The following is a 144,179-nucleotide window of genomic DNA, read 5'->3' as shown; positions in this document are numbered from 1 at the left end:
GGGACCTGTCAATCACACAGCGGACCGCTGGGACCCAGCGCTATAGAAGGGGTCAGTATTAGTCTGGGGGGGGGGGCAGTACACATAACACTTATATACTGTAGAAGCGGCTCCACTCGCTCCCCTGTATAGACCTGTCACAATTCATAATCCCCGCCAGAAGACAGGAGCTCTGATTGGCTAATAGTGGTGAATAGCTTTCCACCAATCAGAGCTCCCCTCTCCCGGAGGCGGGGATTATGAATCGTGACATCTGCATACGGGAGCCGGCGGCAGCGCAGTGAAGCCGCATATACCGCCGGCTTTTTAAGTTAATAAATGCAGATCGCAGCGGGTCTCTGGAGAATGACCTGCTGCGATCTGTCCTTCAGCCCCAGGACTACAACTCCCATCATGGACAGAGTCTGTCCATGATGGGAGTAGTAGTCCTAACAGTCACAATAGAGTCCCGCAGACAGGGGATGTGCGTCTCTCAGCGCTGTGGTACTACAACTACTCCCATTATGGGACAGATTCTGTCCCATGATGGGAGTAGTTGTAGTACTGCAGTGCTGAGAGACGGCTCCTGCATCCCCCAACTGCATCTTCCACCGTCTGCCATTTTCTACGAGTCCTTGCTAGCACTCTTAGGTTTAGACTACTTTACTTGCAAAAAAGCGCAATTGCGCAAAAAAAACATCTACTTTTTTTTTGCGCAATTGATAAATACCAGTCCACTGGATTAGGTGGTGTACGGTAGACCAAACTGGTGACAACTTTAGAAAACTGTCCACCAAGAAAAACGCAGCTCTATGCAAAAAAAGCGCAATTGCGCAGAATTTGTAGACGTGAAAAATGGTCTAAATGCAATGATACATGTCCCCCTAAGTGTCTAAACATACCCATACATCAACATAAGCTGCAAAGGGAACTAATTCCCTAAGCACAAGGATATGCACGATATGCACATATGTGCTGGTGCGAGACCGGAATTATTTCCAAGTGCAGTGACATGCGCCAAATAAACATACCCAGATCGGACCCGGGTTATGCGCAAGTCGGAGAAGCTGAAGAAATCTAAGTCCTGTGACATGCGCGAGATGACCAGCGAAGGAGATCGCGCGAGACATGCGATCAGATACGTCATCTGGTCACATGATAATAATAAAGAGTAAAAGGAGAACCGGATTGGACCACAAATCACGCGATAAGGGAGATTATGACGTGGCGCTACTCCATTGGAGGGGGACGGGACGGAAGTGAGGAGGATCCGAGGTCATATAAACTAGTGATGGGCATCCGGAGCACAGTAGCCTCGCAACCCTTGACAAAGCGGATTCTTCCGCGAAACGTCGGGGAGGTTCTGAATGAGTTTTAACCAGCGGCAGTTTGAATCATAACAGGACTGGTAGTTTATGGTTAGGTGATGCAGACACTACAGCACACCAATCATATACAATGATCAAGTACCATAGCTCCAGTAATACCGGACACAGTAGGGGGTCAATACAATACCCCCACTGAAGCACAGTACTGCATCGCTGATAATTTTAAAACGTGTGAAGGGGTTATGAGATTTTATATAAATTCAATAAAAGTTGATTTTTAGGGGAGGGTATCTAGTAAGGGCTTTTCCCCGAGAGGGGGCAACCCCTTAAAGGTTGTTCAATATACAATTACCCTGAGACCCTCAGGGACTTTTTCTTGTTTGTTTTTCACATGACCATTCATGGCAGCTGGTAACAGCAACTTTAGTCCCAATGATAACAATGTCAGGTTTTTTGTCTCAACCAATTAATGCTGATCAATTCCAATCCGAAGCATCCCATGTTTTTTCCACAGTGCATCTACCATTACATAAGGTGGATGTACATCAGGCATTCCATACTATTAATAAAACATACAAACAGTACATCCGTGCATGGTGGGAAGTATCTAGCCTGGAGACCTATGTACAGCAGAATTTAGTTTATAGAGGATTACGATCACCACTAATACCTAATTCACACAGGGAGGACGAAGCCTTTATGAAAGGCTGGGAGACTATCCAGACGGAGAACTCCCTTCGCCTCATTAAATACCTGTTAGACTACGAAAAGGACTATCTTCAGAAGGACAATACGCAACTACAGGCAGAGATACAACAGATACAGGGTTTTGTTAACAATCAAGAATATCAGACCCTGGAAGTGAAATTACAAAAGAACCTAGAAACCTATAAAAACGAAATAAAGGAGCGAAAACACAAAAAATACATCCGTGATTACACAGACTTCTCTACAGGCAAAGTCTACATTTACAAAGAGAATAAATATAGAGCCAGGAACACACCCTCTAATACCGGTTTTGGGGAAGCCAGAGACTACTCAGAGACAGAAACATCTGGGACAGACGAGTACCTCTCGGACTCCAGTAACATAGGTGGGGGTACTAAGAGGAAGTTTAGGAAGGGCAACAATAACTACCAAGGAAAGAAAAAAACTCCATACCAGAGGGGACCTCATGTACGACCTAGCCCTAACAATCCAACATGGGAACCAAATTATGGACATGGCTCTGGCTCTGCTATCTCTGTCACATATGGTATGGGGACCAATATGACCCCGAATCAATACCCACAAATGAATGGACAGGGACCAAGAGCACCTATACAAGTAGGGAACAATATGAGACCTCAAACCCCTCACCTAGGGAAGGGCACGTACGGAGTAAATCCGGCCATGCCGCGTCCGTCATTACAGACAACAATGCTGACCCCCCAACTTCCTCCCCCCTCCCATCATCACCATTTTTTAGGTCAGGCAACGGGTGGTGGAGGCGGGACCCCTCCATTAGGGGCTCAGCCACAGATACGGAACAGCATTCCACCCACTCCACTACCAACGATGAACCTGCCTATAACACAACCACAAATGATGTAATGGTGATGGAAAACGATATCGAAGGTGATCAGCCCATGGCAAGTTGCTCACAATATAAGGATAACATGCAAATTTTCAACCTCTCATCACATATACTCACAGATGGGGAAAAAAAGCTTCTGTTAAGAGGCTTGTCCTTCACCCCTACACCCAGATTTGACGAGCTAGCATTACACAAGTGGCATCTGCACAACGAGAACGCCAGGGGAGAAAGCAACTACAGGGACTCGATGACAGTGGAGACCCTATTTGATCTACTAACTGAGAATGAGGGGGGAGAAGTTACTGTGAATGCACCCTTCACGGATTTGAAACCGAGATCGGTGATGACGCCTCCACTGTCACAATTTCCCAACATCGCAACATTTGTAGACCTTGTAACTAAAGATATTCAAAAAATAAAACCACAGAATTATCTTATCCACTCAAATCTTACCTTGGAGGAGTAAACCGCACTGAAAGACCTACAAAAGAATGAAGATTTAGTAATAAAACCTTCGGACAAAGGTGGGAACGTCGTATTGTTAGACAAATCAGGATATGAAGATATGGTATATAAGCTATTAAATGATCGAGAAACCTATAAAATCCTACCGAGTGACCCAGCCAGTAAGTATCTTCTGGAACTAAAGTTTATATTAGACAAAGCTAGGGAAGAAGGACTTATAACAGAAAAAGAACTAAAATACATCTACAACCCACACCCAGTGATATCAACCTTTTATGCACTCCCCAAAACCCACAAGATCATCAACCCGATCAAAGGGCGCCCGATAGTATCAGGCAATAACAATAGAACACAGGTAGCCAGTGTCTATGTAGATCGCATTTTGGCCCCATTTGTCACCTCCCTCCCTTCTTATTTAAAAGACACCAAGGACACGGTGACAAAAATACACGATTTGGTAGTGACACCTAACACAAGACTGATGAGCCTCGATGTAGAAAGTCTTTATAGTAACATTGAACATACACTAGGAATCACGGCAGTGAGCACTTTTCTAGCCACACGGAGTACGCACTTTCAGAGGCACAATGATTTTGTCACCACACTTCTGGACTTTATACTCACTCACAATTTCTGTCTTTTTGGCGGCACCCTTTATAAACAGACAAATGGTACCGCTATGGGAACCACGTGTGCACCTTCTTTTGCAAATTTATTTTTAGGGTGGTGGGAAAACACTATAGTTTTTGGGGAAAACACTTCACACTACACCGAGCACATTTTATTTTGGGGGAGGTATATTGATGACATTTTGATTTTTTGGGATGGGGATTCCACACTTTTTAGAGAATTTGTTTCTCATCTAAATGACAACAGAATAGGTATGCGATTTACACTGGAGGAGGGTGGTAGAAGCATCAACTTCCTGGACATAACAATATACATAGATGACAACCAGAAGATACAAACAAATATCTATAGGAAACCAACTGCGACCAACAGCTTCCTTCAGTGGGACAGTTGGCACCCTGGCCCACTGAAGAAGAGTATACCATATGGGCAATACCTCCGAGCAAAGAGGAATTGCTCGGAAGAGGAGAACTTCCATTTAGAGAGTCAGAATTTGATGCAACGTTTTGTAGAGAGAGGCTACCCGAAAAAACATATGAGAAGGGCTTACAATCGGGTGAGGCCCCTTGAAAGGAAGGACCTATTGGGCCCAAAAATAGCAACAGATCCCAAACCCAAACTGATCAGATGCATAGGTAATTTTGATGGCTATGCCACACAGATTACACACATTCTTAATCGTCATTGGCATGTTCTAAAACTAGATTCTGATCTGACAGTTGTGACTACCCATAGACCTAGCATTACTTATCGAAGAGGAGCCAACATCAGAGATATTTTGGTACATAGCCATCATAGGAAGAAGGAGGAAGAAGGGGGAGAGACATGGATCCCCAGACCTCCAGTCGGTTCTTACCCATGCGGGCATTGCACTATGTGTAAACACATGCCAAGGATAAAGAAATTCAGGAATCCAACAGATGGAAAAGAATATGACATTAGACAATTTTTGAATTGTAGTAGTCGCAATGTAATTTACATTGCAACATGTACATGCCCAATGATTTATGTGGGCAAAACCACACAAGAATTGAGGAAGAGGATTGGAAAACATATCAGCACTATTAGGACAGGGGTGGATACCCCCCTAGCGAGACATATACGGATGAGACATGAGAATAGAGCCGACATTGTGAAGTTCTGGGGCCTTTGTCAAATGAAACTAGGCCCTAGGAAAGGGAACATTGATAAGCTACTACTACAAGAGGAGACAAGGTGGATTTACCGCCTCAAAAGTAGAAGTCCATTCGGTCTAAACGAGGACTTTACATATGTAGCGTTCCTGGAATGAATAATCATAAAGACAACACACAGTAAGACAAAAAAACCCTGTACAGACCACTTCGGACACCCATATACCCAACAATACCTAATACAGATATTAGAGAACAACAATTTACCTCAGGTTCCACCGGGAAAATAACGATCCACAAGATGTTCTAAAAAAACAAAAATATAAATAATAATTACAATGAGAATAAGCAATAACGTACTTCTGGTAACATATAATCAGAAGTCCCCAGAAAATCTAGCGTATATTTGAGTAACCTAAAGATAAATGCGAGAACAGCCAGCATGAAAGAGACTAATTTCACTAAACAGCTACTGCACAATTACTTCAGTGAACATCTACAGGGACATTTTGAATATATAGATGGGTATATGGTAACCAATCACACTAGCATATGATTGATCGGGCCCCCCCCCCCTTGAGTATAGTGATACAGACTTAATAACTGTATTGTGCTGCACTGCTAAATAAGAATGCCAACAGGACTAAGTGTCTAAACATACCCATACATCAACATAAGCCGCAATGGGAACTAATTCCCTAAGCACAAGGATATGCACGATATGCACATATGTGCTGGTGCGAGACCGGAATTATTTCCAAGTGCAGTGACATGCGCCAAATAAACATACCCAGATCGGACCCGGGTTATGCGCAAGTCGGAGAAGCTGAAGAAATCTAAGTCCTGTGACATGCGCGAGATGACCAGCGAAGGAGATCGCGCGAGACATGCGATCAGATACGTCATCTGGTCACATGATAATAATAAAGAGTAAAAGGAGAACCGGATTGGACCACAAATCACGCGATAAGGGAGATTATGACGTGGCGCTACTCCATTGGAGGGGGACGGGACGGAAGTGAGGAGGATCCGAGGTCATATAAACTAGTGATGGGCGTCCGGAGCTCAGTAGCCTCGCAACCCTTGACAAAGCGGATTCTTCCGCGAAACGTCGGGGAGGTTCTGAATGAGTTTTAACCAGCGGCAGTTTGAATCATAACAGGACTGGTAGTTTATGGTTAGGTGATGCAGACACTACAGCACACCAATCATATACAATAATCAAGTACCATAGCTCCAGTGATACCGGACACAGTAGGGGGTCAATACAATACCCCCACTGAAGCACAGTACTGCATCGCTGATAATTTTAAAACGTGTGAAGGGGTTATGAGATTTTATATAAATTCAATAAAAGTTGATTTTTAGGGGAGGATATCTAGTAAGGGCTTATCCCCGAGAGGGGGCAACCCCTTAAAGGTTGTTCAATATACAATTACCCTGAGACCCTCAGGGACTTTTTCTTGTTTGTTTTTCACAAGAATTCATTTGTGTCCCTCACCACTGCTGGTATTTTTTCTACAAGAGGGCGTAATAGCTAGTCTATGTATTTTGATAAGGATTCAGTGACAGAACCAATTGCAGACACAATTGGGCGTCCTGGCAGGTTTTCCTTTCGTTTAGTCATTTTGGGCAAAAAATACCAGCAGGGGGTCACCTGGTTAGTAGGTAATAATTTCTCAGCTGTTTTTAAAGAGATGACATTTCTTTCCACATTTTGGCGTAACAGGGATTGTAGTTTGGAGCAGATTTTAGGGGTGGGGTCTGCAGTAAATTTTTTATAGACAGTGCAGTCATCCAACTATGTGCCTCTTTAAAATAGTAATCTCTAGACATAATTACTGGTCACCCACCTTTATTGGCATTTTTTTTTATATAAAAATGTCTTTTCTATTTTTTTATTTAGTTTAAGACCCAAGCTCATTATGGGTGAGGTCAGGGCAGTCTACTGGGTAGACAAGAGCCCTAATATCGTCCATAATTTTTTGTTGGAAAAGATCCAAGTTGCCACCAGCTGAGAAATTATTGCCTACTAACCCAGTGACCCCCTGCTGGTATTTTTTGCCCAAAATACATAAACAAAAGGAAAACCTTCCAGGACCCCAATTGTGTCAGCAATTGGTTCCGTCGCTGAATCCTTATCAAAATACATAGACTAGCTATTACGCCCTCTTGTAGCAAAAATACCAGCAGTGGTGAGGAACACAAATGAATTCTTGACATTTATCTATTACTATAATATAATATATAATACTATAATATAATAATTTATTTATTACTCTCCCTGAGAGATTTATATTGGCTTCGATAAATGTCGAAAGTTTATATACCCGAATACCACAGACTTTAGGGATTGAGTGTATTAGAGAACCTCTAATAGAATCAGAACAAAGCCCTGCTCTAATTTCTTTCATTAGCAATTCACTTATTTTCATTTTGTGAAATAACGTTTTTCAATTCGACCAGGAGTGGTTTGCTCTGTGCTCGGGAACAATGATGGGTACTCCCATCGCATGAAGCCTTGCAAATCACTTCCTGCCTGTATTTGAGCAGCGTTATATTTTTAATGATCTCAACCCATATTTAAAGTTTGTACATTGCTACTACCGCTATGTGGATGCTGTTTTTCTTGTTTGGACAGGAACACAGGATGCGTTTTTGGCATTCATAGAATTTTGAATGCGAATACCATGAACATGTTTTTTTTTACGTAAAAAACACATCCTGAGTCCCTAGAATTTTTGGATATAATTGTGGACACAAGCAATGGGGTCCTTTCCACCAGAGGGTACAGAAAACCCACTGCTGCAAACATGTTGTTCCACTACAACAGTTATCATACTGTACAAACCAAAAAGGCTGTCCCTTATGGACAATTCTTGCGATTTTGCAGAACAAATAGTAGTCACGCAACGTTTTTCCAGCAAGCAGAAGAACTTAAACAACGTCTTCTGTTTAGAGGATACTCAGAAAAAACTATTGGATGAAGCTTTAAATAAAGCCTCCTCCAAACAATGGTCTTCTCTATTGTATAAAAATTTTAAAAAGGAAAAAAAATGCCACCATTCTCATTTAAATTTTGGATCTAATTAAATCTACAGTATTAAAATACTTGTAATTAATAGAAAAAGATCCCGATTTTTCAAAAGTCTCAAAGCCATATGTTATTTTTCTCCTCAGCAAAAATTTTAAAGACCATGTAGTCAGAAACATGTTTTCCAGCAAGCTTTCTCCGTGTAATTGGCTGTCTGAATCCTGCTTAAGGGTCTATTCACACGTACAGTATTCTGTGCAGATTTGATGCGCAGGATTTCAAGCTTTGTTCAGTCATTCAGTTTACATTGAAATCTGCAGTAGAAAATCCTGTGCATGAAATCTGCACAGAATGCTGTATGTATGAATAGACCATAAAGGGTAATCACACATGTGGTACCTGCAATTGGTGTGAATACTGCCATATAGGAAGAGAAGTTTGTTTAAATGGAACAGCATATAAAACCAACCATTTCATCAATTGTACAACTACTTACATGGTTTATGTTTTGTTTTGAACATCAACAGGTAGAGTCTGATTAAGCGCATCCCTGTGAAACGATCATCACCTCTTGTTACCTCTTGAACCGTTTGCACTGCCAATGTCCTGTACTGCACTTTAATAGATTTTAAACATGCCGAATAAAGAAAACTTGTTTTAACAAAGACACAGTGGGTGAGTGCCATGAACTGTATTTTACTTCATTGAACTGATTCAAGAACGTACCCTGTCTGCATGTACCTGGGTATCTGCCTGAACTCACAATCTCCCTCCGGGTAACAAGAGCTTTACATGCCGTAGTGCCAGCACTTTTCCACTTGTAGAATCCAATTAGCCCTGGACCCCTCCCAGGTTAAATTTTGGCTTTGAACAGATATTCTGTAGGTATCTTTGACAGAAATTTGTCTGATAGATTTTAATCAGAATAATAAAAGTTACATTTATTTTTTTCTCTCAAACAAGCAAATGATACTTGATGTTCTGTTGGCTGCAAGTTAGGAGCTAAGGCCTCAAATGTGTTTTCCCAGCACAGCCCCCAGATTCTTGATAGGGTTAAGATCTGGGGAATTTGAAAACCAAGTCAACACCTTGAATTCTTTGCCATGTAACTCAAATCAGTCCTGAAAAATGTCTGCAGTGTGGCAGAGCCCATTATCCTACCAAAGGGGCCACTGCTATAGGAGAATGCTGTTGCCATTGCTGATCAATATCTACCTAAATGCCAGGACTCAAGGTTTTTCAGCAATCCTTTGCCCAGAGTATCACACTACATGCACCATAATTCATCTTGGTGCTATCTCTTCCTTAGGTAAACCTAATGCACCCAGTAAACCACATGATGTAAAAAAAAAGTGTGATTCATTAAAAAGGCTACCAACCTAAATTACCACCACTACATGCCCGAGCTATCTTCCTCCATTGCCATAGACCAGTCCTAATACTCACATGCCCAGGCTACCTTCATCTATTACCATTCACCAGTGCTGATAACCACATGACCATTGCAGATGCCTTCTGCATGGACATGGCTCAGAATACCTGCTCTGACTGGGCTGTGGCTGCACAACCCCATGCAGAGTGTGTTCTGACACTTTTCTATAATAGACAGCAATATCTGCTTTAGCTCTTGGTGTTACAGTTGCTATTCTTTGGGATAATACCACACAAGCAAGCACTCTCTCCCCATGCACATCGATGAGCTATGGGTGGCCATGACCCTGTCAGTGATTCACTGGCTGTTCTATATGCAGCACTTTTGGTAGGTACTAACCCCTTTATACTGGAAAGTAGATTTAAAGAAAATCTGTCATCAGTGTCACCTGCACTAACCCATCACAGACCGATAGTCCAGGTGACACTGATGACAACGATACTTACTCGGTCTGGTTCCATGCTCTTGTTGTCACGCAATCGTCTGCCTTATCTTCTGCCACGGGGCCAACTTGGAGCATGGGCGGAGCTTTCTGACGTCACTGCTGCTGTTGGCTAGCAGCGGGACCAGCAAAGAAGTGGCAGCGGGGATGCCATGAAGCTCCGCTCATACTCCAAGTTGGCCCTAACAGAAGATACTGAGAAAGAAAGTGGGAGAAGTGGAGCATGTAACAGGATAAGGTAAGTATCGATGTCATCAGTGTCACCTGCACTAACAGTGTGTACCGACAGGTTAGTGCAGGGGAAACTGATGACAGATTTCCTTTAATGTTTTAACTGATCAGAGTATGTAGGCCTAAACTAGCTTCACTATGTGAGTCCTTGAAGAAGATGGATCCAATTATGGAGACTTTACAATTTGGTCACTCATTCACTGGTATAAAGAAGGTCAGCAGAGATTAATACCGTAAGTCTATACCGTACATGCAGAAAACTGAAGAAAATCCAAATATGTTCCCACCTATGTGATATATGCTGTACATTCTGCTGAACAGCCAGTTATTATAGAAAGCAATTACAGAAAACAATTCATCCATAAAAATCATCACTGGAAGTTAATTCAAAAAGAAAATTGTTCTAAAAGTCTGGAGATGACAATGCGTGTAATGAAAGAATGTTTTCTAAACAATAGTTTATTTGCCCAAAATACACTATTTGCAGGAATGCCTTTCCTATTTTCTTTACAGAAAGCTCTATTGGGAACGGTGACCCTCCAAAATTCATGTTTAACTGCTTAGGAGCCACTTACACCTCTTTCTTTGTTTCTAACTCCAGAAGCAAAATTCCCTGAACACCATCTATTTATACACCTTGACGTCTTACCATTTAAGGCAAACAGTCACATTTTTAAATTAAAACTCGGGAATGCATAAAAGCAGTCTACGCCTCACATTCTTCTACAAGGCAAAGACACCGATCAGTTACATCATATAGAAGTTCATCTGTCACAAGCAATTGATGCTGTCACTAACAACAAAGGCTTTTGTACAAAGTATTAAAATAATATCAGTAAGTGGGTTCGATACTTTTTCCCTTAGTCATATCACATTAATACAACAACTTAACTTCTGGGCTTAATTGTTTTGGTTTCCTTGTATCTATAGATTACTTGGGTCAATAGCGCCTTTGGAAATATATTCAGTGAGAGAAATTGTGATGTGTTTAATACTTATTTCACCTGCTGTATAATATATAATGCACACTGCAAACACTATATACAGTGGAGCAAAAAGTATTTAGTCAGCTACCAATTGGGCAAGTTCTCCCACTTAAAAAGATGAGAGAGGCCTGTAATTTCCATCATAGGTATACCTCAACTATGAGAGACATAATGAGAAAAAAAAATCCATAAACTCATATTGTCTGATTTTTTAAGAATTTATTTGCTAATTATGGTGGATAAAAAGTCACCTACCTGCACCAGGCCGGGAAGACTGAATCTGCAATAGCCAAGCAGCTTGGTGTGAAGAAATCAACTGTGGGAGCAATTATTAGAAAATGGAAGACCTATAAGACCACTGATAATCTACCTCGAGCTGGGGCTTTACGCAAGATCTTACCCTGTGGTGTCAAAATGATCACAAGAACAGTGAGTAAAAATCCCAGAATTACACGGGGGGACCTAGTGAATGACCTGCCGAGAGCTGGGACCAAAATAACAAAGGCTACCATCAATAACACACTACGCCACCAGGGAATCAAATTAAATTTTCAAACACTATATACACATTGCATGCATACAGCATGCATACTGCATCTACTATGTACACACTGCATGCACGGTGCAAACACTATATACACTCTACATAAACACAGCATGTACACTACATACACTATATACATGGTGCATGCACTATACTCACATGCACCCTGTAAACACTATGTACATACTGCATACACACAACATGCACACTGCATATACTATATATACTCACTCAATAATGGTTTCCGTGAAAGAAGAAAATCCCAGTGCTCCGGTTTCCAGTTTGTAGATTAAAGGGGAACTCCGGTGGGAAAACATTTTTTTTTTTAAATCAAATGGTGCCATAAAGTTAAACAGATTTGTAAATTACTTCTATTAAACCCTTCTAGTACTTATTGTATGTAACTTATTGTTATTTGTGAAGTTCTTTCCAGTCTGAACACAGTGCTCTCTGCTGACACCTCTGTCCATGTAAGGAACTGTCCAGAGCAGGAGAGGTTTTCTATGGGGATGTGCTTATAATCTGGACACTTCATGACACGGAAAGAGGTGTCAGCAGGGAGCACTGCTGTCAGACTGGAAAGAACCTTACAAATGTCTCTGCATATACAGCAACTAATAAGTACTGGAAGGCTTTAGATTTTGAAATAGAAATCATTTACAAATCTGTTTAACTTTCTGGCACCAGTTGATTTGAAAACATTTGTTTTCCACTTGTTTCCGCCGTATTTCCCCTTTAAGTTTAAAATATAGCAACTTTATTTAAATCATTAAAATACAAAGAAGTCATAAAAATAGGAGGAAAAATCAATGCGTTTCAGGGTGTTTAGATTAATGCCTGAGAAAAAGCCAGAGAATACTGTGAAGTTTACTGTATATCTGGATATTTTTTTTTATTTATAGATATATACTGCCAACTATTTCAAATGGACTTAAAAAGCCTGTCAAAATAGAGTACAAAATCAACAGCAAATAAATGTATGAGAGTATTGACATAATTCTTGGAAGATTATATTTAAATGGTATATTGTTTCTATATATACTATCACTACATATGGACCCGTTGAAGCGCGCAAGCACATGAAACAATTGTTACCCGATCAAGTAAACGCATCGGCGTCCAGGTCCGGCTGGACAAAGACGCTGTATGTAACCTGCACCTAAGACGAAATAAACAACTGAACTTCCCAACCTGGTGAGTGCCACTGTATTCTCCTTTCTGGATTATTGCATGAAGTTGTCTAGCACATCTACAGTAGAGCACAACCAGCCACATTTCCCTGAGAGCAAGTATAGCCCCGAAGCACTGGGATTGATTAGGCAGTGCCGACCGGCTGTATCTTTACCTGTGTTCGTATTTTATAAATATACCTGTCATGTTATTAACATTTCTGCATTATAGAAAAAAGTTTAAGCACATACCAGTTTTGATTTAAGTCATTATATCAATGGTTTCGGTAGGTCCCAGCAATAATAAAACACTATAAAACAGTCTCTCACTTGTCACATCAGTCTTTAATTCTGACTGTAGTATACATGTTATATTACAGAAAACATAGGTGGAGATTTATCAAAACTTGTCCAGAGGAAAACTTGCTGAGTTGCCCATAGCAACCAATCAGATCGCTTCTTTCATTTTTGAAAGGGCCTGTGGAAAATGAAAGAAGTGATCTGATTAGTTCCTATGGGTTCCTATGGGTTTTAATAAATCTCCCCCATAATGCTTATATATGTTACTCACTATGTCATGCAGATGCTTTACCTGTCTTTTTATTTGTCTTGCTTCTGCATTTGGCTCACAAATCTGTCTCTTCTGCCGTTTACTTATTCTGACATCCACTGCCAGGAAGGGGCGTGTCCAAATCAAGCACTGCGCCTGCCTCCACTCACCATGTATTCACAAAGTGGCCTGTGCGCGAGCGAGGAAGGTGAGTTGGGGTTCTTTTTTAAATAACCCACTCCCTGGCTAAACATGCAAGAAAAAAACGCTCTGCCCGGACAATCCCTCCAATGCTAAAATGGTCAGTCTGCAATATAACCAGGTTCCTTAGAACCCCCAATTCTCTTTGTATGCAGGGCTTTTGCCCGATAAAACTAGAGCAGGACATAAAATAGAGATTTGTTTACTGTTCTCTAATGTAAGTTTTCCCATAGTATACTTATGGCTGGCTGGATTTTGTGCATTTCTTCCAGATAAAATGATACCGGAGCCAGCCTTAAATTATATTATTATGACTGCAATAAAGCCTGTTTTGTACATTTCATACACTGAATAATACCAACTCAGTACATTTTACCATGATAAGAACAAAGGGAAGTATTTCTTTTTTCACTTTCTCAAATCACCTATGGAAAGTAAACATATGTTACCAAGTTGCTGTGAGTAAAGTAAAGGCACAAAATTTTTTACAAATAATTGTAGATGTGAGCATGAATATCACAAAATCATAAAATCATAAAATGAGCATAAAGCATTCATTAGTAGCCATCAAAGCCACACATGAAATAATGGAAAAGTCTTCTTCTTTTCACCATCACAGCCTCTACAAGCAATTTAGTCATTTTAGATTCAGCATGCAATGTTACATTATATAATTATCACTGTGCACATTCCCTCTCAAAGGATACAAGATAAAAATGGGAGAAAAATAACCTCATCTTCATAAAGGCATTAAGTAAAAACAAGTTGTAGACAGGGAAGTTGAAAAAAATATGGAAAATTGGACTCAAGGTATACAATGCACTTGGAAAGTTTTCAGACCCTTTCACTTTTTTTTCACACTTTGTTATATTGTGTCCTTGTGTTCAAATAAAATAAAATAAAAAATTATAATAATTAAACATTTCCACCATCATTTCGCCCTATAGGACGCACCAGCATATAAGACGCACCCGATTTTAAAGGTGCAAAATCTAGAAAAAAAAGATTCTGAACCCAACAGTGATCTTCAACTTGTGGACCTCCAGATGTTGCAAAACTTCAACTCCCAGCATGCCTGGACAGCCGTTGGCTGTCCAGGCATGCTGGGAGTTGTAGTTTTGCAACATCTGGAGGTCCTCAGGTTGAAGACCACTGGTATAGGAGGTAGTACTGACATGTCCCCGCCGCTCCGGACCCGTCATCGCTGCCCTGGATGTCGCTCCATTGCTGTCGCCGCATCCCTGGGCTGTCCCTGACACTCCGGACGTCTTCTTCCCCGGGATCCACGCTCTCCATCGCCGTCATCACGTCGCTACGCACGCCGCTCCTATTGGATGACGGGACGGCGTGCGCGACGACGTGATGACGTCGAAGGAGAGCGCCGGCCATGCAGGGTATCCCGGCACGGAGCAGACACCGTGGAGGCAGGTAAGGTCCCTCCCGGTGTCCTGTAAGCTGTTCGGGACGCCGCGATTTCACCGCGGCGGTCCCGAACAGCCCGACTGAGCAGCCAGGTTAGTGTCACTTTCCCTTCAGACGCGGCAGTCAGCTTTGATCGCCGCGTCTGAAGGGTTAATACAGGGAATCACCGCGATCGGTGATATTCTGTATTAGCCGCGGGTCCCGGCCATTGATGGCCGCAGGGACCGCCGCGATAGGTGTGTGAATTCGCCGTATAAGATGCACCAACCTTTCCCTCCAGTTATGGGGAAGAAAAAATGCATATTATACGACGAAAAATATGGTAATAGCATATCCCATAATGGCTTAATGAGAATGTAAAAACAGACATTTTTAGAAATCTTTTTAAAAAGAAAAAACGGAAATTTTTCATGAACTTAAGTATTCAGACCCTTTGCTATTCAGACACTTGAAATTTAGCTCTGGCTCCTCCCATTTCTCTTGATCATCTCTGAGTTGTTTCTACACCTTGATCAGAGTCACCTGTGATAAATTCAGCTGACTGGACATTATTTGGAAAGACACAGCCCCATCTATATAAGGTCTCACATCTGACAATGCATATCAGAGCAAAAACCAAGCCATGAGGAGAAAAAACTGACTGTAGTGCTCGGAGACAGGATTTTGGGAAGGCACAGATCTAGAGAAGCATACAAAAGAATTTCTTCTGCTGTACTGAACTTACTTACGGCTTGGTGGCCTCCATAATTCTTAAAAGTTTGGAACAACCAGGAATCCTTCCAGAGCTAGCTGCCCCATCAAATTAAGTAATTTGGGAAAAAGGGCCTTGAAAGGTAGGTGACTAAAAACCCAATGGTTACTCTGACAGAGTGCCAACAATCATGTGTGCAGATGGGAGAAACTTCCAGAAGGTCAGCCATCACTGTAGCGCTCCAGGAACCTGGCTTTTTGGCCAGAAATAAGCCACTTCTTAGTAAAAGTCACATGAAAGCCTGCCAGTTTTTTTTTTTTTTGGAAGCACCAAAAATATCTCAGTCTGTGAGAAACTTCTCGTCTGATGAAATCGAACTTTAAGTTTTTGGCAGCCTCTTGCTCTGGGGGTAGGGGGGGGGGGTAGTGGCTTGGACAGGGAGACTAGTCAGGGTTGAAAAGCTAAGTAAAGGGAAATCTTTATGAAAGATTGATCCAGAGTACTCTGGACCTTAGACTGGGCCGAAGGTTTGCCTTCCAACAAGACAAGACAGTGACCCTAAGCACACAGTCAAGACATTACGAGAATGGCTTAGGGTCAACTCTGTGAATGTCCATGAGTAGCCCAGACAGAACCCTGACATAACCCGAATCCAATATCTCTGGAGAGACATGAGGATAGCTGTTCACTGAGGGTCCCCATCCATGCTAAGATAAATTAAGAGAATCTGCAAATAGCAGAAAATCCAAACATTTAGGTGTGAGAACTCAGTGACATTATGTGCAAGACTGGAGGCTTTTTCACACTATCATTATGGGGAAATGAGTTTTCAGAAACCTTAACTTTTTATTTTTAAAAGCACTTGTTTAAATATGAAAGCTGAGCTGTGATTGGTTGTAATGGGCAAATAACTCTAGTTTTTTCCTCATTTAAACAGTATGATAAATCTGGACCAAATTGTATCAAGTGGCAGGTCTAAGAGTGCTGTGCAAGCGTAGGTGAGAAATGAGCACCCATTGCTATTGACTGAAACACTGAGGGGGTTAAACTACCAAGACTGAAGTTATCTCTTATCTCTGCCACTGATATTGGGCGTCAGCCATTATGGAGTGGACTCAGCTAGGGAGCCGAATAATACTTATTTGTTCAACACTATGATATACATGTACATATGCTAGAGATATTGACCTTTCATATGCTGGTCTTAAAGGGGTATTCCATTGTGGTTAAAACTTCATATATTGCTGGGACTGTACCAAACAGAAAAGTAGAAAAGACTATTTTTACCCACTCCTGATCCCCCTTAGGTCACATTGCAGCTTCAGTTTTACCTGCTTTGGACCCCTAGATGTTCATCTCTTCTGCCTGCTTCTGAGATAAGAAGCAAATGAAACAGGTACTGCAGCAGGACCTGTGGGGGACTAGGAGTAGGTAAGTATAGTGTTTTTTTCCTTTTTGTACTGCCCCAACAATATATAAATTTTTAACCATGCTGGAATACCTCTTTAATATACTAGTATAAGAAGCATCACATTTATCAAGAGGCACAGGTCTCTTAGTATGTACGGGACCAACTGCATAGGGAGCTTTAATGTCACAAATAAACCCTAACAACTAAAACAACGTTTTTGCTCATCAATCATCGTTTCATCACATCTCTTTAAAAAAAAAAATTTTTACATACATTTTTGTATATTTAATTAATGGTAATCTTTATTCATTCTGTCTATTATTTGGCCAAAAAGATAATACAATCATACTTTCTTTGATATGGCAGAAACAAAAACAGATACACTTCTAAAATATTAGGTTCTTATTGCCTATAAAACCTTCTAGATTTTGTTTTCCATTTGATGGAGCCAGTGCCATGGCATTGCAGAAGTACTGGGGGGGAAACTAGAATAGAATTATGTTATTATTTGCCTTTGTTTAAATCAGAGATTAAAACTGACAGTTCGTGACATTGTTGCAGAAATAAATGCAATAAACCATTTAAAGGATTTCATGGAAAGCAAATACACTATGTACAGTAATTTTTTTTTTCTACTATTGTCTCTGACCTTTCCAGTATTAAATGCAAGAAGAGAAAATATCTGCCCGCCCACTTCAGCATAACCACACCCCCTGGAGACCATGTGACTTTTGACATATGGTCTCTGGCTCCAATGAATTCTGGAAAAGGTCAGAGACAATAGATAAATAAAAAGACGGGATAAAGTGGCGCACTGGGGTAATTGAAGCATACTACACAGTATTACAATTTAGCAGTATGGGCTCGAAGGCTGAAAAACAATCCTGCAATACTCCTTCAAGTATATCAACAAAAAGAAAGACACGGACTGCACTCACCATCCAGCGGTGTTTATTCCATGTGACCAGACATGGCAGGCTTAGGTGGGGGTGGAGGCAGGGGTGACCAGGACAGACTGTTTCACGCTGCTAAGGCGCTTCTTCCAGCCTGGTATACCGGCTGGAAGAAGCGCCTTAGCAGCGTGAAACCGCCTGTCCCGGTCACCCCCACCTAAGCCTGCCATGTCTGGTCACATGGAATACTACTGTCAGTACACTTTCTTGCCTTTTGACCTCAAGGAAGACCAGTCCAAAAATACAGCTCAGTGCTGTAGTGCTAGGTCTGCCTATACTGCTAGGTCTGCCTATACTGCTATGTCTGCCTATAATGCTAGGTCTGCCTGTACTGCTAGGTCTGACTGTACTGCTAGGTCTGCCTGTACTGCTAGGTCTGCCTGTACTGCTAGGTCTGACTGTACTGCTAGGTCTGCCTATACTGCTAGGTCTGCCTATAATGCTAGGTCTGCCTATACTGCTAGGTCTGCCTATACTACTAGGTCTGCCTATACTGCTAAGTCTGTCTGTACTGCTAGGTCTGCCTGTACTGCTAGGTCTGCCTATACTGCTATGTCTGCCTATACTGCTAAGTCTGCCTGTACTGCTAGGTCTGCCTATACTACTAAGTCTGCCTGTACTGCTAGGTCTGCCTATACTGCTAGGTCTGCCTATAATGCTAGGTCTGCCTATAATGCTAGGTCTGCCTGTACTGCTAGGTCTGCCTATACTGCTAGGTCTGCCTATACTGCTAGGTCTGCCTATACTGCTAAGTCTGCCTGTACTGCTAGGTCTGCCTGTACTGCTAGGTCTGCCTATACTGCTATGTCTGCCTATACTGCTAAGTCTGCCTGTACTGCTAGGCCTGCCTATACTGCTAAGTCTGCCTGTACTGCTAGGTCTGCCTATACTGCTAGGTCTGCCTATACTTCTAGGTCTGCCTATACTGCTAGGTCTGCCTATACTGCTAGGTCTGCCTGTAGTGCTAGGTCTGCCTATACTGCTAGGTCTGCCTATAATGCTAGATTTGCCAATAATGCTAGGTCTGCCTATAATGCTAGGTTTGCCTATACTGCTATGTCTGCCTGTACTGCTAGGTCAACCTGTACTGCTAGGTCTGGCTGTACTGCTAGGTCTGCCTATACTGCTCAGTCTGCCTATACTGCTAGGTCTGCCTATAATGCTAGGTCTGCCTGTACTGCTAGGTCTGCCTATACTGCTAAGTCTGCCTATACTGCTAGGTCTGCCTGTACTGCTAGGTCTGCCTATAATGCTAGGTCTGCCTACACTGCTAGGTCTGCCTACACTGCTAGGTCTGCCTATAATGCTAGATTTGCCAATAATGCTAGGTCTGCCTATACTGCTAGGTCTGCCTGTACTGCTAGGTCTGCCTATACGGCTAGGTCTGCCTGTAGTGCTAGGTCTGCCTGTAGTGCTAGGTCTGCCTGTACTGCTAGGTCACAAGATCAGCCTATACTGCAATCTCCACTGTCTTAGAACCCTGACACCACACATGTCCAGAGGATATGTGTTGAATTGCAGTTCATCTTCACTGAAGAAAAAGGGGCCGAGCTTTTATGCTACACATAACCCATAGACAATTGTGATGCTGTTTCTAGAGAAAAGCAGCCATATTTTTATAATCATGGGTGGCACCTGTTTTAAAGGGGTACTCCGCTGCTAGACATCTTATCCCCTATCCAAATGATAGGGGATAAGATGTCTGATCTGGGGGTCCCACTGCTGGGGCCCCCGTGATCTCCCACAACACTCGACTTTCTAATCAAACAACGGGTTCCTGCAGCAGTGGTCTCGACATCGTGACCATGCCCCCGCGTGCTGTCATGGTCACGCCCCCTCCAATCATGTCTATGGGAGGGGGGTGTTGGCTGACATGCCCACTCCCATAGACATGAATGGAGGGGACGTAGCATGATGTCACGAGAGGGCGTGGCTGTGACATCACAATCCCGGTCTCTGGCTCTGAGCATTCTGAACAAAATGTACAGAACACTGGAGCACCATAGTACCCCTTTATCATCTGTTCTATATACAACTCATAATGAACAAATAGAACAAAATCAGTGCCATGACAGAATACAATTTAGAATAAATTTATCAGAAACCGGCCTTCCCATGATCCCACAGGGTCTTCCTCCTCTGCAGTCCCATCCTGAACTGGTGCCTGAAGCAATCACTTGGAGGTTGTTATGGCACTGAGCCAATTAGGATAGTGGATCAATGTCCAATCACAGGCTTGGGCATTCTATCTGAATCAGGAACATACCAAGGTTAAATGCCTGTAATTCTGTTTAGGTTCCTGACTCTCACCAGTTGCTGTAAGCTTTGTCTTGGTGTATTCTGCCCCTTGAATAAGTATTTTAATTATCCCTTTGCATGCTGATCTGTGGATTATCTATTCTCTCCTAGCAATTGAACAGTTTTTGATTACACCTATTATCTGCTGATTCTATTTTATCTGTGACCTCCCGGTTTTGACTCTAGCTATTTCACCTCTCTCTCACCAATTGCAGATTTCTGGGTTATGTGTGTGCCTTCTTTTCTGGCACTGTTACGTGTGTTTCCACTTCCAGACTTTTTGAAAACTGCCATAGCAGTTTTTGAGCCCAAGCCGGAAATGTATTCAAAAGGAATAAGAATTATTTAGGAAGAACTTACACTTCTCCTTTTCACTGGATCCACTTATGTATTTGGCTCAAAAACTGCAGTGGCAGTTTCTCAAAAATCTACCATTTGGAAATTCAGCCTAAGTATAGGGTCACGCAGATAGCGTAGAGACAGGGATACAATGTTTCTGACACTGCTGATGTGCTACTGACCATCCCTAGAGTGTGCCTACAGCTGTGCCCATGTGTCCTGCTTGCAGCAGCAATCTGACGCTATGAGGAGACACAGAGAGAGCTGTGGGTCACGCGCGGATGCACAGTGTACTCCAGACATTGCAGCGCTCCCCCTGCTCCCTCACCTAGGCTGAGAGTATCACATGACTGCACGGCTGAAGCCTTAGCAGCCAGGCCATCCGGTCTCACAGTAGGATTTGGTAAAATCCTAGGGGTAGCCTTAGATGCTGCCAACTAGAGTGATGTTGGACTTGAGTAGCCGTTTGTAACCTACTTTTGGTCGCATTGATCCCAAGAGCCTAGGCTGCTATTATTAGGGTCTTGTTACATGAACAGAAAAAAAAATGTCACTACACAAAACTTCAGTGGTGCATATTGCACATCCGTACACAATGTGCTGTATTATCATATTTATATCATATTTCTGCATGATGCTTTTCTTCCCAATAATTAATTACCAGGACATCCATATGATTGAAGTTTTTATTACTGTGTGTAAACCCAACCCTATGCAGCTGGTTTGTTCTGAAGATGAGTTACTGAGTTTAGATGAAGTAGGTGTCCCCAGTTAACAGAGTTTGGAATAGAAGTAAAACAGAAGAGAATCTTAGAGAAAATGAGCTAAGAGAGACATCTACAAGATACAACACTTATAAATTGGTTTGCAGGGAAGTGAGCAAAACATATCCTGCACAGCAAGAAAAGATTAGATTAGTGCTATAACATAATGCATGAATGTTAAAATAATGACGGAAGGGACTGATAAACAGAATCAAGGTAAAACGGTGAGAAGGACAATTTTTCATAATCATTTTCTTGTTTTGTTGCCAGTAACATGCTCCTCTACAACCTGTTCCTTGAACTCCAAATAAGCAGAAAAAAATGGAAAGTTTGCCAAGCAGCTTTACAATGTGGCATGATCATTACAGATGCCAGTTTCTTTAAAGTCTTTAGTGTTGACAGAGGCTCCCTCTTGTCTGTCTGTTATGTAGGCACACCTGTTTAGCCAGCAGGCAAGGGTATTGCTGGGCGTCAATTTTTCCCTGCCTTGCCTTTCAGAAAATGAAGGTTTTACTGCAGGTCTTGTAAGGTGCATTCATTCATCCATTAGGATTTGTCAAAAGCATGCTATTATTATTACAAAAGAATAGGTTTCCTACTGGTGAAAGTGAAAGCCAGATAGAACAAGGCAATGAAATCATATGTTATGAATCAAAGTTTTGTAAATGAATAAATAAATATATATACATAGTATACATATAAGTATTGATCACCATAATTGCTATTTATTTAATACTTTGTGCAAAAGCCTTTTTTGATAATGACAGCCTCAAGACGCCTCCTGTATATTTGGGCCCATTCTTCCACACAAACAGTCTTCAAATCTTGAAGGTTCCATGGGCCTTTTCTATGAATCATGATCTTCAGTTCTTTTCAATGGTATTTAAGTCAGGTGATTGGCTGACTTAAATATGCTTTATTTTCTTACTTTGAAACCATTTGAGAGTTTCCGTGTTTGGGATAATTGTCTTGCTGAAATGTCCATCTTCATTTCATCTTCATCCTCCTGGTAGATAGCAACAGATTTCTGTTAAGAATGTCTTGGTAAATTTGCCATTTATCTTTCCTTCAATTATTTAAAGTTTGCCCCTCACCATGTTGTTCTCACCTCCAAACTTCACTGTTGGTATGGTGTTTTTGTTAGGGTGACGTGCAGTGCCATTTCTCCTTCAAACATGCTGTCCTGCGGATAGGGAATACATTTTTCACCACAAGACTTCTTCTTTAAGAATATAAGCATTCATCTCCTTTTTCAACTTAGGCAGTCTTCTATAAATTAGGATAATTGAAGAGGGAAAAATTGTTCTCCAGGAACGCAGAAGGTGTTTTCATTCGCTTGGTGTGCAATGTTTTGCCAATATTGTTCTGACACCATACTGATCACTTGTATGCCAGATGATATCATATTGATGACCTGTCCTAAGGATACGTCATCTATAAGTTTTTCTTAGAAAACCCTTTTAAACATGTGTCTAGTCCTGTGTCAAATTGGGGAGTGAAAAACCATTAAATGGTACGGGATCATTGTTGACCTTCATTGTATGCTAGAGATGGAAGGGATTCTGTGGGCCGCAATAGCTGCTGGATCATTGCAGCTACTTATTCCCCCATTAACCATTCCACCTGTCCTAACATATTTTAATACACATATATGACTTACTTTTAGCAAATTTATTTTAACTTTCTTTGATACCGATCAGCATCCAACGTGTTACCCAACAATACATTCTTTCAGAGTCTAGTTACGAACGCTGAACCCTCCTCAGAATTGTCTTCAATGCCTTCTACAACTCCTACGATGCAACCAGTTTATACCTCTTCAGTCTCCTCCTCCTTTGCATATGTTATTGGTGATATTTTAATATGGTTCCATATGACATTCACTCATGTACATAGAAATACTGAACCTTGAAACCTTGTCATGAATACTAGCATTTTAATTGCTCGCATTTGACATTTTTTCACAGAACTACATGAAATTCATAAAAATTAATCAGATGTTCCAAATGAAAAGCGTTCACAGAAGAATAGAATTTGATGCATCACTTCCCTCATCTATTCTGAATAACAGGGAAGGACACACAACATGTATACATAAAGAATATAACTTGTGTTTCTGCAGAAGAGAAATTAGTACCAGTTACATGGTTATTTGACACGGTGAACAGAAAAGCAGATCAGTGAACAGTACTAAATATAGTTAATTACAGTAACCAGCACACAGAGACAAAGCACCTGTCATTTACATTAGCCACTCAAGTAGATAGAAAATCCAGTGTGATTTTAGTGGTTATTCTACAGAACTAACATTTTCTTATCCTATACAGTGATGGCATACTGGTAACACTAATTTGGCACTAAGTCTCCTTTCGAACATGTACTGTAACACTGAGGCCTCCTGCTGTACAGGGAACTGTAGCAAGGTGAATTTCACTGGGGGAAGTTACCTGTACAGTTAAATGTCCAGGAGTGCTGCAGTGCAGAATACCTTACAAGCACTATTTTCAGGGTTGCTGGAGGTCCCAAAGTTTGGACCCCCACAGATAATAAAATGATATAATCATCTACAGTATATACTATAAGATGGAAACCCCCTTTAATGAGTCCTAAATTTTAACTGTAATTTGAGCCTATTTCCCTGTTCTCGTATTGTATGTAGTCCCATTATATATGGTTGTTAAAGGGGTAATCCACTGGCCAGCATTTGGAATGCAATGGACGTCACGCCCCCTACCATAGACTTGCATTGAGGGGGCATGGCCTGACATCACAAGGGGGCGTGGTCGGCCCCCGCAGCGTGCGCACACAGCGTTCAGAACTAAATGTTCATCTTAATCCTTCCAGTACTTATCAGATGCTGTATGCTCCAGAGGAAGTCCTTTTCTTTTTGAATTTATTTTCTGTCTGGCCACAGTGCTCTCTGCTGACACCTCTGTCCATTTTAGGAACTGTCCAGAGTAGGAGCAAATCCCCATAGAAAACCTCTCCTGATCTGAACAGTTCCTGAGGGACAGAGAAAAAAGAACTTCCTCTGTAGAATACAGCAGCTGATAAGTACTGGAAGGATTCAGATTTTTAAATTTAAGTAATTTACAAATCTGTTTAACTTTCTGGTACCACTTTAAGTAGACCTATTCCACAGAAGTAGTTAAATAAGTTTAGAGTTGTGTAAGATAAGGGGAACATGTCACATGTCTCTGGGCCCTAAACCACCACCATGCTATTATACTGAACATATGTTGCCGTATTATGTGATGCAGCATAACGTTGTGCCTGTTACATGCTGTTGGCTATGCATGTTGGCACTATCCCTAATCCCTGAACTATTCCATAGAAGCCTAAAAAATTATTTTTGCTCAAAACATTGTACCATCACCAAGCATTTACACTTCATTCAGTGTGCTAACTTGTTTTATAAAGCTGCAAAATGTAGAAAGTAAAATTATCACATAGCACATGCTGTGTGTAAATTATCAGTGAGCAGTCATCTTGATACTGATGCAGTCCAAGTCTTAAAATTTGGCTTCTAAACAAGTTCTATCTGCCTTTATTGATGCCCCACAGATCATAACTGTCTTTTACTGAGGCAGGAGTAGATGGTACAACACTCTTAGTATGGAGCAGAGTAGAATGGATGCAGTGTAACCCTTGGGAGCCCTGTTACCTTGCTTGGACTTTTCACACATTTGAATTATACTGGAGACTTGAGACTTGTAGATTAAGAGACATCTCACGTTGACTAGGCTTCTGCTAAGGTCCAATTTCTGACACCGCCAGGGTATGACTCACCAACTCCTGTATGCTATGCAGTGGCGTACCAAGGGGGGGCCAGGGTGCGGCCCGTCCCGGGTGCCACTCACAAGGGTGGTGCCATGACGGAGTCACCCCCCATCCACTGCTGCACTGTGACGCTTTTCCACCCTGCGCCTGCATCTGTGGAGTCAGAGCAGCAGAGGGAGGAGTGTTTCGGCGGCGCGCAACGTGAGGTCACGACGCTAATGCCGCCTTCAAGGATCTTTTAAAGGAGCGGAAGGATCCATCACCAGCGGTCGGACGGAGGCATCATCAAAATGTAAGTAAATAATTCTATGTGAAGGAAGGGGGTGTAATTAAGGAGGGGGGATGGGGTGTAATTAAAGGGGGGGGAGGGAGGGTGTGTAATTAAGGGGGGAAGGAGGGGGTGTAATTAAGGGGGGAAGGAGGGGTGTAATTAGAGAGGGGAAGGGAGGGGGGTGTATTTAAAGGGGGTGAAGGATTTGTTCGTTTTATTGATGGGGATCTGGATTTGTTTCCATTTGGTGCAGATGGTGCCCCCTTTTATTAAGGGGGTGTGCTGGGTTTTATTTTATTAAGGGAGTGTGCAGGGTTTTAATTTATTAAGGGGGTGTGCAGGGGTTTATTTTATTAAGGCGGGTGAAGGATTCCAATTAATGAGGGTATTTAGGTGTTATTTTTTTTATTAAGTGGGTGTGCAGGTTTTTATGTGTAGGGGTGTATGAACTTTATGTGATGGCAGTGCAGGGTTTTTATATGAAGGGGGAGGGGTATAGATTTGATGTGTAGGGTGGGTGCAGGGTTTTTATGTGTGGGGGGTGCTGGAGTTGAGTTTTATGGAATAGGGGTGCATGATTTTTGTATAAGGTAAAAGAAAGGGCAACATTTTTCTAGAAGGGGGAAGACCAGGGATTTGTAGACAGGGGCAGGGCATGAGTTATCTAGAAGTTTTTCAAAAGCCCCTTTCTACAAAACCCCTGTCCTTGCCCCCCTTCTTCAAAACTCCTGCATTTGTGCAATATGGAGGAGATAATTTCTTTAGGCTTCCCTTCTCTTGGAATCCCCTCACACTTCTTCCACCTCCTTTCCACATTGCAGCTCACATTGAGCTCTGCACTAAGACAAGGTCTTAACTGAACTAGGGACTGAACTGAACTGGGAGAGTTATTTCCCCCTACACTACATACAGAGAAATTTGGGGGTTCCCATTGGATAACAGGGTCACCTGATTACTCTGCATCTATCTTCTTAAGGGTACAGTACACAGATAATAACATAATACAGTCAATACAGCAAAGTACATAAACACAGTAAACAATAGAACAGTGGGCCAATCAGAGGAGCAGCAGGCATGCCCGAGGAGATACGTAGCCCACAGGACAACCTTTGGTTCTGTGACACCATAGGGGCGCTCCATGTGACTCTGCCCTAATAATTTTTTTTTTTACACAGCGCATGCTTGAAGTACAGTTTTTACATTAAGCAGCATCAGACACATTATACATGGGCATCTTTAGAATATTATTACCTGTCTGTGCAAGAAACATCTAGAAGGAGTCTCAGGACCAAACCAGCTCTTGGCCCACTTCATTCTTAGGATTAGTGGAAGCCTGACCCCCAACCTTCTAGCGATATGTCTAATAATATGCCTTAATAACATATAAGAGGAGAGAAGACTGAGAGGTTACAGTTCTCCTACTATATGCACCGCCTATAAGAAGAATCATCCAACTTTGGATTTCTAAAAGGTGAATATTAAATAATAAGTACAATGGAACCAATGGAGATCAAGTATTCAATACATTTAAAAGGAGTTGGTCACCAAGCCAATCCCTTTTTTTAAATAATGGTTTCTGGTGAATAATTGATCCTGGAAATCCCATCAATAAGCTGACATTGGCTGAGAATTAAACTATTGAGAATTTAAAAAAAATAAAAAATTAAAGAAAACTGTCAGCCAATTCACCCACACTAAACCCAATATACTGGGTGATAGTGTCGGTGAACTGGAGTCCAATGAGGCGTCACTTACTTTTGTGTGTGCCCTAGCTGCTGAGATCTCCCCCGATAAAGTTCTGTTTGTCCTCTCTGTAGTAACGCTTTGAAGGCGATCCCCCGGCATATATATTTCTTTGGGTCCCGGAGGAAGGTGCCTAAGCCCACCCCCTATGGCTTGAATATTCACTTTCTTCACCAGCCCCTGGAGCCCAGCGCTCTGTCTGCAGAGCACATGCGCTTGAAGATTTTATGCAGCTCTCATGTCCTGATGGCCTGAGAGCTGTGCGTCGCCGGAGAGTGCTCTGCGCTGTGTAACTCCGGGCCTGGTGTAGAACTCAGCAGCCAGGGCACACACTAAAGTAAGTGACCCCTCATTGGATTCCAGTTAACCCACACTATCACCCAGTATATTGGGTTTAGTGTGGGTGAACTGGCTGACAGTTTTCCTTTAAGCATATTGGTCCCTTTTACCTGTGACCTACTGAAACAAAGAACACCTTGTAAACAAGATGTGTCAGCAGCTACATACAGGTAAAACTAAGCCTATGGGCAGATGGTGTGTTTAATAAGGATTCCAAGCATACCATATCTCTATAGTCCTTACCAGAACTGAGATATAAGACTTTTGTTAATATGTAAATGAGGCTCAAGGGCCCAGGGGAAGTTTTTCAGCATGGGAAGAGTCCAAAATAAGCCAGCCTTCTTATTCACCACCTCCAAGCCCACTGTCAATCAAAGAGGGGTAGGCACATGCAAGCAGACATGGAATAAGTGAATGAGAGGACATGTACTGGCTAACCCTGGGTTCTTGCCATGCCAGGGAACTCTTGTTGGGCATTTTAGATTAATTTATGTATTAACAAAAAGGCTTATGACTTAGTGCTGGAAAAGACTATAAAAATATAAAGAGATATGCCTGGAATCCTAATACAAAGCACTTTCGGCCCACTGGCTTGATACTTTGTGCCTCCTGTTTAGCTGCTGATTCTTTTCAGGGTAGGTTTACATGGAAATTATGAGCATTGTGCTGCAGGCTAGCTGGGAATAGTAGTCATTTAAGGCTATGTTCAAACATCCGGAATTTCCGTGCAGAATTTCGCATTGGAATTCCACTGGAGAGCAGCAGCTGTTCACATGGCAGAATTTTCACGCCAGATGTTTATAGACTGGAAATTCAGATTTCCGTGTCTGCAGAAAGAATGAACTTCTCAATTCTTTCTGTGGACTCTGCATGGAATGCATAGCTTTTTATGAGATGGCGCATTCCCATACGTTCTTAGCGCCAGCATTTTATGTGTAAACATGTGTGCGCACATGTGTAAACATGGCATAATTGGATTTTCCCTGTGAACCCAACTATCTTTTTCAAATGAGTTGTTGTTCCCATAGTGTAAAGTTCAGGAATAAGATCTCTGGTATAATCCGATATAATACAGTTACTTTGGCACAGCTTGTAATGTTGCAACTTTTTAGTTAGATAAATGGATATTTGGTCACTCTCCCTTTAAATTATGCTTTTCAGAAAACATTGGATAAATTTAGGGATCCCCGAGATGCTTTCAGCATGTTATAATGTAATGACTAAAGCAAATATAAATGTAGACAGATGGTAATGTTCACAGATGAGGTTCTTTACAGGGTGACTTTTACAACACAACTTTGGTGTGTGACATGATACCTATAGGGATGTAGGCAGGAAAACATTCGATGACAAGGCAGCCATCCAGTACCAACTCCAACTGTACGCCACTGAAGAGATTTGTGTATTGCAGACTCTTGATCGACTTTTTTCTAACTAAGACTTCTGAGGGAGACTTTGCCCTTCCAGTTCAGTTTGCAGCAGCTTTGCTGAGCGCCAGTAGCCATGAGTAATGGCTCCCTAACACTGTAGGTAGAGCTCAGCCTCGCTGCTGCAACCGGTCCATAACTGAACTTCTGAAAGGGCACAGTCTCCCTCAGAAGTTATCCTTCTGGTTATGCATTCTGTCATTGGGCCATCAGACCTATGCATGATGTTGTGATATTATGTTATGGTGTTCTCATTATCTATATGAGATTAGACATATTTACATACAAGATATTACACATATGAGGGCTACATGGGTTTACTGCAAACCTACATTTTTTTTGATACTTGACCTCTTGATACAAATAGACTAATGAACACATCTTCTGTGTCACTGTTTTTTCTCAAGGAAGCAGCTATACGCAGCAAAAACGTTGGGACTATAATCAGAAGTGCACTGTGGTACAATATTTCTCAATATACTTTTGAATAATCTATTTGACAACTCGGTTTTATTGGGTTCACTTCAAATTGGTGTATTTTAGTAATATAAATTAAAAGTTATGTTTTAGAGCGCTTTCCCAAACATACTGACAGTACCCTTTATACATTTATGCAGTATGCTAAAAATCTGAACTCAGTAACACAAAAATGTCTTACAGATTACACAAAAAACTGTAGAAAACTGTTATGTTTAATGAAGCACATGCAGCATGAAACATCTGTAACCAACTATTGCACCTTCTCTGTGATGATAATTTTATAAATAATCTTTTTTAAACTATGTAGTAGGGTTAGAGCCACTTTTCTATGGTTTGTTTCTTTCACTTTTCTAGACAGTTTTTTGTTTGTTTTTGAAATAGTAGAGCACCGTCTCTTACTCCAAAGTGGCTACCTGTTGATTTTTATGGGACATTGTTGTCCCACAGAGTGAGTGTTTTATCCTTACATATACTTATCGATTGAAGCTGGAACATTGGTGCTGAAACGTTGCAGTTCTCCCTTTAAGAAAGACGGGCAACCAGAGTAATACGGGGAATGGGAGGACTACAGTACCCAGAAAGATTATCAGAATTAGGGTTATTTAGTTTAGAAAAAAGAAGGCTTAGGGGCGACCTAATAACTATGTATTAATATATCAGGGGACAGTACAGAGATCTCTCCCATGATCTATTTATACCCAGGACTGTATGTATAACAAGGGGGCATCCTCTACATCTTGAGGAAAGAAGGTTTCTACACCAGCACAGATGGGGGTTCTTTACTGTAAGAGCAGTAAGAATTCTCTCCCTGAGGAGGTGGTCATGGTGAACTCTGTAAAATAGTTCAAAAAGGGGCTGGATGCATTTTTGGAGAGTAATAACATCGCTGGTTATGTATACTAGATTTATAGGGACAGAACATTGATCCAGGGATTTATTCTGACTGCCACATTTGGAGTCAGGAAGAAATGTTTACCTCTAGTATAAGGGTTTTTTGCCTTCCTCTGGATCAACTCAACTCAATAGGGACTTATTAGGGGTAGTGTTGCTTACGAATATCGCGAATATAGCACTATATATTCGTAATTACGAATATTCATTTTTTTTCTTTTTTTCACAGCGCAGCACACATCACAGTGATCACCCCTCACTGCTTCCAGCTTGTGTGGTGTAAAGAAGGCTCTAATACTACTGTGTGAGACTGGCGGACGAATTTTCGCATATGCGAAAATTTGCATATGCTATTTTTCGCATATGCAAATTTCCGCTTGTGCTAATTTTTGTATATGTAAATTTTCGTATATGTAAATTTTCGCATACGCGAATTTTCGCATATGCGAAAATATAACGAGAATATTACGAATATGCAAATTTAGCGAATGCATGACGAATATTCGTCCATATATTTGCGAATGTTCGCGAATTTGAATATGGCCTATGCCGCTCAACACTAATTAGGGGTACAGGTTGAACTTGATGGACTCTGGTCTTTTTTCAACCTTATGAACTATGTTACCATGTAAGATGAACTTCTGACTCTAAATGGATACTGTTGGTTAAAAAAAAAAAACTTTTGACATTTTGTAGAGACATGTCAAACGTTTTCTTTGGTCGGGATCTGAATGTTCAGGCTGCGACCAATAGCCAGGACTACTGGGAGAAGAGAGCACTATGCAAAAAAATTTACAATGTAAGTGTATTGGATTGTCTTGGTCAACCACACTTTTCTTCTCGCTTGTTCTAACAATTGATCTGGGGTCTGAACACTCAGTCCTTGACCAATGAAAGCTATAGATACACTTTAGGTAACAGTTCATGCACAGGGTCATATAATGACTAATAATAATAATTGGTCCCAAGAATGGGATCAGATCCCATCTTAGGAAATCTAGAAAACTATTCCCAAAGAACAACTTTGAAAAGTATTTACCTGTTTTCTGGGATGTAACTGTCAGGTTCCGGACTGGTATGCGGGGAGGACACGTGAGTGGATTACCTCTGTGTCAGTGAGGCGATGGCGTGGGCCGTACCAGGGGAACAGAATCTAAGAGGTTAGCAGAAGCAGAAGGTCAAGGCAGGTGGCAATGTTCGTAGTCAGGGGCAACAGCAAGGGTCTGGATACACAGGCTAGGGATACACACAAAATGCTTTCTCAGGGCACTAGGGCAACAAGATCCGGCAAGGACAGGAAGGGGGAGTGGGTTTTTACGTGTTGGGAAGTGATTACACTTGATTGGGCCAGGCAGCAATTAGTGGTACCCTGGCCCTTTAAATTTCAGAGAGCGGGGCCGCGTGCCGGGGCTGGACAGAAGGAGGACGGGGCAGGTGAGAGGATTGGGATGCGACCCCGTGGGCGGGCGCATCCCACCACGCGGATCGCATCCCCGCCGGGGATACTAGAGCAGCGATCCTGGTCAGCGGGTCTGACCGGGGCGCTGTATGCAGGAGAACGCCGAGAGCGCTCCGGAAAGGAACAGGGACCCGGAGCGCTTGGCGTAATGGTAACCTAATTGCATGAGCCATAAATCCATCAAACATGACACCAAACTGCACCATTTGAATCTTGTCTTCTAGATCTTTGTTAACCTACATTTTATGGTTGAGATACCCATGAGCAGAGTCACTGAGGCCACTTTATGTGATCCTATTTGTAGTTAGGACATGGAAGACCTATTATTTCTGTTTTATATTTCATATTTTTGAACATGTTACTAGTTTTAAAATAATGAATTGTGAATGTGTCGGTTCTTTCTATACTTCTAGTCGCTGAGTAAAACTGTGCAAATACTCCATGCTAAACCCTATTTTTGCATTCCTCTCACATTGTCTTTGTTATGTAAATAAATTGTTAGATTGCATTCTCGCCTATATTAACAACTACTATTATTTTTTCTATTAAAGTAAACATTGAGCTTAATTAATTTCTCTCATTGATTCTTCATATCAGTTCTTGCCAGAGTTAAGGAAAAACCAAATGCACATATCAAAATCTCTCATCTTCAAATGCCAAGTGATGCAATGTTCTGCATTGCTGAGTTAATTCAATCACAAGCGCACATTATTATAGATCTGAACTTCATTACTGAATAGAATGGCTGTATATATGCTTTCATTTGTTGTTTACTCTCCTATAATTAGAAATAAATAGCAATTTCTATATTGGACAATAGCAGTGTAACCACTTCTAATCTGAAAACCATGTAGTGTGGGGCACTTGTGACTCCAAGCATACATTTTGCAGCTCATGTGACATCTGGCCTTAATCCTGCTATTGCCCCTTGGCTCTTTTCTAACCATAAGTATTGTCAAGTTTTTAGGAATTCTTTTACAGTGCGCCATAGCTAAAACAGCTATCCCCTAGAGGAAATCCCTCATTTACATTTTTTGGTTCTCATGGAGAGAGACAGGGATTTTAAGGCAGAGAAAGTAATACGTTGCTGAGACGTGGCAAGTCTCAACATACACTGACAAACTGTCACAATTGTTCAGTAAATGACACTTCACAACCCACTCAAAACAAGTAATTATAGGAATAGGTAAAAATATAGCACGTCCAATGGGAAAAGGAGTTTGAAAAAAAAAAGTTAAGCCTAAAAAAAACCCCACCGGTACATCTTAACACATCTAGTATGATAATTGCACACCCAGCCTACTTTATGTATCTGTTAATTAAAGAGATGGAAAAACGCAGACCTGCTCTCTCCTTTCTAGATTCCAAAGCTGAATTTCTAATTTTGTCTCAAGCTGTGTATTAATGATAAGGAATTATGACAGATTGTTATTAAACTTTAATTGCTGTAGAAATGCAGATAAAAGTGTGTCTATAACCTTTACCCACACAGTAGATCAAACAGTTTATTTCATTCTTAGATGGAAAAACTTATAACAAATAATTATCATTTTATGAAAGAAAAAATTCCTCAGCCTCTAAACATATGCCTGACACACATTTGTACTAAGGGGGGAAAAAAACAGCTCTGCCGTCTCTGTTCGCTGCTTAAATTCATTAGCCAGCGTTTGTCTTTCTCCTTATTTCTTATACCGGTTCAAAGTCGTAAAGTAAAATATAATATAAGAACGTTGTTTGACTATCTGCTAAGAAAACATATTTTATACAATTTTTCGCCTAATTAAATCACTGAGGCAACCGAATGGCCGAGACCACAGGAAAGAGGAATGTTGTGGTTTAGAAGACGGCGCAAATTAGTGGGTCAAATTGGATCCACCCACAGTCAATCTCCATTGTTTGTCCTTCTATTGGAAAGGCTTAATGACTTCCTTTACGTGTAGGTTTTTTTTGTTTGTTTTTCTTAATTTCCTTCTGTTTTTATACTGCTTTTCATAAAATGTACTACTTTCATTTTCTGGAGATAATGCTAAAAAGTTCAATAAGCTTTTGTGCAAACATCTGTTATCTATAACTGCACTTGGAGTCTTTCGAGATGTTGTTTTTAATTAGCTATTAAAATATTTGATTTGAGATTGTATCTAAGTGCATACAAAGAAAAAGGCCAATGAGCAATGACTGTTCATACTGTAACACATGTTAAACTCGGTAAACTTTGTAGTACACCAATGTCTGAAAAAAATGTCCTTTCTCTTTGCACAGAATGTCAGTTAGTAACATATATATATATATTCCATTAATTATATCAATAATAACATTATTCTCATATCACAATTAATCAGGTAAGCTGTCATTGTTGTCACTAATAGATCATTTAGTAAATCAACCCCCTCAAATATTAGAATGCCCTGATTAGAGATGAGCAAATGTTTGAAAAATTTGATTCGGCCGATTCGCTGAATAATTTTTTTTTTATAAAATCGATTTGATCCAATTTGATCGCCAAATTTTTATTAGTAATGCATTTTAATAATGTGTTTAATAACGAGAGTGTGTTTTTTCTCTATTTTTTAAAGTAGTGGTACTACTCCCAGCATGGAACAGACTGTTCCATCATGGGAGTAGTAGTACCTGTGCTAATAGACAGATCTCCCCGGGTAGTAAAGAGAGGGGGGCTCACTATCAAAATCTATATCTGCGGGGTGCACTCCAGTGAAAAATACATAGATCAACTACTAAACCAGAGTTTCACTGAGGAAGTAAGAGCGCACACCTCCAAATTATATATAATCAAAAATACAAAATACTTTATTGAAACATAAATTACACAATATCACATATGTAAGATCATTTAAAATCAATTAAAACAGCTCAAGACTGAGCCTAGCACAACCCTGGGAAAGGGCCATGAACCCCCTCCCACAGGTAACTGACCCCGTCCTATGGTATACAGACTGAGAATAGACACCATACAAAGATAAACATAAGCAATATATCATAACCATCTATACTGCCCCTTAGTAACAAAAAAGTCAGAGTTGTAGCAAATGCTCAATGATACTTAGACAAGGACAGAGGTGGATATCAGAAGGAACAGGACGAGGACACGCCAGAGCCCCACGCATTTCGTCGCTAGGCGACTTCCCCTTGAGGAAGTCGCTTAGCGACGGAACGCGTGGAGCTCTGGCGTATAGGTGGTTATGACACATTGCTTATGTTTATCTTTGTATGGTGTCTATTCTTAGTCTATATACCATAGGACGGGGTCACTTACCTGTGGGAGGGGGTTCATGGCCCTTCCCCAGGGTTGTGCTAGGCTCAGTCTTGAGCTGTTTTAATTGATTTTAAATGTCCTTACATATGTGACATTGTGTAATTTATGTTTCAATAAAGTATTTTGGATTATATATAATTTGGAGGTGTGCGCTCTTACTTCCTCAGTGAAACTCTGGCTTTGTAGTAGATCTCCCCGGGTGTCAAACCCGCTACGATCGTCCTGTATAATGTATAGATGCGGGCGGCTTTCTCACATCTATAAAGGATGATCGCAGCGGGTGTAAGGAGTGACACTTGCTGTGATCTGTCCTCAACTGCAGGTACTACTGCTCCCAACTAGAGATGTCGTGAATTGTTCGCCACCGAACAGTTCCCGGCGAATTTAGCATGTTCGCGTTCGATTCGCCCCCTATACTTTAACATTGCGGTAAACTTTGACCCTGTGAGTCATAGTTAGCAGACACATTACAGCCAATCAGCAGCAGTCCCTCCCTTCCAGACCCTCCTACCTCTTGCACGGACGCCATTTTACCCTCATTTGGCATGCTGCAGGCTTAGGAAGTGGAGGGTCAGAGAAGCTTCTCCTGCTGTATAGGGAAAGCGATAGCTAGGTTGCTGCTAGGTGGTGTATTCAGGGTCCAGTTTACTCCTAAAGCACTAGTGTAACATCTGCTTTAAGGACAGCCCCCTAAAAAACCCTTTTTAGGGCTCAAATATCAGTCCGTGTGTCTTGCAACAGCTGGAGGCACCCTGGTTGTGAGGGAACCGCTGGTTAAAAGGGGTACTCCAGTATAAAACTTAAGTTCCTTCAAGCAACTAACTACTACAGTATTCAAAGGGCTGAAAGATATCAGTCCGTGTATTTTGTAACAGCTGGAGGCACTTTGGTTGGGGACCACTGCTTAAAAGAGGAACTCCGCTGGCAAGCTTTTTTGCTCATTGTCACACTAGTGCAAATCATATTTGGTGTGACAGTTGTGCAAATAAAAAAAAATTCTATTTTTCTGGCCTCTGCTGCTGCACTTTTTCTGGTGCTGCAATTTTTCTGGCCACTGCTACAGCTGCGGCTGCGACAATACCAAATTTGTCATCCATGTGTACATGCCTAATTTTTCTGGCCTCTGCTGCTGCACTTTTTATGGTGCTGCAACTTTTCTGGCCGCTGCTACAGCTGTGGCTGCGACAATACCCAATTTTTCATCCATGTGTATATGCCTAATTTTTCTGGTACTCTCTGCTGACATCTCTGTCCATTTTAGCAACCGTGGATATTAGATGTATGCTAAGGGTAGCATGGTGGCTCAGAGGTTAGCACTGCTGCCTTGCAGCGCTGGGGCCCTGGGTTCAAATCCCACTATGTGCTGCCTAATATGGGGGAATCTTATGTGCTGCCTAAAGGGGAGCTCTAACTATGTGCTGCCAAACATGGGGGAATCTATGTGCTGCCTAAAGGGAGGCTCTAACTATGTGCTGCCTAATATGGGGGAATCTTATGTGCTGCCTAAAGGGGAGCGCTAACTATGTGGGGGAATCTCTGTGCTGCCTTAAGGGGGGATCTAACTATGTGATGCCTAAAGGGGGCTAAAGCATGTTATTCCAAGCCATTTAGGAATGTTAGGTTATTTATGCCCTTTATGGATTAAAACCAGACTCAGCATCAACTATGTAATTTTCCATGGAAGTTTTGCCATGGATCCCAGTCCGGCACGCCACAGTCCAGGTGTTAGTCCCCTTGAAACAACTTTTAAATCACTATTGTGGCCAGAAAGAGTCCCTGTGGGTTTTAAAATTTGCCTGCCCATTGAAGTCAATGGCGGTTCACCCGGTTCACCGGTTCGCAAACCTTTGCGTAAGTTCGTGGATCGCGAACCAAAAATGTTATGTTCGCGACATCACTACTCCCAACATGGAGCACACTCTACTCCATCCTGGGAGCTGTAGTACCTGCATTAATAAACAGATCGCTGCGAGTGTCACTTCTGACACCTTATGCGATCGTCCTGTGTAATATATAGATGCGGGCAGGCGGCCGCTCTTCTCTGGTCCCACTGTAGTATGGGAATATGCCGTATATATACCTATTATTCATATTTCCCACAGAGAGATGTGATTGGCTGGAACCATCTGGCCAATCACAGCTCTCTGCGGGAAATATGAATAAGTGATGTGAATTTTATTCGCATCATTGGCCAGCCGGAGTTTAGTGCAGAGATGCGACTGCAGGAGAAAGCCGCTCCATCTCTGCAATAGATAGGATGATCTGGAGTGATACCTGTTGTGATCTTTCTATTAGTACAGGTACTACTAGGTACACACATAAATAAATACACTTTATTAAACACAATATTAAAATACATTACTAAGAAAAATTTTTTAATTAATTATTTAAAAAAAATATTATTTTTACATTAAAATGGCCCCTTTCTAAAAAATTTTATTGTTGGCTACATTTTTAGGTCCCTGCCTGCCCACATAAATTGATCCTTGTTTAAAAATTAACATAAACTATTTTTTCTTTTTTTTTGTCTTTCAATTTTCGGGAGCAGACAGGCACCATAAAATACTGTGCTCAATATAAAAAAATGGGGCTAAAAAAGTAAAGTGAAAATAAAAAAAAATTATGATTTAGAACAAAAACTAGAAAAAAAAATATGAAGTGCACTCCTTTTTTAATATTTAGCGCAGAATTTTCTAGTCCCTGCCAGCTCCCAAAAATTGAAAGACAAAAAAAAAAAGTTAATGTTAATTTTTAAACAGGATCAATTTATGTGGGTGGGCAGGGACCTAAACATGTAGCGACAACAATTAAAATGTTGTGCTTTTGTGCTGGGAGCTGTAGTACCTGCATTAATAGCTAGATCGCAGTGAGCGTCACTCCTGACACCCACTGTGATCTTCTTGTATAATGTATGGATGCGGACAGACGCTCTTCTATGGTCCCCTGCACTGACATATATATACACCTATTCATATTTCCCACAGAGAGTTGTGATTGGCTGGAACCATCTGGCCAATCACAGCTCAGAGGATTGCAGCACACATTGGTCAAAAAATTGAGGCTCTTAGCGCACTTTTTGATCAAAACGTGTCCACCCCATCCACCACAGGGAGGTGGCCTCATTTAGGATGGGACTCTAGCACAAATTCTCAGCCTAACACTCAAATATCCACTCACCTCTGCTGGGCATATATAGCCTCTGACTGGGTGACATGCTGGATTCATAAAAATGTAAAAACACAACCTGTGAAAAAGGGGGAGGGGTGCACAGCTAAAGAGGGTGCCATTCCCCCTGAGTTGTGTGCTGCTGCTATCCTCTTTTTTTAGGTTGTTGTGCTGGCTATTTTTCTTTTTGCTTGTTTGTACAACTCAGGGGGAATGGCACCCTCTTTAGCTGTGCACCCCTGCACAGGTGGTGTTTTAAATTGTTTATGGATCCAGCATGTCACCCAGTCAGAGGCTATATGCCCAGCAGAGGTGAGTGGATATTTGAGTGTTAGGCTCAGAATTTGTGCTAGGGTCCCTTCCTAAATGAGGCCACCTCCCCGTGGTGGATGGGGGGACACATTTTGATCAAAAAGTGTGCTAAGAGCCTAAATTTGCATCTGCCTTAGCAGCGTGAACCGGTGTATTAGGTTGTTGTGCTGGCTAATTTTCTTTTTGCTTATATATATATATATATATATATATATATATATATATATATATACAGTGGTCCCTCAACATACGATGGTAATTTGTTCCAAACGACCCATCGTTTGTCGAATCCATCGTATGTTGAGGGATCCGTGCAATGTAAAGTATAGGAAGCTGTACTCACCTGTCCCCGTCGCTCCGGACCAGGTCCTCACCGCTCCCGATGCTGTCCCAGGGGCTCCCGATGCTGTCCTGCTGCTCCGGTGTCTTCTTCGCGATCCTCCGGCTTCTTCCGCATCTTCTGCAGGGTCCGGGCCTCGCTTTCAGGTGACGTTATTAAGCTGCTGCGCCGGCGCGGCTTGCGTAGTGACGTAATAACGACGCCGGAAAGCGAGGCCCGGACCGTGGAGAAGATGCGCAAGACACCGGAGGATCGCGAAGTGGACCCGGAGCAGCAGGAATAGGTAAGCGAACCTGCCAGGGATGCTTAAACTGCTATCCGACAGCAGCTTAAGCATTTTGCGCTGTCGGATAGCAGTTAATGCGATGGCCCCGACATATAAAACCATCGTATGTCGATGCTGACATCGACATGCGATGGCCTCTGAGAGGCCATCGTATGTCGATTTTATCATATGTCGGGGCCATCGTAGGTCGGGGGGTTACTATATATATATATATATATATATATATATACAGCAGTGCAGGGGACCATAGAAGAGCGTACGCCCGCATCTATACATTATACTGGAGGATGGCAAAAAGTGTCAGAAGTGACACGGGCGATCTGTCAATTAGTACACGTGCTACTACTGTATGATTCTCTCCCCCCCCCCCCCCCGCCTCCTGCCCGGTCATCTTCTAGCGCTGTCACAGCACACAGTAGGGACATGCCATTCCATTTCCTGCTGCTCATCTCCATCGGGTACGGAGATGAGCAGTGGGGAATAGACTGACATGTCCCAGCTGTGCGCTCTGATTGTGCTTGGAGCAGGGCAGCAGCAGGGATATGTCAGGCGGCGATGGGGAATGAATGAATGAAGCAGCGCACAGGTGGGACAGGTCAGGTACTGAAGGCGGCGTGGAATGGAGCACTATAACAGCACACAGGGGAGACAGGTCCCTCCATTCTCCGCTGCTCCTCTCTGTCAGATACGGAGATGAGCAGCAGCGAATGGAATGTCCTGTCCCTGCTGTGCGCTGGGACAGCGCTAGAAGATGACCCGGGGGAATTATACATATACAAATGGGGGGAATAAAATGAATATACTTAAGTCAGGAGAAATGTGATAATACAATAATTAGGCACACTGTAAGTTAAAAAAAAAAAAAAAAAAAAAAACACTGGGAGCCCTGAATGGCTCCTCCATACCAGCCATTCAGGGCTCCCGGCGGGGAATTTAAAAATGAAAGTAAAATGCATCGCACATCGCAGGGGAGTGGAGTATGCCACCCACTCCCCTGTTTAACAACTTCTGATCGCATCGGGTCTCAGAAGTGAGACCCAGAGCGATCAATCCCTCAGCCCCTGCACTACAACCCCCATTTTGGGGGTAGTGGTACAAACACTAATGCAGCCTCCCCAGCCGCTGGCAGACTTCCGCAGCCAGGGAACTACTACTCCCATCATGGAAAGAAGTCTATTCCATGATAGGAGTAGTAGTAGTAGTCCCGGCTGCCGGAGTCTGGCAGGCAGGCAAGTCTGCAGGAGTCTGGCAGGCAAGTTCTAAAATCACCTTATGGTGGATAACCCTTTTTTAGCAGTAAACATGTGTGTGACAAAGACCTAACAAACAGCTCTAACAAACTGCAAGTTTAAGCAAGGTGTGGAAACATTTCATTCCGAAATCATGTTATTACATTTATGAACTAGAGCTAATAGTAGTGTACCTGGTACCCCAATGGGTATGTTCTCTGATCTACTTCTAGCTATGTTACAAAATGTGATGTGCTCTTCCCTAACAAATCCTGATAAGAATTTGGAATTTTGGATGTTTTGTTACAGGTGAAAGAAGGTAGTTAGGTTACATCTGGGTATTGTAAGTGTACTGCTTCAGATCAATCACCCAGAACATATAAAAAATGTTATCCCTTATGGACAGTTTCCCCAGCTCAGAGGAATAAATGATAGGATTGACATCTTCCTCTGGCAAGGTAATGATTTTACAAAACGTTTTTCCGTCAGAGTTTATGCAGATAAAATGTCAGATCAGATAAAGCTTTGCTGGGCTGCTACTAAGGAGAATTTACAGTAGTATAATATCAATTTGTATTCTGTGGGTCTCTTTGCATATATATATATATATATATATATATATATATATATATATATATATATATTTTTTTTATATATATATATATATATATATTTTTATATATATATATGCAAATGTAAAGATGACATTACAAAGGGAAGGGATTCATACAGGTGAACTTCATGTGTGGATTTGGCCTTAGGAAGGTGGGTCTCCATTTGAAAAAGCTTTAACCAGTCTTTGCTTGTGCCAACGCTCGCAGGGAAAAATTGAGGAAACAATTATGGAATCACTCAATGCAGCAGTCAGACTTGTCTTCCTTTACAGCTGCTATACTGTTGCCTTCACCCCTGTGCCAGTCACTACACTGGTTAGCCAGATATTTAGGAATGCAATATAACCTCCTCACTCTCACACACAGAGCTCTCCCAAGAGTTGCACCATCCTACATCGTCTCCCTCATCCCTGTAAACCATCCTACAGGTGCTCTCTGCTCTGCTAATGACCTAAAATAAACATCTTCAAAAAGTCTGAACATCTCACTCCTATCTCCAAGACTTTACTCATGCGGCACCATCTCTAGCATGCGATGCCCCAAACCCTCAGACTTATATCCAACATCCACAGTTTTAAATGTGCCTTAAAGATACATATCTTCAAGAAGGTCTATTACAGTTCCTAAATTGTGTCCTCTACCATAACTTTGACCCTTGCTCAACTATAATTAGACACTGTACCTATCACGCCGAGCGCTCCGGGTCCCGCTGCCTCCCTGGAGCGCTCACGGCGTTCCTCTGCATGCAGTGCTCCGGTCAGCACCGCTGACCGCGAGCGCTGCTCCCATGTCACCGGAGGGGACGCGATCCAAGGAACGGGACGTGCCCGCTCTCGGATCGCGCCCCATATTTCTCCCCTGCCCCGTCCTCCTGCTCAGTCCCGACGCACGCGGCCCCGCTCTCTAGGGCGCGCGCGCGCCAGGTCTCTCAGATTTAAAGGGCCAATGCACCATTGATTGGTGCCTGGCCCAATTAGTTCCAAGCACTCCCTACATTATAAAAGTCCACTTCCCCTTCCTGTCCCTGCTGGATCTTGTTGCCTTTTGCCAGTGAAAGCGTTCCCGTGTGTCCATTGTCTGTGTATCCAGACCCTTGCCGTTGCCCTTGACTACAAACCGTTGCCGCCTGCCCCGACCTTCTGCTACGTCTGAGCTTGCCTTTGCCTAATCCTTGTGTACCACGCCTGATTCAGCAGTCAGTGAGGTTGAGTAGCTATCGGGTGGAACGACCTGGGGGTTACCTGCCGCAGCAAGTCCATCCCGCTTTGCGGCGGGCTCTGGTGAAAACCAGTAACCTCTTAGATTCCGTTCCCCTGGTACGGCCAACAACATCACCTCATTGACACAGAGGATCTACCACCTGTGTCCTCCCTGCATACCAGTCCGGATCCTGACAGTTCCCTAACGCTCTATGCACTTTAGACATTCAAAGATTGGCTGGTGACCACCTTTATGTAACCTCCACTATTTATAAACATGGCTGGACCATTGTATCAATAAAACACTTTCTACTTTTTGTCTCAACCCCCTTCCTTATAGTCTGTAAGCTCTTTCATCTGTCCAAGGGATGTTTCATTAAAGGGGTACTCCCCTGACAAATATTTTTTTTAATCACCTGGTACCAGAAAGTTAAACAGATTTGTATATTACTTCTATTTAAAAATCTTAATCCTTTCAGTATTTATCAGCTGCTGTATGCTCCACAGGAAGTTCTTTTCTTTTTGAATTTATTTTCTGTCTGAACACAGTGCTCTCTGCTGACACCTCTGTCCATGTCAGGAACTGTCCAGAGTAGGAGCAAATCCCCATAACAAACCTATCCTGCTCTGAACAGTTCCTAACATGGACAGAGGTGTCAGCAGAGAGCCCTGTGGTCAGGTAGAAAGGAAATTCAAAAAGAAAACAGCTTCCTCTGGAGCATACACCAGCTGATAAGAACTGGAAGGACACAGATTTTTTTAAATAATGAATTTACAAGTCTGTTTAACTTTCTGTCACCAGTTGATTTAAAAGAAAATGTTTTCCAGTGGAGTACCCCTTTAAGCCAGAATGTTTAGCTGTTAAACGTTGTTTTGTGTTATATCTGTGATTTATCTATTGCTATCAATGTAAAAGTTGGATGAAAATAATTGGTAAAACCATTATTTTTGCCAGGGGTTGAATCCATAATCAGTAAATTCAACCACAAACCCCAAAGCAGATTCTATACCACCACCGACCATGTGCCATATCAGGACCTGAGCACAATTCTCACAACTGCATATGTAGGTTCCCAATGTAAAAAAAAAAAAAAAAAAAGTTACAAAGTTGATATATATATATATATATATATATATATATATATATATTATTATTATTATTATTATTATTTTAATTATTTTTTTTTTTTACATTGGGAACCTACATGTTGTGGGAATTTTTACATAATTTTACTGAATGCCTGTATACAGACTACCAATTACTATACAGTATATTAACATACCAGTCTGGCATATGCTAAGGGAAATACCTAGCACCTGGTACTCTATGGATGTGTCTGAACATCATTTAAAATATGTGAACAGAAAATGGAACTTACAAGGTAAAGACACGGAAAAAAAAGAAAGGCCGTTTATAAGCACAGATTGGTAAGATTTCTGGCATAATTTAAAAGACATAATATGATTGCAAACAGCTTTTCATCCAAAAAGAACTTTACACTTCTAAAAAACCTCCACGAATACCTCTGTAATATTGAACGTTACCTGCTGACACCATACAAAGATCCTGGCACTATCCAGAGCGTCGACTCACTTCATGTGCCCAATTAGTTTCTCAAATTTTGATGATTTGCAAATCAATTACCGATTCTCTTGTCCTTAGGATACACTGAAATGGATTTCATATCACTTAGGTCTTTTAATGGAGAATTGAAAAGGATAATTGGCAAATTAAGTAATCCATTGCATTATAAATCAGGTCAATTGGGGCATGGGGCACATTTGTGGATAAGGAAGAATGATTATTCTCTAATTATAAGAGGCAATGTTGCTGTATCAAACACAGGATATCTAAGCAGATTCTTAAAATGCAACTCTGCCCAAAACTATAGAAGCGATTTTAGCTCATGGGAAAGAATACACTACGGATTTGTTTGCGGGAAACCTGCAGTGTATTACAGCGTTAGTGGTGTGAATGACATTTTAGGAAATCACATGCCGCAGAAGAAATCCACAAGGATATTGACCTGTGGTATGGATTTTAAAGGAAAACAGTCACCTGTTCACCCGCACTGTAACCCGACACACCGGGTTATAGTACGGATGAACAGGAGACCGATGCGGGGTCTCTGACTGCTATACGTACCTGAGGTCCGGAGCCAGCTAGATTTAAATATTCATAAGCGCCAGCGCATCACCGGTCACGTGAGTGCTCAGTAGGCACTAGCACTCATGTGACCGGTGATGCGCCGGCGCTTTATGAATATGTCAATCTAGCCTGCGGGACCTTTGGAGGATTGGGGTTCTGGACTGCAGGTAGGTATAGCATCTGTCTCCTATGCACCTGCACTATAACCCAGTATATCGGGTTATTGTCCAGGTGAACAGGGGACCATTTTCCTTTAAATATACAGCATGTCATTTTATGCTGCGGATATGCTGCAGATTAATCGCAATGAGATTCTGCTGTACTGTGCACACAGCAGAATGTTTCTGTTCAAATGTTCTGCCGAATCTGCTCAGAAAAGCATTGGCGTCTATGGAGACGGTGGAGTTCCAAACGGCCCTACTGCCGCCGAAACATGTCCTCCCATATTTCCAGCGGACATTTCGCACATTTTTGGTCATATGGCCAAAGAGAGATGTCAAAATCTGCAATAAATCTACAGTTTTAACATTTTCGATGGAAACACTGTGAGTCTGCAGAAAAATCTACAACTGCATCTTTACATATGGTGCTCCTATTTCCACCATGGCAAATTCACACAAATTGAACAAAATGCCACATCTGTCCCCTAGTTAAGCATCCCCTGGTAAAGAGTTTTTTTTAACACGTACATAATCTGCTGCAGACTTATGTATGTGTGACTGTAACATAAGCGTGCATTCACACTACAGAATTTCTGAGCACAATTCCGCTTAGAAATTCTGCTCAGTAATCACGCTGCATGTATTTAACATTAGTGTGATAAATCAACCACATATTTTGGACCAGCTGAAAAAATTAGCATGTTAATTCCTTCACCAGACTTCCGTGCAGACTGCATTGCCATCAATGAGGACAGCACGGGTCCACATGATTCAAGCGATGATTGATATTGGTAGCAGCTGCCTCAATCGGAATATCCGGATGTTACGTAGTTGATGGGCCCTTAGTTTCATTAATAAATGGCGTTATAACGGATTGCTTCCTGACAGGCAGATTAAAGGGACATCAATGGATTAAAAAAAAAAAAAGTAATTTTTTTTTTTATTAACTGGTGCTATAAAGTTAAAAAGATTTGTAAATTACTTCCATTTAAAAATCTTAATCCTTCCAGTACTTATCAGCTGCTGTATAATACAAAGGAAGTTAATTTCTTTTTTAATTTAAATTTATTTTCTGTCTGTCCACTGTGCTGACATCTCTGTCCATGTCAAGAACTGTCCAGAGCAGGAACAATTCCCCATAACAAACCTATCCTGCTCTGGACAGTTCCTGACATGAACAGAGGTGTCAGCAGAGAGCACTGTGGACAGCCAGAAAATAAATTTAAAAAGAAAATAACTTCCTCTGTATTTTACAGTAGCTAATAAGTTCTGGAAGGATTACGATTATTTTTAAATAGAAGTCATTTACAAATCTGTTTAACTTTCTGGCAACGGTTGATTTAAAAATAAATGTTTTCCAACGGAGTAGCCCTTTGAGGCAGAAAATGCATAGTTTTTTTGAGTTGCCTTTCACTTTTCGTGTTTGCCCATTTCTTTAGAATAATGTAATTTTGGACTAAATCATTGTGTGGGGTCCCAGTACAAGTGGCTTTCCCATGGTTGAGGACTGACTCGGGCAGCCTGGCAGCACAGAGTGTTGGGCCCACTGATGTTCTTTGCACATCATTTATGTGTATACTGTGATATAAGAATAATATATTTTCTTTAAATACATTTTATCATTGTTCCATGTATGTAAGTTTAATATGTTACTGTGCCTTTAAAATTGTGAGTAGAAAACCCCATGTGATCATGTGAGCTAATGAGACCCCAAACGTCCCCTCTGTATAGTGAGGTACAGGTGAGGAGTTAGTTGGTCTAGTGCTGGACATTCATTGTTCAGTAAAGTACCATCCAGGCTCCTGAGCAACAGCTAAGCTCAAGTGTGCTGAGTCGTGTGTCCTAAGCTGAGGCCTACTTCAGTTTTATCCCTGGTCATCCTACCAGTGTCACTCGCGGGTGGACTACATGCCCCTGCAGAATCATTTACAGAGCCTTGGAAGGACCCGAGCTACCAGAACCACAAATTCTACAATTCTGTCCTGTGAGAAGCACCACAAGCCTCAGAACGGCAACAATGCTCACAAGGGTTACGCTGCACTCTCACATTAAGGGCAACTGTTTGTGTTATACCAACTTCACAAGCTCAGTAAAAGCAGTTAACCGTAACCTTTCATTGGTGTGTTTATTGACTCAACGTGTCTGGCCCAGGAAGACTGCCTTCCACCTTCGGACCGTGGATTGGGTAAACGGTGCCCTGGCCTCAAGTAGTGAACAAGGTATTACTACTAACACCCAGTGCCGCCACAACCCTTTTAGGTGCCATGAACAAAAATTAACCCTGAAACAGCTTTCTATAGATGGGTAACCCTTCCTCCTTGTAGTGATTCTGGATTTTCATGCAATTCAAGGACCACTGAACTGAAGAGATGTTACTTCCAATGAGTGTCTTTTTCCCTTCTGGAAGAAAGCTACTTTGCATTTTTTTTTTCGTGCAGCATTGCATGGCTTATAAGACCCCATACATCAGTTAGGCAGTCTCCTTAAGGGGATACACTAGCCCCTCAGTCTTATACCATCAGAACCTATAGGGTCAAAAAGTTCTAACAGCTTCTTTGTTGTTTTTTGTTGCTGGGTTACACCCGGCTGTCTGGACTGGTCAGCTGACCTTGATTGCAGCACCTGTTCTGGCTCCATATAAGCTGTCAGTCTACTCCCAGTCAGTGCTTGTAATAGAACTCAGTTTGTACTCTAGCTTGCTGTCTTCTGAATTTGTTATATCTGGCTTTCTGAACATTTGGCTCTTCTCTCTGACTAATCTCTCTGGTATTAGCGACTTTGCACTGCGACATCTCCTGGCTTCAAATGCGAATAGTTGACATTGGACTTATTGTGTCAGTGTTTAGCCTTCCTTTGTTAGTCTGTCTGTTCCTATTGTCCCGGACCTAGTTTGTGTTATCGTAGTTTATTATTTTGACAATTACGCCCCTCACGTATATAGGAAGGGACTGTCTTCATGGTTACGGACCTGTTGTTTAGGGTAGGTATGTAAGTAGGCAGGGAGTGGGCAAGAATAGTGTGCACTCCTTCCCTTCCCTGCCCATTCACTCCTTCCCTGCCCATTGACACCATCAATATGTACCCAGCTGAACATGCAATTCTTATAGGTCCATATTGTGGAATACATTGATAAATCTGAGCAAGAGTCACCACGAATGTAATCACTTAAGGACGCACGGTGTGCAGGTACGCCCCTGTTCCCGAGTCCTTAAGGACTCAGAACATACCTGTATGCCCTGAGTCCTGCTAACAGGGTTTAAACCGTTCTCATGAGCGGAAAACGGGTTAAACCCCGCGGATCCCAGTTGCTACGATAAGGCTGATGCCCGGCATTAACCCTTTAAACGCTGCAATCAAATTTGATTGTGGCGTCTAAACTGATAGTAAAACTATCCCGATAGCTCAGCAGAGCTGATCGTGATAAGCGCAACAGAATCACGATATCCCGATCAGCTTACTTGATGATGGTAGGGTCCTCACCTACCTCCTCATCATCCAATTGGCGATCTACTGCTCCCTGCCTGCTCATCAGGCTAGAGCAGAAGAGCGCTGGTAACATTGATCAATGATATGCTATGGCATAGCACTGATCAGTGTATGCAATCAAAAGATTAAATGGTATAGCCTCCTAAGGGGGCTAAAAAAATAAAAAAGTTAAAAGTGGTAAAAAGATAAGAGAATAAATGTAAACAAGCCCCCCCCCCCCCCAATAAAAGTTTGAATCACCCCCCTCTTCCTATTTTTTTAAAATAAAATAATGTAATAAACATATTAAAATCATATTTTAATCATATTAAAACATATAATTAGCTAAACTGCACAGTCAATGGCGTACATGTAACAAATACCAAAGTCCAAAATTGTGAATTTTTAGTCACTTTATATACCATAAAAATAATAATAAAAAGCAATCAAAAAGTCCCATCAAAACAAAAATGGAACAGATAAAAAAAGACACACGGCACAAAAAATAAGCCCTCAGATAGCCCCATACGCGGAAAAATAAAAAAGTTATAGGGGTCAGAAGATGGCAATTTTAAATATACTAATTTTGGTGCATGTAATTATACTTTTTTTTAAAGTAGTAAAATAAATAAAACCTACATAAACTGGGTATCCCTGTAACCACTTGGACCTACAGAATAAAGGCAATGCGTCATTTTTACTGAAAAGTGCACTGTGCAGAAATGGAAGCCCTAATAATTTTGGTGCATGTAGTTATAATTTTATTTACAGTAGTAAAATAAATAAAACCTACATAAATTGGGTATCCCTGTAACCACATGGACCTACAGGATAAAGGCAATGCGTCATTTTTACCGAAAGTGCACTGTGCAGAAATGGAAGCCCTAAAAAGTTGCAAAATTGTGTTGTTTTTTTCATTTCACCCTGCAAATATTTTTTTTTGTTTTGTTATAAAATAAGCAATGTAATTACAAAGTACAATTGGTGGCGCAAAAAAACAGCCCTTATATGGGTCTGTAGGTGCAATATTGAACGCATTATGATTTTTAGAAGATGAGGAGGAAAAAACAAAAATGCAAAAACGAAGATTGTTTTGAGTCCTTAAGGTGAAAATTAGGTTAAGTCATCATTTTTTTTCTTCTTTATAAAGTCTACATGAATCCATTAAAAAACAAACATCAAAATGTATAGATGCTGATACCCAAAATATTCATGTATATGTAGTGTTATCCAGTTCACCCAAGTACATGATGTCTGCCTGCTCATGCACAGATTCAGAGTCCTGGATCCTCAACTTGGCAACAGCAAAAAATTATGCACGAGCAAAATCTTTAAGCTTATTATTTCAAGCCTTTAACCACTTAAGGACGCAGCCCATTTGGGCCTTAAGGACGCAGAAAATTTTATTTTTACGTTTTCATTTTTTCCTCCTCGCCTTCAAAAAATCATAACTCTTTTATATTTTCAGCCACAGACTAGTATGAGGGCTTGGTTTTTGCACGACCAGTTGTCCGTTGTAATGCCATCAATCACTTTACCATAAAATGTATGGCGCAACCAAAAAAATACTATTTGTGTGGGGAAATTAAAAAGAAAACCGCAATTTTGCTAATTTTGGAAGGTTTAGTTTTCACGCCGTACGATTTATGGTAAAAGTGACATGCGTTCTTTATTCTTTGGATCAATATGTTTAAAATGATACCCGTGATAACATACTTTTCTATTACTGTTGCGCTTAAAAAAAAATCGCAAACTTTTTAACCAAATTAGTACGTTTAAGATCCCCCTATTTTGAAGACCTATAACTTTTTCATTTTTCCGTATAAGCGGCGGTATGAGGGCAAATTTTTTGCGCTGTGATCTGTATTTTTTATTGATACCATATTTGCTTACATAAAACTTTTAATCCATTTTTTTAATTTTTGGGGGAATAAAATGTTATAAAAAAGCAGCTATTTTGGACTTTTTTTTTTACGTTCATGCCGTTCACCGTACGGTATCATTAACATATTATTTTAATAGTTCAGATATTTACGCACGCGGCAATACCAAATATGTACCGTATTTATCGGCGTATAACACGCACTTTTTAGGCTAAAATTTTTAGCCTAAAGTCTGTGTGCGTGTTATACGACGATACCGCCCCAGGAAAGGCAGGGGGAGAGAGGCCGTCGCTGCCCGCTTCTCTCCCCCTGCCTTCCCTGGGGTCTAGAGCGCTGCTGACGGCCCTTCTCACCCCCTGGCTATTGGCGCCGCTGCCCGTTCTGTCCCCCTGACTATCGGTGCCGGCGCCCCATTGCCGGCGCCGATAGTCAGGGGGAGAGAAGCAGCGCCAACAGCCAGAGGGAGAGAAGGGGCAGCGGCACCCATTGCCGGCGCCGGTTCCCCTTTTGCCTCCCCCATCCCCGGTGGCATAATTACCTGAGTCGGGTCCGCGCTGCTGCAGGCCTCCGGCGTGCGTCCCCGGCGTCGTTGCTATGCGCTGAGCGCTGAACGGCGCGGCGCATGACGTCAGTGCGTCGCGCCGTGCATAGCAACAATGCAGGGGACGCACGCCGGAGGCCTGGAGCAGCGCGGACCCGACTCAGGTAATTATGCCACCGGGGATGGGGGGAGGCAACGGGGCAGCGGCGCCGGCAATGGGTGCCGCTGCCCCTTCTCTCCCCCTGGCTGTCGGCGCCGCTTCTCTCCCCCTGGCTATCGGCGCCGGCACCGATAGTCAAGGGGACAGAACGGGCAGCGGCGCCGATAGCCAGGGGGTGAGAAGGGCCGACAGCAGCGCTCTAGACCCAAGGAAAGGCAGGGGGAGACAAGCGGGCAGTGACGGCCTCTCTCCCCCTGCCTTTCCTGGGGGTATATCGGGGTATACACACGCACACACGCACCCTCATTTTACCATGGATATTTGGGTAAAAAACTTTTTTTACCCAAATATCCTTGGTAAAATGAGGGTGCGTGTTATAGGCCGGTGCGTGGTATACCCCGATAAATACGGCATATAAAATATTTTTTAACACTTTTTGGGGGTGAAATAGGGAAAATGGGGCAATTTACGTTTTTATTGGGGGAGGGGGTTTTTCAAATTTTTTTTACTTTATTTTTTAAATTTTTTTACTTTTATTTTTACACTTTAATAGTCCCCATAGGGGACTATTTAAAGCAATCATTCGATTGCTAATCCTGTTCAGTGCTATGTATAGGACATAGCACTGATCAGGGTTATCGGTCATCTTCTGCTCTGGTCTGCGGGAAGGCAGATCAGAGCAGAAGACTCCCGGAAGACAGCAGAGGCAGGTGAGGGGACCTCCGTCTGCCGTGCAGGATGATCGGATCGCCGGGCAGCGCTGCGGGCGATCCGATCATCCAATTAAGTGACCGCGATGCTGCAGATGCCGTGATCGGTATTGATCACGGCATCTGAGGGGTTAATGGCTGACATCCGCGGGATCGCGATCAACAGCTGGGACCTGCCGCGCATGATCCGGACATCGCACGTCCTGGTGCATTAAGTACCGCATCACCAGGACGTACATTTACGTCCTTTGTCGTTAAGGGGTTAAAAATTACATATTTGCATATAAACCGTCCTTAATCATGGCATAGATTGCATATTCTTAACCAACAGTTAAGTAGAGCAACGGAGAGGCACTCACTACAAACAACCATTTCACGCCCAACTGAATGAAACGATTGTCATTTCACCAATATGTGCAACATGTTTTGAAATATCTTTTTATTATTTTTGAAAAACAGTGCAATTTAGCACAGCAACTGTTAATTGTTCAAGAGTGAGAAAACAACAATGGTAATATAAAGTTAACATGTAATACCATGAAAAAACATAGCCATAAACAAGATGTACAGAATATAGCTTATGGACGTATTGATTCGCTTAGCATTAATCGGCCGTTTGACCTAAATATACAATTGCTATATAGGGCATTATGAATGGGGGGGAACAACAATTGTCATGCCGTTCCACCATTAAATATGGTCAAAAATTGGTTCTAAATCAAACTCTGTACCCACAATAAGTGAATGGGTCACTATGATAGACCATATTTACAGTTTAGAAGAGATGGCGGCCTGTGAGCATAGATCCCACATAAAATGTAAAAACATCTGGCTCCCATGGATTGACTATAGAAAAATTTAAAGCATAAACATTACAAACCCCCCCTCCCCCCTCGTCCCCAGGTTTTTCGCTATTTACTTATCTCTCCCCTTCCCCCTTCTTATAGGTACCATAGCAATCCAGTGATTTGGATACTTGCACTTCTGTGCTGCATTAAAGACTCATGCCTAGAAGTTAATGGAGTATGAATTGGCAGTGCTACCGGCTATCTTTTAGAAAATATGTCATTTTAAAGGCTTGAAACAATAAACTTGAAATTGTTACACCCATACGTGCTAGATTGGTGTTAGTATTTGTTGCTGATACACAAAATGCATGTATTAAAAAGCCTGGAGACCAAACACAAAACATGTCATTCTGGAGAATGAGTATATGGAATCGTAACCAACCTGCAATAAGACAATATTAATAAAAGATAACAATAGCCATTATGTGTCATGGAGAGACATTTATTATAGAAATTGCCAGTTAACAACAGTCTTCTTACAGCCCTGAAATAATTTCCACATTTGCATAATTTTTAAATCATGATAATTGCTACGGACTCGGATATAAATATCTACCAAATTAATTTCGAAGAAGCTATTCACTTTTCAAATAGAGATTTGAGCAAACTCTTCCTAATCTAATTCAGTGACAGACTGCAATGCTAATGACAAGTGTCACATCGACAGATGTTTAGATTGTTAGAAAATGACATGAGGTTAGTTGACCAACACGTGTAGATCATAGGAGGACAGGTGTTCTCTTCCATCACCCAACATTCCGCAACAAGCACATAAAAAGCATCAGTTACCGTCGTTCACAAATTCATATTAAAACAAAAGGAATGGAAGGCATGGGAAATACTAAAACCAGGCTCTGTTGTGTGGTTCACTCAAGTAAACGCCTCTAATGTACTTTTCAGCTCTACTCTTTTATTTGGACTAATGAATTGAATGTTGAACAGTAAGCACTACACTGCTCCAGTAAAGTGTTTTTATGCTGGCCAAGTTCCATATAGCGAGGCACTGAAAATTGTTCCCATTTTCTAGTATGCATCAGTGCGCTAAGCATAGGCCCAGGAGCTATTGAAAATTATGGGGAAAATATGTCTACAGCATCAATTTTTAATTTCTTAAGATTAAGCCATTCTTTACGAAATAAATAGAGATTGTTTTGTCACTCCTGAAATTTTAATGCATTAAACCACTATTATTTCCAAGGTTAGACGTAATCTATTTTCCTTTTTAACCATTTTTGCTTCTCATTTAAAAAAAAATCTCCAAATAGTCCAATTTCGACATGCTTCTATAATCTCATATAATGAGCATGGTATGTAATAAAACTGACTGCATCTATTGCCGGGAGAGGAAATAACAAGGCAGTGACTTGAATAATTTCTGAAAGATGAGGAAATATTAGGAATATCTAGTCTGGCAAAACCCAAAGTCTTTCTCAAGCGGACGTGGTCAGGGTCCCAAGTTCTTTTGGAATGATGACATTGCGTGTCTGGCGGGTGTTCTGTCAAAGGGACAGGAAATCATTTCTATGCCGCAGATCTGTTCTCTTCAGCAATTCAGAGGTTAATTATACCACAAGTATAACTTGTAGCTCGAAACCCCTTTTGGTATGTTAGTGGTTTTAAGTAGGTTTAAAGCAAACATTCTAAAGTTAGGAGGATATACACCTTTGAGATTGGCTGGAACAAAAAAAAATATGATTTATTAAATAATTAAGTAATAGCTTCCAGCCATATCTCCCATTAAAATCTAAAGGCCATTGTATTCTATATTTCTCAGTCCTTTTCCTTTTAGTTATGCTTCAGCAGCTTTAATAAATAAGTAATATGCAGAATAAAAAACATTTATTTCATAGTGCTCTGCTAGAGCCCTGTAGGGCTCTTACCTTCACTCCCGCTCAAAATAGATTGAGTTGAGAACAATGGTTTCTGTGCAGACAAATGATGTGGCTGCTCAAAAAAAAGACCTTTCGAAACTCAAGGTGATCAAAGACTCTAATCTCTGAACTGCCCTTTATGATCCTAAATTATAGTGGCAATCATAGTAAATAATACATTAATGAAAACTCACAGCAGAATCTGCATGTTCCGATGGAAAAATAACCGGTCATTAAGATAAATGATCCTTGTAGAACACAATAAGGCGAAAGAACACTTTCTTCATTAGAAGTTTGTAGAAAGCAAAGTGTGTATTGCAGCCTCTTGCTCTGATTAGATTCTTAATTAATTAATATATTCATGATTTACTAAAGCATTCAAATTGGATGCAAATGAAAAATTAACATTTTACGAAAGGTTTATTTTTAAAAGACGTTTATGCTGCAGTAAGACAGAAGATAAATGATTCAATTGTCCAAACGTGTTAAGCACTGTAATTGGAGCTATGCCCTTGACATTAGCAGGGAACAGTACTTGCTGATTATGGTGTTTGTTGAATTTCACCGAAGGATATGTCAAGAAAGAGCAGAAAACATGGAGCGGGCATGTTGGTATTCCTTATCATCATTCCCGACTCAAATCTGCATGACCTTAACATATTGGAACGCAAACAAGACTTGTCTATAAATGTTATTACAATCTTTTATAGTGTTCTTTAATATATCTATGTAATAAAACCAGTATCTACTGTTAATAGAGCCCCATTTATCCCATCCAGTTGCTTAGGATCTACATTGGCTTAGAGGACCACTATATGAGGCTCCCCCGCTAATGCAACTCTAGTAACTGTTGTGTGCTAGAGCAGTGGTCCTTGACCCAGTTCTTAAGCTCACAAACAATTCCCGGACTATTGGTGGGCCTTGAGGACTAGGTTGGTAACATTTACAGGAACCACAAAGGTCATAGCATAACAAGAGAAAATTAGAGTCACATAATTTGTTCATATTTGATATTAAGTCCCCCCTTAATAGTCTGCAGGACCCCACATTAAGTGTCTTATGTTGCTAGGAACCCACAAAATCTATAAAGGAATTAAGTAATGTAATATACAGACCCCTATTTGTCATTGTCAGGGACAAAGACTGTTCCCCAGTACTAGCACATGGCAAATGTGGTGCCAATATTTAAAAAAGGGGTCAAAAGGTGACCCCGGGAATTACAGACCTGTTAGTTTAACCTCTGTTGTATGTAAATTGTTTGAAGGTTTTCTAAGAGATGCTATTTTTGAGTATCTTGATAAAAATAAATGTATGATTCCATATCAGCATGGCTTTATGAGGGATCGGTCCTGTCAAAAAACCTGATCAGTTTTTATGAGGAGGTGAGCTCCAGACTGGACCAGGGGCAATCGCTGGATGTCGTACATCTGGATTTTTCCAAAGCATTACACTTCCCCATAAAAGGTTGGTACATAAAATGAGAAGGATTGGGCTGGGGGAGAATTTGTGTAAGTGGGTAAATAACTGGCTCAGTGATAGAAAACAGAGAGTGGTTATTAAAAGTACTTATTCTGATTGGGTGACTGTTACTAGTGGGGTACCACAGAGGTCCTGTCCTATTTAATATATTCATTAATGACCTTGTAGATAGGCTAAATAGTAAAGTAGCAATCTTTGCAGATGATACTAAACTCTAAAGCGCTAAACACAATAGAAGACAGTGAACTGTTACAAATGAATATGGATAGGTTGGAGGTTTGGGCTGGGAAGTGGCAGATAAGGTTTAACACTGATAACTGTAAGGTAATGCACATGGGGAGGAAAAATCTGGGCTGGGATTATGTATTAAATGGGAGAACACTTGGGACGATTGACGTGGAAAAGGACTTAGGAGTCTTAGTTAATAGTAAATTTAGCTGTAGTGACTGTAGCGATAATTCTACCGCTGTACAAATCACTAGTCAGACCACACATAGAATACTGTGTACAGTACTGGGCACCAGTGTACAAGAAAGATATGGTGGGGCTGGAGAAGGTTCAAAGACGGGCAACCAGGTTAACTAGGGGAATGGGAGGAGTACAGTACCCAGAAAGATTATAAGAATTAGTGTTATTTAATTTAGAAAAAAGGGGCAACCTAATAACTATATATAAATATATCAGGGGATCGTATAGAGATCTATCCCATGATCTATTTATACCCAGGTCTGTATCTATAACAAGGGGCATCCTCTACATTTGGAGGAAAGAAGGTTTCAACACCAACACAGATGGGGATTCTTTACTGTGAGAGCAGTGAGACTGTGGAATTCTCTGTCTGAGGAGGTGGTCATTGTAAACTCTGTAAAAGAGTTCAAAAATGGTCTGGATGCATTTTTGGAGAATAATAACATTGTTGGTTATGTATACTAGATATATAGGGACAGAACGTTGATCCAGGGATCTATTCTGATTGCCATATTTGTTTAGACGGTAAGGAATTTTTACCTCTAGTATGAGGGTATTTTGCCTTCCTCTGGATCAACTCAGTAGGGACTCATTAGGGATATAGGTTGAACTTGATGGACTTTGGTCTTTTTTCAACCTTATAAACTATGTTACTATGTTACTATACTACCCCTTATACACAGTACTCCCACAGTACTCCACAGCAGTTAATATGGAAAAAGTAGTGATGTCTGCTTAACTAGAGTTATTTTTTAATACATTTGCTATTCTATACTGTTTGTCTGTGAATAAAATGCCTCTTCTTGGTATGCACACAAAAATCTAGAATTCTATACAGTGCCAATAAAGTGTAGTATATCTGTAGTATCTGTAGTATATCTGTAGAATATTTGTCTGACCAAGTTTAAATTGTTCAGGCAAACAAAAAATGTTAAGAAAACAGCCTAGCAGAATTCAACACCCAAAAAACAGATAAGCCCTATTGGATTGCTGTGTAAATTTATTATTGAAGTAATGCGCCGATCATGCGCCAAGTCATTTTTCCGACCATGTGCCTTTTTCTGAAGTGTGGGCTTGGTTTTAATTTGTCAATATAAACAGAGAGGTTGGTGCACTTTGATGCATTTCTGAAGCACCAAAGTCTAAAGACAAGTAGAACTTCAATCATGCGTATGATGAAAACGTAAATTAAAATGTATTTTAAAAATGGAAAATAGTACATTGTGAAAATAGTACATGAGGCCCATCATCTCCACTATAATGTGTGTGTGGGTAGGGAGACTGAGTCAATTAAAGTCTTCTGAAGTTAGTAAATAAAATACAGTCATGGCCGTAAATGTTGGCACCCCTGAAATTTTTCAAGAAAATTAAGTATTTCTCACAGAAAAGGATTGCAGTAACACATGTTTTACTATACACATGTTTATTCCCTTTGGGTGTATTGGAACTAAACCAAAAAAGGGAGGAAAAAAGCAAATTGGACATAATGTCACACCAAACTCCAAAAATGGGGTGGACTAAATTATTGGCACCCTTAACTTAATATTTGGTTGCACACCCTTTGGAAAAAATTACTGAAATCAGTGGCTTCCTATAACCATCAATAAGCTTCTTACACCTCTCAGCCGAAATGTTGGACCACTCTTCCTTTGCAAACTGCTCCACGTCTCTCTGATTGGAAGGGCGTATTTTCCCAACAGCAATTTTAAGATCTCTCCACGGGTATTCAATGGGATTTAGATCTGGACACATTGCTGGCCATTTCAGATCTCTCCAGCGCTTTGTTGCCATCCATTTCTGGGAGCTTTTTGACATTTGTTTGGGGTCATTGTCCTGCTGGAAGACCCAAGATTTCGGAGGCAAACCCAGCTTTCTGACACTGGGCTGTACAGTGCGACCCAAAACCCGTTGGTAATCGTCAGATTTCATGATGTATTGCACACATTCAAGGCCCCCACTGCCAGAGGCAGCAAAACAACCCCAAAACATAATTGAACCTCCACCATATTTCACTATAGATACTGTGTTTTTTTCTTTGTAGGCCTCATTCCATTTTCGGTAAACAGTAGAATGATGTGCTTTACCAAAAAGCTCTATCTTGGTCTCATCTGTCCACAAGATGTTTTCCCAGAAGGATTTTGGCTTACTCAAGTTGATTTTGGCAAAATGTAGTCTTGCTTTTTTATGTCTCTGTGTCAGCAGTGGGGTCCTCCTGGGTCTTCTGCCATAGCGTTTCATTTAATTTAAATGTCGACGGATAGTTTGCACTGACACAGATGCTCCCCGAGCCTGCAGGACAGCTTGAATATCTTTGGAACTTGTTTGGGGCTGCTTATCCACCATCCGGACTATCCTGTGTTGACACCTTTCATTAATTTTTATCTTCCATCCATGCCCAGGGAGATTAGCTACAGTGCCACAGGTTGCAAACATCTTGATAATATTGCGCACTGTGGACAAAGGCAAATCTAGATTTCTGGAGATGGACTTGTAACCTTGAGATTGTTGATATTTTTCCACAATTTTGGTTCTCAAGTCCTCAGACAGTTCTCTTCTCCTCTTTCTGTTGTCCATGCTTAGTGTGGCAAACAGAGACAGACAATGCAAAGACTAAGTGAACTTCTCTCCTTTTTATCAGTGTTCAGGTGTGATTTTTATATTGCCCACACCTGTTACTTGCCTAATGTGAGTTTAAAGGAGCATCACATGCTTGAAATAATCTTATTTAGTCACAATTTTGAAAGGGTGCCAATAATTTTGTCCAGCCCATTTTTGGAGTTTGGTGTGACATTATGTCCAATTTGCTTTTTTTCCTCCCTTTTTTGGTTTAGTTCCAATACACACAAAGAGAATAAACATGTGTATAGCAAAACATGTGTTACTGCAATCCTTTTCTGTGAGAAATACTTCATTTTCTTAAAACATTTCATGGGTGCCAACATTTACGGCCATGACTGTAAATGTAGTATTGTAAAGGGTATCTATGAAGGAACAATAACTTAGAGTTTCTAAAAGTGAACTGAAAATATTGGGTATGTACCGTAGTTAACAATAGTCACTACAGACAATTCTTCAGTCAAAAAAATAGTCACTAGGGAATGTGATGGAAATATATATTCTGTACATAAAGTATGTATTCATTTATATTTTAGGCTGTATGTCAGCTATTTTATTTAACTACTTAAGCAGTATAATGCAGCTCAGAGCACTTTCTAACTGCTTGAATACAGAGGTATAATTTATAGGGGTATTATAAAGTGGTGTAATATACTTACCTGACTGCATTTCACCAATGGGCACAGTGCCCACAGCTTCCCACCATATTCCATGCTTTGTCCCTCACTTTGTTGCTACCAGAGAGCAGGGATGCCAGGTCAGTCATGCTCAACTCTGATGACCCAAAGCTTTCTCAGACTGGGATATCTGAACAGACCCCTACTGGCCACAGGTTCCTGTGTTTGTTGTTCCATTCTGAGCATCTGCTATGAGGGTGACAGGGATTTTCAACCTTAATTACCACTTGCACCCATGTCCAGTGGCCGCTTCTACCTAAGTGCCCAGGGAACCTAGCCTAACAAAAGAGGAGAATAGTCTATCTTAGGTGAGACAGAATCTGAAAGGATAGAGGATTAAGAAAGTAGTAGTCCGGAGATTAAAGCCAAAAGTTCACTAAGTAGAAGAATCAGTAAATAGGGGTTAACAAATTCAGGCCAAGACTTGAAGGTCAGGAGAATACATCAGGGTCCAATCCAAACCAAAATACACAAAGCAAAATCCATGAGACAAAGCAGGAGGCAAGAATAACAGATCAGAAAATAACTCAAGAAGTCTAGGGAGAGCAATGACGAGCACCTGTAATCAGTTTCCCGGGTTGACTGTATTTAGCCTGGCATCCCAGTTCCCTTAATGATTATACAGGCCCACTAGCGCCAAGGCTAGGAGCCATGGTGACAGAGGGACATGCATAGCATTGCAAGCAGTAGAGAACCATGAAAGCTACATCTACCTTTGAAATGCGACCAGAGAGGTATATTATAGCATCACTAGCACTCCCTGTGTCTGTGCTGACTTACCGTGTATCTAGAGGCATTGCTGTAGCTTCTGGGCTCCGGTGCAAAATTTGCAACAGGGCCCCATATGCCAAGTGTTAAGCCTAATTGGCTTTATTTGTGGGAGTGGCGTGGGGTATACAACCACCCCTCTACCACAGCTAGGGGCGTGTGTTGCGTTGGCAGTAGTTCTCTTGTAGTCTACCGTGTTAGTGCATACGTCCCGGAGTGTTGTTGGTGGTGTGAGTGGTTCTATCCTCCGTCCTCGCAGAGGTTATCGCAGGTAAGTGCCGGTTCCCTGCTTTATGTTTGTCCTTTACTACCTGATTCCGTAGTGCAGGGCTATGCTCACCCCCCCAGCTGGGTCGCTTCTCTCCCTGCACTCTCCCGGGCATGTCCTCCCGCCAGCTCCAGCATGCCCGAGTCACTTCCTCCCCAGGTGCCCTCGGTCACTCACCGCCCCCGCTCTGGACCGATTCCCGCTCCTGGGTGGGGCGTCACACGCTCCGGTCTGCGGCCGCGAGGCTGCGGGGGCGGGGTTTCTTGGCCCTGGTGGGTGACGTCACTCCTTGTCACCGCCTCCACGTCACACGCCAGGGGAGACTGTTCCACATGGGCGCCGAGTGTCCGTCCTGCTGCCGGGTCTCAGGCGCTCCTCCCTCGGTGGCTACCAGGCACGTCTGCACGTGATCGAGTGCTGCTGGGGTGGGGGCGGGCCCCGGGGTCTCGACAGTCAGGGCGCGCGGCACCGGTTCCGCATCCGGTCCTCTCCTCAGCCCTCCCGCCAACTCTCCCCGCTCCTGCAAGAGCGGCAGTTGGGGGAGTCAGGGGGCCCGGCAGCACATGTCAGGCCGAAAAAAAAAACCTTCTCTGCGGGTTAGGTACATACCAGTCTCCTTAAAGTGATGGCTCAGTAATGCACTTGTGTTTATTCTTCAGGTTGTTGCCCTTGTTCCGTGGTTTCTAGCCCCACAAGTGGCTTCCCCTTTTCACCTTTCAGCTCAAGGTATATAAAAAAAAAAAACGTAAACCCGCATATACAGATGTACGTTTTTCACACATGTACTCACTGATCCATGATATTTTACTACTCTTGTTCAGATCATCACAGTCATTTCACTCACACATTGACGCTGCTACTGACACGACTTCAGAGCCTCATGCGTCCTCTCACCCACCAGGTTGCTTCAGGTCTGACTCACCTCAGTCGGGCCTGGTGGAGTCTGTTGTTCCTGACCCTGCTTCAGCGCAACACGACTCGACACACATAAGCAGTGGGTCAACCGTTTGACTGACACATTCTTCAGTGGGGGCCCCTGCGTACGTTGTTCTGACTCTTCTTCAGCGCAACAGCTTACTCTTAGTTTCACTGCACCGTGCATACATCATTTCAGGCACTCAGCTGTCATTCATTCCTGCTCATTTCATCCATCTCCCTATGTATCCCCTAGCTGAGAGTCGGGTCGCGCCAATCCAGGCTCCCTGTCCTTTCTACAACTCAGGATACAGCAGGTCAGTGTTTCAAATCCATCAGCTAGGGCTGCTCAGGTACCAATACGATTCTCACCAGTCATTCCTTGTTTTACCGGCACCCATTCCTGGTCCGGACAGGTTTCGACTTGGCATGTCACATCCGTCAGACATTGAGGATGCCTGCTCCGTCCCTGAAACCCCAGCCAGAGCTTCTGACCGGGGCAGCATGCCCTCCTACCGTTCCTGGACAATCCACAGGCTGATGCAGGAACTCAGAGGGAGGGGCACCCCCTTTTCGGCCTCGGCCAGGAAGGGGGAGTTGTTCAATCTGCTAAACGCAGACCGGCCCTCCCGGCAGGTCAAATAGCAGCGCTGGAACAAGCGTCCAGTGCTTCGTTATCTCAACTCCACACCATGATGAGTGAGGTACTTACATCTGTATCCGGGTTCCAGGCTAGACTGGAGGATGTGGAACACTCCAGGGTCACGGACATAGTCCCAGTCCCGGCAGTTCCGGTGGCTTCTACCTCACAGGCTCCGCCTCAGCCTCCTCCAAATATCACCCCCGCTCACTTCATCCCTGCAGCAATTTAAAAGACATTCTGGAGGGGAAGGATGTCAACCTAGACCTCCTGTTAATAGCCACCACTGACGTGAGTGACACCAAAACTGTTGCCTGCGGCGAGCTAGCTGTTACTTTCAAGAGTAAAGACGCCAGGCTCAACAGGAAATTGTCCATCCACGAATTTGTCATAGCCTTCGGACTCTTCAGAGACACCATATGTTCAGTTAATCCAAGCCGCAGGGAGGAACTTGACTTGTACCTCCATAAAATAGCCCAGATGGCGCACAAATATGGCGGGTCCACTTTTAATGAGTACCAAAAGTCGTTCGCGGCAAAAGCGGCTGCTTCTTTCGCTCAATTCAATTACGTCACCAATTGGGGAGCTGTTGACACTGAGCTTTACTGCGAACATTTTGCGCGTCTGGAAGCCCCTTCCTGCAGCTGGTGCGGGGTCACCACACACACCTCCAACTGGTGCCCCCAGAGCAAGGACCAGGCTGAACCAAACACCAGCAGGAGCCATAACACCTCCATGGCCCCCAGCCAGAGAAACTCTCCCTCTCTGGACAGACTGGGCAGGCCGGTCAGATATCTGGGCAAAACCCAGATATGCAACAACTTTAATCTATCCACGTGCATGTACAGCAATTGCAGGCCTCTCCATATATGTTTCCTCTGTTACCGAGCCCACCCCAGCTCAATCTGTTCTCAAAAGGGTACCCAGGCGTAACTAGGCATGGTGTGGGCTGGCGTCCTTGCCCGCATCCTAGCCAGTCACCCTGACCCCTGCTGGGTCAGGTGGCTAGTGGATGGGTTCCGTGAGGGGTTTCACACAGGACCGGTTGCCTTACCTCAAAGCACTCACGAATGCCCTAACCTGCAGTCAGCTCTCGCTGAACCCACGGTGGTGTCAGAGTTGCTACAGGCCGAACTTAGGAAAGGCTTCCCGATCGGCTCCCTCGATGTACCCCCCTTTCTTTGTTGGAGGGTTAGCCCGCTGGGGCTAGCCACTGGAAAATTTTCAAATAAAAAAAGGCTGATCTACGACCTCTCCACACCTGACTCTTCTAAAATCCCCAGCATCAATGCGCTGATCCCATCCGATCAATTCACCATGAAATATTCTACCATCGATCAAGCCATACAGGCCATACTTCAGCTAGGCAAGCGTACGTGGCTTTCCAAAGCGGACGTCACCGATACTTTTAAGCTTCTCCCCATTAGGCAAGACCTGTGGCAGTGGCACGGGGTGAAATGGGCAGGCAAATATTACTTTGCCACCAAACTCACCTTTGGAGCAAAAAGCAGCCCCTGGCTTTTTGACCAGTTAGCCACGGCCCTCTACTGGGCCTTACAGCACATTTCAAACTGTCACTACACCATACACTACCTAGATGATTTTCTGTTGCTAGAACACCCTGGTCATAGCCTCTCCAATCTCAGGTCCTTGCTTTCTTTGTTCGAGGAAGTCGGGGTCCCAATTTCACCCCACAAGACCGAAGGCCCGTCCACTCAACTCACCTTTTTAGCCATTGTTCTAGACACTGAGAAATGCAAGCCAGCCTTCCCCAGGAAAAACTGGTAAGGGTCCGCGAGGTCATCCAGAAAATTTCAAAGTGTCACACAGTATCCAGGGTTGAGCTCCAAAGCCTCTTAGGCATGATGGCCTTTGCAATGCGGATCATACCGCAAGGCAGATCTTTTATATCAAGACTTCTGGATTTACTCCCTGCCGTTTCAGGTCAGAGGCATGTCATACGCACTGACAGTGAGGCTATGTCAGACTTAGCCATGTGGGATCATTTCCTGGGGAACTGGAATGGGATCTCGTTCTTTGTTCCCTCAGTCACGGAAATGTCCCCCACAGTGGTATCCGACGCATCAGCTGTCGGTTTTGTTGCCCTCCATGGTACACACTGGTTGGCCAGTCCCTGGCCTCAGGACATATTACTCATCCCTGATTTCCACAAAACCTCGGCCTTATTCGAGATATACCTGATAGTGGCAGCCGCTGCTGTTTGGGGCAGTTCCTGGGTCAACTCCACTGTCCGCTTCAGGTGCGACAACATGGCCACAGTCGACATCTTGAACAAAGGGCATTCCAGGTCTCCGCACATTATGCGTTTTGTTATAAGGTTTGTCTTGCTTGCTTTCAAGTACAACTTCCACTTCTGTTTTGTGCACATTGAAGGCAAAAAGAACATAGCAGCAGATGTTTTATCACGAGTTAACATGTACCTGTTCTTTCAGGTGTACCCAGAGGCAGACGACGTCAGGGTCCCAGTTCCCTCAATACAGTACCTGTAGATGGACTAGCCGATTTCATCTCGGTGGCCAACTCCTTAATTAGGCAGTCTTTAGCACCTAGCACCACATGAGCCTATGACGCAGCTCTAGCCTCTTTTTCCTCTTTCATGCACAAACAGGGTCTTCCTGCCACTATTTCGGTGCACACCTTTCTAGCTTATGTTGGTTTCTGACAATCTTTTCTGCACCTCTCCTACAACACCATTAAGTTGCAATAGCAGGCATACAACACCGTAGGTCCCGTTCACATCCCGATGCACTTTCCCCACTGTCCGCTCACCCTATCAAGGCTGCACTCAAAGGTATTCTCGTCCTGTCACGCCCTGTGCCATCCACTCGCGCACCAGTCACTGGCGACCTCTTCCGGTTCATGTCCTCACTCCTAGACACCCACCCTTCGGTTTCAAACTTAGCACTGTCATCAAAGCGGCTATCTACTTAGCTTTCCACGGGTTCTTAAGGCCAGGGGAATTCACACGCTGCGGTAAAAGGTCTCCTCTTGAGCCAACTTTCACCACACGGGTCAGGCTTTGCACTTTCTCTGTCTTCCACCAAAACATGCAGATGGGGAGCTACCATACGCTATTTCCCTACTTTCCATCAATGGTGTCCGGTTTCTGCTCTCACTCATCTCCTCTCCACTTTTCCTGGTCGCCCGGCAGACAGCCCTCTCCTACCAGTCAATGGGTCAGCACTCTCCTCCTCTCAGTTCACCAAACACGTGCGATCTTTAGTCAGTATCCTGGGTCGCGATCCCACTTGCATTTCAGGTCACTCGTTCAGGATCGGGGCAGCCTCAACAGCTTCAAAACACAATGCTCCAGTACATATCATCAAGAAGCTGGGTCGATGGAACTCAGGCTGCTTCGATCGCTACGTCTCAGATCCATCCTCCGAGATGGCATGTGTATTCAAAGTGTTGGCTTTGTGAAAAATTCAAATAAAATTAGAGTTGTACCCTATTTCTGACTCTTTGCCCTCTATCAGGCGTACCCACGCTCGCTGTATTTTGGGCACACCTCATCCGCTGGACGGTCCCCAGTTTCCAGGTCGGTAAGTACGCTCAGTGTTTATACAGTTTCCTCAGGTCTCGCTTAGGGCTCTTCGAGCCATGACCACAAGTGTTAAGCCTAATTGGCTTTATTTGTGGGAGTGGCGTGGGGTATATAACCACCTCTCTCCCACAGCTAGGGGTGTGTGTTGCGTTGGCGTCTCCCGCCCAAAACTCCCTTATTCTCACACTCTCACACCAGGATATGCCCTCTATCAGGCGAACCGACGCTTGCGGTATTTTGGGCACACCTCATCCGCTAGCTTTTTTCCTTCTTAGGTCCTCTGGACGGTCCCCAGTTTCCAGGTCGGTAAGTACGGTCAGTGTTTATACAGTTTCCTCAGGTCTCGCTTAGGGCTCTTCGAGCCATGACCACAATTATAATACTTTGGGGCCCCTTTAGGTGGCAGGGCCCCGTTGTAGCTACCTCTATAGCTACATCTTAGCTTCTGCTTACAATCTTTTTAACCCATCTGCCAGATTTGGACCCTGAGAGATCCTCCTAGTTATTGGATCCTTCAATTGATTGACAAACTATTGTCTGCTGATTCTGCCAGTATGTGACCTCCTGGCTTTGGGCAATTGGATGTTGCCTCTAGTTAGTGACCAAGCTAGTTAGACATTTCTTCCCTTTTTCTAGGTTAGTCCCCTTGCACTTAGTTATGAAAGGCCTGTCACCATGGTTTGGGTTGCCCTTGTAAGCGGGAGTGCTCCAAGTAGGCAGGAACAGTAGTGTGGATTGGGATTAGTAGTGTTGCTCACGAATATTCGCAATTCGAATATTATTCGCGAATATCGCATATTCGCAAATTCGCGAATTTCGTGAATATAGCGCTATATATTCGTAATTACGAATATTTGTTTTTTATTTATTTATTTATTTTTTTCACAGTACACATCACAGTGATCACCCCTCTCTGCTTCCAGCTTGTGTGGTGTAAAGAAGGCTGTAATACTACTGTGTGAGACTGGCGTGCGAATTTTCGCATATGCTAATTTAGTATATGCTAATATTCACATATGTTAATTTTCGCATACGCGAAAATAAAACGAGAATATAACGAATATGCGAATATTCGCGAATATATGACGACTATTCGTCCATATATTCGCGAATATTCGCGAATTCGAATATGGCCTATGCCGCTCAACACTAGTGATTAGAGCTGCACATTCCTTCCGCTGTCATTACAAGTGGTCTACGTACTGGGCCCCTGAAAAATGTATGAAGCTTAATGCACAGGTGTGTTTGAACATGGCTTGAATGGATCCACATGTCAGTTCATGGGGCAAGGAACACTGGGAAGCTGGGAAGGCAAGGTGGGAGGGGAAGTAGGTGGGATGACCCTGATTCACATGCAGGATGCAGCCTATCAGCAGCCAGTCAACCCTGTGATGTCACAGCCCTATTTATTCGGCAGCCATTTTGTGGGTCGTCATTTCATTCATTACACTGCATGCAGATAGGATGGACATCGCTGTGTGTGTGTTACACAGGAAAGTTCATTCCAGCAGCGTTTCACATCCTAGTCACATCAGCGTTCTAGTGGACAGAGAGCAGTGTTTTTTTCACTGAAAAGGATTTTTACTGCAGCCATTAACCCCCAAGTCTTTTTCTTCAGCATTGTATTACAGAAAAGGGCAGATAGCTGTGTGTTGCCTCATACAGTCTATTCCTAATAGTCTTTGACAGAGTAACATTTTGTGTTTAGTACACAGCTTTTTTGTTCTGCAGCACTGTCGTGTTCTGCTGGTGTTGTGCAAAAATATGTTTTTTTAAAGTGTACCTTACCACATTTTTCTACCCTTATAAGTGCATACCGCATATGCACATCTAAGTAGTGTACTATTTTGTACCTGTTAATCTGTCAAGGGCCTACATACTTTGAAAGTACAGGCAAAAGTAATCACCAGCTGGTGATTTACTAAAATACCTTTTTTTAAGCGTACTGTAGAGCATTTTTCTGCCCTCATAAGTACACACCACATACCTACATCTTAGTAGTGTACTATTTTTTACCTGTTAATCTGTCAAGGGCCTAGATACTGTGAAAGTCCAGGCAAAAGTAATCACCGGTTGGTGTTTTGCTCCAACACGTTTATTAAGCGTACTGTAGCGCATTTTTCTGCCCTCATAAGTTTATACCACATACCTACATCTAAGTAGTGTACTATTTTTAACCTGTTAATCTGTCAAGGGCCAAGATACTGTGAAAGTCCAGGCAAAAGTACTCACGGGCTGGTGTTTTTACTCAGATACTTTTTTAAGTGTACTGTAGTGCATATTTCTGACCTCATAAGTGCATACCACATACCTACATCTAAGTAATGTACTATGTTGTACCTGTTAATCTGTCAAGGGCCTAGATACTGAGAAAGTCCAGGCAAAAGTACACACCTGCTGCTGTTCTAGATAAACACTGTTTTAAGCGTAGTGAAGCGTATCGTACTCCCCTCATATACGCACTAAGTATGTCATGCAGAGAAGTGACATGACATGCACAGAGGAGTGGAAGAAGCTTAAATTCATCAGGCAAAAGTCGCAGCAGACTAGTGGCAAGTGGCAGCAAGAGGCCTGAGCTCCCAGTATCAGCTAGCGGTCGTGTCATGACCAGCAACCCCTCTGTCGTCATTGATTGGTTAACACGGTCATCCACTTCCTCACAAGTGACTGTTACGCCAAGCGCTCCGGGTCCCCGCTCCTCCCCGGAGCGCTCGCTACACTCTCCTCACTGCAGCGCTCCGGTCAGATCCACTGACCCGGGGCGCTGCGATACCGCCTCCAGCCGGGATGCGATTCGCGATGCGGGTAGCGCCCGCTCGCGATGCGCACCCCGGCTCCCGTACCTGACTCGCTCTCCGTCAGTCCTGTCCCGGCGCGCGCGGCCCCGCTCCCTAGGGCGCGCGCGCGCCGGGTCTTTGCGATTTAAAGGGCCACTGCGCCGCTGATTGGCGCAGTGGTTCCAATTAGTGTTATCACCTGTGCACTTCCCTATATCACCTCACTTCCCCTGCACTTCCTTGCCGGATCTTGTTGCCATCGTGCCAGTGAAAGCGTTTCCTTGTATGTTCCTAGCCTGTGTTCCAGACCTCCTGCCGTTGCCCCTGACTACGATCCTTGCTGCCTGCCCCGACCTTCTGCTACGTCCGACCTTGCTTCTGTCTACTCCCTTGTACCGCGCCTATCTTCAGCAGCCAGAGAGGTGAGCCGTTGCTAGTGGATACGACCTGGTCACTACCGCCGCAGCAAGACCATCCCGCTTTGCGGCGGGCTCTGGTGAAAACCAGTAGTGACTTAGAACCGGTCCACTAGCACGGTCCTCGCCATCCCTCTCTGGCACAGAGGATCCACCTCCTGCCAGCCGGCATCGTGACAGTAGATCCGGCCATGGATTCCGCTGAAGTTCCTCTGCCAGTTGTCGCTGACCTCACCACGGTGGTCGCCCAGCAGTCGCAACAGATAGCGCAACAAGGCCAACAGCTGTCTCAACTGACCGTTATGCTTCAGCAGTTACTACCACAGCTTCAGCAATCATCTCCTCCGCCAGCTCCTGCATCTCCTCCGCAGCGAGTGGCCGCTTCTGGTCTACGACTGTCCTTGCCGGATAAATTTGATGGGGACTCTAAGTTTTGCCGTGGCTTTCTTTCCCAATGTTCCCTGCACCTGGAGATGATGTCGGACCAGTTTCCCACTGAAAGGTCTAAGGTGGCTTTCGTAGTCAGCCTTCTGTCTGGAAAAGCCCTGTCTTGGGCCACACCGCTCTGGGACCGCAATGACCCCGTCACTGCCTCTGTACACTCCTTCTTCTCGGAAATTCGAAGTGTCTTTGAGGAACCTGCCCGAGCCTCTTCTGCTGAGACTGCCCTGTTGAACCTGGTCCAGGGTAATTCTTCCGTTGGCGAGTATGCCGTACAATTCCGTACTCTTGCTTCAGAATTATCCTGGAATAATGAGGCCCTCTGCGCGACCTTTAAAAAAGGCCTATCCAGCAACATTAAAGATGTTCTGGCCGCACGAGAAATCCCTGCTAATCTACATGAACTCATTCACCTAGCCACTCGCATTGACATGCGTTTTTCCGAAAGGCGTCAGGAGCTCCGCCAGGATATGGACTCTGTTCGCACGAGGCGTTTCTTCTCCCCGGCTCCTCTCTCCTCTGGTCCCCTGCAATCTGTTCCTGTGCCTCCCGCCGTGGAGGCTATGCAGGTCGACCGGTCTCGCCTGACACCTCAAGAGAGGACACGACGCCGCATGGAGAATCTCTGCCTGTACTGTGCTAGTACCGAACACTTCCTGAAGGATTGTCCTATCCGTCCTCCCCGCCTGGAAAGACGTACGCTGACTCCGCACAAAGGTGAGACAGTCCTTGATGTCTACTCTGCTTCTCCACGTCTTACTGTGCCTGTGCGGATGTCTGCATCTGCCTTCTCCTTCTCTGCTGTGGCCTTCTTGGACTCCGGATCTGCAGGAAATTTTATTTTGGCCTCTCTCGTCAACAGGTTCAACATCCCGGTGACCAGTCTCGCCAGACCCCTCTACATCAATTGTGTAAACAATGAAAGATTGGACTGTACCATACGTTTCCGCACGGAGCCCCTTCTAATGCACATCGGACCTCATCACGAGAGGATTGAACTTTTGGTCCTTCCCAATTGCACTTCTGAAATTCTCCTTGGACTTCCCTGGCTTCAACTTCACTCCCCAACCCTGGATTGGTCCACTGGGGAGATCAAGAGTTGGGGGCCCTCTTGTTCCAAGGACTGCCTAAAACCGGTTCCCAGTAACCCTTGCCGTGACTCTGTGGTTCCTCCCGTAACCGGTCTCCCTAAGGCCTATATGGACTTTGCGGATGTTTTTTGCAAAAAACAAGCTGAGACTCTACCTCCTCACAGGTCTTATGATTGTCCTATCGACCTCCTCCCGGGCACTACTCCACCCCGGGGCAGAATTTATCCTCTGTCCGCCCCAGAGACTCTTGCCATGTCTGAATACGTCCAGGAAAATTTAAAAAAGGGCTTTATCCGTAAATCCTCCTCTCCTGCCGGAGCCGGATTTTTCTTTGTGTCCAAAAAAGATGGCTCTCTACGCCCTTGCATTGACTACCGCGGTCTTAATAAAATCACGGTTAAGAACCGCTACCCCCTACCTCTCATCTCTGAACTCTTTGATCGCCTCCAAGGTGCCCACATCTTTACCAAACTGGACTTAAGAGGTGCTTATAATCTCATCCGCATCAGAGAGGGGGATGAATGGAAAACGGCATTTAACACCAGAGATGGACACTTTGAGTATCTGGTCATGCCCTTTGGCCTGTGCAACGCCCCTGCCGTCTTCCAAGACTTTGTTAATGAAATTTTTCGTGATCTTTTATACTCCTGTGTTGTTGTATATCTGGACGATATCCTGATTTTTTCTGCCAATCTAGAAGAACACCGCCAGCATGTCCGTATGGTTCTTCAGAGACTTCGTGACAATCAACTCTATGCCAAAATAGAGAAATGTCTGTTTGAATGCCAATCTCTTCCTTTCCTAGGATACTTGGTCCCTGGCCAGGGACTACAAATGGATCCAGACAAACTCTCTGCCGTCTTAGATTGGCCACGCCCCTCCGGACTCCGTGCTATCCAACGTTTTTTGGGGTTCGCCAATTATTACAGACAATTTATTCCACATTTTTCTACCGTTGTGGCTCCTATCGTGGCTTTAACCAAAAAAAATGCCGATCCCAAGTCTTGGCCTCCTCAAGCGGAAGACGCCTTTAAACGGCTCAAGTCTGCCTTTTCTTCGGCTCCCGTGCTCTCCAGACCTGACCCATCTAAACCCTTCCTATTGGAGGTTGATGCCTCCTCTGTGGGAGCTGGAGCTGTCCTTCTACAAAAAAATTCTTCCGGGCATGCTGTTACTTGTGGTTTTTTTTCTAGGACCTTCTCTCCGGCGGAGAGAAACTACTCCATCGGGGATCGAGAGCTTCTAGCCATTAAATTAGCACTTGAGGAATGGAGGCATCTGCTGGAGGGATCAAGATTTCCAGTTATTATTTACACCGATCACAAGAACCTCTCCTACCTCCAGTCTGCCCAACGGCTGAATCCTCGCCAGGCCAGGTGGTCTCTGTTCTTTGCCCGATTTAATTTTGAAATTCACTTTCGGCCTGCCGATAAGAACATTAGGGCCGATGCTCTCTCTCGTTCCTCGGATGCTTCTGAAGTTGAACTCTCTCCGCAACACATCATTCCTCCTGACTGCCTGATTTCCACTTCTCCAGCCTCCATCAGGCAAACTCCTCCAGGAAAGACCTTTGTTTCTCCACGCCAACGCCTCGGAATCCTCAAATGGGGCCACTCTTCCCATCTCGCAGGTCATGCGGGCATCAAGAAATCTGTGCAACTCATCTCTCGCTACTATTGGTGGCCGACTCTGGAGACGGATGTTGTGGACTTTGTGCGAGCCTGCACTATCTGTGCCCGGGATAAGACTCCTCGCCAGAAGCCCGCTGGTTTTCTTCATCCTCTGCCTGTCCCCGAACAGCCTTGGTCTCTGATTGGTATGGATTTTATTACTGACTTACCCCCATCCCATGGCAACACTGTTATTTGGGTGGTCGTTGATCGATTCTCCAAAATGGCACATTTCATCCCTCTTCCTGGTCTTCCTTCAGCGCCTCAGTTGGCTAAACAATTTTTTGTACACATTTTTCGTCTTCACGGGTTGCCCACGCAGATCGTCTCGGATAGAGGCGTCCAATTCGTGTCTAAATTCTGGAGGGCTCTCTGTAAACAACTCAAGATTAAATTAAATTTTTCTTCTGCATATCATCCTCAATCCAATGGACAAGTAGAAAGAATTAACCAGGTCTTGGGTGATTATTTACGACATTTTGTTTCCTCCCGCCAGGATGACTGGGCAGATCTTCTACCATGGGCCGAATTCTCGTATAACTTCAGAGTCTCTGAATCTTCCTCCAAATCCCCATTTTTCGTGGTGTACGGCCGTCACCCTCTTCCCCCCCTCCCTACCCCCTTGCCCTCTGGTCTGCCCGCTGTGGATGAAATTTCTCGTGATCTTTCCATCATATGGAGAGAGACCCAAAATTCTCTCTTACAGGCTTCATCACGCATGAAGAAGTTCGCGGATAAGAAAAGAAGAGCTCCTCCCATTTTTTCCCCTGGAGACAAGGTATGGCTCTCCGCTAAATATGTCCGCTTCCGTGTCCCTAGCTATAAGTTGGGACCACGCTATCTTGGTCCTTTCAAAATTTTGTGCCAGATTAATCCTGTCTCTTACAAACTTCTTCTTCCTCCTTCTCTTCGTATTCCTAATGCCTTTCACGTTTCTCTTCTTAAACCACTTATCATTAACCGTTTCTCTCCCAAATCTGTTCCTCCCACTCCTGTTTCCGGCTCCTCGGACATCTTCTCCGTCAAAGAGATTCTGGCATCTAAAAAGGTCAGAGGGAAAACCTTTTTTTTAGTGGATTGGGAGGGTTGTGGTCCAGAAGAGAGATCCTGGGAACCTGAGGACAACATCCTAGACAAAAGTCTGCTCCTCAGGTTCTCAGGCTCTAAGAAGAGGGGGAGACCCAAGGGGGGGGGGTACTGTTACGCCAAGCGCTCCGGGTCCCCGCTCCTCCCCGGAGCGCTCGCTACACTCTCCTCACTGCAGCGCTCCGGTCAGATCCACTGACCCGGGGCGCTGCGATACCGCCTCCAGCCGGGATGCGATTCGCGATGCGGGTAGCGCCCGCTCGCGATGCGCACCCCGGCTCCCGTACCTGACTCGCTCTCCGTCAGTCCTGTCCCGGCGCGCGCGGCCCCGCTCCCTAGGGCGCGCGCGCGCCGGGTCTTTGCGATTTAAAGGGCCACTGCGCCGCTGATTGGCGCAGTGGTTCCAGTTAGTGTTATCACCTGTGCACTTCCCTATATCACCTCACTTCCCCTGCACTTCCTTGCCGGATCTTGTTGCCATCGTGCCAGTGAAAGCGTTTCCTTGTATGTTCCTAGCCTGTGTTCCAGACCTCCTGCCGTTGCCCCTGACTACGATCCTTGCTGACTGCCCCGACCTTCTGCTACGTCCGACCTTGCTTCTGTCTACTCCCTTGTACCGCGCCTATCTTCAGCAGCCAGAGAGGTGAGCCGTTGCTAGTGGATACGACCTGGTCACTACCGCCGCAGCAAGACCATCCCGCTTTGCGGCGGGCTCTGGTGAAAACCAGTAGTGACTTAGAACCGGTCCACTAGCACGGTCCTCGCCATCCCTCTCTGGCACAGAGGATCCACCTCCTGCCAGCCGGCATCGTGACAGTGACATCCTGACATGTGACATCAGTCAACAGTCGGTGGATTCCTCAGACATAATCCTCAGTTGGCATGGCCCAGGAGCAGTCCCTGTCCTCCCAGTGCCTCTGTCCTATGCTGTTCCCTCCCCTAGAGAAGTATCATATTCTGTGGGTTCAGCTCCACTATTCACTGAGGACGATCTACTAGAGGACAGTCAGTAGCTACTACCCAGCCAACAAGTGGAGGAGACATCTGCCGCTTCCTCCGCTAGGCGGGCAAGTAGTGATGAGGAGAGTGACGTGGGAGGTTGTTTTGCCAGGGTTCAGGGTCCTGAAGCAGACACTGTTGGGGTACCTGAGGAGGACATCAGTGACGTGCAGACACTTGTTGATGATGATGAAGCAGATCGCAATTGGGAGTCGGGTACAGAAGGGGCTTCATCATCGGGAGAAAAGAGTTGCAGGTTGCCTGTGAGGCAGCAGCTGAGCCAGCAAGTTGGTAGGATGGTTGGCAGTCAGCATGGTGGCAGAAGTGGAAGTTCTTGAGCTAAACGTGCCCGGGGGAGACCACCTGCTTCGCGGCAGCCTACCTTCCCGGGTGGTAGTGCAACAGGGGTTCCTGGAGTCGGCGGCAGTAGCAGTCAAGTAATGCGGACTGTTGGTGGGAAAATCAGCTACTCGGCGGTGTGGCAGTTTTTCATCAAGCATCCATAGGAGGTTCACATAGCCACATGCAAAATATGTCAGCAGAAGGTGAAGCGTGGCCAGGGTCCAAATGTTGGTAAAATGGCCCTGCGTCAACACATGCTTCGCCACCATAAAGCGGCCTGGGAGAACCAGTGCTCCAATGTGGTGGCCAAGCCTGCTGCATCACCCAGTGGCACGCCGCTCCCTCTTTCAGCAAGCCAAGGCTCCACCACCTCAGCCGAAGGGAGCTGTGTGTCATACTCTCCTTCTGGTGCTCCCGATGCTCCTGCTCCCCCCACTTTTAGTCAGCCATTCCGCCAACAATCCATTGGCAAAGCTATGTCCAAGAGACAACAGTATGTGCCTACTCATCCAACGGTGCAGAAGTTGAATGTGCTCCTGTCCAAGTTGCTGGTGCTACAGTCTCTCCCTTTTCAAGTGGCGGACTCTGCACCTTTCAGACTTGTGCCGAGCTGAGGTGGAGAGTGCCAAGCCGTCATTTCTTTGTGAAGAAAGCAGTACCAGCCCTGCACAATTTTATGGAAGAGAAGGATGAACGATGTTATTCCACTGCTTCATTTCTTACAAAACATGTTGGAAACGATGGTTGGTCAAGGCACTGGAGACATGGTATCTACATCTCACGGCCACAGTAGCACTGTAGGGTCTGAACTGGAGGAGGAGGAGGGGAAGGGGCACAGTGGAGCACAGTTTAGGTTTCTCCAAATGGTCAGTTTTTCTAGTAATCTGATAGGAGAAGAGGAGCAAGAGCAGCCAAAGGAGCTAGAGGGTTATGAGAAAGGTGAGACAGAGGACCCAGACACACCGTGGCAGTATGCAGTGGAGATGCATGCTCACTTGCTTGCGTAGTGACAGCCGAATTGTCACTATTCAGCAACGGGATGACTTGTGGATCTCCACCTTATTGGACCCTTGCTACTGCCACAAAATAGTGGCCTTTTTTTACACCCACTGAGAGGGAGAACAAAGTGAGTTACAGAGGCATCCTACCGTGTTTCCCCGAAAATAGGCCTTAGCTGGATTATCGGGGTGGGCTGCAATATAAGCCCTACCCCGAAAATAAGACCTAAACCAGTGGTCTCCAACCTGCGGACCTCCAGATGTTGGAAATGTTAGCAACATCTGGAGGTCCGTAGGCTGAAGACCACTGACCTAGACAATGCCCGGGCTGCAAATATTAAAAAACAAACTTTAACTTACCTTCGTCCTCTGTTCCCCCATTGCTAAGGAACCGGCCTCACTGTCCTCCGCTGTTATCGCTGCGGTCCTGGGGATCGGAACGTCACAGAGCCTTCAGCCTATCACTGGCCGCAGCGATGTCCCGCCTCGGCCGATGATAGGCTGAGCCGACTATGATGTAAGAAGCCGTCGACTGAATGCTGCCGTAATTGCCCACTGGCCCCTGTTTTGCTTATCACGCACAGGTAGGATTAGCGTAGGTCCCGCACCATTTTGAGAAACCTTGGCGTTGGTGTGCGGGCTCTGGTGTGTCCTTTATATAAGGATACACTGGCGAATGTCTCAATTTTAACATCAGTGTTGAGGGATTAGCCAATGTCATTGTATACATCTACCACAGTAGTGCACACATATTCCTGTATTGTATTATTCTAATTGTTATACATCCACACTGTTTATCTGGTGTAGGATTCTATTGTGGAACTTGTAGTCTGCTGCAGTCATTCGCCATTGTATGCATTTTTATGCTGGGGATTGCCCTTAGCAATGGACTACAAGGGCAGGATCTGCTCCCCCAGTATAAATGCACAACTGCATTTGGGGTTTGAGCACCTCCAGCCATTTGAGACCACATTTTTTGTTGTTTGTTTACATTTTATACTTGGAGGGGTGTAAACTCCATAATTAATGCGCCTTGAATATCTTCAATGCAGCATGAAGGTAGCACCTGTGAGGCCATGCACCCATATTAGCCAACTCAGGTGGGGCTTACAACTTGCCTCCCTCCTCCCATTGCATATGTGCTCAGTCACGCTGGAGGTTACCTGGGAGGAGGTTGTAAGTCGACCAAATGTTGCCGTAATTGCCCACTGGCCCCTGTTTTGCTTATCACGCACAGGTAGGATTAGCGTAGGTCCCGCGTCATTTTGAGAAACGTTGGTGTGCGTGCTCTGGTGTGTCCTTCATATAAGGATACACTGGTGAATGTCTCAATTTTAACATCAGTGTTGAGGGATAGCCAATGTCATTGTCACGATGCCGGCTGGCAGGTAGTGGACCCTCTGTGCCAGAGAGGGATTGGCGTGGACCGTGCTAGTGGACCGGTTCTAAGCCACTACTGGTTTTCACCAGAGCCCGCCGCAAAGCGGGATGGTCTTGCTGCGGCGGTAGTGACCAGGTCGTATCCACTAGCAACGGCTCACCTCTCTGGCTGCTGAAGATAGGCGCGGTACAAGGGAGTAGGCAGAAGCAAGGTCGGACGTAGCAGAAGGTCGGGGCAGGCAGCAAGGATCGTAGTCAGGGGCAACGGCAGAAGGTCTGGAAACACAGGCAAGGAACACACAAGGAACGCTTTCACTGGCACTAAGGCAACAAGATCCGGCAAGGGAGTGCAAGGGAAGTGAGGTAATATAGGGAAGTGCACAGGTGAAAACCCTAATTGGAACCACTGCGCCAATCAGCGGCGCAGTGGCCCTTTAAATCGCAGAGACCCGGCGCGCGCGCGCCCTAGGGAGCGGGGCCGCGCGCGCCGGGACAGAACAGACGGGGAGCGAGTCAGGTAGGGGAGCCGGGGTGCGCATCGCGAGCGGGCGCTACCCGCATCGCGAATCGCATCCCGGCTGGCAGCAGGATCGCAGCGCCCCGGGTCAGAGGACGTGACCGGAGCGCTGCAGCGGAGGGAGTGAAGCGAGCGCTCCGGGGAGGAGCGGGGACCCGGAGCGCTCGGCGTAACAGTACCCCCCCCCTTGGGTCTCCCCCTCTTCTTGGAGCCTGAGAACCTGAGGAGCAGACTTTTGTCAAGGATGTTGTCCTCAGGTTCCCAGGATCTCTCTTCAGGACCACAACCCTCCCAGTCTACTAAAAAAAAATTTTTCCCTCTGACCTTTTTGGCAGCCAAAATTTCCTTGACCGAGAAGACGTCCGAGGAGCCGGAGACAGGAGTGGGAGGAACAGATTTGGGAGAAAAACGGTTGAGGATGAGTGGTTTGAGAAGAGAGACGTGAAAGGCATTAGGGATACGAAGAGAAGGAGGAAGAAGAAGTTTATAAGAGACAGGATTAATTTGACACAAAATTTTGAAAGGACCAAGATAGCGTGGTCCCAACTTGTAGCTAGGGACACGGAAGCGGACATATTTAGCGGAGAGCCATACCTTGTCTCCAGGGGAAAAAACGGGGGGAGCTCTTCTTTTCTTATCCGCGAACCTCTTCATGCGTGAAGAAGCCTGTAAGAGAGAATTTTGGGTCTCTCTCCATATAATGGAAAGGTCACGAGAAATTTCATCCACAGCGGGCAGACCAGAGGGCAAGGGGGTAGGGAGGGGGGGAAGAGGGTGACGGCCGTACACCACGAAAAATGGGGATTTGGAGGAAGATTCAGAGACCCTGAAGTTATACGAGAATTCGGCCCATGGAAGGAGATCTGCCCAGTCATCCTGGCGGGAGGAAACAAAATGTCGCAAATAATCACCCAGGATCTGGTTAATTCTTTCTACTTGTCCATTGGACTGGGGATGATATGCAGAGGAAAAATTTAATTTAATCTTGAGTTGTTTACAGAGAGCTCTCCAGAATTTAGACACGAATTGGACCCCTCTATCCGAGACAATCTGCGTAGGCAACCCGTGAAGACGAAAAATGTGTACAAAAAATTGTTTAGCCAACTGAGGCGCAGAAGGAAGACCAGGAAGAGGGATGAAATGTGCCATTTTGGAGAATCGATCAACGACCACCCAAATAACGGTGTTGCCACGGGAAGGGGGTAAATCAGTAATAAAATCCATACCAATCAGAGACCAAGGCTGTTCGGGGACAGGCAGAGGATGAAGAAAACCAGCGGGCTTCTGGCGAGGAGTCTTATCCCGGGCACAGATAGTGCAGGCTCGCACAAAGTCCCCAACATCCGTCTCCAGAGTCGGCCACCAATAGAAGCGGGAGATGAGTTGCACGGATTTCTTGATGCCCGCATGACCTGCGAGATGGGAGGAGTGACCCCATTTGAGGATTCCGAGGCGTTGGCGTGGAGAAACAAAGGTCTTTCCTGGAGGAGTCTGCCTGATGGAGGCAGGAGAAGTGGAGATCAGGCAGTCAGGTGGAATGATGTGTTGCGGAGGGAGATCAACTTCTGAGGCATCCGAGGAACGAGAGAGAGCATCGGCCCTAATGTTCTTATCGGCAGGACGAAAGTGAATCTCAAAATTAAATCGGGCAAAGAACAGAGACCACCGGGCCTGGCGAGGATTCAGCCGTTGGGCCGACTGGAGGTAGGAGAGGTTCTTGTGGTCGGTGTAGATAATAACAGGAAATCTTGATCCCTCCAGCAGATGCCTCCATTCCTCAAGTGCTAATTTAATGGCTAGAAGCTCTCGATCCCCGATGGAGTAGTTCCTCTCCGCTGGAGAGAAGGTCCTAGAGAAAAAACCACAAGTGACAGCATGCCCGGAAGAATTTTTTTGTAGAAGAACAGCTCCAGCTCCTACTGAGGAGGCATCAACCTCCAATAGGAAGGGTTTGGAAGGGTCAGGTCTGGAGAGCACGGGAGCCGAAGAAAAGGCAGACTTGAGTCGTTTAAAGGAGTCTTCTGCTTGAGGAGGCCAGGACTTGGGATCAGCATTTTTTTTGGTTAAAGCCACGATAGGAGCCACAATGGTAGAAAAATGTGGAATAAATTGCCTGTAATAATTGGCGAACCCCAAAAAGCGTTGGATAGCACGGAGTCCGGAGGGGCGTGGCCAATTTAAGACGGCAGAGAGTTTGTCTGGATCCATCTGTAGTCCCTGGCCAGAGACCAAATATCCTAGAAAAGGAAGAGATTGGCATTCAAACAGACATTTCTCAATTTTGGCATAGAGTTGGTTGTCACGAAGTCTCTGAAGAACCATACGGACATGCTGGCGGTGTTCTTCTAGATTGGCAGAAAAAATTAGGATATCGTCCAGATATACCACAACACAGGAGTATAACAGATCACGAAAAATTTCATTGACAAAGTCTTGAAAGACGGCAGGGGCATTGCACAGTCCAAAGGGCATGACCAGATACTCAAAGTGTCCATCTCTGGTGTTAAATGCCGTTTTCCACTCGTCCCCCTCTCTGATGCGGATGAGGTTATAGGCGCCTCTTAAGTCCAATTTAGTGAAGATGTGGGCACCTTGGAGGCGATCAAAGAGTTCAGAGATGAGGGGTAAGGGGTAGCGGTTCTTAACCGTGATTTTATTAAGACCGCGGTAGTCAATGCAAGGGCGTAGGGAGCCATCTTTTTTGGACACAAAGAAAAATCCGGCTCCGGCAGGAGAGGAGGATTTACGGATAAAGCCCTTTTTTAGATTCTCCTGGACGTATTCGGACATGGCAAGAGTCTCTGGGGCAGAGAGAGGATAAATTCTGCCCCGGGGTGGAGTAGTACCCGGGAGGAGGTCGATAGGGCAATCATAAGGCCTGTGAGGAGGTAGAGTCTCAGCTTGTTTTTTGCAGAAAACATCCGCGAAGTCCATATAGGCCTTAGGGAGACCGGTTACTGGAGGAACCACAGAGTTACGGCAAGGGTTACTGGGAACCGGTTTTAGACAGTTCTTGGAACAAGAGGACCCCCAACTCTTGATCTCCCCAGTGGACCAATCCAGGGTTGGGGAATGAAGTTGAAGCCAGGGAAGTCCAAGGAGAATCTCCGAGGTGCAATTGGGGAGGACCAAAAGTTCAATCCTCTCATGATGAGATCCGATGCTCATAAGAAGGGGCTCCGTGCGGAAACGTATGGTACAGTCCAATCTTTCATTATTTACACAATTGATGTAGAGGGGTCTGGCGAGACTGGTCACTGGGATGTTGAACCTGTTGACGAGAGAGGCCAAAATAAAATTTCCTGCAGATCCAGAGTCCAGGAAGGCCACTGTAGAGAAGGAGAAGGCAGAGGCAGACATCCGCACAGGCACAGTAAGACGTGGAGAAGCAGAGTAGACATCAAGGACTGTCTCACCTTTGTGCGGAGTCAGCGTACGTCTTTCCAGGCGGGGAGGACGGATAGGACAATCCCTCAGGAAGTGTTCGGTACTAGCACAGTACAGGCAGAGGTTCTCCATACGGCGTCGTGTCCTCTCTTGAGGTGTCAGGCGAGACCGGTCGACCTGCATAGCCTCCACGGCGGGAGGCACAGGAACAGATTGCAGGGGACCAGAGGAGAGAGGAGCCGAGGAGACGAAACGCCTCGTGCGAACAGAGTCCATATCTTGGCGGAGTTCCTGACGCCTTTCAGAAAAACGCATGTCAATGCGAGTGGCTAGGTGAATAAGTTCATGTAGATTAGCAGGAATTTCTCGTGCGGCCAGAACATCTTTAATGTTGCTGGATAGGCCTTTTTTGAAGGTCGCGCAGAGGGCCTCATTATTCCAGGACAATTCTGAAGCAAGTGTACGGAATTGTACGGCATACTCGCCAACGGAAGAATTACCCTGGACCAGGTTCAACAGGGCAGTCTCAGCAGAAGAGGCTCGGGCAGGTTCCTCAAAGACACTTCGGATTTCCGAGAAGAAGGAGTGTACAGAGGCAGTGACGGGGTCATTGCGGTCCCAGAGCGGTGTGGCCCATGACAGGGCTTTTCCGGACAGAAGACTGACTACGAAAGCCACCTTAGACCTTTCAGTGGGAAACAGGTCCGACATCATCTCCAGATGCAGGGAACATTGGGAAAGAAAGCCACGGCAAAACTTAGAGTCCCCATCAAATTTATCCGGCAAGGATAAGCGTATCCCAGGAGCGGCCACTCGCTGCGGAGGAGGTGCAGGAGCTGGCGGAGGAGATGACTGCTGAAGCTGTGGTAGCAACTGTTGTAGCATAACGGTCAGTTGAGACAGCTGTTGGCCTTGTTGCGCTATCTGTTGTGACTGCTGGGCGACCACCGTGGTGAGGTCAGCGACAACTGGCAGAGGAACTTCAGCGGGATCCATGGCCGGATCTACTGTCACGATGCCGGCTGGCAGGTAGTGGACCCTCTGTGCCAGAGAGGGATTGGCGTGGACCGTGCTAGTGGACCGGTTCTAAGCCACTACTGGTTTTCACCAGAGCCCGCCGCAAAGCGGGATGGTCTTGCTGCGGCGGTAGTGACCAGGTCGTATCCACTAGCAACGGCTCACCTCTCTGGCTGCTGAAGATAGGCGCGGTACAAGGGAGTAGGCAGAAGCAAGGTCGGACGTAGCAGAAGGTCGGGGCAGGCAGCAAGGATCGTAGTCAGGGGCAACGGCAGAAGGTCTGGAAACACAGGCAAGGAACACACAAGGAACGCTTTCACTGGCACTAAGGCAACAAGATCCGGCAAGGGAGTGCAAGGGAAGTGAGGTAATATAGGGAAGTGCACAGGTGAAAACCCTAATTGGAACCACTGCGCCAATCAGCGGCGCAGTGGCCCTTTAAATCGCAGAGACCCGGCGCGCGCGCGCCCTAGGGAGCGGGGCCGCGCGCGCCGGGACAGAACAGACGGGGAGCGAGTCAGGTAGGGGAGCCGGGGTGCGCATCGCGAGCGGGCGCTACCCGCATCGCGAATCGCATCCCGGCTGGCAGCAGGATCGCAGCGCCCCGGGTCAGAGGACGTGACCGGAGCGCTGCAGCGGAGGGAGTGAAGCGAGCGCTCCGGGGAGGAGCGGGGACCCGGAGCGCTCGGCGTAACAGTCATTGTATACATCTTCCACAATAGTGCACCCATATTCCTGTATTGTATTATTCTAATTGTTATACATCCACACCGTTTATCTGGTGTAGGATTCTATTCTGGCACTTGTAGTCCGCTGTAGACATCCTCCATTGTATGCATTTTTATGCTGGGGATCGCCCTTAGCAACGGACTACAAGGGTAGGATCTGCTCCCCAAGTAAAAATGCACAACTGCATTTGGGGTTGAGCACCTCCAGCCATTTGAGACCACGTTTTTTGTTGTTTGTTTAAATTTTATACTTGGAGGTGTGTAAACTCCATAATTAATGCGCCTTGAATATCTTCAAGGCAGCATGAAGGTAGCACCTGTGAGGCCATGCACCCATATTAGCCAACTCAGGTGGGGCTAACAACTTGTCTCACTCCTCCCATTGCATGTGTGCTCAATCACGCTGGAGGGTACCTGGGAGGAGGTTGTGAGTCGACCGAATGCTGCCGTAATTGCCCACTGGCCCCTGTTTTGCTTTTCACGCACAGGTAGGATTAGCGTAGGTCCCGCACCATTTTGAGAAACCTTGGAGTTGGTGTGTGGGCTCTGGTGTGTCCTTCATATAAGGATACACTGGCGAATGTCTCAATTTTAACATCAGTGTTGAGGGAAAGGAGGACGAAGGTAAGTTAAAGTTTGTTTTTTAACATTTGCAGCCCGGGCACAGGAATACAAAGTACAGCGCAGTGGCTGATAATTATTTGGCATGGGGAGAGAAGCTGCGCTCGCGGGTGACACACGATTAGTCCCCCGATGTGGGGTACAGCGCTGGGCTGATAAACCGGCAGGGGGACGACGTTGGGGGCTGAGCTGCGCCCATCACATGATGATAAGGGGGGGGGGTGTAAATACAGTGGAACCGCCATGTTGTTCAATGTACATACGGTACCGTAAATAAATAAGCCCTACCCTGAAAATAAGCCCTACCCAGAAAATAAGCCCTAGTGTGTTTTTTGTGACTAAAATTAATATAAGACCCGGTCTTATTTTCGGAGAAACACAGTATGTAGTCAGTTGGCCGATCGGCACAATCGTCCGTCCTCTGGTAGTTCTAAATCGGGGGGGCCCCCTGCACACACCTTCTACTGCCATGGCTGCTGGGGAGGGGTGGGGTGGCAGGAGCAGTACCAGCTTCATCAGCAGCAGCATGAGTTGCTGATCAGATTTTGCGCTGGAAAAGCTGTCCTTCCCAACCAGTAGTGTGCCATCAGAGCGGGTGTTTAGTGCGGAGGGGGCCATAGTCACTCAAAGGAGAACTTGTCTGTCCACAAAAAATGTGGAGAGACCGATCGTTGTGGGGAATCAGGCATGAATCAGCCAGAATTTCCAACCACCAATGCCTGATGCATGAGAGTAGATTGACCATGGTGCCACACCAACATTTCACAAATATGGATAGTGCCAAACAGATTTAAGGCGCTGCTCCCCAGTTACAAACATTCCTCCCGATGAGACCATTTTTCACCCACATTCGTCACCGGGTACTGGTATTGCCACCCACTGCACCACTCTGTCACTGGGTCACTTTCAGGACTTCTGATGCTGCTGCTGCCACCTCCAGGCTGTGTCATGCAGCCACTATATGGTCTCCTCATGCTTCAGCCACCTCCAGGCTGTGCCATTCATCCAATTTATGGTTTACTGATGCTTCAGCCTGCTCCAGTCTGTCATTCAGCAACTACATGAATTAAGTTGTATCAATTTTTCCTGTTCCTCCAATGAGCTAATGTCACTGGAACATACAATACTTATATTGCCATCTAGTGAATGTTCCTTTTCTTCAGAGAATGTATGTATCATTTTCTTATTTTGAATGTCAGGTGTTATTCTGACATTTTCTGATTATAAAGGAATTTTGGAATCTGGGACACAGATAAAAATAAGTATTTTTCAGCGTACTGTAGCTCATTTTTCTGATCTCATAAGTGCATACCACATACCTACATCTAAGTAGTGAACTATTTTGTACCTGTTAATCTGTCAAGGGTCCTTTCACAGGACAGCCAATAGTACACTCCTACTGCTGTTCTAGACAAATAATGTTTTAAGCGTAGTGAAGCGTATTGTACTCCCCTTATATACGCAATAAGTATGCCAGGCAGAGTAGTGAAATTTCTATTTCAAAATCCTTAATTTAAATTAAAAATTTTACATTTCAATTTCAAAATCTTAGGGTGCGTTCCCACCTGGCGTATACGCAGCGTTTTTCACGCTGCACAAAATTTACGGCAGCAGCGGGAAATATGCTGGATATTCCTTGCTCACTATACACACAGGGCTTTCCGGCGGCAGCCCTATGTGTGTAGTGAGTTTTCGAGGCGGGTGCCGTGTGCCGATGTGACTGTGACGCACTCACTGCACACATAGGGCTGCTGCCGGAAAGCCGTGTGTGTATAGTGAGCAAGGAATACGTGAAATATGCTGCGGGAACGCACCCTTCAATTTCAATGGGCTCCTCATGCTTCTGCCAACTCTAGGCTGTGCCATTCAGACACTATATGGTCTCCTGATGCTTCAGCCAACTCCAGGCTGTGTCATTCAGTCAATATATGGTTTACTGATGCTGCTGGGCCTGGGTCTGGGCCCAAAAAAAATTTAAGGTAGCACTAGCTACCCTAAATCTTCCATTTTAATTTCAAAATTCGTCTTTTTATCTTAGGGATTGTGAAGCTCTAGTGTCTACTCATGCTGCTGCCAACTTCAGGCTGTATCATTCAGCCACTATATGGTCTCCTCATGCTGCCAACACCTCCACGCTGTGTCATTCAGCCACTATATGGTCTCCTCATACTGCCCAACACCTCCACACTGTGTCATTCAGCCACTATATGGCCTCCTCATGCTTCAGCCACATCCAAGCTGTGTCATTCAACCACTATATGGTCTCCTCATGCTGCCGACACCTCCCCGCTGTGTCATTTAGCCACTGTATGGTCTCCTCATGCTGCCAACACCTCTACGCTGTGTCATTCAGCCACTATATGGTCTCCTTATACTGATGCCCCCTTCAGGCTCTGTCATTGTGCCGCTCTGCGGCAGTGATTCTAAAAGTGATGTGTGTAATCTGCATGTCATTCTGAATAACAGTATTATTTAACTACCCCAGCACACTCCATATGCATGTTAGAACAAAGCAAAGTGTTCTACAACCCTATTGAGGCTCTGTATAGTCCAGATTCGCCGCAAATGAATTTGTATCGAACCAAATTTTTGGGAAAAATTAGGCGAATCGGCCAAATCGAATTTTTCATAAGTTCGCTCATCTCTAATCATTACAGTAAACAAATACATATAGTGCATATATTGAAAATGAAATTGCTGATATCTTTTTGGGCCATTATATGCACGACAAAAATAGAATATAACTGGGGAACCTGCTAAAATGATTCTAGTAAAATGTGCAAGGCTAAAGAGGAATATATAATCTATGGAAAATACTTAAACATTTCTGTCCTCCTATGCCCTCTAGTAACCTAGATAAAACAGATTTCATAGCCACGATGGACATTTTCTTGTTTTACTTGTCTTCTTTTCTTTACTATAGGTAGGTGCATTGATGTTGGGACTGCTGGTCATCAAAACTGAGGGGTTGTTTCAGCCTTATGAACTTGTTTTAGTCATAGGAATATTTCAAGTTTGTTTTTCTTAGTAGCACTTTATAAATAGTGCATGTCCACTGACCTTACAGGGTGATCAGAAGTGAGAAAATATAGCCACCATACAGATTGGATTACTGCCATCAGATACCAATCCGTATCTGTAAGGGGAACTCCTGACTGTCCCTTGATAGCGGATATTGGGAAAATGATGACTATCTCTGCAACAGAAAATAAATATTGAAGATGAAGTATATTAGATTTCAGGATGCCAGATGCATCTGTTGTATAGGGAGATAAGCCTCTGTCACAAGTTTCTAGCATTGGCCTGTCTTCTTCTAAAGAGGTTAGGAGACACTGCTGTGAGAAGAATAATCACCAGTTGCAGGAAAGATGCCAAGCGCTGGGACTTGTCCTGTGTGCGGGTGTTCAACTCCCAGAGATCTGATCCAAAGTCCAAAAAGGTTCATCCAGTATAATTAAATTGGAAAACAGATTGCCTAGACAGTTCAATGGGATAAGTGTCTGATCACAGGGGATCCGACTGATGAGACCCTCCTCTACCCCCATTATCCATAGAACAGGGCTACACCTTTCCCTGTGCATGAAGCGTCAGCATGTCGGTATGCGCTCCAAGCACTATCCAATGGAGTACTGGAGATACACAAGCGCTGTACTCGTATATCATCAATGCACCCATACGTGCAGAGAGCGTGTGCTGACATGCTGCTCCATGCACAGGAGCGATAGGGCTGTGTCCTAATGATCACTGAGGAGGGGGGTCCCAGCCATCAGACCCCCTGCAATCAGACATGCGTTCTCCTATCTTGCAGGTAAGTTTTAAAGCAGTGGGATATCGCTTTAACACCTTAAAGACCAATCACATGTGTACACATGATTGTGCCATTAAAGGGGAACTCCTGGGGAAAACATTTTTTTTTTTAATGAACTGGTGCCAGAAAGTTTAACAGATTTGTAAATTACTTCTATTTTAAAAATCTTAAACCTTTCAGTACTTATTAGCAGCTGTATGCTATAGTGGAAATTCTTTTCTTTTTTAATTTTTTTTAATCTTTTTTTGTCTTGTCCACAGTGCTCTCTGCTGACACCTCTGTCCATGTGAGGAACTGTCCAGAGCGGCATAGGTTTGCTATGGGGATTTTCTCCTGCTCTGGACAGTTCCTGATACGGGCATCAAATGTCAGCAGAAAGCACTGTGGACAAGACAAAAATAAATTCAAAAAGAAAAGAATTTCCTCTGTAGCATACAACTGTTAATAAGTACTGGAAGGGTAAAGATTTTTTATAGAAGTAATTTACACAACTGTAACTTTTTGGTACCAGTTGATTTAAAGAAAAAACGTTTTCCACTGGAGTACCCCTTTAAGGATGTATGCTGCAGGCTCTTGACTCAAGCTCGTGCCATACCAGGTGGTCCTCAGCTGATTGCTGTAGCTGAGGGCTGCCGTTAATGGCCAGCATGCGGCGATTGTCGTTGCCGACTATTAACCCTTTAGATCACCAATGTCAAAGTTGACAGCGACATCTAAATGGACTTTTAAATGGATCCTGTTGGTCTAGTGGGGTAGTTACCAGAGAACACAACCCTAGTTATCCCCTATCCCATGAAAAGGGCCTACTTCAAAGCATACCTCTAATCATGGTCCCGATGGCAGCATCTGTGGTTAAATTTGGTGGCTACTTCTGATTCCATGACTTTCTTCTGAAGATACATTTGCAAAAACATCATGCAGGTCTATTGGACTTCTGGCAAATCCTTCTCTAGATCACCATAGTTTTAGAGCAAGTCACAGGAATTAGAAGCAATTGTGAAATTTATGGACATATCCTGCCGCCAGGACCATGATTAGAGATATGCTTTAAATTGTGGGAATACCCCTTTAAATAATGGGGATTCTAGAAACACTGTGATTAATTAAATCATTATGGTCTGAAGATTTTTTTATATATATATATGTTGGGTAGACAGAGTATTGTAGACTATGAATCACCAGAGTGTGGAATTTCTGGTTTCTCTTGGAATAACTACATTATCATAACTGGGATGGTTCAGTATGGGAAATAATGAGGCATAACACATATACTGCAGATCTACTACAACTATCTAAACCATGTAACTAAGCTTAGATGGAACACTGGTCATGTGGTGCAGAAAACTATATAAACTTTATATAGAATATAGTAGTAGTTATTTCTGTTGCAAATGAAATTATGAGTCTAAAATTGTAGAAATGTTTTCCTAAACTTGTCATTTCATAAACTTGTTTCTTCACAGTAAGGACAAATATTTTTATTTGACATTAACAAAGTCCCCCAGCGCTAATATGGCTCATCTAGTCAAAACATTGATCTTTGTAATTCAATTATTAGCTAGAAGTGCTTTCTAACGTGTATGTTTTAAAAAAAAAAAAATAAGCGTTAATATACTAAGAGCATATTTGTTACAAACAGCTATTTTTAATATGTTGCCATAGACAACACCACTAAGCCACAATTGGGAATTATCCAAGACAGTAACCCACACTTTCATAGGAATCCTAAATTTTGAGATGTGATAAGACTTGTCTCTTTTCTAATCAGGAATGACACAAAATCTGCATAAGACCAGGAGCAGGAAGGTCCGCTACATGATGGACATCAATGGATCTATAAAGATCCTATTCCATTGACTTTAATGGGTTCAAAATATGTATTTTCCACCATAATTTGCAAATACATTCTTAAAAAATCAGACAATGTGATTTTTTGGATTTTTTTTCTCATTATGTCTCTCATAGCTGAGGTATACCTGTGATGAAAATTACAGGCCTCTCATCTTTTTAAGGGGGAGAACTTGCACAATTGGTGGCTGACTAAAATTTTTTTTTTTTAATCACCATATGGTCTTTGTATGCGGCTAACATTGGTCTTACAGAACATCTGATATACTCTGCTTGTGTAAAGGGAAATACAGTCTGTCAAAAAAGAACAAGCTAAAACATAGCCTGTTTGTCCAACATGATGAGACTGGTAGGAGGTCATGATGAGACAAGTGCGTGGTCATGATTGCCGAACTACAGGAGTATAATCTGTGCCTGTTTGTTTCCACCTTCGGTGCTTGGCTCATCTGTTTGCACATAGACAAAAACTAGATAAGTCTATCTTTTTCACCTTTATGCAAAGCAGTATTCGTTGGTGGCATTTGTCTATTGCTTTACTGGGGTCACTTTCATTAATGGTGGTCTTCTGGTGAACCCTATGTTTATATTTAGGGGGAAAATTTTAAACTTTATATGTAGTTTTGAGATGTAAGTACATGTTTTAGATATATGTAGGGCAGGGACCAGGGGAGTTGGGCAACACTTTTTTTTTTTGCATGATTAGTGCACCTGTGTGAGGTCTGGTCCTAAAGGGGGTACTACACTGGCCAGCATTCAAAACATTCAGTTCAGAACGCTGTGCGCGAGCTGTGGGGGTCGGCCACGCCCCCTCGTGACATCATGCCCCACACCCTCAATGTAAGTCTATGGGAGGGGGCGTGGCGGCCGTCAACCTAGGCCAATAACTCACCCTAGACATAGGAAATATGTGATATAGGGAGTACCATGGACAGAATCAGGTCCCTAGGGCCAAGTGTCATGTACCTCCTCAAGCCTAATTAGAACATGATTTGGTACTAGACCTCATTTCTTGTACTGAAAAATAAACACTAAAAAAACTGGGAGCGGCTACAGTTCACATATAATACCAAAAAACTTCAACAGCACAATATTGATTTCCAAACTTACACTCTGAGTGGCCGATTAGGACCACTCACAAATGAAACAGACGTCTTTAATGACACAATGGAAAAATCTTCGGTTGCTGCTACACTCCTCTCTGGTGGAAAAATGACAACCCCGAAAACGTGCAAGACTGGAAAAAAAAGAAAAAATTGGAGGAGCGGACACACCTTTCCACACAACAGCTGAAAGCACAGAGAAATTGGTAAATCGATCCACTTTCTTCACAGAGGGGAGCTGAAGTTCATTATGCTCCCCTCCTGCTGGTGAACCTATCTTTCCCACTCTCATTCCTCCAGCTGTTGTCTCAGCCGATACTTCAAGGTTGGTATTGTGCCTGGAGTATGCTTTTTTTTCTTTCGGAAGAGGTTCTCAGAACAGGCTTCACTTTATATAGAATAAAGACATTTAATGCACATAGTAATACATCCGACACGTTGCGCAGTTGCTCCTTCCTCAGGGAATGACACATGGATAGACAAAACTCCTATTTCTACTCTACTTTTCCCCTCTCACCAGAAATGACATACAATGGTCCCTCAACATACGATGGTAATCCGTTCCAAATGGACCATCGTTTGTTGAAACCATGGTATGTTGAGGGATCCGTGCAATGTAAAGTATAGGACAGTGGTCTACAACCTGCGGACCTCCAGATGTTGCAAAACTACAACACCCAGCATGCCCGGATAGCCAACGGCTGTCCGGGCATGCTGAGAGTTATAGTTTTGCAACATCTGGAGGTCCGAAGGTTGAAGACCACTGGCATAGGAAGTTGTACTCACCTGTCCCCGCCGCTCCGGACCATCACCGCTCGTCACCGCTGCCCTGGATGTCGCCTTCCATCGCTGTCGCCATGTCCCCGGGGTGTCCCCGACGGTCCGGCAAGGCCTCTGCTTCCCCGGCATCCTCCCTCTCCGTCGCCACCATCACGTCGCTATGCACGCTGATCCTATTGGATGACGGGACGGCGTGCGCAGTGATGTGATGACGACGATGAAGAGCGCCGACGATGCAGAGGAGCCCGAAGAAGACGCGCCGGAGCCCCGAGGACAGGTAAGTGATCGTCAGCGGACCACACGGGGCACCATAAGCGGCTATCCGGTGGCAGCTGAAGCAGTCTGCGCTGCCGGATAGCTGTGTATGCGATGGCCCCAACATACAAAAGCATCATATTTTGATGCTGTCTTCAACATGCGATCGCCTCTGAGAGGCCATCGCATGTTGAAATTATCGTATGTCGGGGCCATCGTAGGTCAGGGGGTCACTATATACACAATCTAAAAACACTACTAACATATACAGAAAAAAAATCTATATAAAACTCCTCACACACGTTCCAACATTTCATTACAACCTTTTGGAGATAATGTATCAAATTTAAATATATAAAAGCTTTCTCTCTTACACAGTGTTGAAAATCTTTTTTCTATTTGCTCTATTGGAATAACGGTTAACAATTCAGGATCCGCATTATGGGCTGCAGCAAAATGCCGGGAGACACTATATTTGGGATAACGGTGTCTAATGTTAAATCTATGGGATGTGATTCTTTCTCTTTGGGATTGTGATGTCCTCCCTACATATTGGATCCCACACGGGCATTCTAAATAAATTACATATTCTTCACCTGTAGAATGACTCATAACTGACTTTACACCATCCTTAATAATTTTACATGTTCCACATTTTTTATGTCCACATTTATGAACTCCTACTCCTGAATTTTATGTAACTTTCGTTTTTTTATCCTTTAGACGGGGATAAGAGGGGGCAATTTGTTGGTCAATGGTTTTCGCTTTCCTATAAATAAATCTCGGTTTATTCTCATCTCCTAATGCTTCTTTTAAAAAAGGGGTCATTTTTTAAAATATTCCAGTGTTTAAAAATTTTTTTTTCTACTTGCTTAGCATTCTTAGAGAATTGTGATATAAAAGCTTTCTGCTTTTTATATTTCTTTCCTATTTCTTTCCAATTTATTCATCTCGATTTATATTTCTTCTTTATATCTGCTTTTCTTCTTGCTCATTTGAGTACTTCTGAATAATTTTTCTCTATGAAATGATTCTCTATAATTTTCGCCTGTATTTCATAGTTTTTTTTTCTTCCGAACAATTTCTTCTTATTCTTGTTAATTGTCCAAATGGAATGTTTATCTTCCAACTTTTGAGATGATCACTTGCAAAATGCAGGTACCCGTTCTCTGTGCGTTCAGCTGTTGTGGGGAAAGGTGTGGCCGCTCCTCCAATTTTTTCTTTTTTTCCAGTCTTGCTCATTTCTTGTAATGTGACTCAACTGGACAAGCAAATTCTCCTGATATTTAATATCTGTTTGCCTGTCCTAGGAGGGAATATTTTAAAGATATACAGTAAATAAAGGTTATGTTGTAGTGTGTTCTTTTCTGACAGACAATATTGGTCTTTGTATAGTGGTTTTATTTAGCATATGTACTGTATGGTGGTAATATTCAGTCACTAGGTGGTGGTGTCATGGCTTTATTTGGCTCTAATATAGTGTTATAATTGGTAATGACGGTTTTGGTGTAGTGCAATTTGTTCTGTAAGATTAGATTCACATTGCCATCGAGCTATATGGAGCTCTGTTGTCAAATCCATAATAACAATGGGAGTTTAGCGAAGAAAAAATGTTTTTCTCTGCTAAACTACCGGATCCCTGACAAACCCCAGTGGTGACCTGGTGGATTCAGTTGTGCTCCGACCCATCCAGAGCAGGACTGAACATAATGACAATGTGAACCTAGCCTTCCAGTATGATGATAATATCTATAGTGTTACTATTTTCTCCTTTTTTAGTGATACTATTTATTTACTGTATCACTATATTATAGAGATGTTTGCTATCATACAGTGACGGCTAATTAATTTCATTATACACTTTATCTAAGGACAGTGTACTGCTGTGCCACTATGTTCAAGTCTTTTCTATGGTATACATGCTCTTTATGCTATTTTTTTTTCTGGTGGGGGGAATTGAAACTTGAAGGGATACTCCACCCCTAGACATCTTAACCCCTATACAAAGGATAGGGGATAAGATGTCTGATCGCAGGGGACCCACCACTGGAGACCCACACAATCTCGGCTGTGGCAACCCAGACATCCAGTGCTCGGAGCCAACATGGCTCTATGCCCGATGACTGGCGATGCAGGGCAGAGGCTTGTGATGTCACGGCCATGCCCCTTCAATGCAAGTCTATGGAAGGGAGCATGAAATCCATCATGTCCCCTCCCATAGACTTGCAATGAGGGGGGGGGTCGTGACCTCATGAGCGGGTGTAGATGTGACATCACGAGCCTCTGGGGCTGCACCCGATGCTCTAAACCAATGCCAGCTGCAGCAGAGAGATCGCAGGGGTCCCCAGCAGCGGGACACCCACGATCAGACATCTTATCCCCTATCCTTTGGATAGGGTATAAGATGTCTAGGGGCAGAGTACCCCTTTAAGCCCCTAGCCGACACACAGTATGCTGATGCTAGAGTAAACATTTAGGGAACCAAGTTGAATAATTTTTATCAGGTTTGAGGTGTGAACAAATTTAGAGGGCCATTCTGTTTGGCTGTTTTGCTATTCCCAAAATAGTAAGTTTACAAGGGTACAATTGGTACATTACTCATAGGAAATGTCATAGGAAAGTATGTCTGTGTTTTATCTTGAAGTCTTTTCCTTGTTACACTCCTTATGTGTCAATTAATGGTTGGCACAGAGAATGGAACCACCTTAAAAAGCATTACAGAAGGTATAGTTTTTCAAGGTCTATGTAGCACTGCTTATCTCTGTATGACCATGCGCTTCTGATATCTAATATTTATACACATATATAGTAAACAGTAATTGCGATATACCATTGCTAAGTATCTATAATACAATCTATAAATGTAAACATGCCAGAAAAGTGGCACAGTTATTATTGAAGGTTGTAATTAGAGATGAGTGAATTTTTTAAAAATTTGATTTGGCAGATACGCAGAATTTTCCCCAAAAAATAGTTTCGGTTCAAATTTATTTCCGGCGAAAAACGGCTATTTCTGGCCTACAGAGAGCCTCAATAGGGGTGTAGAACACTTTGCCTTGCTGTAACACGTATAGGGTGTGTGCTGGGTTAGTGAAATTATACTGTTATTCAGTATGATATGCAGATCAGAGGCATCACTATTAGAATCATTGTCGTAGAGTGGAACAATGACAGAACCTGAAGGTGGCATCAGTATGAGGAGACCATATAGTGGCTGAATGACACAGCCTGGAGTTGGCGGCAGCATGAGGAGACCACATAGTGGCTGAATGGTACAGCATAGAGTTTGCGGCAGCATGAGGAGAACATATAGTGGCTCAATGACAAAACCTGGAGGTGGTGGAAGTATGAGGAGGCCATATAGTGACTGAATGGCACACCCTGGAGTTGGTGGCAGCATGAAGAGACCATATAGTGCAACGATATTCAAGCTGTGGACCTCCAGATGTTGCAAAACTACAACTCCCAGCATGCACGGACAGCCAACAGCTGTCCGTGTATGCTGGGAGTTGTAGTTTTGCAACATCTGGAGGTCCGCAGGTTGAAGACCACTGATATAGTGGCTGAATAACACCGCATGAAGGTGGTGGCAGCATGAGAAAACCATATAGTGACTGAATGTCACAGCATGTAGGTGGTGGCAGCATGAGGAGAACATGTAGTGGCTGAATGACACAGCCTTGAGTTGGTGGCAGCATGGCTAGACCATATAGTGGCTGAATGTCACAGCGTGGAGGTGGCGGAAGCATTAGGAGACCATATAGTGGCAGTATGAGACAGATTGGAGCTGGCTTCAGCACGAAGAGAACATGGTGGCAGAATGAAACAGCCTGGAGGTGGCAGCAGCAGCATCAGGAGTCCTGAAAGTGACCCACTGATAGAGTGGTGCGGTGGGTTTGCAATACCAGTACCCGGTGACGAAGGTGGGTGAAAAAAGGAGAACTTGGCATCAGATGTGTGGCATCAGGCGGGTGGCAGGATCAGAATAGAAGCTGGGACAGGTAGGTAGAAGAAAACTGTCTCAATTGTAAAAGTGTTAGTGTGCACAAGTAAGTATTAAGGATATGCATTACGTAAAACTTAATTTTAATAATATGCATAGGATAAAATATATGGACCAAAATATATTTTTTTTAAATCAAACAAAAGGAAAGGTGTGCAAAAAACACCATGTGCTTCCTACACCACCAAGTATTGATGTGATGCAAACACCTCTAAAAGGTGGAAGGGAAAACTTCCCCTGTAAGGCCCTACTCTTGCATTAATTCCCTTCTTGGCAAGTGTTACTCGCCCTAAAAAGGATGACCCCACACAGGAACCTTTCCCTATTTCCACCTACAAACACTACCATTTTCCAGGGTTTTTAGATGGAAATAGAGAGAGGTTCCTGCTCTTTTTAAGATGAGTAACACTTTCCTCGAAAGAGTGGAAGGGAACAACGTATTGTCCATTGTAGCAGGTGGGGGTAAAAACTTCCCCTGTATGGCCCTACTCTTGCCATATTAATTTCCTTCTTGGCAAATGTTACTCACCCTAAAAAGGGCCTAAATTTCCACCTAAAAACCCTGGGAAATGGCAGTGATTGTAGGTGGAAATAGGGAGAGGTTCCTGTGTTGGGCCGCCCTTTTTAAGGCGAGTAACACTTGCCAAGAAGTAACACTTGCACTGGCTTCGCTAGGGGGGGGGGCAGAGGGGACCATGGCCCCCCCTTGTGCCCCCCCCCCCCAATTTAAAATAAACTAAGTTATATTCTAATAAATCAGCCCTGCCGCAAGGGAGCACTTCTTCCTTTTCCCCTCCCTCTCACCTCGTGGCTGATTATTTTGATGACGCAACCCGTGCTTTCTGGCAGAGAGCACATTGCGGATAGCGAAGAGACAGAGTGTAAGCAGTGAGAAGAAGTTAGAACCTGAAGAGCAAGACACAGCAAGAGCAGTAAGTAAAGTAAGGAGAACTGAGCAAGGAAAAGGAAATAGAGTGAGAAGGGCCAAGAGCAGTTAGGAAAAGAAAGTAAGGGTTTTTTTTTTTTTTTGGGGGGGGGGGGCTGAGCAAATAAGGGGGGTCTAACCAAATAACTTAAGGGGGGCTGAACAAATAAGGTGGGAGGTTGAGCAAATAAGGGGGGCAGAGCTAATAAGGGGGGCTGAGCAAGTACAGTAAGGGAAAGCTGAGCAAGTAAGGGGGGCTGAGCTAGTAAAGGGGGACTAAGCAAATAACTTAAGGGGGGCTGAGCTAACAAGGGAGAATGAGCAAGTAAGTTAACGGGGAGCTGAGCAAGTACAGGGAGATGAACAAATAAGGGATGGAGGCTGAGCAAATAATGGAGGGAGGCTGAGCAAGTAAGGTAAGGGGAGATGAGCTAGAAAGGGGGGCTGAGCAAATAAGGGGGAAGCTGTTAGAGGGGGATGAGAAAATAGGGGGGCTGAGCAAGTAAGGGGGGCTGAGCTAATAAAAGGGGGCTGAGCAAATAAGGGGGGAAGGCTGAGCAAATAAGGGTGATGAGCAAGTAAAGTAAGGGGGAGCTGAACAAGTAAGGAGGGCTGAGCTAATAAGGGGGGGGACTGAGCAAATAAGGGGTGCTGAGCTGTAAGAGGAGGCTTAGCTAATAGGGGGCTGAGAAAGTAAGGGGGAGTAGAGATCAGAGCAAGTAAGGAGGAGCAGAGGAAGTAAGGGGGGGACTGAGCAAGTAAGGGGTGGGTTGAGCAAATAGGGGAGGCTGAGCTAATAGGGGGGCTGATCAAATAAGGGGGTGCATAGCAAGTAAGGGGGGTTGATCAAACAAGGGAGGCTGAGCAAGAAAGGAGCAACAGAGGGCTGAGCAAGTAAGGGGGAGCAGAGCAGTTAGGGGGGGCTGAGCAAGTAAGGAGGGGGCTAAGAAAGCAAGGGGGAGCAGAGCAAGTAGAGGGGAGCAGAGAGCAGAACAAGTAAGGGGGACCTGAGAGCAGAGCAACTAAGGGGGAGCAGAGCAAACAGACAGTGCGGCTAAACCTTACCTACCTGAGATTGCAGTTTGCAGAGGGAGCCAGTGGAACAGACAATACGGCTACACATCATATACTTGAGAAAGAGTGGAGCGAGCAGAGCGGCTACCTTACCTACCTGGGAGTGCAGTTTGCAGTGGGACTGCAAGAATCAGATTTATTTTTATTAAACATGTTCTGCACGGTGTGTGTGTGTGTGTATATATATATATATATATATATATATATATATATAACCAAAGAATAAATTGGCCAGCACTATTGATCCAAACTATTGTAAAAACCTTGCTTGCAGGTGCAGGCTGCTGGGCTATATACACACACACGTTTGAAAATTGACCCCCCCCCCCCCCACTTTTGTCACTGGCCCCCATGTGCCCCCCCGAAATATGAATGCTGGAGATGCCACTGCTTGGCCCCTCCCCCTTCTCATCCACTTCAGCCCCCACAGGGCTCATGTGGCCGTGAGATGTAGGTGCCATGTCTCCAGTGCCCTGACCAGCCAGTGTTTGCAACACATTTTGTAGTAAATGAAGCAGTGGAATGACGTTGTTCATTCCGTAATTCTGGCGAATGACTAATAATGTGGCTTCTTCAAAGGGCCTGAACAAAGGGCAGGTGTCACGTATGAGCTGCCACTGGTTGACATTGAAGTTACACAGGGGAGTTCCCCTATCCGCTTGGATCATCAAGATATCGGTGATGGCTTTTTTCTGTTCGTATAGTCGGTCCAACATGGAGGGTGGAAACGTTGCAAATCATACTATGTTAGGGGATTCCGTTCTGACGCTGCAGCTCAAGGAGGGTGTGCTTTGCGGTGTACCAGTGGCTGAAGTGCATGCAAAGTTTCCTTCCATTATAAGGATGGCTTGCAGATGGGGGGGGGGACACTTCAGGAACCGCTTGATAACCAGATTGAGCATGTGTGCCATGCAGAGCGCATGTCTCAGGCTTCCTTGTCACAGTGCAGACAAGATGTTCTTCCCGTTGTCCCGTTGTCGGTCACCATGGTTCCCATTTCCAGTTTTAGTGGAGTAAGCCATGATTTGATTTCTTCATGAATGAGTTTTAGCAGTTCCTCTCCTGTGTGACTCCATTTGCCAAGGCAAACCATGTGAAGAACAGCATGACACCTCAATGCCTTGCACACATGGTATGCTGGAGGGGCACTGAGACTTGTCCATGCAGTGGAGGCTGAGGACACGGTGGAGTATGAGGAGGTGGAGTCGCACACTGTCACAGGACCAACAGCTTGAGAGTGTGGAGGCGGAAGCGGTGTGACCTGTCCAAGTTGCTGTGTAAGAACCACATTCACCCAGTGGGCCATAATGGCCATGTATTGTCCCTGACCGTAGTTACAGCTCCACACGTTGGCGCTGCCGTGCACTTTTGTACACACCGACAGGCTCAAGGACTGGCCCACCTTCTGTTCCACAAAATTGTGCAGACTGGTACTGCCTTCTTCGCAAAGAAATGACGGCTTGGGACTCTCCACCTCGCCATCAGTTATCTGAAAGGTGCAGAGTCCACCACTTGAAAAGGAAGGGACTGCAGCACCAGCAACTTGGACAGGAGCACATTCAGCTTCTGTGCTATTGGATGAGTGGGCGCATAATGTTGTCTCTTGGACATGACTTCGCCGATGGATTGCTGGCGGAATGACTGACTCAAAGTAGGAGGAGCAGGTGCATCTGGAGTGACAGAAGATGGGTATGACACACAGCTCCCTTTGGCAGAGGTGGTGGAGCCTTGGCTGGCTGAAACAGGGAGCGGCGTGCCACTGGGTGATGCAGCATCTGCACCCCCACATCGGAGCCACAATTTTTCCAGATTGCTTTATGGTGACGCTGCATATGTTGATGCAGGGCCATTCTACATTGGGACCCTGGCCAGGCTTCACCTTCTGCCAGCACATCTTGCATGTGGGCATGTTAACCTCCTCCGGATGCTTGAAGAAAAACTGCCACACTGCCGAGTAGCTGATATTCCCACCAACAGTCCGCACTGATTGACTACTACTGCCGCGAAGCAGGTGGTCTACCTCGGGAACATTTGGCTCCAGACTTTCCCCTTCTGCCACCCTGCTGACTGCCAACCATGCTACCACCTTGCTGGCTCACCTGCTGCCTAAATGGCAACCTGCAACTCTTCTCCTGATTATGATGATGAATCCCCTTCTGGGATCGGCTTCATCATCATTGAGTTGTGTCTGATGTCCTCCTCAGGTTCCTCAACAGTGTTGGCTTCAGGAGCCTGAACACTCGCAACACCACCTCCCATGCCACTCTCCTAATCACTAATTGCCCACCTAGCAGAGAAAGCGGCAGATGTCTCCTCCACTTATTGGCTGGGCAGTAGCTGCTGACTGTCCTCTAGATTTCCTCACTAAATAGTGGAGCTGAACCCACAGCATCAGATACTTCTGTGGGGGAGGGAACAGCATAGGACAGAGTCAATGGGAAGACAGGGACTGCTCCAGTGCCATGCCAACTGAGGGTTGTGTCTGAGGATCTCACCGACTGTTGACTGGGGGTGTCCGATGTCACTTGTGATGAAGTGGATGACCAATTAATGACGGCAGATTTGTTGCTGGTCGAGACACGACCGGTAGCTGATACCGGGAGCTCAGGCCTCTTGCTGCTACTCCTGCAGTCACTCGCTCCTAGTCTGCTGCGACCTCTGCCTGATGAATTTAGGCCCCTGCCATTCCTCTGTGCATGTCCGGGAACTTTTCTACCTGAAATGCTTAGTGCGTATATGAGGGGAGTTCAATACGCTACACTACGCAGTATTTGTGTACAACACCAGCTGGTGTGTACATTTGTCTGGCCTTTCACACTATCTAGGCCCTTAAGACTTTAACAGGAATAAAATCATACACCACTGAGATGTACGTATGTGGTATGCACTTTTGAGGGGAGGACAATGCCCTCCAGTAGGCTTAAAACAGTATTTGTGTACAACACCAGCAATACACACCAGTGCTGCAGCACACAGTCGCTGTGTACTACACCCAAAAGTGCACTCTCTCTCTCTCAATCTCACTTCGTTCCCTATCAGTGCTTCTAGGCAGGATTTGTGCTTCAGGTGAATCGCTGCTGTCCTGTGCAACACACTGTGCCACACTCTGCTCTCTGTCCCTCTCTGTAATAGAATGCTGTAGTGACTGGGAGGTGAATCGCTGCTGTAAAAATGCTTTTCTGTGAACACACACTGCTCTCTCTCCCTCTCTGTGCAACAGAACGCTGATGGGACTGGGAGGTGAATCACTGCTGGAAAAATGCTTTTCTGTGCAACACACAGCGCTGTCTGTCCCTCTCTATTTCTCTGCAATAAAAGGCGGAAGTGACTGGCTGCAAGATGGCTGCCAATTATATAGGGCTGTGACATCACAGGGGTGGCTGGCTGCTGATAGGTTGCATGCTGCATGTGATTCGGAGTCATCCTGCCTACCGTTATTCCCGCCTTCCTAGGATTCCTTGCCCCATGTCCTCACATGTGGATTTGCCATTTTAGATGCCCTGGAGCCTGGACCGCACTAAATGGAATATCATTTTTAAAAAAATCCAGAAATTCGTAATGAATTTGGATTTGTCAGATTCTCTCATCCCTAGTCTGCACAGGTTTACCCCTGATTCCCCCAGTAATAAAATTTCACCTGTACATACAAGTATTTCAATTGTCCTCTTCTGTCAGATTGTTAAAATGGAGTCCTGGACAAAGGTGTTATCAATCATAAACCTGCATCCTGACGAGGGAACACAACTTCATGATCTTTGTAATGTTATCCTAGACTGTTCCATTTCCAGAATTGAGTTTCCCTATTAATTATGGAAATGATAAAACAGTCAGTGGAAGAAATAAGAAGATGCTGATAATATGTCATATGTAAAGGGGAGATATCATAGGTATTGCATTTAGTTTATACAAGCATGCGGTTACACAAATGTCCTTGAATGCTAAGAAAACTGGAAGAAATCATATGAAAAAAGTCACATAAAAATGTATTATTCACTTAACAATGCCATTGGCTGAGAGGAGACTCACACGTGGTAAAATCTACAAGGTTTAGAAATAGAAAAATGGTGGTGCACCATATTCCTAACAGAGCTGTGTTTTTTTTTTTTTGGGGGGGGGCAATTTTTGAATCATTATATCAGGTGCTGCAGTGTACATACAGTATGCTTATTGGTAATGGAATAGAGAAAAGTGGGGACCTGAGTGTTCAAAATAACATTGAGGCAGGCCGAGTCCCATGGGGCAGACACACCTCCTTTCTTAAGGGTACAGTAACACATTTAACATACATAAAGATAACAACACTAAGATAATTATAAAAAAATATATATTAATTTCTTAATAAAGTGCAAACATAATTAATAACACATTCAGTTTCTGAGTGGGCCCCACACTTGTGCAACAAGGCTGCCCAAAGCAGTCTGAAGCCATTGGTGCTGGAACACTACAGATTGTTAGCTTTAATAAGGCAGAAGTAGTTAAATCCGTCACAGTACAGACTTTAGTGCAGAGTGATCTAGGATAGCCTGTCCCTTGCTGGGATTTGTAGTTACCGTTGCTGCAGAGTTGAGATTAAATAGCAGCCCACGCTGACTTGAAGATTTTAGACTGATTGACTGAAGAGAATGTTTTCACCTGGAATTTCAAGCTCACTGCTTGGATTTGACTTGCACCTGAGCGAGGGGGTATCCTGAGATTGGCGTGGCTGCAGATTTTGGATTTCTCCTCCTTAGGCTTCCTGCAATTTCTCCACACACTAGACCAACTCCTCCAGACGCCACACTAGACTAAGACTAGGCCCAGACTATACTACTCTTATGCCTCTCCCCTACACTATATAAGGGCTAGGTTTGGGGTTCCCCATTGGGGCAACAGGGTCACCTATTTCACTCTGCTACAATCCCTTAATGTAACAGTACATTATTTAAAGACAACACAACACAGGGATACAACACAGTATAATAAATTACACTATGGAGCAGTGGGCCCAACATGACATGGGATTCCCGAGGCAATCTTTAGCTCACAGGACACCACATGTTCTGGACAACCAATGTATTGTAGTAACTGGCCAGGTACAAGTTTAAGTGCACTGTCTGGTTCTATAGAAAGCAGCAAGGAGGTGCATGTGCACCATCGGGGCAGAGCCAGAAACAGCAGAGGCTGGGGCAGATGCATTACAGTGAAAAGGAGCATGGCCCAGGATGTACGGATTAGAGGAAATTTGTCATATGTGCATGCTGGGAGTAGTAGTACTTATCAGCAAGGTACCACTAATGTAACACAGTTTGACTTTAACAACACCTGAAGCACAGTATTGTCCACATAGGGTTCTGAGGGATGCCTTTGGATGATGAAATGTGTTCTCTTGACACAGATAGGGACTTGCTTCAGATTTCACCCTTTGCAAATCCGACACAGAAAAACACACCACGTTTACCTTCACACATAGTCCAAGACATTCCACTAACTGCTGTTACACACTAAATGGGGGTATAGAGTATATTAACAATACAACTGAATTAACACCGGGAAATGACCAGCTGGATACTAAAAAGACTTTCATTCTGTATTCCATCAACACCTGAGGCTTAGTGAGTTATGGGCCCCTAAGGAAGTCAAACATTAGTCAGGATTAAACATAATGCATGCGCAGAGACACCTTCCTTTCAATCACCTTGACTTAACCAGTGGAAACCATAAGGAAATACAGTGACCCCCCGACCTACGATGGCCCCGACATACGATCATTTCAACATACGATGGCCTCTCAGAGGCCATCGCATGTTGAAGGCAGCATCAACATACAATGCTTTTTTATGTCGCGGCCATCGCATAAACGGCTATCCGGCAGCGCGGACTGCTTCAGCTGCCACCGGATAGCCATTTACGGTGTGCCATTTGGTCCGCTGATGATCACTTACCTGTCCTCAGGGCTTTGTAGCGTACTCTCCGGGATCCCCTGCATCGCTGGTGCTCTCCGTCGTCATCACGCCGCTGCACGCGCCGTCCCATCATCCAATAGGAGCGGCATGCCCAGCGATGTGATGGCGGCAACGGAGAGCGACATTCCCAGGCAGCAGAGACCTTCCCGGAGCGTAGTGGACACACGGGGAACGCGGCGACAGCGATGGAGGGCGACATCCAGGGCAGCGGTGACGAGCGGTGACGGTCCGGAGCGGCGGGACGCGTGAGTATAACCTCCAATACCAGTGGTCTTCAACCTGCAGACCTCCAGATGATGCAAAACTGCAACTCCCAGCATGCCCGGACAGCCGTTGGCTGTCCGGGCATGCTGGGAGTTGTAGTTTTGAAACATCTGGAGGTCTGCAGGTTGGAGACCACTGTCCTATACTTTACATCGCACGGATCCCTCAACATACGATGGTTTCAACAAACGATGGTCCATTTGGAACGGATTACCATCGTATGTTGAGGGACCACTGTACTGCACTACTAAGCAACATGTTTAGAGATAAGGACATAATAGCATTTTAGATTACATTTACAAAAAACACCAAACCCCTTGGAGATATTTGTCCTTAGCCATGGTGACAGACTCCTAAAACAACACGTCCGAGCCAATCCCATCCCACCATCTACCTTATTAATAAATGAACTGTACTGCGCCCTATAATAATGTGTATTTTACTTTGCTGCTTGGCGTAATAGTGTTTGGGTTGATTGTGAGGGTAATGAAGGGTGCAGGTCGCTCACATCTGGTACACAAAGTCTTGATTAAATCTCAAACACAAATAGCTTACATGGTGAAACCGAATCTCCACCAAGGGAATTTAGCACAGAAGGAGGATGCAGATGATCTTATTAATTCAGACCTACATTCCAAAGTAGAGATGGAGTCATATAAAAGGATTTTCTCAAACCAATGCTTTTGCTTTAAGGTTAATACTTTATAGCAATCACTGGGCTGATAAAGATGATGAGTTTTGCTCATGTGACATACTAGGCAGCCTTGATACTTTTTTGCAAATGGATTTAATCCTCATCCTTTAAGGCTGAAAGGCTTCCTATTTCCAGTCCCACATATACATTTTTATTCCTTCTTCCCCTTGGTTCTAGCACAGAAACACATGAAGCAGAATGGTTGGAGCTGACCTTGCAGAACGAAGGGAAACAAAAAAAAATGGGTGCACTGAGGCGAAAAGGGGACAAAAGTCAACAGCTCCTCAAAAAAAAAAAAGACGGCAAAGAGGAGGGGAAGGAGTGAGAAGGCACAAAGCCTAGTACATTATCATCGAAAAGTCATTAGAAATCTGTTCGGCACAGATTGCTGACACTGACATAGTGCAAAACCACATGTTTCTCCCTATAATGATGGAAGTGAAGTGGAAAAGAAGTAGGCGGGACGGACGGCTGACACAAATGAGAGGAGTACAACAGAAAAGCAAATGCCCCTTCCTGATGGCATTCATTATACCCTTCTTTTCCTTTTTTTTCCCACAAAACAGATGTATTCATGAGTTGTTAACCATTTTGTCCGGCAAATCAGATGACCCATTGCTGTTTAATTTCTAGAAGCCAGATGGCTTTCAAGAAAGCCCTTTAATCCTTACCCTACTGAGCTTATTTGCTTACAGTGTGAAGGCATCAGCATGCCAAGCACAGACACAGAAGAAGATATTTGTTGTGCAAGAAATGAAAGAAAGACAAGGCTGAGCCTCTTACCGATTACCAACTCTTTCCCCTGTTATTTGCAAACACTCGGCTATCTTGGCAGAGGCTGGCGCGTCCCGTTATTGCGCCTAGCCGCTGATCTGGGCTTTGTAGATCCGTAATTGTGCCACTTAATTGAGACGCGGCAGTTTAGTCCTGAAAGTAAATCCTGCCCTGGAAGGAAAATAAACTTTGATCCAATGAACATTATTTTACTTTTTGTAATAATCCGGACTTCTGTAAGTTAATAGGAACGGCAAAGGGGAGATAGGAACCTCTATTCATTAACTTCAAGGCAGTATGTACAACACCATCTGCTCAGTCTAGCTACAGAAACGAGATTTGCCAGTGCACAACCTTTCAGAGATTTTAGTAGTGATATAACAATACAAGCGCACATTGCCAGAGATTATTTATCTGCCGTGTAACAACTGATAAGTATCTTGTCCAAACTAGTGCAGGATTTTTTTTATCCAGCAGAGATTAATGTAATCTATCTTCACTGTGTTCCCTTCCATCCATTTGCAGTATATTCACAATGTATGTCGGCTTTTATTTGTTTTATGTTTTTATTTGCTACAATCTCATCAAATGTTTTTCTTTTTCTGCTGTCCCATATCTCTTTCCGTGATATATCTCCCAATATCGAATTTTGCCTTGGAAAAATATGTCACATACAAAGCAGCTGAAATGTACTGTTATATCAGTAGTGGGGACAACCTGAGAGCAACTCTTTTTATTTCAACATTGGACAGCCATGGAAGTAGGTTGGATATTTGATTAATATAGAAAAAAAATGCACCCTCACATTGCATAAGCCAGTGTTGCCTCCAGCTGTTGCAAAACTCCTAGCACACTCAGACAGCCTTTGCAGGTTTCCTGCAAGTCTTTTTTTAGATGTGTGGATACAGAGACTTTTCTGCCTTCAGGGTATCACTCCATGGGTCAGATGCAGAGTGACCGGCCCACAAGAGTGTAAGGAGGTAAATAGAGATGCATAGCTTCACTATCTTCCCCTGTTGGCCATATAGTATACAGCCTGTGACTGTCTGAGAATGAAGGATGTTGTAGTTAACAGCTGGAGGCTCCCTGTTTGTTAAGACACTGCCAGAAAAGGTCTGTTCACATTATACAATGTTAACTCACCTTATGTATACAAAAAGTTATGCTAAAAATTTACAAAGTGAACAGAGCCATACTTACCCCCCTGGCTCCTGGCTGTAGCTTCACCTCTAATGACGTAATCACTAGAGGTGTGGCTACACTGGACCAGGCTGGAGCAGGAGCCAGGGAGGTGAGTGATTGTCTGGCTACAGTATACAGTATATACAGGCATCTATAGATAGCTGTATATACTGTATATCCCCCCCCAAGAGTTAACTAGCACTTACTCTTTTTTTTCCACGCTAGTGCATAGCAGTCAGCCTAGCATTGCTGATTTATTGTGTATTGTTGCTAGGCAGGAAGTATATCAGGCATAGGTAACCTTTGGCACTGCAGATGTTTTGGACTTCATCTCTCATGATGTTTTATCAGTATTTTGGCTGTAAGAGCATCATGGGAGATGTAGTTCAAAACATTTGCAGTGCCAAAGGTTGTCTATGCATGAAGTATATGATGTATATCTCCTGCCGAGCATGAGCTGTGCCCTTGAAGGGGTACTCCGATGGAAAACTTTTTTCCTTTTTTTAAATCAACTGGTGCCAGAAAGTTTAACAGATTTGTAAATGACTTCTATTAAAAAAAATCTTATTCCCTCCAGTACTTATTAGCTGCTGAATACTACAGAGGAAATTATTTTCTTTTTGGAACACAGTGTTCTCTGCTGACATCATGACCACAGTGCTCTCTGCTGACATCTCTGTCCATTTTAGGAACTGTCCAGAGCAGCATATGTTTGCTATGGGGATTTTCTCCTACTCTGGACAGTTCTTATGATGGACAGAGATGTCAGCAGAGATGACGCTGTGACAGAGTTCAGACTCTGTTGTATAGAGAAGTGTCTCGTGAGTGTAAATTTTCTAATATATTGATTTAAATCAAGAAATAACTGAAATGGATTGGGATTCGATACTGGACAAAAGGATAACCCCCTAGAGAGGAGATTAATTTCACTAGTGTACAATGTATAAGATGATAAGTTGAAAAGTTTTATTTTTTATTTTTGAGCATGGACAGGCTTTTGTTTGGAGGACTGTCCTCCCCTACATCCTCTGTAAGCCCTTTTCTTTTCAGAGAGGATATCTGTTGTGAGTTTTTGATAAGAGGTGGGAAATAGTGAGTGATGTGCTGTGGAAGGGAGGTGGACAGTGGAAGGTGAGGATTGGGAGTGTGAACAGGGTCTGAACGGTAATCTAAAAAAGATATGTCTGATGGACATAATTTAATGGAAGAAGTGTGTAGTGAAGGGGTGTCAGGTGTCTGTTGGAATGATGAACAAGTGTGTGTCTATTGAATGTGGAAAGTCGGGAAGTGGAGGAGAAGAACAGTGAGAAGATCAAACAGAATTAGAAATAGAAAGAGGAGGTAGGAGAGGGCAGACCATGTTGGAATGATTGGGTAAAGAGGAGAGATCAATGGAATTAGTAGGAACGATAGTAGTGGAAAGTAACGGGATGGTGGAGGTAGAGGTAGGTGGGATATGTACAGTGGAGCAAGAGTCAGTGTGTGGAATGGAGGCAGAATTAATGTGGGGTCTGTTGAGTGCATGATGCAAAGGCGTGTGAGGGGGTGGGGGAGATGTGTGCTGTGTGGAAACCGATGGGGGAACATGAGGGTTGTTGGGTGCAGTGGAAAATGGAATGTTGGGAATAGAGTTAGGACCTGGAATAACTGAAGTGAATTTGGACGATGAAATTGGTTTAACAGGCTGATGTGATCGAGTTGAGTTAACTTGAGTAGAATTTTTAATAACTCTGGTATGAACAAAATTGTTATTTCTGTTATGATGGTGAGTAAAGTAATTTGGTTTGGATGGAATCGATAGAGGATTTTTCGTGGTTGATACCTGTAGGGGATCACTCATAGGTAGTTCTGTATTGGAACTAGTATGTGTATTTTAATATGTGGACTATTTCTAGGCCATTTATGTATCTGTCCACAGGAATAATCGTGTTTATCCCTGTGGAACTTGTGAACTTTTCTATTAATAATATCGATTTCTAATTTGTGTAATCGATTGAAAATGGAAGAATACATTTTTCTATATTCAGCCGTGGAACTGTAAACATCTAGTGTATGTTTCAATGCAATGGCTTGCTGCAGAGAGGTAGAAGCTAAGATTCTCCTCTTTGCTACAAGTCTAGACATAAAACCTTGTGAGCATAATTCTGAATATTTATCCCATTCCTGAGAAAAATCTGCGTCCTCCAGGAATGAGGATTCAAATGGAAGGCGTAAGCCTCGTGGAGAAAAATTGTTAGCAAGGTATTTTTCTAAAAACAAAACATCAATGTTATGCTGCATTTCTGTCTTACATAATTTTTCATAGTCCCAAAACATTTCCATTATATTGTTAAGATCCAGTTCAGACAAAGCAGTAGTATCTGCTACTTGGTTCAGCGTCTGATTGCTAGACTTAGATCCAATCAAATGTGAGATTAAGTTCTCCCGTGCATGGATTCTATTATTTAGGTAATCCATGATGTAACGTAAAGGGAGGATAAATGTTAAGAAGATAACAATAAAATCATTTATTTTTTAACTTGCAGAGATCCTTGTGTGCTGCAGTTCAGCTTGTTCGATTAGGCATGCAAATTCCTTGTGCAGGGAATAATTCACCAGGTACTGCTAAATGGAGATCCCGCAATGGAACCTTTGGACGGAAGCAACATCCAAGCAAATAGCTAATTATTATACGCCCCGCTGATAAGGGGGGGGGCATAACTATCCTCAATCGAGGGGACTATATCCTTGAGTCTCGTAGAATCCTGTCCGATACAAACTATTACATTATTTTACCCACAGACCCTTCAAAAGAGTTTCATGAAATTTATACCAATAATATCAATACAGCATCTGACAAAAAAATTTTCAATAAACAAGAATTATCGTCTATTACAGTAAAACATTTTTCTTTACCCAATTTTTATTATTTACCCAAACTGCAAAAAATCCTGTCAATTCCCCCCGGTCGACCTATTATTTCAGGTATCTCTTCCCTAACTGCCAATTTAGATAAAAATGTGGATAAGTTCCTCTCAAGAAGGTGCTGGTACCCGGGGATGAAGATAAAGTTCTTTATTGGCAACGCGTTTCGATCCCGAACCGGGATGTTCGTCAGGCCTGACGAAGATCCCGGTTCGGGATCGAAACGCGTTGCCAATAAAGAACTTTATCTTCATCCCCGGGTACCAGCGCCTTCTTGAGAGGAACTTATCCACGTATTTATCTCTATTGCTACTTACCGGACCGACGAGCGTCAGTCCGGGCTTGTTCCTCGTGGCAGCGGTTTCCCTTGATCTTCCATACACAGACGCTACTGTAGGTGTTGTGCTCTGAGCGCAACACCAAGGGGTAAGAACCCATCTTTACGTTAACCCTTATCATTGTAAAAAGGTCCTCACTAGGGGCGCACCTCCTGTGTTTTTTCTCTCTCGTTTATATTACTAACTGCCAATTTATCTCATTTTGTCGATTTGTTTTTACAACCCTACGTTTTAAATTTACCTTCCTATCTTAGGGACTCCTCTCAATTAATCTCGGAATTACAAAAGATTAATTTACCATCATCATATTCATTTTTGACTCTTGATGTTTGCTCATTATATTCTAATATTGATACAGATCTGGGCTTGTGTGTTATGAGAGATATTTTATTTGGTGATAGTTCCCTTCACCCTGATCAATCTTTTTTGTTACAATCAATTTCATTTATTCTCAAACATAATATCTTTTCATTTAATAATGTCATTTATCAACAGATCAGAGGCTGTGCTATGGGGACGCGCTTCGCCCCCAGTTATGCTAATTTAGTCATGGGGGCTTTTGAGGCCGTCCACATAGCACAGTCTCTGATCTATTAACCATTTATTTAATTTTTCCGGCGTTTATCTATATATTGATTATCTATTTTTCATTTGGACAGGCACAGAAAAACAAGCTTATGATTTTGTTAACCATCTCAATTCCAACACTTGGGGTTTACAATTCACTATAAATTTTTCCCCTATAACTATTAATTTTCTAGATTTAGAAATCAATTCTACAGGTCAAATACACACTAAAACCCACTTCAAAACTGTACATGTTAATAGTTTTTTAGACTACACCAGTGCTCACTACCCCAGTTGGTTGAGAGGAGTCCCTTATGGTCAATACCTTCAAATTCGCAAAAATTGCACCACTGATTTTTCTTTACAGTCACAAATATTAAAACAACGATTTCTATCAAAAGGCTATCCAAATTCATTATTAACACAAGCATACCACAAAGTTAAAAATAAAACCCAGACAAATCTCACTACTACTATACCACAGAAAAAAGAAAATAATCAATATATTTCCTCACTGGTTATAATAGAGCGGCCCCTGTGATACACAATATTTTAAAATGCAATTGGCCTATTATTCGGAGTGATCCGATACTCAAGGATATAGTCCTCTCTAAACCAGGTATCACATACAGGAGATCCAAAAACCTCCAAAACTTACTTGCTCCCAACAGATTAAAAAATTCCTTACCAATTAGCACTGTACCTTTATCCCCCACTATGGGCTGTTCACTATGTAATAAAACTTGCTGCTTATGTTGTAGCATAATGGATCCATTTGTCGATAAATTTCATTCTTTTTATACAAAAAACATTTTTAATATTAAAGAAAATTTGAATTGCAGTACCCAATATGCTATATATCTGCTATCATGTAGCTGTAATATTCAATATATCGGACGCACGATCCAAACAGTACGTTGCCGCATGTCAAAACAGCGATCTAATATTAGGAACAAATTCACACTCCATAGCGTCTCACGTCATTTTACTTTAGTTCACAAAAGTGATATGTCTTCTTTATGTTTAATTATTTTAGAATCCATTCCATCTACTAGATCAAACCGCTTTCAGTATTTAATTAACCGCGAATCATATTGGATATATACACTCTCCACTTTAATACCGCATGGTCTGAATGAGACTATAGAGAACGCTCGCTAACCTTTCAGTTCTCTATTCTCATTCACCATTTTTGTATTTTATTATACCTGTATGCATATATTTTTATAATAATTTTTTATCATGTTTTTGTGAATTTTTATACATGAATTCTCTAATTTCTATATATCTCTTTTTATAATATCTTTCTGTATGGTGTCATTTGCCCAGCAGTGAGGATACATTCCCTGCTCCCTCTTCCCCCTCCCCCAGTCATTACCCCCTGTTCCCACACATTCCCCCATGTATCCTTCCACTGCCTGGATAAATTCACCTCTCACATGTTCCTTGTTATGCCTGATGAAGCTGCTGTAGCAGTGAAACGTGTTGCATATTGGGAGAATAAACTACCTTTGCATCTTACCTTATGCTCCTATCTGTGTCCTGCGCCACCGGAAAGCCGGTATTCCATCGAAGCCTTTCCCCACACTCTCCATTGATCAGCCCGGCTGGCTGCGGATACTATACGCGCTCACCATTGTTGTGTATGAGGTTACACAACATAACCAGGTGAGCTCCTTGCCTATTGCACATTTACCATACAGGTCTCTCTTTTATTACACCATGGAGCGCTTCATTTCTTATTTCTTTTAATGCCCCTGTGGTGGTCCAGTACAGGTGTTGCACCCCTGTACCCTTGCTGTTCTGTCAGGCGGACTCTGTTGCGGTGTCCCCGGAGTCCCTCTTTAATATATGTAATGTAAATGGTTAATTATACCTTGTGTTATCTATTATAATGCAGAGGGAGGAGAAAGGGAAGATGGAAGCTGAGGTTGCGCTGTCATCAAATTGGACGAATCCAGGATATCAAGGTAAATTACTTTATTTGAAATACATGCTCAAATAATGAAAGGCATGTATTTCAAATAAAGTAACTTACCTTGATATCCTGGATTCGTCCTATTTGATGACAGCGTGACCTCAGCTTCCCTCTTCCCTTTCTCCTCCCTCTGCATATCATTACGTCCGCCAGCTGGCGTGGGAAGCCGCTGCAGTCTCATTGTGTTTCTACCTCTGTGAGTGTTGAGCCTCTCCAGCAAAATCTAACCAGGTGAGCGAGTTTCTATTACCTGTACTCCCTCACCGCTCGGCTTGCATTGATTCCACACAGGGAGCGCTCTGTGTCCTTTTTGTTTTCCTTTTTGTTATCTATTATAATGTCTTTATACTGTTATGTGTCTTTAAATACTGTTACCAAGTGTTTTAACCAAGGAAGGTACCAGTGATCACGTGACAAATAGGGTGACCTATGGGACCACTCCAGAGTCTCCCCCATATAAACCCTGGGAGGAGCTAGCTAACTCTCTGGAGTTCTGAGGTCAGTGAAGTCAAGTCCTTAGAGTGTCTGGTGTCCTGAGGAGACCCAAGGCCTGCCACACAGCCATGCTTCTACTAATACAGTGCCCCACAGGTGGAAGTCAAAACCTGGTAAGCTACATACGGGGTGAAGTCTGTCAAGTCAGTTCTAGTCAAGTCAGACTGTATAAAGTCAGCGTGGGCCTGCAGCAAATTGTCCAAATCCACAACAAGTCCCAGCGAGCCCTAAAGTCTCTGAAGTCACTGGTCACTTCCTTGGGCCTAACTGAGCTGTCAAGACTATTCTACCTCAGTAAAGCTGGCATTGTTCCGTAACTTGGCGTCTGAGTCATTATTTGCCCCATACCTAGCCCAGGATCCAGCGACATACCTTCGGGTGGTGTATCCAAAGGATCCCTGCGATCTCAGCTGCAGCATCCCAGATATCCGGTGCACAGAGCGACCTTCGCTCCATGTCGGATGACTGGTGATGTCATGGCCACGCAATGCACTTCTATAGACTTGCATTGAGGGGACGCCCCCTCCCATAGACTTGCATTGAGGGGACGCGGCCTGACATCACCAGCAGAGCGTGAACGTGATGTCACAAGCCTCTTGCCCTGCACCAGACGCTCTAAACGAACGCCGAGTGCAGCAGGGAGATCAAGGGGGTCCCATGCGGCAGGACCCCTCCAATCAGACATCTTATCCCCCTATCCTTTGGATGTGGGATAAGATTTCTAGGGATGGAGTACCCCTTTAAGTCTCCATCGTGCTCTTATACTGGACAATAATAATATTCTGAAGTTGTTATTGTGTAAACTGCCTCATTCTGCATAAAGTAAAAACTGAGCTTATAACATAGAACATGCTGTATGTAAATTACTGGTAAGAGCTGGCTTGGCCCTGAGGGACATAGAGGAAGTCTGAAAGGGTTTGCTTTGAGACCAAGCTACATGACCTTTTAGTATCGTGCAACGCTGAAATCTCCACTGCTAATTTATAGTTGAATTTCTACATTATGCAGCAGATAAGTAGATTATAGAGAGTATGTTTAGAATACATTGCCGTCCATTATAAAGGCATGTTCGTTGTTTAACAGCCTAAAAATTCTTGACAGGTTCTCCACATGTGTGGAACAGGTTAACCCAACTAGTATGTATACAATGAGCCTGAACACATTGCTAGAACAGTGGAATGGGCTCCAGCGGATGAAGACAAATTAGGGAGAGTCATTATAATTCCACTGAGGTATGTCCTCTATGTGCTAAAAGACCCTTCCTCACATCTACAGACTTATATAACTAAAAATACAAAAAATACACACTGTTTTACATCCTATAAAGTGATGGTATATCACTAGGATTGGTGGGAATCTGAGCTCTGGTACCCTGATCAACCCTGATAATGAAGAGGGCACAGTACTCCTATATAGCTGGAGATCAACGCGTGCATGAAAAAGCACATAGCAGATGCAAAGCTAAGCCAGCATTACACCCTCCTTAACCCCTTAAGGAACAAGGGCGTATGGGTACGCCCTGACGTCCTGGTACTTAAGGACCAAGGGTGTACCTGTATGCCCGTGGGAATTACAGTCCCCGTCGCTCACCGGGCGGGGACTGGACCGGTTTGCCTGCTGAAATCATTCAGCAGGCACCCCGTGCAAACCCCGTGCAACCCCCCCCCCCCCCCATGTCAGCAATCACCCCAAATCGCCGGCCAATTCAGACCAGCGATTTGCAGCGATTCTGGGTCAATCAGGTCTCCAATGACCTGGATAAAAAGGGTGAATGGGGCTGTCCGAGATAGCCCCATTCACCCTTACCCAGCAGGAGTGAGGTGGCACTGGTACCACCTCACGATCACGTGATTGATCGGTCGGAGTGGTGGCGGCGGACAGGAGTAGCAGGAGTGGTGGCAGCAGCGGCAGCGGTCCCGGCAGGGCAGGTGGCAGGATACAGCAGGAGGTGAAGCCTATTCACCTCCTGCTGTTGCTTGACAACAACTGCCAAAGGGCATGCTGGAAGTTGTAGTTTTTCTATGAAAAAGTGTGCATTCAGCTGTTGCATAACTACAACTCCCAGCATGCACCGACAGCCGAAGGACATGCTGGGAGTTGCAGCAGCGTGCCTCCAGCTGTTGCAAAACTACAACTCTTAGCATGCCCTTCGGCTTTCAGTGCATGCTGAAAGTTGCAGTTTTGCAACAGCTGAAGGCACACTGGCTGGGAAACAGAGTTTGTGTCCAAACTCAGTGTTTTGCAACCAGTGTGCCTCCAGCTGTTGCATAAATACAACTCCCAGCATGCATTGAGAGACCACACATGCTGGGAGTTCTAGTTTTGCAACAGCTGGAGGCACACTGGTTATGAAACAATGAGTCAAAGGGGTAATCCGGCCCTAAGACATCTTATCCCCTATCCAAAGGAAAGGGGATAAGATGTCTGACCGCGGGGGTCCCGCTGCTGGGGACTCCCGCAATCATGCATTCAGCACCCACCTCTTTGAGCTGCACGCCGCACTGCCAGCTCACGGCGCCGGAGAATTGTGACATCACAATTCCACCCCTGTGTCAAGGCTGTGCCCGTTAGGGCTGGAGTACCCCTTTAAGAAACAAACTCTCAGTGTTTCGCAAACAATGTGCCTCCAGCTGTTGCATGAAACAACTGGAGGTTTGCCCCCCCCCCCCCCCCCACCATGTGAATGCAAAGTGTACATTCATGCAGGCAGAAGTTTACAGCGAGTCTTCCGCTGCAAGTTTGAAATGCGGCAAATTTTCCACCGCAGCTCAAACTCCCAGGGAAGAAGTCACTGTAAACTCCCGCCTGTTTGAATGTGCCCTAAAAAAACAACACTACACCTACACAAAATTTTAAGTAAAACACTGCATATACATATAACCTTACACAGTCCCCCAATAAAAATAAAAAAACGTCTTATACAACACTGTTTCCAAAACGGAGCCTTCAGCTGTTGAAAAACCAAAACTTCCAGTATTTCCAGACAGCCCATGACTGTCAAGGCATGCTGGGAGTTTTGCAACAGCTGGAGACACCCTGTTTGGGAAACACTGCCGTAGGGTATTTTGGTGGCGGATGCAAATCCCCAATTTAGGCCTCAAATGCGCATGGCGCTCTCTCACTTCGGAGCCCTGTCGTATTTCAAGGCAACAGTTTAGTGCCACATATGGGGTATTTCCGTACTCTGGAGAAATTGTGTTACAAATTTTGGGGGACTTTTTCTCCTTTTACCCCTTGTGAAAAGGTAAAGTTGAGGTCTACACCAGCATGTTAGTGTAAAAAAAAAAAAAGTTTTTTAAACTAATCTGCTGGTGTTGCCCCATACTTTTAATTTTCACAAGCAGTAAAAGGGAAAAAAGACCCCCAAAATTTGAAATGCAATTTCTCCTGAGTACGAAAATACCTCATATGTGGACGCAAAGTGCTCTGTGGTTCTTATAAACGCAAAACAATAAATACCCACATGTGACCCCATTTTGGAAACTACACCCCTCAGCAAGGACGTGCACAGACATTTTGGGGGGCAGGGGCTCAAATAAAATAAAGGGCAATTTTCATTATGTAAAAAAAAAATGTTAGTAAAAGCCTTACATATGTTTAAGGGGAACTCTAGTACAGAACATCTTACTCTCTCCTAATCACAGGATAGGGGATAAGTATCTGATTACAGGGGATCTGACCGCTGGGACCCCTTCTATCTCCTGCCCAGCACCCCAGCTCTTCTCATGTATGGAGCGATCTAAGCACCGTGCATCGATTCCTGTCGACCACTGCAAAAAGCAGTGGCAAACACACCCCTCCATGTATCTCTGGCTCCCCCATGTATCTCTGGCTCACCCATAAAGATACATAGAGGGACATGTCAGCCACCTCTTCGCGCAGTGGTCGACAGTTATCCATGCACGGTGCTTAGATCGTTCAATGCATGAGAATAGCCGGGGTGCTGGGAAGGAGAGGGTGGGGGAGGGGGGTCCCAGCAGTCGGACTCTTTGGATAGTGGATAAGATGTTCTGTATCAGAGTTCCCCTAAAACAGAACACAATTCCTGAGGTAGGGGCCTCCGTTGTCATGTCAGCTAAATAGGACCCTGCATCACCCCACGTAGGTCCCGATCAGCCCCCCTAAAACCTACTGGCACCAGTAGTTTGCACTTTAAGATGCCACAATCAAGTTTGATCACAGCATGTAAAGTGTTAGTGCCGGATATTGCTGTGATCACTGAGGTCTGGCATTAACTGTGTTCTGGCTGCTGATAACAGCCATTACTTACCGGCACTGAAGCAAATTCAGCTCCAGATCTCGCTTCAAAGTCTAGTAGCATCCTCTAAGTGTTCAAAAACTATATGTGTGCGATAATAAAAATTTACTATATAAGTTGAATTTCAAATACAGACTGAAAACTATAATACTATTACTTCACATTTGACAGGTAACACAGTCATGAATGATACCTCCAAATGTCTGCTGCAGCTGCACTAGGACAGCAGGCTCTCTCCCTGTATATGAGGGTCCCTACCTGCAGCCATATCCGTTTGATCAGCGATCTGCTGTTCCATGCCGGCTCAGCAGGCTGGAGCAGCAGAGCGCATATAACACTGATCAATGCTATGCTATGGCATAGCATTGAACAGTGTATACAATCAGAATATTGCATGTAATAATTCCCTATGGGGACTAAAAAATGGTGTAAAAATAGTAAAAAAAATTTAAGTTAATAAATGTGATTTACCCCTTCCCTAATAAAAATTAGAGTCACCCCCCTTTTTCCATTAAAAAAAAAAAGTATGTAAACAAAAATAAACATAAACATACATGGTATCGCCGCATGCATAATAGGGGTCAGAAGATGACAATTTTAAACATACAAATTTTGGTGCATGTAGTTATAACTTTTTAAAGTAATATAATAAAATGAGGGTCTGAGGAAGCGTGCCTATGCGTACGTGCATTGGCTGTCACCCCTTCGTTCAAGCCATGTCCTTGTCTGTATTGAGCACCTTGCACTTTGTTGGATAAATAAAACGTTTTTTGTCTACGGCAGCGGAGTGACGGCAGTGGAGTGCAGCGGTCTTCTTAACATTTATATAATAAAATAAAACCTACATAAATTGGAAACCTACATAAATCCTTGTAAATATATGAACCTACAGAATAGACAAAAGGTGTAATTTTTACCAAAAAGTGCACTGTGTAGAAACGGAAGCCGCCCAAAAAATATGAAATGGCGTTTTTTTCTTCAAATTTGTCCTACAAATATTTTTTGTAGATTTTGTGGTGAAATGACTGATGTGAATACAAGGTACTATTGGTAGCACATAAAAAAGTTCTCATATAGGTCTGTTGGTGGAAAACCGAAACGATTTTTAGTAAATGAGGAGGAAAATACAAAAGGGCAAAAAAGGAAAAATGCTCCTTTTTTCTGTTAATGTTTACTTATCCGTATGAGGGCTCATTTTTACGCCGTGATACGTAGTTTTTATTGGAATTTTTATTCACTGTTTATACATTTTTTTCTCATACACAAAGTTATCAAAAATTTGCAATTCTGGACTTCAGATGTTTATTTTTGTTGTTTATTTTGTATTACATTATTTATTTGAAAAATGGGAAAAGTGGGGGTGATATAAACTTGTATTAGGGAAGGGGCTTATTCACATTTATTAACACTTTTTTGAAATATTTTATTTACTATTTTGTATCACCACCTCTAGTATTTGGGGCAACAATGCACTACAACTCCCAAGAGACAGTGCATTATAAGCTCACAACCTCATGCACACAAGGCAAGAAGGAACTGCAGACTGTGTAGTGCCTTCTTGTTTTGTGTACTGGAGGTTATGAGCTTGTAATGCACTGTAGTTTTACATACTGGGAGTTGTAGTGCATTGTCACTTTACATGCTGGGAGTTGTAGTGCATTGTCACTTTACATGCTGGGGGTTGTAGTGCATTGCCACTTTACATGCTGGGGGTTGTAGTGCTTTAACCTTTTACATATTAGAGTCTGTACTACAAACTTCAATATGTAAAGTGACAAAGCACTACAACCCCCAGCATGTAAAGTGACAAAGCACTACAATCCCAGCAAAGCACTACAACCCCCAATATGCAAAGGGACAAGGCACTACAATCCCCAGCATGTATAATGACAAAGCACAACAACCCCCAATATGCAAAGGGACAAGGCAATACAATTGTTGTAGTGTTTTGTTCCTTTGCATACTGAAAGTTACACACACAAAAAAAACACTAAATTAAAACTATTACCGTGGCAGGCAGGGCAGAGGGAAGAGGAGATCACCGGAGACACTTCAGGAATGCAGACTCCTCTGCGGTAATGCTGCGGGGGTCACGTGACCTAGAAGACGTGCGCACGTCTTTTACCATTGACATGTATTATATGTTTATGTAGCATGTGCCTTTTTTTTCTTATCTGTTTGTGGGCCAGGAAGTTCTGTAGTTCTGTGTTGGATCTCTGACTGTTGTCCACAGGTTAGGATTAGAACTGCATGAGAGAGATAAGCCAAGCCCCCTGATCTCCCCCTCCTGGAGGACGCAGGTGTGCATGAGAGTAAGAAGCTCCTACACAGCTCCTCACCTCCCCTCTCCCTGCTCTGTCTTCCAGTAGGCGAGTACATTAGAGCCTAACATGCTTCATCAGATGATAAGTCCTTTTTTGATGCATGTCATGATATTGACACAAGATGGATCAGCAGGGGTTACTCTTGTTCTGTTCTGGCGAGAGCAAAGGGAAAAGCATCTAAAAAAAAAAAAAGGTTACTACTATTGTGGGGGAGGGAGCTGCCTACTATTGTGGGGGGGGGGAGAGAGCTGCCTACTATTGTGGGGGGGGGGGTAGGGAGCTGCCTACTATTGTGGGGTGGGGGGGAGGGGGAGCTGCCGACCTAATGTGGGGGAGCTGCCGACCTAATGTGGGGGAGCTGCCGACCTAATGTTGGGGAACTGCCGACCTAATGTGGGGGAACATGCTGCCGAACTAATGTGGGGGAACATGCTGCCGACCTAATGTGGGGGAACATGCTGCCGACCTAATGTGGGGGAACATGCTGCCGACCTAATGTGGGGGAACATGCTGCCGACCTAATGTGGGGGAACATGCTGCCGACCTAATGTGGGGGAACATGCTGCCGACCTAATGTGGGGGGAACATGATGCCTACCTAATGTGGGGGAACTATAAGGTACCGTACATCGCGGTAGGAGGGGTAGTCTTATACGGCAAGTATATCCCAAACTCTATATTTTAACTGTAAAAGTTGGGGGTCATCTTATACACCCAGTCGTCTTATTCGCGGGCATATACGGTATATTTTAAAGAAAACTGGTAACAATGTTTTCTAAAAATTTTTATAGAGAATGAAAAATCGTAAATCTGTGATTTTGCTAAACTACTATATGAGGCACAGTTTTATAAAAAATCTGCAAATATATGTTGCAGATATGTCATTTTAGATATTCAAAATTGCAAAATACTAAACAAAAAATGTTTGAGCAGCATCAGAGTTAATGAAAAATCTGTGCATTTATTTGTGGTAATTCATTCTTGATTTAATGTACAATCTCATCTAAAAATATCCCCCACAGCTGCCTCAGAGTTTTGGTGAATTACTTCCACAGCTTCTCATTTCAGCATATTTAAACACATTTTTTTTTTAGACTTTTACTTGATTTTATGTTTTTTCAGCAAATAGCAGTTGCAATGCTAAACATTGCCAAGTTAACAAGTTCATAAAGGAATTTTCAAATGCTGCAATTCCCCAAAATAGAGGCCATTTATAAGGGGGCAACTAATAATGCCAAGGACTTGAAGTCATTTTCTATAATGTCTTTTAGCTTAGTAGGCAGCGGCATCTTGCTTTCTTAGCTTTTAAACACACATTCTACTTATTGTCTGAGGCCATGACAATAAAGTGTTTTGGGGATTGGTTACTATAGGCACTAATACAGGACATGATATCACTGATAGAGACAATGGGACATCATTGAGAGCAGATAGGGCAGGTCTCACCCTTATTCATAAAGAAATACAGCTACAAGTTACAATATTAATTGGTTCCAGGATGATCCTTGTATGTCGAAACCATAACTCTATGAAAACGTATTAATTCGTTCTGAAGCCCCAAGATGTCATAAAAAAATAGGGAAAAAAACTAAATTCTCGTTTAATTTTCGCATATGCGAAAATTTGCATATGCGAAAATTCGCATATGCGGAAATTAGCATATGCAAATTTTCGCATATGCGAAAATGCGCACGCCAGTCTCACACAGTAGTATTAGAGCCTTCTTTACACCACACAAGCTGGAAGCAGAGAGGGATGATCACTGTGATGTGCACTGTAAAAAAAAAAAAAAACACGAATATTCGTAATTACGAATATATAGTGCTATATTCGCGAATATTCGCAAATTCGCGAATATGCGAAAATAGGGAATAATTCGCATAGTGAATATTCGCGAGCAACACTAATCCCTAATAGAGAAAAAGCAATCCTTTACATATAAAAGTAAGGCTCCTTACCGTTTTCGCTCGGTAGATGACATCAATTAGGAAGATGGCGGGAGAAAAATTTGTGCATGACACGTCTTTTTCTACCGCTATCTTCGGCTATAATAACGGGAGTTGTAATGGATGTTAGAGGAATCCCATTCAAATGAATGGGATCCTCTTTGTCCGTTATGACTCCGATTACAATAACGTACGTTAAGGGCGGTCAAAGTGAAGAAGAAAAAAAGAGCCCTTAACCCCTTGCCGAAAATCGTCATTTAAAAACGTCGCTGCCGCATGGCAGGGTTATGAAGCGAGCTCATATCCGCACGGTCCCGGCTGCTATCAGCAGCCAGGAACCGTGGCTAATACCGGACATCACCATTCAGGCCGATGTCCGGCATTAACTCTTTAGAAGCAGCGATCAAAGTTGATCGCAGCGTCTAAAGTAAAAGTGAAAGCTTCCCGGCAGCTCAGTCGGGCTGACCGGGACCATTGCCACGAAAATATGATATCCCGATCAGCTAGGCTGCATTAGGAGGGTGCCTTATCTGCCCCCTGCACATCCAATGGGGGCGATTGATTGCCCCAAGCCTGAAATCCAGGCTTGAGCAATCGACCACCGATAACACTGATCAATGCAATGCAATGGCATTGATCAGTGTATTGAATCAATGTACTGCATGTTATAGTCCCCTATGGGGGCTATAACATTGCAACAAAAAAAAAAAAGTGGAAAACAAAGTTAATAAAGATGATTTAACCCCTTCCCTAATAAAAGTCTGAATCACCCTCCTTTTCCCATAAAAAAAAACCTGTGTAAATAAAAATAAACAAAGTCATGGCCGTAAATGTTGGCACCCCTGAAATTTTTCAAGAAAATGAAATATTTCTCACAGAAAAGGATTGCAGTAACAGATGTTTTGCTATACACATGTTCTTTCCATTTGTGTGTATTGGAACTAAACCAAAAAAGGGAGGGAAAAAAAATCAAATTGGACCTAATGGGAAAATCTGAGACAACAGTCATTTTGTATGCTGGTAAAAATAAATAGTGGGGTGAAAATCACAGAAGAATTGTGAGAAAACCGTCACACACAGGTACAGATGTTATATTATGAACTACACTAACTTCACAGCCTCTGTAGCATAGTCAAATAAAAAATATTCCTGGAATACCCCTCTAACTTAATATTTGGTTGCACACCCTTCGGAAAAAATCACTGAAATCAGTCGCTTCCTATAATCATCAATAAGCTTCTTACACCTCTCAGGCTGGGTTCCCATTACGTTTTCCCCCATACGGGAGTGCATATGGCAGGGGAGAGCTAAAAACTTGCGCTCCCGTATGCCTTTCTATGCGCTCCCTTATGTAATTCATTTCAATGAACCGACCACAGTGAAACGTTGGGTCCGGTCGGCTCATTTTTGCCCCGTATGCGCTTTTTCCCCGCACCTAAAACCGTGGTCGACCACGGTTTTAGGTCCGTTTGTAAAAGCGTGTTTCACTGCGGTCGGCTCATTAAAATTAATTACATACAGGAGCGCATAGAAAGGCATACGGGAGTGCAAGTTTTTAGCTCTCCCCTGCCGTATGCGCTCCCGTATGGGGGAAAACGTAATGGGAACCCAGCCTCAGCCGGAATGTTGGACCACTCTTCCTTTGCAAACTGCTCCAGGTCTCTCTTATTGGAAGGGCGCCTTTTCCCAACAGCAATTTTCGAATCTCCACAGGTGTTCAATGGGATTTAGATCTGGACTCATTGCTGGCCTCTTCAGAACTCTCCAGCGCTTTGTTGCCATCCATTTCTGGGTGCTTTTTGACATATGTTTGGGGTCATTGTCCTGCTGGAAGACCCAAGATTTGGATACAAACCCAGCTTTCTGACACTGTACAGTGTGACCCAAAATACATTGATAATCCTCAAATTTCATGATGCTTTGCACTCATTCAAGGCATCCAGTGCCAGAGGCAGCAAAATAATCCCAAAACATAATTGAACCTCCACCCTATTTAACTGTAGGTACTGTGTTCTTTTCTTTGTAGGCCTCATTCTGTTTTCAGTAAACAGTAGAAATGTGCTTTACCAAAAAGTTCTATCTTGGTCTCATTTATCCACAAGACGTTTTCCCAGAAGGATTTTGGCTTACTCAAGTTCATTTTGGCTAAATGTAGTCTTACTTTTTTATGTCTCTGTGTCAGCAGTGGGGTCCTCCTGGGTCTCCTGCCATTGCTTTTCATTTCATTTAAATGTCAACGGATAGTTCACGCTGACACTGATGCTCCCTGCTGACAGCTTGAATATCTTTGGAACTTGTTTGGGGCTGCTTATCCACCATCTGGACTATCCTGCTTTGACACATTATCAAACTTCTTGATAATGTTTCGCACTGTGGACTACGGCAAATCTAGATCTCTGGAGATGGACTTGTAACCTTGAGAGTCCTCAGACAGTTCTCTTCTCCTCTTTCTGTTCTCCACGCTTAGTGTGGCACACACAGACACACAATGCAAAGACTAAATGAACTCCTCTCCTTTTTCATCTGCTTCAGAGGTGATTTTTAAGCTCACACCTGTTACTTGCCTCAGGTGAGTTTAACCCCTTAAGGACCCGGGCTTTTTCCGTTTTTTCATTTTCAATTTTTTCAAATTTTCAAAATCATAACTCTTAAAAATTTTCACCTAAAATTCTATATAATGGCTTAATTTTTGCGTCACTAATTCTACTTTGTAATGACATTAGGCATTTTACCCAAAAATCTACGGTGAAACGGGAAAAAAAATCAATGTGCGACAAAATTGATGAAAAAACACTATTTTTAAGTTTTGGGGGCTTCTATTTTTACGCAGTACATTTTTTGTCAAAAATGATACCTTATCTTTATTCTGTAGGTCCATACGGTTAAAATGATACCCTACTTGTATAGGTTTGAATTTGTAACACTTCCGAAAAAAATCATGAATACATGCAGGAAAATGTATACGTTTAAAATGGTCATCTTTTGACCCCTATAACTTTTTTATTTTTCTGTGTTCAGGGCGCTTTGAGGACTCATTTTTTGCACCGTCTTCTGAAGTTTTTAGTGGTACCATTTTTGTTCTGATCAGACTTTTTGATCACTTTTTATTCACTTTTTTGTGGTATAAAAAGTGATCAAAAATGCGCTATTTTGGAGTTTGGATTTTTTTTGCGCGTACGCCATTGAACGAGCGGTTTAAAAAGCGGTATATTTTTATAAATCGGACATTTCGGCACGCGGCGATACCATATATGTTTATTTTTATTATTATTTACATAATGTTTTTTTTATTTTTGGAAATGCCGGGTGATTCAAACTTTTATTAGGGGAAGGGATAATTGAAAGGGTTAATGATTTTTTTACACTTTTCTTATGCAACATTATAGCTCCCATAAGGGGCTATAACATTGCATGTACTGATCTTTTACACTGATTGATCCATCTCCATAGGAATGGATCAATCAGTGTTTTCGGCGATTGAATGCTCAAGCCTGGATCTCAGGCTTGAAGCATTCATTCGGCGATCGGACAGCACAGGAGAAGGTAAGAAGACCTCCTCCTGTGCTACACCTGTTCGGGATGCCGCGATTATACCGCGGCGATCCCGAACAGCTCCCTGAGCTAGCCGGGCACTTTTACTTTCGTTTTTAGCCGCGCTGCTCAGCTTTGAGCGCGCGGCTAAAGGGTTAATAGCGCGCGGCACAGCGATCAGTGCCGCGCGCTATTAGAGGCGGGTCCCGGCTTCACAATGACGCATATGTATGCATACGTCATGGGTCCTTAAGAGGTTAAAGGAGCATCACATGCTTGAAACAATCAAATTTTTCCACAATTTTGAAAGGGTGGCAATAATTTTGTCCAGCCCATTTTTGGAGTTTGGTGTGACATTATGTCCAATTAGCTTTTTTCCTCCCCCTTTTTTTGTTTAGTTCCAATACACACAAAGGGAATAAACATGTGTATAGCAAAACATGTGCTACTGCAATCCTTTTCTGTGAGAAATACTTCATTTTCTAGAAATATTTCAGGGGTGCCAACATCTACGGCCATGACTGTATAAAAATATATTATTAATTAAACTGCACGGTCAATTGCGTATGCGTAAAAAAAATCCAAAGTCTAAAATAGCGTATTTTTGGTCCCTTTTTGTACCATAAAAAAATTAATAAAAAGCGATCAAAAAGTCTGATCAAAATAAAAATGGTACCAATAAAAACTTCAGATCACTGTTCCAAAAATAAGCCCTCACACTGCCCCATATGCAGAAAAATAAAAAGTTATAGGGGGTAAGAAAATGACAATTTTAAACGTATTCATTTTCGTGCATGTAGTTATGATTTTTTACAGAAGTAAGACAAAATCCAACCTATATAAGTAGGGTATCATTTTAATTGTATGAACCTACAGAAAAAGATAAGGTGTCATTTTTACAGAAAAATGTACTGTGTAGAAACGGAAGCCCCCAAAAGTTGCAAAATGACATTTTTTCTTCAATTTTGTCGCACAATGATTTATTTATTTATTTTACCTTAGATTTTTGGGTAAAATGACTGATGTCATTACAAAGTAGAATTGGTGGTACAAAAAATAAGCCATCATATGGATTTTTAGGTGCATAATTGAAAGGGTTATGATTTTTAACCCCTTAAGGACAATGGACGTATTCCTACGCCCCCGTTTCCGAGTCCTTAAGGACCGAGGACGTAGGAGTACGTCCTGTCCATTCCTGACCCCCCGCCGCTAACCAGAGGGGAGCCGTTGCCCGATGCCTGCTGATATCGATCAGCAGGCATCGCGGCATATCGCCCAGGGGGGGGTCATGATGACCCCCCATGTCGGCGATGGCCGCACATCGCTGGACAATTCAGCCCAACGATCTGCGGCAATTCCGGGTCAATCGGGTCTCCAGTGACCCAGTGACCCGGAATTACTGGCTGATCCCAGCCCCGAACAGCCATAGCCAGCAGGGTTGAGGTGGCACTGCTGCCACCTAGAGATCGCCCTGATTCATCGGGCGTTTACAGGCCGACCAATCAGGGCACCTGCTGTGGGTGTCACTCCCGCAACTCGATCTGCCCCTCTTCCGGAGGACGTGATCGGGTGCGGTAAGAGGACCCCTGCTGCTGGGGACCCCGATCCACGGCGTCCCTGTTGGGCCCCAGGAGCGGTGGCGGCGAGGAACTGACCTGCAGCGTGGATCAGCAGTGAGTGACAGCCTCCTGCTGTTGCTTAGCAACAGCTCCCAGCATGCAAAAAGAGCATCCTGGGAGCTGTAGTTATGCAACAGCAGGAGGCAGACCACCACAACTCCCAGCATTCCCCTATGGGCATGCTGGGACTTATAGTTTTGCAACAGCTGGAGGCACATTTTTTCTATGGGAAAAGTGTACCTTCAGCTGTTGTATAACTACAACTCCCAGCTTGCACAATCAGCTAAAGTGCCTGCTGGGAATTGTAGGGGTGCATCTGCTAGTTGCATAACTACAACTCCCAGCATGCCCGTTGGCTGTCGGTGACTGCTGAGAGTTGTAGTTTTGCAACAGCTGAAGGCACACTGGTTGTGAAACACTGAGTTATGTAGCAAACCAGTGTGTCTCCAGCTGTTGCATAACTACAATCCATAGCCAAAGTAGTATGCCTCCAACTGTTGCATAACAAGTCCCAGCATGCCCTTCCACTGTCTGTACATGCTGGGGGTTGTAGCTTTTGCAACAGCTGAAGGCACACTGGTTGCAAAACACTGAGTTTGTTACCAAACTCTGTGTTTCACAACCAGTGTGCCTCCAGCTGTTGCAAAACTACAACTCCCAGGATGCACTGATAGACCGTACATGCTGGGAGTTGTAGTTTTGCAACAGCTGGATATTTCTCCCCCCCTCCGCAATGTGAATGTACAGGGTACACTCACATGGGCGGAGGTTTACAGTAAGTATCCGGCTGCAAGTTTGAACTGCGGCAAATTTTCTGCCGCAGCTCAAACTGCCAGCGAGAAGCTACTGTGAACCCCCGCCCATGCGACTGTACCCTAAAAACACTACACTACACTAACACACAATAAAATAAAAAGTAAAAAACACTACATATACACATACCCCTACACAGCCCAGCTCTCCTCCCCAATAAAAATGAAAAACGTCTGGTACGCCACTGTTTCCAAAACGGAGCCTCCAGCTGTTGCAAAACAACTACTCCCAGTATTGCCAGATAGCCACTGACTGTCCAAGCATGCTGGGAGTTTTACAACAGCTGGCGGCACCCTGTTTGGGAATCACTGGCGTAGAATACCCCTATGTCCACCCCTATGCAAGTCCCTAATTTAGGCCTCAAATGCCCATGGCGCTCTCACTTTGGAGCCCTGTCGTATTTCAAGGCAACAGTTAAGGGTCACATATGGGGTATCGCCGTACTCGGGAGAAATTGTGTTACAAATTTTTGGGGGTATTTTCTGCTATTACCCTTTTTAAAAATGTAACATTTTTGGGAAACCAAGCATTTTAGGTAAAAATATATATATATATTTTTTTTACATATGCAAAAGTCGTGAAACACCTGTGGGGTATAAATGTTCACATTACCCCTTGTTACATTTCCAAAATAGTATGCCATGCGTTTTTTTTTTTTTTTTTGCTGTTCTGGCACCATAGGGGCTTCCTAAATGTGGCATGCCCCCAGAGCAAAATTTGCTTTCAAAAAGCCAAATGTGACTCCTTCTCTTCTGAGACCTGTAGTGCGCCAGCAGAGCACTTTTCACCCCCATATGGGGTGTTTAATGAATCAGGAGAAATTGGGTTTCAAATTTTGTGGGGTATTTTCTGCTATTACCCTTTTTAAAAATGTAAAATTTTGGGGAAACCAAGCATTTTAGGTTCACTTTACCTCTTGTTATGTTCCCCGAGGGGTCTAGTTTCCAAAATGGAATGCCATGTGTTTTTTTTTTTTTGCTGTTCTGGCACCATAGGGGCTTCCTAAAGGTGACATGCCCCCCAAAAACCATTTGTCGCTCCTTCCTTTCTGAGCCCTCTACTACGCCCGCCGAACAATTTACATGGACATATGAGGTATGTGCTTACTCGAGAGAAATTGGGTTTCAAATACAAGTAAAAATTTTCTCCTTTTTAACCCCTTGTAAAAATTCAAAAATTGGGTCTACAAGAACATGCGAGTGTAAAAAATGAAGATTTTGAATTTTCTCCTTCACTTTGCTGCTATTCCTGTGAAACACCTAAAGGGTTAAAACAGTGACTGAATGTCATTTTGAATACTTTGGGTGGTGCAGTTTTTATAATGGGGTCATTTGTGGGGTATTACTAAGATAAAGACCCTTCAAATCCACTTCAAAACTGAACTGGTCCCTGAAAAATAGTGAGTTTGAAAATTTTGTGAAAAATTTGAAAATTGCTGCTGAACTTTGGTGTCTTCCAAAAGTAAAAACTCATCAATTTTATGATGCAAACATAGAGTAGACATATTGTATATGTGAACCCAAATTTTTTTATTTTGAATATCTATTTTCCTTACAAGCAGAGTGCTTCAAAGTTAGAAAAATGCAAAATTTTCATTTTTTTCATAAAATTTGGGGATTTTTCACCAAGAAAGGATGCAAGGTACCACGAAAATGTACCACTATGTTAAAGTAGAATATGTCATAAAAAAACACTCTCAGAATCAGAATGATAAGTAAAAGCATCCCAGAGTTATTAATGCTTAAAATGACAGTGGTCAGAATTGCAAAAAATGCTCTGGTCCTTAAGGTGTTAAACGGCCTGGTCCTTAAGGGGTTAAAATGTAAGGGAAAAAACGAAATTGCAACGGAAAAACGCTATGTCCTTAAGGGGTTAATGTCTGTAACTGAGCAACTTTCACAGTGTGAAAGTAGCCTTAGAATGAGCTGCTGGAAGCTGTACGTCACTGTCTATTTTGACAGTGTGGCAAGTGAAGGGTGTATTTCCCTAGCTAACCCTGGAGAAACCGCCACCTGTGGCCTAATTAATGAGGTAGCAGAGAGGGGAAGTCTGTTTAAAAGGAAGTCAGACAGTGTAGTCTGGGCTCTCCCCAGAAGACAGCAAGGTGGCTGTGGGAGAAGGCAGGGGTCCTGGTGAGGAACACACAGCCTGAGCTGTGAGTGCCCCAAGTGTGGACGAGACACACAGCAAGATGTTGCAAACGCTGTGTGTGAACAGTGAGTAGAAGGTTGCAGGAGGCATACGTTTATCTGGCCGGGAAGAGCCCACCAGTTGATAGTCAGGGCACACTGGATTGTTTAGTTAGTGACTAGACAGTCTAGGGTTTTGTTTGTTCCTGTCTTATGTTTTTATTTATCCTGCAACCTGTCTAATAAAGCTGGTGAGGGGCCTGACTTGCATAAAGTACTGTTGTTTTCCTGCTGATTGAAGTGGAAATGTGTCCTGTGGAGGTGTCATGGACGATCCCAGAGCTATCCCCATGGAGAAATCCATACACTATGTACAATACAGTAGTTTCTTGAGGGTTCTGCAAAGTGCACACAGTGTTTCAAAAAAGTAAGATAGAGCTGCCCTTTCCTGGTGTCCAAAGGATCAGCTAACGCTGGCACAGGTAAAGAGTGGTACAGAACATGTAATACCTCTGTGTACTGTAGGGGGCACTACCAGACAACCAGTCAGTGCATGCACTTCAGTAATACAGGTGTTTTACCAGTGAATGTATATTCTGATGTTGCAGATCTGGACTGTCCATAGCATTGTATGTTAAGTATGTTTTCAAGTTACAATGGTCTAGAAAAGACAATTGTATGTGGAAAATATTGTAACTTGAGGCTATTGTAAAGTTAAGGACCACTGTACTTTTGCTATTCCATAAAAATACATCTGAGAGTTAAAAGGAATATTTTTAAATGTTGCAGTTTATTCTGGATACTAGGCCTAACAATAAACTGTGACTTCCTCTTCTGTACAGACACCTTTCCAGCAATGCCCTCCTTATCATCACAGACAGGAGTACAGAGAGAGGTGATACAGATCAGAGCATGGCTAGAAAATTCTATCATACAAGAGAATAGAGCATATGTTACTGTATCTCTAAATGCTGGTAAAACAGATAGCCGCTCCCAAAATAATGTGAACATGAAATAAAAAAATAAATAAATCACAATCAGATAACAGATTTGAAAAAAAGAACATGCTTTAGTATCTGGCAAAAAAAAAAAAAATCTAGGTGACACATAGACTTTAAACATCTGTTGGTCTGACAATTAACAAAAAGAAGTTGTGCTGAGTTTCCTGCGGCTTGTGAAATCCTCATTGAGAAGCATCTCTGTTTTCTCCAACTCTTCAGCCGAAATACATGATAGCACAGATATAGGTTTAACACAGCAGAGAACCAGAAGACAACAGAGCACTCACCAGGTATCTTCTGGTATCAGGAAAACTTCTTTATTCCAACATACGATACAGCAAACAGGAAAGCGGATTGGTGGAGCAGGGAGTTCCGGGAACTCCTCCCACCCCACTACACCAGTCCGCTCCTCTATTTACTGTCGGAATAAAGAAGTTTTCCTGATACCAAAAGATACCTGGTGAGTGCTCTGTTGTCTTCTGTTTCTCTGCTGCGTTCTGCTTATTATTTGGAATATTATTGGGATGGTAGCACCTGAATACTGTATCTTGGGATTGCCTAGGAGTCTATGGGTCTTTAAAAAGATAATATATATAAAGAAAAATAAGTTTTAATAGTTCAGATTCTGATAAAGTATCCAATTCTTTGTTTCAGGTTAATAAAAATCAGTAGGATACAATACGGACTATAGGCCCATGGAACTACATTCTGCCTTGTTTCCTACGAATTGTAATTAACCTGAAATATAGAAGTGGCTGTTTTATCCGAATCTGGACCCTCTCCATTATTCATGTCTACGGATGAACTCATTCTATTCTTGCATCCAGCTCTGTGGGTGAGCTGGAAAAACAAATGTTATATAGAAAATAAAGACATGAAATAGAAACAAATATGTCAACAAGTCTATTCACTGGATGTCAGTTCAGCTTGAGATCCTCCAGTCAACTGTAAGTACTGCTATTGTGATATGAGAAAAGTTTTAGAGTAAAGCTACAAATATGCAAACATACAGATCCAAACTTCATTTCCAAATATAAGAGCCCAAACTTACTAATGGTATTGCAAATGTTGTCCCACAGTCTATAAGAAATCTGTTGTAAAATGATGTTAAAGTCACAAAGACGGGACCAACATCATGTTAATATTCATAGTTTTAGAATGAGCTGTTCAACAAGCACGTATAAATGTAATATTAATGCTTTTGTTGGAGACTTATTAAAATTTTACAAATCCCCGAAGCTACCCTATATTAGAAAATAAACTTTCTAATGTCCTTAATATTAAAACCCTGGTTCAGTCACCTACTGGCCGCTGCAAAGCCTTGTATCCCTGGTATTATACTTTCAATATTTGGACATTACATTAGAACATTGATGTACTATGGGAGAAATGTAGAATAATTCATTGATATAAAAAAAAAATCACAGAAAAGAGACCACACTTACTGGTTACTGGTACAAGGGCAGGTAAGGAACCTATTCCCACTATGATGCAGATCAGCCACAATGCTATATAAGGGAGGTCGCACAGATGCAAAATATTAATGAACACATTTACTATTCATGAAGGGGGTAGCTGCTTAGTATAATAGTTGCACACAGATAAGGCAATACACAGGGTGCCAGTTACATGATAGCGTGTAGTGCACCATGTTGGCTTACAACCTATTAGTAATACCAATACTATTCAATCAGGTGGGCTGCCCAGTGTCTTACATATCCACCCCACAAAGCACTGAGACCCCAGGCTCCTCAGCATCACAAGGCCAGACCACATCATAAAATGAATACATATAACTTAAAGGGGTTATCCACCATAAGGTGATTTTAATACGTACCTGGCAGACAGTAATGGACATGCTTAGGAAGGATCTGCACTTGTCTTGGGCTAAATGGCTATGTCATGAGATTAACATAACACTGTGGCTAGCTTTTTGTGAACTTGTATTTCCTGTTTTCTAGTTTGCCTGCAAATCCCATGATTCCATTTTCCTCCTTCCCACACATCAGCCATCACACCCAGTGAAACATAAATGAGCTGCAGACCTGTGGTTTTCAATCAGAGTGCCTCCAGCTGTTGCATTACTTGCAGATTGCTCTCTCCACCCATTAAAGCAGACAGGCTCCCTGTCATCAGTTGACTAGTGAGTTAGGTCTCGACCGCATTGCAAGCTGGGAAAAATCCGAGACAGCAGTCATTTTGCATGCTGTTAAAAATAAATACCGGGGTGAAAATCACAGAAGAATTGGGAGAAAACCGTCACACACAGGTACAGACACTATATTATGAACTACACTAACTTTACAGCCGCTGTAGCATAGTCAAATAAAAAAAAATCCTGAAATACCCCTTTAATATGATAAATATGAGATATTAGTTAATATTTTGGCCAAATACACAAGCTCGCAACCCACATTAAGGGTCCTCGGTCTCTTGCGAGTCCCTACATAAAAAATCACCGAAAAATGAGACAAAAATCGCTCATAAAACCACAAAAAAAAAAGGCCATAATTACTGGTTACTGGTACAAGGGCAGATTAGACCCCATTCCTGCCATGGTGTAGATCAGCTGCAATGCTATTTGGGGAAGGTTACTGATGAACAACTCACACAATTACTGTTCATGAAGGGGGTAGCTGCTAAGCATTCAAATTCATCAATTTAAGTGGGAAATTACCAGAAACCACATTTTAAACGCTGACATTACCTTAAAGGACAACTGCAGCACAATATGCACTTATCCCCTATCTACAAGATAGGGGATAAGTGTTTGATCACGGGGGGTCCGACCGCTGGGACCCCCCTCGATCTCCCTAATGGGGCGCCGCCATTAGCGGTCATAGTGAGCGCTGAAGGCGCGTAGCGTCGACCTAGAGGTCGACGGTGACGCCCCGTCTCCTCCCCGTCCCAATACAGTTCTATGGGGGAGACGGGGAGGCAGGAACGCTGCCTCCCCGCCTCTCCCATAGAGATGTATGGAGGAGGCGTGCCGGCCGCAACGTCATGCTGCAGCTGGCACTCCCCCTGTACGGGAGAGCCACGGTCCCGTACAGGAGATGACAGGCGGTCCCAGCGGTCGGACCCTGTGGATAGGGGATAAGTGTTAATTACGCTGCAGATATCCTTTAAGCATTGAAAAGTTTTTGTGTTTTATAGTGGAGGTGTGGAGGAGTTTTAAAAAGTTGAATTTGTTAGACACAGACAACATCTTTAACATGACACAAATACTTTTCACCATGCAATATGTACATGAGGATTTTGATGGAAAACAAAATGAGGCAAATATGTATTATTGAATGATAACGTATCAGGAATAATTGCAACATATTTAGAATGACATAGTTCAAAACACAGTAGACATTGCCTCATTCTCTCCTTCCAAGAAATGTGGCTTCATGAGATTAATTGGCATCCAATGCCGTACATTTAATTAACTGACTGACTGACTGGTGAGGCTTCATGACAAATAAGACAATTCATTTCATTTAATACATTTAAAGGACACTCACAGAAAATTGTATAAAACTTCATAGAGCAGCAATGTAACTGAAATGATGTCCCTCTTATTTCCTTTTTTATATAAAATACTGTAAAAACGTTTTAGACAGGTATAAAATATGCTACAAAGTAACAATGCTTTCAAAATTGATAATAGTTTATTTTTACCAATTAACAAAATGTAAAGTGAATGAACAGAAGCAACACGTGACTATCTTATTCCTTTAAAATATCATCAGTTCTTGTAGGTACACTTTCACACTGGTTCCAAAGAACAATCTTGGTGAACTAACCAAAGTTCTTAAGTGGATGTGGGCTCAAATCATTCTGTCTTTTCATGACATCTCAGACAAACTCAATAATGTTGAGATCAGGCCTCTGTGTGGGCCATATCATCAATTCCAAGACACATTGGCCGGCATTTATCATTGTAGGTGTTACGCTATGCGCTCCTGCCTCACATGCTGGCCTTGAGTGCATGGTCCCCTTACCTTCTGCTGCCGACGGGGCTGGGACTCGCATTGCGGGACACACACACATGCAAGCCCCAGTCCGTCACTCTCCGGGTGTTTCCCCTGCCTCTGCTTCTGCCTCTCTGCTCCGGCGCGATTGTCCCCGTCCCTTAGGGCGTGCGCGCGCCGGAGCTTGAAGATTTAAAGGGCCAGTACGCTCATTAGTGTACCAACTGTGTCTTGTTGATAAATTCCTCCAGCCTCCTCAGTTCTAAGCCGGATCTTTGTTGCCTTGCGCCCTAGAGAAAGCGTTCCTTTGTATTGCCTTGCCGTGTACCAGATCTACTGCTCTTGTGACCTTGATCTTGCTTCTCTGCCGCCTGCCTATTGAACTTCTGTTAAGTCCCGACTACGCTACTGTGCCACCTGCCCTGACCTACAGCTATCCTGACTACGAGTTGTCTCATCCCTTCTGTGCTTCGCATCTCCTCGGCCGCCTGTGTGGTCGAGCCGTTGCCTGGGGTTACTACCTGGGTGTCGTCTGCAGCAGCAAGCCCATCCGGCTTTGCGGCGGGCTCTGGTGAAGACCAGTGGCACCTTAGACTCCGTTCCCTGGCACGGTTGGAGTCATCTGCTACACAGGTCCTGTCTTCAGAAACGTGAGTGTTACAGTAGGTGTAAGTGAAGCATTTTTCTACACCTTTATTTTTGGGTGCTGGTAATGTGTAGGAGAACCAAATCTATAAAATGGTCCCAGAGCATTTTTATAAATTTGTGCAGATCACATTTTCAGAAATTTCTCTCTTGACATACACCATAAAGCTGAGCTAAGTCTGGGCTGGTGTAGTTTTAGAGACTTTTCAGTGGCTTTGCGCTTTTTTTGTAAAAAGGCGCAGTTCATAAAACCCTTCCATATCATGTGTATTGCCAAAAATCAGTGGCTTGCAACTCAAAATCAGCAGAAATGTGTAAACCAAAAGGCGCAAAAAAGGCGCAAATAAACCCTGCTTGTGCCTTTTTTGCGCCTTTTCTAGACAAGACAATGATAAATGTCGGCCATTGTTCTTTACATAAGAACATATGATAATTCTTAATGGTATTGGCTGTATATTTGGGGTCATTGTTCTGTTGCACAGAAAAAAACTTGGAGCCAGTCAGCCTCCCTGGTGGTATCGGATGGTGGATAAGTATCTGCTTCTATCTCTCAGTATTGATGACACCATTAATCCTGACCAAATTCCCAACTTCATTTGCTGAAATGCAACCCCAAACTTGCAAGGAACCTCCACCATGCCTCACGGTTGCCTGCAGACTTATATTATTGTACCTGCCATTCTTCTTTCATAGCCAAATTATTACAATTTCATCTGCTGCCCTAAGTTACCTTGGCTGACCACTACGTGTACTATGTACTTTATATTGCCTATTTCTTTGTGCTTTTTCAAAAGAGCTTGGACAGCAAATCTTGAAACCTGTCTGCTTTGAAATGTTTGGAGGGACCTTGCTGTTACAGTATACTGTACATATCTTGGTGTATGATCTGTGATATTAAACCTTTGTAGAAGAGTTTGCCTATTTCTCACCCAGTTTTAGGATACATAACTGTTTCAGTTTCAATTAATGACTGTGCTTCAATGAAGAATGGTGATCAGTCATTATTACCTGGTAGAATGTGTTAATCATGCACTTGACTATAACCCTACTCATAGCTTTCTGCTTATCTGCATTCCAATGCCTAATCCAAGTAAATTCCAACTTAGCAATAGACTGGGTGCTATTTTCTGTTACTGCTCCTGGCTTTATGGTCCCCATTTGATTTTTGTAAGTGACCATACCAGTTAAAATGCCAAAAGTAATTGTCAGATGACCCTGCTAATTTCGGCCGACAATCTAGTGTGTATAGGGATCAGCAGACTGCCAGAGGTGTCTGACAGTGGCTTCATTTCCCCAAGCTCAGCCAAGCTGGCTATATGTGATTATGGGGAAGTCAGGAAGAATAGTTGTTGACCAACAACATCTCAAGTTTAAGGTGACCTTGAATGGAATATGACATTACAAAATTACCTATTATTTAACCTCTCAACAGCAAATGTAGCCAAATAACAATATAAGTAGGAGGTGTTGCACAATTCAATCTTGACTTTTCATTAGAATATTACAATGTAAGGGAATCAATGCCATTGACTGAGATCAGTCTGGGATGTCTTCTGGGCTAAAAAAAAAAAAAGAAAAAAAAAAAAAAACTATTATTTCAAATGAAGCAACAGATGAACAGAAAAAGTTTAAAGGGAACCTGACATCAGATTTTACTATATATATATATATATATATATATATATATATATATATATATAAGGCTTGGAAACGCGTTATATGGTGAAGTCTTCCTTCTTACCATGCCCAGGAGACATCCCTACTGGCAGCTATGGTACAGTTATGAACTTTGAAAGGTTTCCCCCCCCCCCCATTCCCACCCAGTAGATATTAAACTGGGCATGGAGCCATCCTCCTCTAGTTCCATATACTCTGGCTATAATGGCTCTGCTTTTTCTGCTTAGGGAGCAGAGCAGTGATGAGGGCTGTCAATCACGCAGAGGGGGCAAGATTACAGCTGGAGAAAATGGGACTAGAAGAGGATGACTGCTCCCGGGCCAGCGGGGGACACTTTTTAAAGTTTGTAACCATGTTAGGTATGCAGCAGTTCCCTCACATTAGATATGCAGAAGTTCCCCCTACATTAGGTATGCAGCAGTTCTCCCACATTAGGTATGCGACAGTTCCCCCACATTAGTTATGTGGAAGTTCCCCCACATTAGGTATGTGGCAGTTCCACCACATTAGATATGCGGCAGTTCCCCACATTAGGTATGCGGCAGTTCCCTTACATTAGGTATGCAGCAGTTCCCCCACATTAAGTAAGCGGCAGTTCCCCCACATTAGGTATGCGGCAGTTCCCCCAATTAGGTATGCGGCAGTTCCCCCACATTAGGTATGCGGCAGTTCCCCCACATTAGGTATGTGGCAGTTCCCCCACATTAGATATGCCACAGTTCTCCCACATTAGGTATGCGGCAGTTCCCCCACATTAGATATGCGGCAGTTCCCCCACATTAGGTATGCAGCAGTCCACCTGCCCGGCCATGCCCCCCCCTTGGCAGTATCACCCCCATCATCCATTGGCAGGATCATCCTCCTGGCAGTAGCACCCCCATCATCGATTGGCAGCACCATCCTCCTGGATGATGGGGGTGCTACTGCCAGGAGGATGATCCTGTCAATGGATGATGAGGGTGCTACTGGGCCCCCCACCCTGGCAGTAGCATCCTCATCATCCATCGACAGCACCATCCTCCTGCCAGCACCCCTGATTATCAAAGCCTAGTAGAACCTCCCAGCACCCCTTTTCTCCCTGGCTGTAGCTTACTGGGGTCAGGTGCACCCAGTCTTCCTTACGCTGGCTGGCTTCTGGTGACTGACTTGCACTGGTCCTGTTTTTTAACTGATCAGTGCCAGTCACCTCTGTACCGTTCACCAAACTCTGCCCCTCCACCGCTGACGTCCCGTCACAGAGTGCTCCCGGTGCCTGAGGAATGGCACCACCGGGCAGGAGAGGACCAGGGGTGAGGGTCTGAGGTCGTGCTTCCCAGCAGATGAAGAGTTAGGGGGGAGCCGCCCGATAGTTGTGGATGTGCCTCTTGACAGGCGAGGATGGGGGGGGGTGTCTGCTGATAAACGTGCCGCCAAGGGATTAGGCGGAGATGGGTGTTGATGAACGTGCCACCGGTAGGCTGAGGACCAGGGTGATGGGTGCTGAGCGTCATGGTGTCACCACATCAGACTGGTGTCACCTGGTGTATGCCACTATATATATGCCACTATATATATATATATATATATATATATATATATATATATATATATATATATATATTATGCTCAACTTATCATTATTCTCCTTCACAGAAAGAGACTCAGCTGGTCTGTCTTGGCAGTTGAGTCAGGTGATCTCCATCTCAGAAGGTGGGGGCTGTAGGAGGAGGGACAGCAGCAGAGACGGAGATGCCAGAAGAGGGAGGCAAGAATGAGTTTTTATGACTTTTCACTATAGTAATAATGGTGGTAGGAGTGTAAATTTTTAATGAATGCTAATTGCAAAAATAAAAAACATGAAGGAGTAAACTAATAATAGATAAAAATTATGAACTGAACTACTCCTTTAAAGTTTGGCTTGTATTGTTAAACAGCATGAATACTTTTAATTATCTATTTCAGAACGTTTTTGTACAACACAAACTTCAACTCCAAGATGTGCTATACTATAAGTACATTTTCACCTGAGATTAACCATATGATATGTATTAAATGTCCCACTGGTAGATAGTTTTCTCATTTGTATCATTTGGCTTCTGTATTTCTTCTCCTTAATAACACTCAGACAACTTGAAATAATTATACTCATTCAGATAAATCCTCTCCATTATGTTTCAAATTGAATTTGAATTCAATTCCATGCTAGAGAGACTGGCCTCCTCATTGTTCAATATGCGATCGTCTAGGCTATTAGCAACAATCAGGTGTCTATTTTAATCTTATTTGCTTTGTCAGCTGTGTTCCACACTATTAACCATTCACTTTTTATTGATAGCTTCCCTTCAACTGGTGTACCAATTTATTAAGTGGATTTTTTAAGTCAACATGCATGGTTTCATTCAAACGTTACTAGTTCAACTTATTAAAGTTTACTTTGGGAAATGTAACACATATTTTAAATACACAGACAGTTATCTTTGTCACATAGACAGTGAATGAAGCTGCAGTTGAGTGGGTGCACCACTGCTACAATCATACATGGTCATTGGGATGGCTGTTCTTCGTTTTTCTATGAGAAAGTAAAAATATTGCTGGTTGGTAAACACCTTTAACTGACTGTCTAGTTATACAGTGAAATCTCCCATTAGTGGACACCTCCCAATAGCGGACAGTTTTTAATTCCCCGGAAGAGTCCCATAGGACTTAATGTATTTGCACCCTCCGAATAGGGGACATTCCCAAAAGCGGTCGTGGACACACCTAATAGGGGACAATAGGGAACAAAACACTCCCAATAGAGGACAAAACACTCCCAATAGGGGACAAAGCACTCCCATTAGGGGACAACCAGGCTTATGTGCCCTACCTGATACACAGGGCTTCTGTCAGGGGGTACAGCCAATACCTCAGAAAAGTGGGTCGGGCTCCCCTGCTGGACCTCCCTGTAGCAGCCCCAGCACACCCCTTGTGCCAAATCATCCCCCCCTGTGTCGAATCATCCCCCCATGCCAAATCATTCCCTCATCCCAATGCCAAATCATCCCCCCTGTGCCAAATCATCTCCCTCCATGCCAAGTTATCCCCCCCCCATGCCAAATCATTCCTCCATTCCCTCATCCCCCTGTTCTTCTTACTTCTTACCTGGCCAGCAGGCAGTGATGAGTGGCTCTCCTCTGCGCTTCACTCAGTGAGGACAGCGACGGACGTGTGCAACAGTCAGTGATGAGTGATGCTCTGCCTATGAACAGCAGCTGCCCAAAGTGACGAGTGACATATGTAGCGTCATTCGTCTCTGCTGGCAGCCGCCGCTGCTCGCGGCCATCACTATCCTCACTGAGTGAAGCGCAGAGGAGCGTCACTCATCACTGCCTGCTGGCTAGGTAAGAAGTAAGAAGAAAAGGGGCATGAGGGAATGGGGGAATGTTTTGGCATTGCGGGGGGAATGATTTGGCATGAATGATTTGGCATTACTTTTCCAAATTTATTATATTGAGATTATTTTAAAGCCTTATTACAGTGCAAAATGATTTATATATATTTAGCTTTTTATCATGTTTTGTAGGTAATTACACTCTGGAGTGGAGTACAGAACAGTATTCCGTCATTTAGAATAGAGTTGTGCGCGAATATTCGCTTTTCAAATTTTTATCGCGAATATCGCAAATTCGAATATCACATAGTCCTTATTTTCACTTGTGGGCCAATTAGAATTGTCACGATGCCGGCTGGCAGGTAGTGGATCCTCTGTGCCAGAGAGGGATTGGCGTGGACCGTGCTAGTGGACCGGTTCTAAGCCACTACTGGTTTTCACCAGAGCCCGCCGCAAAGCGGGATGGTCTTGCTGCGGCGGTAGTGACCAGGTCGTATCCACTAGCAACGGCTCACCTCTCTGGCTGCTGAAGATAGGCGCGGTACAAGGGAGTAGGCAAAAGCAAGGTCGGACGTAGCAGAAGGTCGGGGCAGGCAGCAAGGATCGTAGTCAGGGGCAACGGCAGAAGGTCTGGAAACACAGGCAAGGAACACACAAGGAACGCTTTCACTGGCACTAAGGCAACAAGATCCGGCAAGGGAGTGCAGGGGAAGTGAGGTGATATAGGGAAGTGCACAGGTGAACACACTAATTGGAACCACTGCGCCAATCAGCGGCGCAGTGGCCCTTTAAATCGCAGAGACCCGGCGCGCGCGCGCCCTAGGGAGCGGGGCCGCGCGCGCCGGGACAGAACAGACGGAGAGCGAGTCAGGTAGGGGAGCCGGGGTGCGCATCGCGAGCGGGCGCTACCCGCATCGCGAATCGCATCCCGGCTGGCAGCGGAATCGCAGCGCCCCGGGTCAGAGGACGTGACCGGAGCGCTGCCGCGGGGAGAGTGAAGCGAGCGCTCCGGGGAGGAGCGGGGACCCGGAGCGCTCGGCGTAACAGTACCCCCCCCCTTGGGTCTCCCCCTCTTCTTAGAGCCTGAGAACCTGAGGAGCAGACTTTTGTCTAGGATGTTGTCCTCAGGTTCCCAGGATCTCTCTTCAGGACCACAACCCTCCCAGTCCACTAAAAAAAAATTTTTCCCTCTGACCTTTTTGGCAGCTAAAATTTCTTTGACCGAGAAGATGTCCGAGGAGCCGGAAACAGGAGTGGGAGGAACAGATTTGGGAGAAAAACGGTTGAGGATGAGTGGTTTGAGAAGAGAGACGTGAAAGGCATTAGGGATACGAAGAGAGGGAGGAAGAAGAAGTTTATAAGAGACAGGATTAATTTGACACAAAATTTTGAAAGGACCAAGATAGCGTGGTCCCAACTTGTAGCTAGGGACACGGAAGCGGACATATTTAGCGGAGAGCCATACCTTGTCTCCAGGGGAAAAAACGGGGGGAGCTCTTCTTTTCTTATCCGCGAACTTCTTCATGCGTGATGAAGCCTGTAAGAGAGAATTTTGGGTCTCTCTCCATATGATGGAAAGGTCACGAGAAATTTCATCCACAGCGGGCAGACCAGAGGGCAAGGGAGTAGGGAGGGGGGGAAGAGGGTGACGGCCGTACACCACGAAAAATGGGGATTTGGAGGAAGACTCAGAGACCCTGAAGTTATACGAGAATTCGGCCCATGGGAGGAGATCTGCCCAGTCATCCTGGCGGGAGGAAACAAAATGTCGCAAATAATCACCCAAGATCTGGTTAATCCTTTCTACTTGTCCATTGGACTGGGGATGATATGCAGAAGAAAAATTTAATTTAATCTTGAGTTGTTTACAGAGAGCCCTCCAGAATTTAGACACGAATTGGACGCCTCTATCCGAGACAATCTGCGTAGGCAACCCGTGAAGACGAAAAATGTGTACAAAAAATTGTTTAGCCAACTGAGGCGCAGAAGGAAGACCAGGAAGAGGGATGAAATGTGCCATTTTGGAGAATCGATCAACGACCACCCAAATAACAGTGTTGCCACGGGAAGGGGGTAAATCAGTAATAAAATCCATACCAATCAGAGACCAAGGCTGTTCGGGGACAGGCAGAGGATGAAGAAAACCAGCGGGCTTCAGGCGAGGAGTCTTATCCCGGGCACAGATAGTGCAGGCTCGCACAAAGTCCACAACATCCGTCTCCAGAGTCGGCCACCAATAGAAGCGGGAGATGAGTTGCACAGATTTCTTGATACCCGCATGACCTGCGAGATGGGAGGAGTGACCCCATTTGAGGATTCCGAGGCGTTGGCGAGGAGAAACAAAGATCTTTCCTGGAGGAGTCTGCCTGATGGAGGCAGGAGAAGTGGAGATCAGGCAGTCAGGTGGAATGATGTGTTGCGGAGAGAGTTCAACTTCTGAGGCATCCGAGGAACGAGAGAGAGCATCGGCCCTAATGTTCTTATCGGCAGGACGAAAGTGAATCTCAAAATTAAATCGGGCAAAGAACAGAGACCACCGGGCCTGGCGAGGATTCAGCCGTTGGGCAGACTGGAGGTAGGAGAGGTTCTTGTGGTCGGTGTAGATAATAACAGGAGAACTTGATCCCTCCAGCAGATGCCTCCATTCCTCAAGTGCTAATTTAATGGCTAGAAGCTCTCGATCCCCGATGGAGTAGTTCCTCTCCGCTGGAGAGAAGGTCCTAGAGAAAAAACCACAAGTGACAGCATGCCCGGAAGAATTTTTTTGTAGAAGAACAGCTCCAGCTCCCACTGAGGAGGCATCAACCTCCAATAGGAAGGGTTTGGAAGGGTCAGGTCTGGAGAGGACGGGAGCCGAAGAAAAGGCAGACTTGAGTCGTTTAAAGGCGTCTTCTGCTTGAGGAGGCCAGGACTTGGGATCAGCATTTTTTTTGGTTAAAGCCACGATAGGAGCCACAATGGTAGAAAAATGTGGAATAAATTGCCTGTAATAATTGGCGAACCCCAAAAAGCGTTGGATAGCACGGAGTCCGGAGGGGCGTGGCCAATCTAAGACGGCAGAGAGTTTGTCTGGATCCATCTGTAGTCCCTGGCCAGAGACCAAATATCCTAGAAAAGGAAGAGATTGGCATTCAAACAGACATTTCTCAATTTTGGCATAGAGTTGGTTGTCACGAAGTCTCTGAAGAACCATACGGACATGCTGGCGGTGTTCTTCTAGATTGGCAGAAAAAATTAGGATATCGTCCAGATATACAACAACACAGGAGTATAACAGATCACGAAAAATTTCATTGACAAAGTCTTGGAAGACGGCAGGGGCGTTGCACAGTCCAAAGGGCATGACCAGATACTCAAAGTGTCCATCTCTGGTGTTAAATGCCGTTTTCCACTCGTCCCCCTCTCTGATGCGGATGAGGTTATAGGCGCCTCTTAAGTCCAATTTAGTGAAGATGTGGGCACCTTGGAGGCGATCAAAGAGTTCAGAGATGAGGGGTAAGGGGTAGCGGTTCTTAACCGTGATTTTATTAAGACCGCGGTAGTCAATGCAAGGACGTAGGGAGCCATCTTTTTTGGACACAAAGAAAAATCCGGCTCCGGCAGGAGAGGAGGATTTACGGATAAAGCCCTTTTTTAGATTCTCCTGGACGTATTCGGACATGGCAAGAGTCTCTGGGGCAGAGAGAGGATAAATTCTGCCCCGGGGTGGAGTAGTGCCCGGGAGGAGGTCGATAGGGCAATCATAAGGCCTGTGAGGAGGTAGAGTCTCAGCTTGTTTTTTGCAGAAAACATCCGCGAAGTCCATATAGGCCTTAGGGAGACCGGTTACTGGAGGAACCACAGAGTTACGGCAAGGGTTACTGGGAACCGGTTTTAGACAGTTCTTGGAACAAGAGGACCCCCAACTCTTGATCTCCCCAGTGGACCAATCCAGGGTAGGGGAATGAAGTTGAAGCCAGGGAAGTCCAAGGAGAATTTCCGAGGTGCAATTGGGGAGGACCAAAAGTTCAATCCTCTCATGATGAGATCCGATGCTCATAAGAAGGGGCTCCGTGCGGAAACGTATGGTACAGTCCAATCTTTCATTATTTACACAATTTATGTAGAGGGGTCTGGCGAGACTGGTCACCGGGATGTTGAACCTGTTGACGAGAGAGGCCAAAATAAAATTTCCTGCAGATCCAGAGTCCAAGAAGGCCACTGTAGAGAAGGAGAAGGCAGAGGCAGACATCCGCACAGGCACAGTAAGACGTGGAGAAGCAGAGTAGACATCAAGGACTGTCTCACCTTTGTGCGGAGTCAGCGTACGTCTTTCCAGGCGGGGAGGACGGATAGGACAATCTCTCAGGAAGTGTTCGGTACTAGCACAGTACAGGCAGAGGTTCTCCATACGGCGTCGTGTCCTCTCTTGAGGTGTCAGGCGAGACCGGTCGACCTGCATAGCCTCCACGGCGGGAGGCACAGGAACAGATTGCAGGGGACCAGAGGAGAGAGGAGCCGAGGAGAAGAAACGCCTCGTGCGAACAGAGTCCATATCTTGGCGGAGTTCCTGACGCCTTTCGGAAAAACGCATGTCAATGCGAGTGGCTAGGTGAATAAGTTCATGTAGATTAGCAGGAATTTCTCGTGCGGCCAGAACATCTTTAATGTTGCTGGATAGGCCTTTTTTGAAGGTCGCGCAGAGGGCCTCATTATTCCAGGACAATTCTGAAGCAAGAGTACGGAATTGTACGGCATACTCGCCAACGGAAGAATTACCCTGGACCAGGTTCAACAGGGCAGTCTCAGCAGAAGAGGCTCGGGCAGGTTCCTCAAAGACACTTCGGATTTCCGAGAAGAAGGAGTGTACAGAGGCAGTGACGGGGTCATTGCGGTCCCAGAGCGGTGTGGCCCATGACAGGGCTTTTCCGGACAGAAGGCTGACTACGAAAGCCACCTTAGACCTTTCAGTGGGAAACAG

Source organism: Hyla sarda, chromosome 2 (genome assembly GCF_029499605.1).
Source record: "Hyla sarda isolate aHylSar1 chromosome 2, aHylSar1.hap1, whole genome shotgun sequence".
NCBI lineage: Eukaryota > Metazoa > Chordata > Amphibia > Anura > Hylidae > Hyla > Hyla sarda.
This window is presented reverse-complemented; position numbering follows the sequence as displayed.